General features: G+C 39.5%; 8 protein-coding genes across 15 annotated transcripts; 3 read left to right on the forward strand and 5 right to left on the reverse strand.

Annotated features, from left to right (window-relative positions):
• The first annotated feature begins 22083 nt into the window (after positions 1-22083).
• Positions 22084-63167, forward strand: LOC149846509 (putative serine/threonine-protein kinase SIS8). Of its 5 annotated transcripts, XR_016430287.1 has the most exons (16): positions 22084-23160; positions 24379-24816; positions 26311-26414; positions 26808-27917; positions 28014-28201; positions 28315-28355; positions 48148-48216; positions 51185-51285; positions 52842-52920; positions 53016-53117; positions 53210-53278; positions 54136-54185; positions 54314-54490; positions 62109-62314; positions 62427-62468; positions 62656-63167. XR_016430287.1 is itself a non-coding variant. In XM_089996384.1 (14 exons), exons 1-14 carry the CDS (start codon positions 22657-22659, stop codon positions 62251-62253), a joined length of 3177 nt encoding a protein of 1058 aa, XP_089852510.1. In that variant the 5' UTR covers positions 22084-22656; the 3' UTR covers positions 62254-62513. The 5 variants fall into 5 exon arrangements, 3 of the variants coding, with proteins under 3 accessions (XP_089852510.1, XP_089852511.1, XP_089852512.1); XR_016430286.1 differs by lacking the exon at positions 62656-63167 and having other exon boundaries at positions 62427-62513; XM_089996384.1 differs by lacking the exon at positions 62656-63167 and having other exon boundaries at positions 62109-62513.
• Positions 63168-63701: 534 nt separating this feature from the next.
• On the forward strand, positions 63702-65477 carry LOC149846510 (peptidyl-prolyl cis-trans isomerase FKBP17-2, chloroplastic-like). Of its 2 annotated transcripts, XM_089996387.1 has the most exons (3): positions 63702-64422; positions 64960-65001; positions 65071-65477. In XM_089996387.1, the coding sequence occupies exons 1-3, from the start codon at positions 64133-64135 to the stop codon at positions 65432-65434; spliced, it is 696 nt and encodes a 231-aa protein (XP_089852513.1). In that variant the 5' UTR covers positions 63702-64132; the 3' UTR covers positions 65435-65477. The 2 variants fall into 2 exon arrangements, with proteins under 2 accessions (XP_089852513.1, XP_089852514.1); XM_089996388.1 differs by lacking the exon at positions 64960-65001.
• Positions 65478-68565: 3088 nt separating this feature from the next.
• On the reverse strand, positions 68566-76872 carry LOC149846511 (uncharacterized). The gene is made up of 10 exons (XM_089996389.1): positions 76736-76872; positions 74737-76149; positions 74473-74583; positions 73730-73789; positions 71751-71808; positions 71174-71223; positions 70882-70971; positions 70426-70551; positions 69154-69201; positions 68566-69077 (listed from the first exon to the last, which is right to left on the reverse strand). Exons 1-10 carry the CDS (start codon positions 76787-76789, stop codon positions 68685-68687), a joined length of 2403 nt encoding a protein of 800 aa, XP_089852515.1. The 5' UTR covers positions 76790-76872; the 3' UTR covers positions 68566-68684.
• A 4615-nt stretch (positions 76873-81487) lies between these two features.
• Positions 81488-88447, reverse strand: LOC149846512 (ceramide synthase LOH2-like). The gene is made up of 6 exons (XM_089998040.1): positions 88118-88447; positions 85832-86043; positions 84632-84787; positions 82704-82889; positions 82423-82601; positions 81488-81762 (listed from the first exon to the last, which is right to left on the reverse strand). The coding sequence occupies exons 1-6, from the start codon at positions 88208-88210 to the stop codon at positions 81743-81745; spliced, it is 846 nt and encodes a 281-aa protein (XP_089854166.1). The 5' UTR covers positions 88211-88447; the 3' UTR covers positions 81488-81742.
• A 6199-nt stretch (positions 88448-94646) lies between these two features.
• LOC149846513 (uncharacterized) lies at positions 94647-101001 on the forward strand. The gene is made up of 4 exons (XM_089991504.1): positions 94647-94662; positions 98274-98355; positions 98432-98561; positions 100902-101001. The coding sequence occupies exons 2-4, from the start codon at positions 98277-98279 to the stop codon at positions 100999-101001; spliced, it is 309 nt and encodes a 102-aa protein (XP_089847630.1). The 5' UTR covers positions 94647-94662; positions 98274-98276.
• Positions 101002-113888: 12887 nt separating this feature from the next.
• On the reverse strand, positions 113889-118664 carry LOC149846514 (red chlorophyll catabolite reductase, chloroplastic-like). The gene is made up of 3 exons (XM_089991514.1): positions 118440-118664; positions 116307-116378; positions 113889-114173 (listed from the first exon to the last, which is right to left on the reverse strand). Exons 1-3 carry the CDS (start codon positions 118662-118664, stop codon positions 113889-113891), a joined length of 582 nt encoding a protein of 193 aa, XP_089847640.1.
• A 1054-nt stretch (positions 118665-119718) lies between these two features.
• LOC149846515 (putative fucosyltransferase-like protein) lies at positions 119719-128804 on the reverse strand. 2 transcript variants are annotated; one of them, XM_089998042.1, is made up of 7 exons: positions 128304-128804; positions 127066-127232; positions 125888-126129; positions 123348-123452; positions 122324-122480; positions 120774-121004; positions 119719-120320 (listed from the first exon to the last, which is right to left on the reverse strand). In XM_089998042.1, exons 1-7 carry the CDS (start codon positions 128631-128633, stop codon positions 120068-120070), a joined length of 1485 nt encoding a protein of 494 aa, XP_089854168.1. In that variant the 5' UTR covers positions 128634-128804; the 3' UTR covers positions 119719-120067. The 2 variants fall into 2 exon arrangements, with proteins under 2 accessions (XP_089854168.1, XP_089854167.1); XM_089998041.1 differs by having other exon boundaries at positions 119719-120380; positions 128304-128801.
• A 5015-nt stretch (positions 128805-133819) lies between these two features.
• LOC149846516 (heat shock factor protein HSF24-like) lies at positions 133820-136753 on the reverse strand. Of its 2 annotated transcripts, none has more exons than XM_089996392.1 (3): positions 136171-136753; positions 135270-136082; positions 133820-134681 (listed from the first exon to the last, which is right to left on the reverse strand). In XM_089996392.1, the coding sequence occupies exons 2-3, from the start codon at positions 135513-135515 to the stop codon at positions 134043-134045; spliced, it is 885 nt and encodes a 294-aa protein (XP_089852518.1). In that variant the 5' UTR covers positions 135516-136082; positions 136171-136753; the 3' UTR covers positions 133820-134042. The 2 variants fall into 2 exon arrangements, with proteins under 2 accessions (XP_089852518.1, XP_089852516.1); XM_089996390.1 differs by having other exon boundaries at positions 135270-135987; positions 136171-136586.
• Between the last annotated feature and the right edge of the window lie 7426 nt (positions 136754-144179).

The raw sequence follows: 144179 nt of genomic DNA on the forward strand, positions 1-144179 counted from the left end.
TCCATCACCAGCCGCAAGCCATTTTACCCTAGATCTATGCTTCCAACGAATTTCCTCTTTGACCCTCTAGCTTTTCAAGAGCATAGTTCACTCTAAGGACCTGGCCTGGAAACTGAGAAGTTGCAAATCAGAGAGAGAGTTGGGGGAAGACATAGACTGATACAACGTAAAAATGACATGATCCCATGCAACCATTTGCTGAAATTTCTTCACATTACGACTATGAAGTCATACCTTGATATCATTAGCTGGACGAGAAAACTTCTTTTGAACCCGAAGAGCTGCCCAATGCTCATCAGAAGGATTCTTTCAAGAATTAGCAATAACTGTGAAAAAATCTGGCTCCTGGAGCCACCATTCTTCAAACGCAAAGCTCCTGACGGATCTGAAGTCATTCTCCCAATGAGTGATGATATGCCCATGGTCCGAGATTGAGAGAGCAAGCAACACACTTAACGTCAGAAATGAGGTCAAGTAAATTAAGAGTGACAAAGACCCTATCAAGGACCCTACAACATAGGCAAGACCGCCTATTCGACTAAGAGAAGTGCTCCCCGGTTAGAGGGATAGGGTATATGAGATGTCGATTTACAAAGGCTTGAAAACCTCGCATAGAGGGATTAAGAATGATGAGCTTATTCGAGTCATGAATAGATAACAAACAATTGAAATCTCTCATAAGAAGGTGACACTCCACGCTAGAAACGATAATCCTATCTAAATCATCCCAGAACATGGGCCTTATGGCGGTGAGATTAGGGCCATAAATAATAGAAATCACTACCCTTCTACCAACTGTCTGCAAATTGAAAGCAATAGATAGAGAGAAAAGGCCTATGTTCAGTTGAGATAAATTTAAAGACTGCTTCCCTAAGATAAGGGTATCTTCGGCATGGTTGACTGTAGTCTTAAAAAAATAATCAGCTCCCTGCCAGATGCTAGAAGCGAACGCGAGCGAGATGACCACCATTTTAGTTTCACGTAAAGCAATCATATTAGGCTTCTCCTCCCTACCCCAATTAGCCAAAAATAGGCATTTTGTGGGATAATTCAGGCCCCTAATATTTCAACAAACAGTCTTCATGACATAAAATCTAGAAAAACCTAAGGCTGGTGAGACCGAGGCAACCTTCTTGGAGACCTCGCATCGGTAGCCGAAACAATTGGGGAAGGCCTCCTCCTTCTTCGCTGACCATTTATGATTTGCCGAACACCCTCGGCACAAACAGACGGCCTTGAGTGACTATTGGAAACGCCCATCTGCTCGCAATTTGCCCCATCAGATTGGCAAAGGGAGTCCCTATAATAGTAGAGATAGCTGAAATTGTAGAATCCATGTCAGTAGCTATAACTTGCAACTGTGATGAGGAGAGATATTCAGCAACTTAGTTGCGTCGACAACCTCAACACCCATGGGCTGCGAACTGGGACGCTGCCAAAGCAAAGACATAAACAAGTAGTTTTTCTAACCCCATGATGGACTATCGAATGAGACACTGTTTGGCGGAAGACCAAAAGTTGAGGCAGATGAAAAACCTCAGAGACATAAGGCTATAAAGGAAAAGGACATGGAACCGAGAAGCCAAGCACCATGCATCTAATTGTTAGGTTGGTTCTGGCATAAAATGCGATAAGATTGATAACCAAATAATCAGAATGTCTGGATGAAAAAATAATGAGGGACAATGGAAAAATCATCTTTTGCCCACCATGCGCAAGCGTACCCAACCGTACCTCCAAGCTGTTATGAGAAGAGGCATAAATAGAAGCAGACACTGAGCCTCGAGCATAAGAAAAAATGAGCCATTGAACTACAAGAGAGAAAACATTGCTAGCAGGACCAGATTTTTGTAGGCCCACCCTTGGCAAAACTTTCGACGATGATGAGGGCAAAATTGTCCTTTGATCCCCATGAGCATGCCTACCGAACCACGCTGTCAATCTGCCTCGAAAATTGGCGTAATAAGAATCAGACGCCGAGCTCTATGCAAGAGAAATAATGAGCGGCAAATCTCTAGGAGAGGAAACATTGCTGGCAGAGCCAGATTTTTGGGGCCTACCCCTGACAGAACTCTCGACGGTTAGAAGATGTCATCATGCGCTGGAGATGGGACTGGCATAACCGGAGCAGACGACGAAAAAGAAAACCCGATGTGTTGTAGCTGGACCGAGACCCAGATAGACCCAATCTTGACTGCATGGAAAGAATTCACCGGCTTCTGAAGAGTATAATTACTTTCCAGCCAAATATGCTACCTAGTTGGCATTTTTTGCTTGGTTGTGGGGTTGGTAAACGAGCAGAACAAAAAGAGGGTGTTCAAGCTTGACTTCGACCTGTTGTGAGCCAGAGCCAAATGAGTCAGGTTCAAAACTGGTTAGTTTACAAAAAAAAATATATATTTAAAATTAAAGTAATAAAATTTGGACTCTAAACCTACAAGTCATGCTAAAATGGGTTTATTAACAAAATAAATATTGTTTGACAGCTTACTCATTAGGATTTCAACTTTGAGCTTATTGCTTGTGAGCCAAAGGCTTCAATCATTTACATTCTATGTCGTAAAATTCACTTGGTGCGAATATGCATAGTCTCAATGAGTTGAAATTGATAGGTGCAGTTGTTTTGTCTCGATCTGACCTTACAGATGTATTTGACAGTCAATTTGTTAGAGATCTTTAGATAGTATTTTTTTTGGCAAAAAATACCTTTTAAGTCATGAAAATTTAAAATATATTTATTACTAGTTAACGAGTCGAGCCAAGCTGACACCTGTTGTTTGTGTTCAACTTGAGCTTATTTTGCGAGTTTGAATGAACTCTTTATGAGGCAAATACAAGTCAGGCCACGGGTGACTCATCTCATTGTCCAGCCCTACGCTGTTGTAGGTTTGATGGGCCCAAAATGAGCGATATCGGAAGCTCCTTTTCTGGTAAAGTAATCAGGTATTCATGCTAAGCGCGTCTTAGTAGTTAATGGAATGCTGTACAATGTCCAAAGAGTTTCTTTTTTTTTTATTTGTAACCCGAAGAAATGCACCCGGCACGAAGACCTAGTCGTGCTGGCTCAGCCTGCCAAACCTATAACAGCTGCACACGAGTAGCAAAGACAATAGGAGGCAACCTTAGCAGAGGACGCCAAACAGATGGAATGGATCACCGAGTATTCCATTTATGCATGCAAAGGAGAGGTTGAGGTTATCAGATCTTGAACTCATGCTATGCAGTTAAGATCAAAATCCATAGAGGTATGAGAGGAGATCATCTCATTTAATGGAATCAAATGCTTTGGTTAGATCCACCTCGAGAAGGAAGGCCAGCTACTTAATGCTAATGGAGTGTATGGCTTTCTTAGTAGCGAGTGTTTGATGGAATCAAGTGCATTGCAAAATGTACACAGCATTTGTTCGTTTAGAGATTGGGTCGGGTCAGGGGTATCCCTGATAGAGCTATTTTCAGGGGTCCCTCGGATATTGTTTATCTAAGAAATGAATGACATCAAACTCATGCCTTGGTTGGGCCTCAAAAACATTTTAGAGAGCTGTCCAAGCTCTTGGCATTAAAATAGATAGTTGAGAGCAAAAGCAGCATAGTCATGATGATTGGATGATGTTTATTGCTTAATTAATGGGCATCCGGATGATCAAGGGGTTCCCCTGGCCTGATTTGTTATTGGATTTTGATGGGTTCATCATTCATAATGCTAGCACGACGAGTGGACAAGTTTTTTTTTTGGGGGGGGGTAATCCAAGTGAAAATAGAAACACACACACACCCTCCACACCTCTAGTTGGTAAAAACCCTTGAGGTCCCCCTGTCCACCGGAGAGTACACCCAACTTCAACCTTGTGGTAAGGGATGCCACTCGTAGGTTTCGAACTTGTGATGCCCCGTCAACTTGGTAACATTCTCAGGTTGCCCCTACTAAATGAGTAGAGCCCTTGGGTAGTTTTGCATCAATGAATGCATTTGATTAGAGATGTGTTCTTTTTTTTAGCAATCTTTAGAAAAAAAACATTTACTTTCCTGTTGAATGTACCCATGATCCATGTTCTTTATTTCTTTCATCAAATCATTCTTATTATATGAAACTAAATATGCAGACTTACGTATAGTCAAGTAGGCAGGCACTTTCTGAAAGCTCATGCAAACATAATAAGAGTGAGGTCTTCAGAGCCCCTTCATTTCATGAAAGAGTTTAACCCAAGTTTGATCGGCATGTTAAGTTGAGTGATCGCTGAGCCTGTAACAAGTCAAAACAGCCTCACCTACTCAAGGGTCCAAATCAAAGGGTAAATGTTATTATGTTTTTCAAGTTTGAGAAGTAAAATTTTATTAATTTTAGATCTTGTTGTATTTGGGCAAGTCGGTTAATCTTTTTTATTTCTTCAAGCAAAGTATTTCTATCTCTGAAGGTGCTATTTTCAGGGGTCCCTCGGATGTTGTTCATCTAAGAAATGAATGGAATCATACTGCTGTTATTGGATTGATCATGCCTTGGTTGGGCCTCAAAAACTTTTCAGAGAGATGTCCAAGCTCTAGACATTAAAATGGACAGTTGAGAGCAAAAGCAGCAGTTACTATGATTGGATGTTGTTTATTGCTTAATTAATGGGCATCTGGATGATCATGGGGTTCCCCTGACCTGGTTTATTATTCAAAATGATGCTTCTGCCGTGAAGCTAGCATTGTGAGTGAACAAGCGAAAACACACACCCCTCCACACACATACAATTGCACATTGGCTAGCCTCTAGTTGTTAAAACCGTTTAGGTCATCCTTGTCCACCTAAGAGTACATCGAACTTCAACCTTGTGGTAAGGGATGCCACTCGTGGGTTTCGAACTTGTGAAGTCCCGTCAACTTGGTGACATTCTCAAGTTTTCCCTACTAAATTAGTAGAGCCCTTGAGTGGTTTTGCACCAACGAACTTGATTAGAGATGTGTTCTTTTTTTTGTTAACAATCTTTAGAAAAAAAATACTTTGTTGTTGATGTAAACATAATTAGAGAGTGCTTTTGAGTTCCTTCATTTCATGACAAAGTTTAAGCCAAGTTTGGTCGGCATGTTAAGTTGAAAGAGCTGAGCCCGTAACAAGTCAAAACTGCCTCACCTACTCAAGGGTCCAAATCAAAGGGCAAGTCAGTTGATCTTTTTTATTTCTTCAAGCAAAGTATTTCTATCCCTGATGGTGCTATTTTCAGGGGTCCCTCGGATGTTGTCCATCTAAGAAATGAATGACATCAAACTGCTGTTATTGGATTGATCATGCCTTGGTTGGGCCTCAAAAACTTGAGAGTTGTACAAGCTCTAGGCATTAAAATGGACAGTTGAGAGCAAAAGCACCAATCATGATCTTGTTGTATTTGGGCCAGTCAGTTAATCTTTTTTATTTCTTCAAGTAAAGTATTTCTTTCCGTAGTAAGAAAAAATTCTAAATATTAGAGTCAAAACGATAGAACTGAAAGAAGCCTACTCCTTTATTCTCCCAAATCCATGATAAGTTCAAGTAGGGCTGGGTAACCAGCCCTGCAGCCTGATGGGCCAAGCCGACCCGGCTTGCTATGGGCCAGGTTTAGGCCATGATTTTAGGCTCGGGTCCGTTATATACGTGGGGCAGCCCGCGGGCTATAGAGCGGGCTCCTAGGCTATCGACCCGGCTTGATGGGCCTGAGTTATTTACTAATTTTTTAATAATATAAAATTTTAAAAATAAACTATTACATAGTAGCTTGGGTAACTATTATTATTTACCTTATTAGTTGCATGAGAACTTGTTATTTGTTAATTATTACTATTTACATAATTAGTTGCATGAAAACTTTCTATTCTCTCCTTAACCCATAACTTTAGTCAAGCATTTAAGAATTTTAAGATTGGGCCAAGTTGGCCTGCTTCACATTGGCTCGTTGAGCTATTGGGCCAAGCCATGGGCTTCTCTTCAAATCCGAGCTCATTAAGGACCAAGCCTAGTCAGTCAATGACCTAGTCGGTGACCAGACCGGGCCCTCCTATCTCTTTGGTTGATGTCTGATACATTACTTTAAAGCACTTGCACACCCTTAGACCGTGTTTGAGATTGTAAGTTGGAAAAGTTGAAGCCTTCAATTCTTGGAATTGCCTGCGGCCAGGTGGTAGGTGTCATTCATAGCTAACAATGCATGCATCTAGAAGACAACTGTTCAATGAAAAAAAACAAAAAGTGCACATATAAGTCTAGGGCTTAAGGACTATGATCTAAAATGACAATTTCAAAAATATCATTGAGAAGATCACTGTATAAAATATCTAATAATTGTCGAATGAAAGTTTTAGTACCATCTCCACAGAGAGTGGCAGCATCCCGCTGGGTGTGTGGTATCTTTTAAGTGGTGGGCTCTACAGAGGTTTGGGTGTTGGTCACCTTCACGCTAGAATATGTTAAATAGAAATATATGAAACAGGTCCAAGGCTTTTTTTTTTTGAAAATTCAACAATATCTCGCTTCTTGGGGAGTTTCTTTGGCAACTCATCTGGCATCACATCCGCATAGTTCCGCAGAATATCGTTCACTTCTCCTGATTGTTCCGCACTATTTGATCCACCATCTTCTATCAAGGTTGCAACATAGGTAGGAAGCTCTTTTCGGATTCCATCCCTGAGTTGTAGAGCCGACACCAAGCCCACAACTGAATTTTCTTCCAAGCCCTCAACGAAACAAGGCACCCCCGTCTCTGTGATGAAGATGCTCTTTAGATGCAGCATAACAATGACCACATTCCATGCCAAGAATTCCATCCCCAATATAACCTGGAAGTCGTCCAGTTGCATTGTCATCAGACTGCAATTGCCAACTCATTCCCCAACTTGCAGTTGGACATGGGCAATGCCACCGATCTGCAATGCTTTGGTGTTAACTGCTTTCACTCGACTTTCGTCCTTAGCCAACAGCAAGTCGAACACCTTCACCTCTTCTGCAGAAATGAAGTTATGGGTCGCCCCAATATCGACCATAGCCTTTACTGGTTTTCCATTAATATTTGCCTACACATAGATTAACTCATTCCGCACAATCTCATCTCTCAACGTATTGAGAAGTTGGAGAGGATTCACATGGATTTGCTTTGTGGGTCCTTCCTCACCCACCAAAGCATTTAGTTTTTCTTTCTTTGGGCAATCCCGAGCAAAATGAGGTCATTCACAGATGTAGCAGCCAGAAGCCTTCTTCCTGCCCTTATCCGTCTTTTTAAGACCCTCATCTTCTTTGGGCTTTTTTTCAAACTTGCCCTTACCTTTGCCATTTCCCTTGGACTTGCCCTTGACATCTTGGTCATTCGAACCAGATGATGCTACCTTGTAGTCAACGAGTGCATCAGCCGCCACTACTGCCGCCTGGAGATCTTTCATTCCCTGTCTCCTCAACTCAGTCTGAGCCCAACCCTGCAGCTCAGACATGAAGTTGAAGAGTTTGTCCTCCTCAGACATATTCTTAACGTCAAGCATGAGCGAAGAGAATTGCTTGACATATTCTCGAACAGAACCAACCTGCTTTAAGTTTCTCAAAACATTCCTTGCCACCCATGCTGTATTGCTAGGCAGGAACTGCTCTTTCATTTCCCGAACAAGGTCCTCCCACAAGGCAATGGTTGGGTGTCCAGTTTCCCCAGACCGAGTGCGCCACCAAAGTTTAGCATCCTCAATCAGGTACATACTGATGATAGCAACCTTCTCAGCGTCCGGTGTCTTAATGCTCTTGAAGTAATGGTCCATATCCCACAAGAAGTTTTTCAACTCCTTGGCATTACACACACCCGTAAATGCCTTAGGTTCTGGCACTTTGATCTTTCTCATCTCAGTGTCTGCCGAATTACTAAGTAGCGCCAATTTTAAAATGCCTACTTCGTCCCACATAGACTTGACATTATTCTGAATCATGGTAAGAAATGAAGTCTCCCCGTGAGACTTCTTGAATCTTTCTTCCCAAGATCTCATGCAGACATCAAGTTCAGTAACACAGGTCTCCAAAAGCGTCAACCGAGTGCCCCATGCATCCAGTCGCTCCTTCAAGGTTCTTATCGTTTCCGCAGTCTTATTCGACATGATAGGCTAACCTAGCTCTGAGTCCAAATTGTCACAAGTTCAAACTTCACCTTTGAAATTTATCTTGCGCCGGCACAAGATCGCCACGACCTCGTTCAGCCTCTCAGCAAGGGAAGACTTTCTTTGACACAAGCCGAATGCAAAGAATCCCAACACTTGTATTATTCACACATATAATACAATCTCACTGGTCTGACTTGCATACCTTGCAATGCCCAAACGTTACATCTTTATAACTTACAAGAGACATGTCTCCAATCATTGTGTCATTTGGGTCGCACCCCTTAACGAACACAGGTGCCTTCTCACCCATTGTCACCAACTGTCACTTGGGTCGCACCCCTTGGCGAGCGCAGGCGCCTCCTCGCCGCACACCATCAACCGTTCGAATGTCGCACCTCATTTCGTATGCCGCCTCATAGTCCACGTTATGCACGCCGCGCCCGCCGCGCCCACCGCGCTCAGTTTATTGAGGGTCTGACAACTAGCCTCTAGTTGTTAAAACCGTTTAGGTCATCCTTGTCCACCGAAGAGTACAACGAACTTCAACCTTGTGGTAAGGGATGCTACTCGTGGGTTTCGAACTTGTGAAGTCCCGTCAACTTGGTGACATTCTCAAGTTTTCCCTACTAAATTAGTAGAGCCCTTGAGTGGTTTTGCACCAACGAACTTGATTAGAGATGTGTTCTTTTTTTTTTAACAATCTTTAGAAAAAAAAATACTTTGTTGTTGATGTAAACATAATTAGAGAGGACTTTTGAGTTCCTTCATTTCATGACAAAGTTTAAGCCAAGTTTGGTCGGCCTGTTAAGTTGAGAGAGCTGAGCCTGTAACAAGTCAAAACTGCCTCACCTACTCGAGGGTCCAAATCAAAGGGAAAGTCAGTTGATCTTTTTTATTTCTTCAAGCAAAGTATTTCTATCCCTGATGGTGCTATTTTCAGGAGTCCCTCGGATGTTGTCCATCTAAGAAATGAATGACATCAAACTGCTGTTATTGGATTGATCATGCCTTGGTTGGGCCCCAAAAACTTGAGAGTTGTACAAGCTCTAGGCATTAAAATGGACAGTTGAGAGCAAAAGCACCAATCATGATCTTGTTGTATTTGGGCAAGTCAATTAATCTTTTTTATTTCTTCAAGTAAAGTATTTCTTTCCGTAGTAAGAAAAAATTCTAAATATTAGAGTCAAAACGATAGAACTGAAAGAAGCCTACTCCTTTATTCTCCCAAATCCATGATAAGTTCAAGTAGGGCTGGGTAACCAGCCCGGCAGCCTGATGGGCCAAGCCGACTCGGCTTGCTATGGGCCAGGATTGGGCCATGATTTTAGGCTTGGGTCCGTTATATAAGTGGGGCAGCCCGCGGGCTCCTAGGCTATCAACCCGGCTTGATGGGCCTGAGTTATTTAATAATATAAAATTTTAAAGATAAACTATTACATTGTAGCTTGGATAACTATTATTATTTACCTTATTAGTTGCATGAGAACTTGTTATTTGTTAATTATTACTATTTACATAATTAGTTGCACTAATTAAGAATTAGTTGCATGAAAACTTTCTATTCTCTCCTTAACCCATAACTTTAGTCAAGCATTTATGAATTTTAAGATTGGGCCAAGTTGGCCTGCTTAACATTGGCTCGTTGAGCTATTGGGCCAAGCCATGGGCTTCTCTTCAAACCCGAGCTCATTAAGGACCAAGCCGAATCAGTCAATGACCTGGTCGGCGGCCGGGCCTGGCCCTCCTATCTCTTTGGTTGATGTCTGATACATTACTTTAAAGCACTTGCACACCCTTAGACCGTGTTTGAGATTGTAAGTTGAAAAAGTTAGAAGCCATCAATTCTTGGAATTGCCTGCTGCCAGGTGGTAGGTGTCATTCATAGCTAACAATGCATGCATCTAGAAGACAACTGTTCAATGAAAAAAAACAAAGAGTGCACATATAAGTCTAGGGCTTAAGGACTATGATCTAAAACGACAATTTCAATAATACATGTGCATTTGGTGTGGTCCATTATTTAGGAATCAACTTTTTTTTTTTTGGACAGAGAAAGCTGCGGTTAGGCAGACCCTTACTAGTTATACAACCATACCATTTGGGATTTGAACTTGTAACATCCCAATACAAGGTGATGTGTATTAGCTGCTCCTGCCAGACAAGCGAAGCCTCCATTGGTAAGAACCGACTGTTGGATCATATATTTTCGATAAAAAATGCAACTTTTGGATGCTTGAATATTTATGAAAATTTTGTAAATTTTCAAACCTTAAAAGATCCTTCTCGGATGATCCAAGAGTCTGTTTTGCTACAGTCGTTTATAGGTGCAAACAATCTAGCAAATGAGGCAAAACCCTTTTGTTTGGGTTTTTTCTCACATCTAACACCATAGATATGATCTACAGGTTTTGTTTAGTGGGAATTGAATTTTGGATCTCTGAAACCCCACCTGTATACAATTTTTTTGGCATTCTAAAAATCAATGGCAATGAAGGCATTAATTTTGCCAACTCATAAAAAAATATTTTTTCGTTGAAAAAACATAATCCAATAGTAGTTTTCTACTAAATCAAGCATGTTGAACACATCTATGAGTGTAGATTATGTCAAAACATCTCACATAATGAGATTCAAACTAAATTGTAAATACAATAGTTTGTACCAAATATAAACCCATTATATATATATATATATATATATATATATATATATATATGCTACCAACGAAAGTATAACACTACTGACTAAACATTACCATCTTTTCGTTGATTTATAAGTTTCTTTTAGTAAAAAATGATTTGGAATCGTGTGATTCCAAAAGATAAGCTGTTTTTTTCAAGAGCTTCAAAAGTCAACATTCCACAATATGTTAAAACTTTACGATTCAAAAGATTGCGTACTTACATTGGAAAAATAAGATCCAAGATTTGAGTTTTAGCAAATAAACTTCACGATTCACGATTCTAAATGGCTTGCTACGACTTGCATATAGTATTCTTAGTTCAACAGTTATGTGCCTTCATTAGTACCAAATATTTACCCAATTTTTGTTTATAGAATCTCAAGTGCTTTTCCAGATGTTTCAAGGCAGCAAATTAGCAAGGTTTGCCCTGTAATTGTTGGTGAAAGATACCTGAAATTCTCATAGTAGAGAGGGATATAACACGTGGGTAAGTTGAAATATCCCCCGTGACACATACACACGCATATATATATATATATATATATATATATATATATATATATATATATATATATATATATATATATATATATATATATATAATGCGTTCCCTGGGCCCTTTTTTAGTTAGGTCTCGTGCTTTTTCAAAAATCATAGTTTTAAGTATTTTTTCTCATGTTTAACTCACACCGCAGATGTGATCTATATGTTTTATTTAGTGAGAACTGGCTTTTGGATCGATAGAATCTGACCCATACTAATTGTTCCGGTGATACAAAATCAATGGCTACGGAGATACCGGTTTTTTCTAACTCAAAAAAATATGTTTTTTCATCAAACATCATGATCCAATCGATTATGTTGAATACATAGGTTCAGATCTATCATAAAACACTTAAAACTTATAGGGCAAAACGATAAATGAGGCCTAATATGTTCCTCTCTCTCTCTCTCTCTCTCTCTCTCTCTCTCTATATATATATATATATATATATATATATATATATGAAAGAGCTTTTTGTGGAAGTGTCACGCTCAACTGGCTGGAAACAAGACATTTTCTACGTTGCTTTCTATTGGAACAATTTTATGCTTGGCCAATTAATTGTACCAACTTTTGGAATATGTCCACACCTAGTGGTCCGCTTTAGGACCGTGGTCCATTCCCATGGAAAACAAAAGTTTGCAAAAGACAAACACATCACCGAAGACATCAAACCGGATTGTGCGAGACACTTTGCTATCGGCATTTGGCCAACTGTCCCCGAAAACTTTTGTTATTTAAGACGAAATGGATCCTCGCTGCCTCTTAGGGCGTGTTTGATGCGCTGGACAAGCGAGGTGACGTCTTTCCATAACACGCCCTGAAACACAATGTGAGGAAACAAACCGGTCCCTGCCCAGGCATGTCCCGAGTATCAAACACACCGGGGTATTTGGATTCAAGGGCAAACAGTTGTGTATGACTATTTGTCCCAATTTTGCTGTCCAGTCCATGTTACACACAAACACAGCACAAATAGTCCATGTTTTCAGGACTTTTTGTCTCAAAGGTGGGGATAAATAGTCGGATCCCTTTCACGCAAATATTTTTAATCCCCAATAAATAGTCAAAGACTATTTGTCTAAGCACTCAAACGACCCCAAAGGAAATTGTATTGCGGGTAACTCAACGTTATCATGCTTAACTACACCATGCATGAACTCTTGGTGGGACAAGCCGTTTTTGAAGAAAAATAAAAAGGATTGGATATAATTAAGGAGAAAAGAAAATAGCAACACATTTACGTGGTTACACAAAAAACCTACATCTACTAAAAAAACTCATGCTTCCTCTTTCTTACTCATTTTATTCAATCCTTCAAGTCACATTTATACAGGTTTAAGATCTAAATCAAGAAACTTTTAATTAGGCCAAAATTCTAATAACAAAAAATTGCCCCATCTCGGCTCTCGTTCTCAAGTCCCTCAACTTATGAAGTCTCGTTTCTGTAGTGGACTTTGTACTAGGGAATGGTCCTCTCAATACTCTAACGCTCACACTGGATATGGACCGAACTATCTCACGACGTTTCTGAACCTAGCTCACGTACCCTTTTAATGGGCTAACAGCCAAATTTAATTAGTCAATGTATAATTCTTCTCTGGTCTTTGTAAGGGACCACTTTTAACGGCCACCAAGTAGCCCACAAGAACTCTGTACACTTGACGAGGTAGATCGGCTTAAGGCATTCAAGTTGAAGGATGTTGTGAGTTGGATATCAAGGTGTGCATTCCTTGCTGCAATGCCGAAGGCAATGTGAAACTATCTCCAGTGGTAAACTGGTAAGAGGTTTACTTATGGAATTTTATACTGCAGAAATAGAAACAAAGCAAGCAACGGGGAGCTCCACTGGTCTGGCAGGAGCAGTTAGTGTACGTGACCTTGTGTTGGGGCATTACAAGTTCCAATCCCAATGGTATGGTTGTATAACTGGTAAAGGTCTGCCTAACCTCAGCTTTCTCTGTAAAAAAAAAAAGAAACAAAGCCAGGGTCAACATGGCACCTCCAAACAGAACATCTGAATCATATGGGGAGGTTCTACTTTCGAAAAAAAAAAGCACCTTGTAATTTCTTGGTTATTGTAACAATTGAGATATATTATTTTCTTTCCATTGCAAGCTATTGGATTTTATACTAAAAGAAAAGTAAAAAGCTGGTGCTTTGCTATGTTTCTGATCTAGCCCTAGATATCATTGGCCACTATTCTTAGTAGATTGTGGTAAAAAATTGAGTTCTAGAAATGGTGAAAGATGCAGTGGGAGCTTTTGTGAAACATGACTTTTAACATGAAATGAAAATTCATTGCAACTCATAAAGAGAGAAAGTTGAGACAATTGTGACAAGTTGATGTTTTTGTTTGAAACTTACGCTCGCTTGGGACCATGAGAAAATGATGGCTCCATTAGGGCACTTATGAAAAGTGGGATGTTGCCCATTTGTTAGATTCATCTCGAGTTAGGCCTGTCAATAGGTCGAGTTTGACCGAGCCCAACCCTGATCAAATCCTATAGTACACGGGTTTGAAACCAATGAAGTTGGTCTGATTAGTTAGTCGGGTTGGACACGAAGGATCCGAGTAATACATGGACAAGTTTGGTTTGTAGACTTTCAAACCACACACCCAACAGAGTTGCAATTGAGTCCGTGAATTTTCAATGTTAAAATGTGAAAAAATTGATATTTTACCCGGAATGGTATGTATCATTTACATCCCGAATTTGGTTGGTTCTGCTTATGTCGGGTTCGATTGGATCCAAACCTTGGACTTGGTATTTGTACCTCAAAGTCAGACTTGGATCTGGATCCAACCCAGGTCGGGTGCAGGTCCAATCCCTTGACAAAACAAGTAGGAACCAAATACAACTAAAATAAATTGTCCAATTGTGGTGTCTTTTCAAGATATTCTTTACCAATTGGGCATCTTGCTTGATGGTTTAAATAGTACAAAAAGGAGGAAAGCATTAGACAAGTGGTCTAGAGAAGAAGTTTTATGAAAAGCTGCCAATCATAGTGGAGTTTCCACACAAGCAACTCAATGAAGGGCCTTGTAGGCCCAAACACCAATCTCAAAGTAGCCTCCAATCACATCAAACTTTGGAAGAGATGTTCATGATCTCTCAAACCCAAGATGCGTGCCCCCCCCCAAATATTCTTACTTAGCTAATTAAAACAGGGAAACAACTTGTATAAGTCAATGTACTATCTAATAGTGGGATATTCACTTATTTCAAAGTAGTTTCTCAACTCGATTTATTTTTTTGTTTCATTGGAATCACAATACTGTTTTAGTTCCATCAACTAACTGATAGACTCCCTTTTTCCATATGATGATTAATTGGTGTTGAAGATAACATGCCATGTTCCCGGAAATATATCTTGTTTGAAGATAATTAAGTTCATGTAGGTATATATCTTGTTTGAAGTGCTTCTTTAGTACTGATAATCACATTTCTCATGTCATTATAGGCGTTGTGGATTTAGACAGAGTCAGTAAGACCATCTCAAATGCAATTTATGTTTAAACCTGCTTTTGTATTGTTTAATTGTAGAATGGTAGTAATGGTTGTGATATGGAGAATCTAGAATATAAATTTATTAAGAGATAAATATTGTTCAATAGGAAAATTTGAAATTGTTATCGAATTTGAAGAATATCCTCATTATCATACTCATGTATGTGACAACTAGCTGTAAATGAAACCATCCTATATTTCTGTATAATTTCTATTTAACTGTCAATATGACATATAAAGCATTCTATGTACGTAACCAACATCTCTTGACATGGAGAAAGGTAGATTCAGTGTCTTGTTTTCTAAGCAGTTTGTTGTTATAAACTTGTGGGCATGACGATCTATATGCTGGGTTTTACCCTTGCACCATGGCATCAAGAAGTTCCCATGCATAAATGAGTTTAATTTTCCATCATAATGACTTATGGCTCACATAAAAAAAGTCCTACAATTTCTTTTCTTTTTTTTCAATAACAAGGAGAAACCTCTATGCCTTGTTACGGGCCGAGAGCATGGGCAGAGCCATGAATCTAAACTAGGGTGCGCACAAATGTACAATAAAAAATAAATCCAAACCCTAAATTCTAACAACATGATTCATAGATATGCTAATTGAAAAACAAATATAAAACCCTTAAAATTCTAACCAGATTCAAGCATGCATTCATGAAATCATGTTTAATGTTGATTAAAATAAAAGACAAAAATGACTAATTAAATATTCATGAATTTAAGAAACCACATAAAAAACTTAAATTCTAATAAAAAACAAAGATTTAAGGGTTTGATAAGTAATAACTAAAATCAAACATTCATTAATGGAATCAAGCTTAATGATATATAAAAAGAAAAAATAACACAAACAACCCAAAAATTGTATTGCATCATTCAAAAAAATGCAAACCACCCTAGTCTTTAAAAAAATCATGGAGTTATGTTCATTGAAAAAAAAACCTAATATTCTAACTAAAATGAAGTATTCATTACATGCCTAATGCTAATTTAAAAACATACAAAAAACCTTAAAAACTTAATTTAACATTTATGCTATTTAAGAAAGAAACTAAATAATAAAACCCTAACAAATATGGTACATTATGCCAAAAACAGCAAATAAAACCCCTAAAATCAAAACATTTAGTATATTATCAGATAATTCCTAATAAAAAGAACACAAAAAAACTTAAACCCCTAATTAAAAATTTATGTCGTTTTGGAAAAGTCCAAATAAATACCTTAATACCTAAAAGAAATCATAAATTTATGCTAACTGAAAAAACTCTAATTGTCTAACCAAAATCAAGCATCCATTACTTGCCTCATGCTAATTTGAAAAATACACAAAAACCCTAATCCTAAAAATAGGCATGAAAAAACAATCCATAGAAGAGACTACGACAGATGGCTAGAAGCAAGGCACAAGCTGAACAGAAGAGAGAGAGAGAGAGAGAGAGAGAGAGAGAGAGAGAGAGAGAGAGAGAGAGAGAGACGAAAGTAATTCAACATTACCACTCATGAAGATCAACAAAATGTTGAACCCATGAACTGAACAAGAGCAAAAGCCAAAACAAATAAAGAAAGCACAACAGAAAAAAACATCAGACATATAAACGGGCTCACATCGGGGCCGCTTGCCCAGATTGCGGCAAAAAAGAGGTAGCATTAGCAGGAGGGAGCGGAAGATCAGTAAGATGCATACAAAAGATCGCATAAACACCTACCAAGATTTTATGCACCAAGTTATTAATGTTAACTGAAATTTGACGAAAATGAGCATCATTTCGCGCCATCCAAACAAACCACCAAGAAGTAAGCAACTATGTCCGTCAGATGAACCTCCACCTCTTGCTGCGCCTAATACAAACCAGCCCCAAGATCAGATCTAGCGCAAAGGACTTCTCCTTAACAAACACTTCCGGATGCCTCCAGGTCCTGCTAAAGAGTTCCACAAATATTGGGCAAGACCAGAACAAGTGAAACGTAGATTCTTCTACAGCTTGACAAAGCACACACCAACTCGGGAGCTGAATGCCCCACTTCTTTAAATTACTGTGGGTCTGGATCCTATCGTGCAAAATTAACCAAGCTAGGACTCGAGAACGGGGAGAAGGACCCTTTGCCCAAAGCACATCCTCGGGCAACCAATCAGCCCCCGGCGTGAGAAACGATCTATAGACTTTTTTTATGAGAAACTCTCCGCTTGGAGCCAACGCCCACTGCAACCACTGACCAAAATTTTCGGAGTCCTCAAAATGGTCTCTAAAGCAGGCTAAAGCCCTCAACCACGATTTACGCACCCGGGTTCCGAGACGAACCGGGATAAGAGCTGGAGCCTCATATTTAGCAAGAAGCAAACTAGCACAAGGGTTATCCGGTTGGTGGGCCAGCCAACATTGCTTGGCGACAAGAACAATGCTTCGCAGTCTGGGCGCAGGAATGCCTAAACCAGCCATACGTCGAGGTAAGACCACTAAACGCCAACCAATCAAGTGACACTTACCCTTGAGTTGACACCCAGACCATAGAAAACCTGTCAGCAAGCGCGTTAGCTGCTTCTCTACTCCCACAGGCATCACAAACATAGACATGAAAAATTCTGGAATAGTTGAAAGAACATGTCTAACTAAGGTTAGACGGCCAACGATGAAGAGATAAGACGACTGCCACAAAAGCAATTTGCGCTTCACTTTTTGAAGCGTCGGAGCCCAAGCAACAGAAGATAGGTGCTTCACTTGTAACGGCAAGCCCAGGTACATAATAGGCAAGTCAGAAATAGTGCAATTAAAAATTATCTTTCAAACTGCAAGCATATTGGTATTAACATTGATCATGGTAATAGAGCATTTGGTCTCATTTAGAGAAAGCCCAGATAGGGAGAGAAAAAACTGAATGATAAGCTTGAACCTAAGCATCTGTTGAATATTTACACGACAAAAAATGATCATATCATCAGCATAAGTAAGAATATGACCCGAGAAGTCAGAAACCTGCAAAGGATCAATGAAACACGATACAATAGCTCGCTTAAGCAAGACCACAAGACCCTCAGCAACTGCATTGAACAACAAAGGCGATAGGGGCCACCCTTGCCGCAAACCCCGTCCCACCTTGAACTGGTCTCCTCTAACACCATTGATATTTAACATGGCCTGGGCATTTGAGACCAGCTCCCTCACCCAACCAGAAAAACAATGACCAATACCGAAATTTGCTAACATTTGAAATACGAATGTCCAATGCACAGAGTCAAAAGCTTTATGAAAGTCTAATTTAAGGACAAAGTAAGGTTGATCACTATGCTGTAAGGAATGAACAACCTTGGACGCCATGATGAATGAGTGTTGGACCATCTTATTATGGATAAAGGCGAACTGAGAGTCTGAAAAGATCTGGTTAGCCACTGATTTCAGCCTATTCGCCAAAACCTTGGCAAACATACGATAGAGAGCACTCATAACTGAGATTGGGCGGAATCGTGAAATATCAGTGGCCTCATCATCTTTCGGAATAAGCGAAATAATAGCAACATGAAAATGATAAGACAGTTTGGAGTTACGATGGAACTCATCAAACATGCTCACCACGTCTGATTTAACACAGTCTCAAAAGATTCTAAAAAAATTGACATGAAACCCATCAATGTCAAGCGCTTTCCAACCCGACAGATCCTTAATTGCCCTAAAAATCTTATCGTCAGAGAACCTTCTTTGCACAGATCTGGCTTGCTCAGGCTGAATTGACCCAACTAGGATATTACCAAAGACACCCTCTGTAGTTAACGAAGCAGAACATAAGTCTTTAAAATATAGCGAGACTATCCGATTAACGTATTGATTGAGATAAGAAACACCCTCAATGGAGATAGAAGGAACAACCTTCCTCCTATGACGATGGGAAGCATATGAATAAAAAAATGTAGTGTTGTCATCACCAGCCGCAAGCCATTTCACCCTAGACCTCTGCTTCCAACGAATTTCCTCTTTGACCCTCCAGCTTTTCAAGAGCATAGTTAATTCTAAGGATCTAGCCTGGAGACTGAGAAGTTGCAAATTAGAAAGAGAGTCAGGAGAAGACATAGACTGATACAACACAAAAATCTCTTGATCCCATGCGGCCATTTGCTGAAATTTCTCCACCTTACGACTATGAAGCCAAGCTTTGATATCCTTAGCTAGACGAGAAAGATTATTTTGAACCCGGAGCGCAGCCCAATGCTCATCAACAGGTTTGTTCCAAGAATTAGCAATAACAGAGAGAAAATCTGGCTCCTGAAGCCACCATTCTTCAAACGCAAAGCTCCTGCTGGGTTGAAAGTCATCCTCCCAATGAGTGATGATATGCCCATGATCCGAGATAGAGGAAGCAAACAACACACACTTAACGTCGGGAATGCAGTATAATAAATTAAGGGTGACAAAGACTTTATCAAGTACCTACAACACGAACAAGACCACCTATTCGACCAAGAGAAGCGCTCCCCGGTTAAAGAAATAGGGTAGGGGAAATGTCGATGAACAAAGTCTTGGAAGCCTCGCATAGAAGGATTAGGAATTACGGGGTTATTAGAGTCATGGATAGATAGCAAACAATTGAAATCTCTCATAAGAAGGTGACAATCTGCATTGGAAATGACAACCATATCCAAATCATCCCCAAAAGCGGGCCTCATGACGGCGAGATTAGGGCCATAAACAACATAAACCACTACCCTTCTATCAATTGCCTTCAAATTAAAAGCAACAGATAGAGAAAAAAGACCCACATCCAGCTGAGATAAATTTAAAGACTGCTTTCCCAAGATAAGGATACCTCCTGCATGATTTACCGCTGGCTTAAAGAAATAGTCAGCTCCCTGCCAGATGCTAGAGACGACCACGAGCGAGATGACCTCCATTTTAGTTTCACATAAAGCAAGAAGGTTAGGTTTTTGATCCCTAACCCAATTAGCCAGAAACATACGCTTTGTGGGACAATTTAAGCCCCTAACATTCCAACAAACAATCTTCATGGAACAAAATCTAGAAAAACCCGGGGTTGATGGCACCAAGATGACCTTCTTGGGGACCTAACATCGGTTGCCGAAACAATTGACGAAGGCCTCTTTCTTCTTCGCTGACCACCAGCACTGACATACGACCTCAATTGACCATAAAAAATGCCCAACTGCTCGCAGTCTGCTCTACCAGAGTGGCAAAGGGAGTCCCCGATAATAGCAAAAATAGCTGAAATCGTAGAATCAATATCAACAGCTATAGCTTGCAGCTGCGAAGAGGAGAGAGAGATATTCAGCAACTTAGCTGCATCGATAACCGTGACACCCAGCGGTTGTGGACTAGGATGTTGTTGAGGCAAAGACATAAACAGGTGGCTACCCTGACCCCATGCTGGACTATTGGATGAGACCTCGTTTGGCGGAAGATCAAAAGATTTGGTAGAAAAAAAACCCTCAGAGACATATTGCGATACAGAGAGAGGATGCGGAACCGAGGAGCTAAGCACCATGTATCTGATTACCAGGTTGGTTCTAGCATTAAACGCAATAAGAAGAGAGAGAGAGAGAGAGAGAGAGAGGTCGAAACCCTCTTGATGCTTAGGATCTTCGTTCCTATAATAAGACTTTTTCCTTCCTTCTCTTTGGGTTGTTTACCTTTTTTATTCTTACATGTAAATACACCTAACAAAGCAAACTATCTAACCCTCTCGGATTCCTATAGAAAGAGGGAAGGAGGGATGAGAGGAACGACAAAAGTGGGAGTCTCCGCGCCTCCGGTGAGGAAGTGGAGAGAGAGAGAGGTATCATATTTTCCTTTGAGTCGAGGTCGTTCCTAACCCAAGGCACTGCCCACCTACCTTGCGGATCAGGGTGGGCACAACCCACATGCCCTGCAGGTCAGGATGGGCATTGCCCACCCCACCCTGACTCATACCCCTTTGGTGGATTTTCCCACCCTCCCCACAAGGTGGCTCCGCCCCTGGCCAAGATGTGTCACACTTAGCCGCTTGGACCTGTTGAAAGTTTTTGCGGTGTAACTGTGTGAGTATTCTTCCCATGCTCACTGATGATAGCTTACTATTGGCTTCAACCTTGCAGCACAGGACGCTCACCCGGAATGTCGAGCCTGCATTCCTTTAACTTGAACACCTTAAGCTGACCCACATAACCAAGTGTGTATCTCTCATGGGCAAAACTTTTATGATTTTACCCATCAAAATATGACCTTTTTGTAGTCTATTATTACCTTGTCATCTATGATATTTTGATCTGCAACATCTAGTTAATGTGACATTTTAATACATGAACACATCAAATGGTATATTAGCTTATCCGCTTCTTGGCAGTGATCTCATGCTAATATATAGTAGATCTTATCATCATGTTAATATATAAGGGTCTGTTTGGGAGCCTTGAATCAGAGCGGTGTTGCTGTCTCTGCCCATAGGGATGCAGCTGATCCAGCAGCTCGGGCTCGATCTGTTGAAGCTCGGTTCTAACTCATTCAAAAAAATGAGCCAAGATTGCACAAGGGTTCATGATCGGTACACATAAACGAGCCAAGCTTGAACATGTCGTCCAGCTCGAATAAGCTCGGTAAGCTCGATTAAGCTTGGCTCACAAAGTTATATTAAAAAAAGTTTACTTTTACATATGTATTTATTTTTTTCATAAATTTAACACTAAAGAGTTTTATCCTAATGGATAAGTCAATGGTCATCTTTGAAAATGTTATGGGCTCAATTCTCACAGTTTTCCTCACTTTTAAAAAAGCATTTTACACAATTTTCAAAAAGTTTAAAAATATTTTTAAAATAAAAGTTTTCAACTCGAGCCACTCTGAGAAGTTGAACAACCATTTTTTCTTCATGAGCAGAGCTCAGCTCGAGCCCAGTTCGTGTGCATCCCTAGTTGCCATAACACTACATTGAGAATAGAGTCGCAGCCCCAACACCACATTTGACACCGTTCACAAGAGAATGTTTGTGGCAACTTAATCCTCAATACCACGTTTTGACAAAACCACGTTTAAAAATGCATTTTTATGTTTAAAAAACTCTCTTTTAAATTTATTATCACAAAGCTTATATACTATGGGTATTTGTAGTAGAAAAAAAATAAAACGCACCCACGGCCTGGGCCCCACAGGTCGGTGAAGACAAAGTTAACGGATAACAAGGGGTCTGTGGGCCCTACAAGACCACTTCATGTTACGGGCCCCACCACTAACCTCCCCTCGTGCATAGCCTCCCTAGTCCATTCTACACGCCACGGCCCAGTCCTTGTGCAGTAAAGAGGCTGAGAGAGAGAGAGAGAGAGAGAGACGGCTACCCGCCATTTGAAGAAACAGTGGTTTCTCGAACTCCATCCCGCAGAAGGCGCTAGTTGCTCTCTTCTCCCACTCTTCACCTTCTTTGAGATGAGTTTCTTCGTTCTCTGAGTACCGCCTATTGCCCACTTGCTTGAGTAAAAAATTCGGTACTTACGTGAAGTTTCGCAACTTGTTTTTTTTTACCTCGTTTGTTTCTTGGAGTTTGGTGTTTGAGGGGCTTGTTGGTATTTCATGGTCGTGGTCTGTGGGGGTTTCTGCATAGACGATTGCTCCGGCTTCGATGGTTTCGTGGGGAGTTTAAGGGGTAATTGGGTTTTCTTCTTTCTTTTTCGGTACCAAGATCTCGTGGTGAAATTGAGGATCAAAGAGAAGAAAATTGGAGATCGCTAGGAATTCAGGGGTGCCCTAGTGGTGGTTTAGTGGGAATTGGGGTTAAGATTAGGATTTTTTCTGTTATGGTGTTGGGGTTGGGGTCTTTGAACATTGCTCCCAGCTTTTTTATCCAAACTCGGTATGAGAAATCTCCTCAAGAGGCTGCATATCGTGTCCGGAGCCGAGCCCGATGATTCCGATGCGTCCAATGGCCCGGCGGGCAAGTATCCGGAGTCGTCTTCGCATGGGAAGGCTTCCCCTTCCCGTTCATCTGCTTCTTCTTCCCCGCATGTTGAGCAAAAGCTGCTATCGGGTTTGTCTGGGTGGTTGAATTCTGTTACTAAACATCACCAGAGCTCGAATTCTGGTGCTGGTAGGAGTGATGAGGACTCAATCGATTCAGGTGCGTCGACCCCATTGAATAGTAATGCGACCGCGACTGATTCATTAGTGAGGGTGGAAGCCGCCGAGCATGCTGGTCTGGGGAATCCATTGATGCAAGAAGAGTATCAAATCCAGCTTGCTTTGGCACTAAGTGCAAAAGAGGATCCGGAGGCTGCTCAGATTGAAGCAGTGAAGCAGATCAGTCTTGGTTCTTGTCCACCAGAGAATACACCAGCAGAAGTTGTTGCTTACAGATACTGGGTTAGTTCTAGCATTACCATGAGCAATTTGTTTATTTTGATGCTATAGTTATCATGCCACTGTCTTGCAAACCATGTTCAATGTTCCCCATGTCTTTGCTATTCCGGTTGGAATGCTCCTTTAACAGAAGAATGGAAATGGTTGCTTTCTTCTAACTTCAAGCTTTTGACACTTGCTTCTAGTATTACCATGTACAATTTGCTCATATTGATGCTATACCTATCATGCGACCGTCCTGCAAACCATGCTTAATTTTGCACTCGTTTTTCTGTTCTTAGTTGGATGAAAGAAAATTTCTGGAGTTACAAAGAAATTTAGGATGGGGAAGGAATACAGTAAGGATGTTTCGCGGTAGCACCATTGAAAGAGAAAGTAAAGGAGTGTCATCTCATATTGTTTCGGCATATTATGTGGACCTTGTCATGACACGCTATAAAAGTTTGACATCATATGGTTTGAAGGAACTTGGAAACACAAAGATCGACAAATACTTGGAGAAAGATGGTGCTTTGGGATATGAGAGGTTGTGGGGTGAAACAGGTTTTAACACTAGAAAAATAAACAGGGAAACAGGACTGTGGTAGATTCCCCTATAGTAGGATGAATCTTGAATTATGATGATGATGGTATTGGTGTTTATATGTAACTTTTTTTAATTGAAAGTCACACATTGTTTCAATCAGGTTATAAGGTGATATAAGTTTTAACTCTAGAAGAATCAATGGGAAAGAAAGATTCATGCAGCCCCTGTGGTAGGACGACACTTGATGATCATGATGATGTAGGCATTCATATCTAGGTGTATATATATCCTTTGTGTGGAAGTCATGCTGTCATGCACTCATGCAATTAGGTTGTATGGTGACACAGATTGTAACTCTAGAAGAATGAATGGAGAAACAGGAAACACAGAATCATATATAGGAGGATGAACCTTGATGATGATGTAAGTGCTTATATGTGTATCTTCTGTATGAAAGTTATGTATTCATTCAATTGTGCATTATGATGCGTACATGAGTGCATGCATGTGTGCAATCTCTCTTAATACTGGATGGTCATAAATTGCTTTCATATTCTTACCAAATTAGTACTTGTGTTTGTATATAGTTGATTTGTTACTTGTAATTTTGAACATTCTGAGGAGTCCATTTACATGCAGACATCATCCTTTACTATCAAGCAATATCAATTTTTATTGTTATTTGTGATTCACAGAATTACAATGCGCTTCGCTATGATGACAAGATATTAGATGGTTTTTATGATCTGTATGGAATCTTGGCTGAATCAACTACAATGGAGATGCCTTCTCTGGTTGACCTCCAAGGAACACCTATATCTGATAATATCAGCTGGGAAGTTGTTCTTGTTGACAGGGAAGTTGATACTGAGCTATCAAAACTCGAAGAGAGAGCATTGATGATGTCTGTTGAGTCAAGATCAGAATCTCATGATAAGGTTGGGAGCAACCTGCTGCAAAAACTTGCTGTTTTGGTTGCTAATTACATGGGTGGATCAGTTAGGGATCCTGACAGCATGTTGCGATCATGGAGGATTTTGAGTGATGAATTGAGAGTGACAAGTGGAAACATGGTTTTGCCTCTTGGCTCACTGACAATTGGTTTGGCTCGTCATCGAGCATTGCTGTTCAAGGTAAGTGTTTTTACCTGCATCTGTTCAGGCTACTTTGCTTGGTTTGGCCTAATATTGGTGTTATCATTAATGGCGATGATGATATTATTATTATTATTATACAAGTCAATGCAAAACTTTATTGAACATTCTACAAGTACATTAGGTGTGGGTAGCACCTCGAGCTTACTAGTTATCTAGTAAACTTTAGTCCCAGTCAATGGGATGATGAACTTTATCAATTCTATATGCTCTTGTCCACTTAAAATGCATGTGCCCAAGTTTTTATTGCACACAGTCATTAGATAATTTTGTATGTTTTCACAAATCAAATTTGTCACACATGCCTCATCATTGAACATTGTCTTTCCGACCAAATGAACTGTCAGTGATGATTAGCTGTCATCTCCAAATTTAGTACCACTTTTTCCATCCAGCTCTCTGGAGTTGTCTATAGTTACTCCCAATTATTTATGTGATGGTTTACAGATTCTTATGAATGCTTGAGAGGAAAGTCCTTGATGAGGAAGCTAAATGAATGAGACATTGATTGCTAGTTCCTTCCACAGTTTATGCACCTGCTAACTACTGGCACTCCAATAGCTTTTTATTATCAATTGTAAGTGATGTCTTTGAGGATCCTGGCCTGCTGGCCATGCAAACATCTTGGACCTAGGAAGGGCTCCATTTCCATGTGGGTTTCATGATTTGCGATGTCTAGGATTACCTTGAAACAAGAAATCATGCTGTACCAAAACATTAGATCATGGAGGTATATTTAGTTACACAAACCTTCTTTCTGACTGTTTCATTAAGGTATGTGTTTGAGGCAACACAGGTTCAGAATCTCTAACTCAGTGGTGTCTAAAAATTCTCTATATCGAAATAGAACTTCTATTCTTCCTTCATGAAGTTAACAACTTGCATTTTGGACGTATGATGGATGCAACTTGTCCTTTGTACAACATCGTGCACATGTACCATGCACACATTTGTGCGCACTGCATCTGCTATTCCTTCAGTTAATCACTTTGTTTTTCTTTTTGGTTTTAACTTTTCTTTTTTTGAGGAATTAATTTAGACCCATGGCAGACAATGAGGCTGTGTTTCATTCTGTGCCCTTTCATTTGGATAAATGTGTTATGAAGCTGTTTTGGGCTGTGATGTAAATCTTGTGTGTAAAAACTGAAACAAGTGAGCTGTCTTTGGACCCAGGCACATATGTCAGATTGTTTTTCAGTTGATTAGTGTGGGTATTTGAGAGTTATATTTTGAATTTGGAATTTCCTTAACTGCATAAGCCAATAATTTGTTTATTCTAGTAGACTGCAATGCACTCGCCACTCAGGTGGCCCAGTATTTGTTCCAGTTCCTTCTTGTGTCCCCAAGTATAAGGACATAATCTAGTTGGCTATGTTTTGAGGTCCCCAATTAAATTTGCCTTGGATCATGATCCCTACAACACACCATTTTACAACTGCTTAAATGCAATGATAAGTGAATCTTCAATTTCAGGTTTTGGCAGATACGGTTGGAATCCCTTGTCGATTAGTGAAAGGGAGGCTGTATACAGGATCAGATGATGTTGCCATGAATATTGTTAAGATTGATGATGGAAGGTAGATCTGTCTTTTCAATTCAGATTGTCCATGTTATGGTGGTGATGAGGTCATGGCATTATAAACATTACATCACCAATATGCATTTTTTTTTGAGAGAGAGTTAGCTTTGCATTAAGAGGAGCGTGATTTTGTGTCTTATTTATTTACCTTGATCTTGTTTGAAATATCTGATTCAAAAAGCGCTTAGGAGTTTATAGCATTAGGGGTGATATTGGCCCAAAATGGATATTTTATCATGTTTCCTTTCCTGTGCTTGTACCCACTCCTTATACCCCAAAACTTATTTTGTTGATATCTGCACAGCTAATGAGATATATAACATCAGTGGAAGCTGCAAACATGGTTATAAATCTGAGGTTCATCTTGCTGATGCAAATATTGTTATGGCAGAGAATTCATCATCGATCTGATGGGTGCCCCTGGTGCTCTTCTTCCGTTTGACGTGCTTGGAGCACAGACTGATTGTGAAGAAACCATCTCTGCATCTGAATCTTTTCCTGAAAATGTTGGAAACCTCTGGACGTTGTATCCATGCACTGGCACTACAAGTTCTGTCAATGGGTATTCACAGTATGGACAAAATGAGCTGGATTCTAGTTCTGGGAAATGTGGTTCTTTTGATAGTGCGGTGGGTTCGGGTGAATCAGGTGCTAGTGAAATTCCTGTAATTAATTCTACAAAAAACAAACCCTCATCATGTGATAGTGAGGATGCTAAATTGGTTTTAGTGAACTCTGCAAATCCTTGTAAGGTTGAGGAAGGTTTTGGATCGCTATCCTCGTCTAAGCCACATTATCCTCACACACATTCTAGATCTCCTTCTTGGACTGAAGGTGTTAGTTCCCCTGCTGTGAGGCAGATGAAAATAAAAGATGTCTCACAATACATGATTGATGCTGCAAAAGAGAATCCACAATTAGCACAGAAGCTGCATGACGTGTTGCTTGAAAGTGGTGTTGTTGCTCCCCCAAATTTGTTCTCTGAAATTTCAACAAATCAGCTGGGAGTTCAGGTGAATGCAGATAAAGGATGCCCTGTAGAGAGCAATGAAGAAAAGAATAGGAAGAATGGGACTCTGAATGTAGCACAAGCAGATGTTGGTGCAGGTTGTGTGCTGCCTCCTCTACCTTCACCTGGCACAGTGTCAAAGGCAGTTCTTTCAAGGCGACGGTTGGAGCAGCGAAAGTCTGTGGAGGGTCTAGGAGCCAATCTTCCATTGAATGTTGGAGAACCAAATGCAGCATCCCGTTGCTTTTCTCCATCTGAAGCCTCTGGTTTGCCTGATGTATCTGTACAGGAGAAGCCCCCTTTGAAACTCAAAAATCGAGTACCTGTTGTTGCTGCTGCTGCAACAGCAGCTGTTGTTGCGTCATCTATGGTAGTGGCTGCAGCTAAATCAAGTGCTGATCCAAACATTGAAGTTCCTGTAGCTGCTGCAGCAACTGCTACTGCTGCTGCAGTGGTGGCAACCACTGCTGCTGTCAGTTGTCAATATGAACAGTTGAATACTTCTTCACATTTCCCCGTTGGTGCTTTATGTAGTAATGCTGCAGATTTTGATGCTAAAAATAATGGAAAAGTTGATTTCTCTGACAGGGAAAATCCTCATGCACAAGATGCTGAAGTTCCAGACATGCAGGGGACCAATTTTGCTCATGAAGCTGATAGGGATTCTGACAAATCTGTTGGAAATGAATGTACAAAATCTGATGTAGCATTTGACGATGTAGCAGAGTTTGAAATTTTATGGGAGGAAATCACCTTGGGTGAACGGATTGGTTTAGGTATTATACTTTAGCGTCATCCTTTTCAGTGGTGTTATGATTTTTTTCTTGGCTTCCTCAGAATCTTGTTATTGATGTATTATTAATTGATGACAAATGAATTCCTCAAGCAGGATCTTATGGGGAGGTTTATAGGGGAGACTGGTATGCGACGGTATGTTTTATCTGGTAGCTTATCTGATCACTGCCATGCTTCTAATACTCTGTGGAACTTTTTAAAATCAATAATGCTTGAAGTTCTTTATGTAAAATGTCCACTATCATTCTTTTGCAATGTATTTATGTCACCAGATTTTTATTTCCTTTCCACATAAAGCGCCACACACACTGTGGTCCTATCTTCTGGGGTACTGGAGGAAGGTGGACTGGAAATGGTCCTAACATTCTGCTCTTTGCATGAAATGGCCACTCAGGAAACTTGCATTTCCATATTGACAGCCTGAGCACTTTAAAATTGCGCACACACACATAAAGTTTTTGTTATTTGTTGCAGATTCCAAATCATTTTTGTTTTATGATTAGATACTTGTTTGAATGTTCGACTGTTTGGAGCCATAATGGGTTTTTCTTTTCCACCATTCGGTCTTCTTTCTTTGCCATCTTAAAGTTTTTAGATTCCTGACTATTGTTGTAACCTATTTTGGGTAGGATTTTGTAGTTTTCATTTTGAGAAGTTCTGTCCATTTCTGATTATCACTTGTGGGCAAAAAATGAATCTAGCTTGGTTTCCAGTGGCTATTCTAGCATCCTCCCTTTTCTTTGCATTTAATTCACTTTGATTCAAATGGGTTTTGCCAAATTTGTAGTTGTCATTTCTTATTAGAGGCAAATCTTTTCGTTTTTTATATTCTCTTATCATTGTGAGAATTCTGAACTTGAGAGGCCCGATATGACACTCCATATCTAACTTTATAGGACCTAGGATTACTCTTGTGGTTCTTTTGACAAAAAGAGTAGTCAACAAGACTTAACTTAGACTATAGTCTTTTAGCATTTAGAAAACCAAGATCGGGTCTCATTTTAGGCCATATAATGCTTCTTTAAACTTATGAATCACTCTTCTGGAATCTCCTTCACCATATCCAAGAGGTTATTCCATGCAAGTTTTTTTAGATAAATTACTATTGAGGGAAAACCTCAATCCTCTTGAAAAGAGGGCAAGGAAAACCCTCTAACATCCATTTACCCATACTCCCACAACAAAGTATGAGAATAATGGCAGAATTTGCACCTATCTTCACTCTAGTCCTCCCTCTTGGCCCATTTCCTTAGCAATTGTTCTTTTATGCTCTCATCTGCTTTTAACTTTTTGTCTTTTCAGCTTGTTTCTTCTATGTAAGCTTTCAAACAAGAGTCTATGGGTATCGGTATGTTAGTGCAGTGCAGAAAGGTGCTTTTTCACTGGGACCCACCCAATGTGGTTTGCTCCCATGCAAACATGAGAGCCTTTCCCTTTAGTTTTTCCCGTTAGACACCCCTTTTCAGTGGAAACAAAGTCATGGAAAAAGAGGGATGGGGGGGGGGAGGTGTTGGAATTTAAGTTTACAGTAACACTCTTTATGCGGCTTGTCATGTGGATAGTTCTGCTCTGCTGCACTTCACGTGCTAAGGAATTCATCATTTATAGCTTTAGGCTGTGTACTGCTTTTCCTATTTCTTCACAAGGTTGGTTTTCTTTCTTTTAGTACCATGCTAGGCAATTTTGATATTTTATAGAAAACAATCATATGATCCATATGATATCAATTATTTGGTGGATGCCTAGTAGATTGTGGATGTAACAACCACAAATTTTACACTAAAACTTAAAGAATTATGTGGATTTGGGCCTGGGATCCGTTATTGGATCCAAAAGAAAAATGTGCATATTTGAGTATTTTAGTAATACTATATAAATAAATAAGTAATAATAAAATTTTTTTAAAACCACTGTTGGACCCAAGTGGATCCAACTCCTGGATCCACTGCTATCCACGCGACCCGGATCCAAACCGCAATCGGATCCGGCATCGCGGGTCGTGGTTCAGACCCGGACCCGACCCACACCCTGTTAAAAGAAAAGAGGGGTTAAAAAGGGCAACCCGATATGGGTTGCCCGATAAAAGATTTTTGAAAGGGGGAAACCCTCTCCCCCGAGACATCGGGTGTTAGGGTTCAGCCGAACCCTAACACATAAGGAGATGGGGAGGTGGGGGAGCACACGCAGCCGCCGGGAAGGTAGGTTTTCCTTCCTTTTCGGGTGGCCTCCCTCCTACAAAGAGGGACCCCCGAACCCCTTTCTCCTTTCTCCTTTCTCTCGCTATCCCCTTCTTTCTCTCTCTCTCTATCTCTCTCTAACTTTCGGATCACCCTCCGAGTTTTAGGACTGCTGCTCGAAGCTTTGCCGGGTGACGCCGACCGACCTCCTTGCGTGGCTGCCGCAACTCCTTCGCCGGAAAATGGTAGGGTCTGTAATTTTTTTTTTCAGGTCAGTCATGGGCTTGGTGGGGTGTGGGTTTTCCAAAAACCCAAATCGGTCGATTGGCAAGGGGTGTTCCCTTCGAGCTCTGCAATTTGGGGGTTTCCCCTTCGAGCTCTGCAATGTGGGGGTGATGTCGGCTGTTATGCAGCCCCGAAATCACACGGGAACACCTACCTCAAAAAGGGGGGGGGGGTTCGTGAAATAAAATGAGGGGACTTTGAATGTGACAGAATTCTTGCTGAGTCTTGTTAGGGGAGGGTGTACAGTATGACCCTTCACATTTAGTACCTCAATTTCCATTTTTGCAGAGTAAGGACAGTGGCTCTTAACGAGATTAGTAGACCGTGGATTGGTTGTGCTGATTAAGGATATGGGTTCTTAATAGTTAGGTTCATTCAATTGGAAGATTAGGTTAGAACAGAAGAAAGAAGAAAGCATGGGAAAAACTATAGGTTTTTAAAGAACAGTTTGATTATTTATAAGAATCTTTGATCACTGCTTCACTGATGTGATCAGATTCGATGCCACTGGCCCAATCGAAAGAGATTTAGGTCGGTTCAGTGTGTGCTTAGGGACAAAATTAGGATAAAAGGGAGGGGAGAATCTGTATCATTTTTTTTGCACGATTCATGATACATTGCTTGAGTCGGGTTCAATGAAAATTTAAATTGCCAGCAGATCCAGTTTTTAATTATGTGATTGCATTTAGTTTTTGTTTTCTTTTATTTAGCTGAATAAACTGGGGAAGGGTCCCATTCCTTGATTGCATTTGTTCAGTAGTCCCTTTCTTGTGAGTTATTCTGGCCTGCGTATGTGTAATTTGTGAAACAGAGCCTGCTTAATGTAGGATGTGTGGTAGCCGAACTGCAATTGAAATACATTTAATTCTTTTAGGCATGGTGTATCTGATCATGTTTTATTTTTGACTGTGTATTTTGGCATGAGTCTGAGAAATACTGCATACTTATTTGAGATTATGGTTGCTGAATAGTGCCTGTTATTTTTGTGAAACAGAGCATGCTTAATGTAGGCTGTGTGGCGGCCGAACTGAAATGGAAATTCATGTATTTCTTTTAGGCATAGGGTACCTAATTATGTTACTATTATTGTCTGTGTATTTTAACCAAGTCTGTGAAATATGAGCGATGCGGGATGAGGCGCTGACCAAGACCTGATCTATTTGTTCCCTGGCGGTTCTGCTTTCTTTCAGATTGAGATTTTTGTTTTGAGACTCACAATGTGAAAACTCTGATGTTGGATTTTATTATTATTGAAATGGAAATAAATGGTGTGGTTTGCTTTTACCTTCCTGTATCGTTCTGAAATGCTTAACCCGGGAATTATTAGTTGTTTCCGCTTAAAAAAAAAAATCCTTAAAAATTTGGGTTAAATTTCGGGGCGTTACAGTTATGGTATCAGAGCCTGGGAACAATAAATCAAAGATCACGGTCATGCCACATCCTGAGATCGCTCTGTGAGTATATTTTTATCATTCTTATTTTATTAGGCATGATAATTGCATTATTTTCTATATAAGTATAGATATATACATGTGATGATTTTAGGGACACTACAATTCAAAGATAGTAAAACTGTGTGTATTGAAATGATTATTAGATGTATCGTCGATCCCAAGCTAGTTCGAGCACGGCGAACGAATGGCAAGATCAAAGGGGTTTCGTGATGGAAACTCTTGGTAATCTGGCTCAAACCATGGACACCCAAATGCGCCACCAGGCGGAGTTAGCTGCAGCCATAAGTGAAAGGCATAATACGAGCACAATCACGTTTGAGAAGTTCTTGAAGTTGAACCCGCCTACCTTCTCAGGCAAGGCTGATCCTGAACTAGCCGAGAGTTGGATTGCAGAGACAGAACAAGCTTTTCGGGTTCTGTCTGTCCCCGATGGTAAGCAAACGGACTTCGGCACCTACCGCTTGATAGAAGATGCACAAAAGTGGTGGGACACCACCCGAACCATCCACTTTGCCGGGATGGATACTATTCCATGGGAAGATTTCAAGCAGACATTTTTAGAGACATATTTTCCCCAGTACGCTCGTGATCAGAAGCATCAGGAGTTCTTGGAGCTTACTCAAGGAAACATGAATTTGGTGGAATACACTACCAAATTTCGGACCTTGGAGCGTTATTGCCCAAATTTGTTCACGAATGATAAAGCCAGAGCAACTAGGTATGTGCGCGGACTTAAGGACGGATTACTGTAAAATTGTCTATGAAAAGACAATACGCATACGAGCACAAAAAATATGGAAAAGATGTGCACGAAGGCACTCTCACAACACTTGAACAAATACGCAAAAGCGTAAAAACAATAAACATGCACAATGGCATGTATTTTATAGAAGGAACCGAATGCTTGAGTCTCTCAAGCTTAGGGAAAACAAGAGGGGAACACCCCTATTTATACAAGAAGGAGGAGGTGCAAGGGGGCTCCCAAGGGAGTCGTTGGGGAGCCCCCAACGGTCACATTTGTGACCGTTGGGGGCCCCCAACGACTCTCTTGGGGGACCCCCAATGCACCTTTTAGGAAAAAAGGGAAAAGAATAAAAAATAAAAAAAGATACAAAAAAAATAAAAGGAAAAAAGATACAACATATTCCAAATAGAATATGCGCAAAAGGTGAAATTACAATTATACCCTTATCGGGTAATCAAAAAAGAAAAATATATAAATATACATATTTATATAAATAGAGATACATATACATATAAATATTTATATGTATATGTATCTCTAGGTATATAAGTATATATATTTATATTTACATCAACGAATTTAGGAGATACATTTTAACACCCCCCCTCAAACTTACGGTGTGATAACCGCAAGTTTGCCAAGGAGGAAATGAAATCTGGGCGAACATAGAGCTTTGGTGAAGAAGTCAGCAAGCTGATACTCAGACGTTACGTATGGAAGATCAATGACCTTCTTCAAGTATTCTTCTCTGACATAATGACAGTCCATCTCTATATGCTTTGTTCGCTCGTGAAAGGTGTGATTCTTGGCAATATAAATTGCACTTTTATTGTCACAGCACAACTTTGTTGGTTCTCTGATAAATACTCCCATATCTTCCAAAAGACTTCGAATCCATACAATTTCCATGGTGGTAGATGCCATGGCTCTATATTCGGCTTCAGTGGATGGCAGGGAGACCTTTTGTTGCTTTTTGCATCGTCATGAGATCAAGGACTCACCTAAGAAAACACAGAAACCAGTGGTGAAGTGACGGTTACTAGGGTCACCTCCAAAATCTGAGTCAGTATAAGCAAGCAATTTCAATTCAGAGGAAGAGGATAGAAATACTCCCTTATTTACCGTTCCCTTCAAATATCTGATGATGCGGAGCACAACACTCATATGAATGGTTGTAGGAGCATGCTGAAACTGACTGGCGATGTGTATAGCATGTGACAAGTCGGGTCGAGTAATGCTAAGATACATTAAAGACCCTACCAACTGCCTGTAAGGAGTAGGATCGGTTAGAGGAACACCGTCGTCAATCTTCATTTTTGCTCCCACAACTTCAGGAGTTTCGCATACTTTGTCATCAGAAATACCTGACCTGACAATAATCTCGCAGGCAAGTTTAGATTGAGATAGAAAATAACCACGTTGCGAATAGGCAACCTCAATTCCAAGAAAATATGTCAGAAAACCTAAGTCTGACATCTCAAATTTTGAAGTCAAGACGGATTTAATACCCTTGACTCCTTGAACATCATCACCTGTTATTAACATGTCATCAACATAAAGTAATAAAATTACAATCCCTGCATTAGATTTTCTAGTAAACAAAGCAGTATCAGTATAACACGATGAAAAACCATTTTCCAACATTACACTGGTAAATCTATCATACCAGGCTTTGGGGGCCTGCTTTAAGCCATAGAGAGCCTTTCGAAGACGAAGAACTTTATCCTTAGGGATTATCATGCCTGGTGGGGCATCCATATATACTTCTTCGTTAAGATCACCATTTAAAAAGGCATTTTTGACATCCATTTGAAAAATGTTCCAATTTTTAATAGATGCAATAGTAATAAGACACCTAACAGTAACCATCCGAGCTACAGGTGCAAAGGTTTCTTCGTAATCAATTCCATACTCTTGCCCATACCCTTTAGCAACTAATCGAGCTTTATACCTTTCTAAAGAACCATCACTCTTAGTTTTAACTTTAAAGACCCATCGACAGCCTATAGTTTTCTTTCCTATAGGTAGAGTTTGAAAATCCCAAGTTCCTGCCTTTTTAAGAGCATTAAGTTCACTTTGCATGGATTCTTGCCATTCTATACATTTTTTAGCTTCTGCAAAATTTTTTGGTTCGAAATAAGAGTGAATAGCACTAAGACAAGCCCTATATCGGGGTGAAAAAGAATCAAACGATACAAAGCGAGTTGGAGGTCTTCTATTTCTTTCAGATCTTCTATGGTCAAGAGGAGTGGAAAGCTCACTATATTGATCAATAGCACTTCTAAAGGTGTCTTGGTTTCTACGAGAGTAGGTAATAGGCTCACTTGGAACTCTACTTTCTGGATCATTATGTTCACCAATATCTTCATCATGTTCCTCATCATGGTTTAATGATACATCATCATCACTGGATATGTCATCATTACAAGATAACAAGTCAAATAAGGAGTAATCAAAATTTTCTTGTTGAGAAACATTTTTTTCAAAACCACTCTCATTTTCTAAAAATGTTACATTTTTAGAGACATATAGCTTATCCTCTCGAAGATCGTAACAACGAAACCCTTTTTGAGTTTCGGAATACCCAAGAAAAGCACACGGGATAGCCTTGGGTGAAAGCTTGTCATTCTTATCCGTTAGTATGAAACACTTACAACCGAAGACCCTTAACCTATTATAATCAGGTTCAAGCTTATGTAATATCTCAAAAGGAGATATTTTACCTAATAACCTAGATGGTAGACGATTTATTAAATAAACAGAAGTAAGAGCTGCTTCGGCCCAAAAGTTTTTAGGAATATTTTGAGATATAAGAAGAGTCCTAGTGGTCTCAATAATGTGCCTATGTTTTCTTTCAGCCAACCCATTCTGTTGAGGTGTTTTAGGACAAGACCTTTGGTGAATAATACCGTGATCCTCAAGATATACCTTAAATTGATTGGAGAGATATTCTCCCCCAGAGTCACTTCTAAAAATCTTTATGTTGCTATTGAATTGATTCTTAATCATTGAGTGAAAATTTTTAAAACATGAAAACACTTCATGTTTATACTTAAGAAAATATATCCACGAGTAACGGGAAAAGTCATCCACAAATATTACATAATAAGCAAAACCTCCTTTTAAAACAACAGGTGCGGGTCCCCAAACATCTGAGTGAACAATTTCGAAAGTTTTGGAAAAGAACATAGTTCTTTGCTCAAAAGGTAAGCTGCGCATTTTTCCGAGAATGCAGTCATTACAAGAAAAAGAGCTTTTACATAGGTCTTTTGCAAAATGTAAATATGATAACTTGGTGATATTAGGATGACCAAGTCTTTTGTGCCATACATTTATATCCTTATGTCGGGCAACATTACACAAAACTTTTGGAACTTGAAGAGATTCCATAAAGTATAGATCTCCTCTTCTAAAGCCTTCCCCAATCAATTTCCCGGACTGACGATCCTGTATTAAGCATTTGTCACAAGAGAATTTAATATCACAGCCATTGTCCGTGAGTTGAGAAACAGAGAGGAGGTTTAAGTTAAGTTTAGGTATAAATCTGATTTTTGGAATAGAAAACTCTTGAGTTTCAAAATTGCCAATTCATTTAATTTCAAGAGAGGTTCCATCAGCAGTGGAGACATAAGATGGGGAACGGTTTTTCAAATAATCGGAAAGTGACAAAAAGTTTGGGGACATATGAAAAGATGCACCAAAGTCCAAAAGCCAAGAGATTTTACCTGGAGGAGAAGAAGTGGATACGGCCGCACCGGAGGTAGATCCCTTGAGGAGAGGTTGAAGGGCTTCCACTATTTGATTTCTAGAAAGGGTCCCACTTGAAGATGCCTCATCCTTCTGTGGTACACCAGTTGTAACGCCCCAAAAGTTTGACTCGAGAAAGGAAAAGATTTGAAATCGAAATACCTTTAAGGAAAAAAAATCAGAGTTGCAGCAAGAATTTCCAAAGATATCAAAGGGTTTTAAAAACACGAGTCAAAGCTTCTGGATACTTTAGCAAGAAGACTCATCACAAATACAAGTTCACCTTTTTAAACCAAAATAGTGAGCAGAGAATAAAAAGTGCATTCATAACAGACAGAGTTTACTTTATACAAGGCAGAGGGTGTCCACCCCCAAAACAAAAAAGGTACAAAAACAAAATAGCCAGCGAGTCGACGAGAGAGGCGAAACTTTGACCGCGTAGCTTCTGCACCACCACCAAAGAAGAGCTACCTGTCACCTATACCCATAAAGAAATGGGGTCAGTCCTGAAAACTGGTAGGTGCGTAAAAGAAGTAAAATGAACTAATCTAAAGCATGCTTGAACAGAAGCAAGCAGAAACAGATACAATCTATGCAAGTGAATAGCAAAGCTAACCGGTATGTCATAAACGTAAGCAAACTAGTAATACAGTGATATCAATATAACTGTAAGCAATCATAAACAGGCTTATCATGCATACCTTCCAACTATCGTAAGCACAGACAGATAGTGAGGTAAAAGTAACAGTACGAGAATAAATAAATGTGAGCATGCCATAAGTGTGATCTGCTTATTATCTGGACATTGTGGGTACGCACAATGTATAAACGTAGAAACAGTCGAGAACCTTTCAGGGGTCCATTATGCCATATATCTTATTATACCCTGAAGGACTGACTGAGTTCGCTCCTAAGGGGACGACCCGTGGTCGAGAGAGCAAGTCCCCAAAGGCTAGAAGGGGCCCATGGATGCATCCAACTTCTGCAGAAGTGCCGGGCGACTACCACCTAGGATACTTATGGTGACGCCAACTCCCCTACCTTCGATGACTGGGGAAGCCGAGCCTTTGCTCGAAATGGCCATGAATGGCCTGTCCACCGAAGGGTTTGTACCATCCATCCTCTCTTTTGATGAACCAGCCCGAACAAGCACGATGAAGGGTTATTCAACTTCATCACCTTGCTCTATATGCCCTGGTCTATTCGACCCACTCGAGCATCTTACCTGTGAAGGCGCATGATTATCGCTTAGTGAGATATTCAAAACCGAACATAAGACCCATTCACTCTGTGCTACGCAGTATAGCATCGCATGATACTGCTAAGTTTATAGCCATAAGCCGCCAAGAATACACAAAGGGGCTCAAGTACTGACAGCAATTTCTAAAAGCACCTGCAAGGCAGAACAATAGCAAAATCGAAGTCTATATAACATAGGCAAGAAATGAGTCAGCATAAATAAGCAAAGCAACAAGTAAAATGCACAAATATAATAGCCAAGGCGCATAAAGCGCGGGGCAACAGAAAGTAAGGTACTGCAAAAGTAAACAGGACAAGGATCGCGAAACCGCGTCCTTGAAGTTAAAAAGACGAAAAGGAAAGCCTAGGCACATATAGCGCGGCGGCGGCAGAAAGTACAATACTGAAATGTAAATAGGACAAGGATCGCGAAACCGCGTCCTTGAGTTAAAAAGACAGAAAGGGAAGCCTGGGCACATATAGCGCGACGGCAGCAGAAAGTAAATGCTGAAAAATAAACAGGACAAGGATCGCGAAACCGCGTCCTTGAGTTATAAAGACATACATATACGTATATAAGCAGATTCTTTTAATTATCTTCCAATTAGTTCAGTTTAGTTCATTCAAATCCTTTCACGCAACTTTCCCCTACCTTGGGGAGTCGCGGATCACTGCACGCCTGCGGGCGTAAGTTCGAAGGGTCTCGGGCCACGAGACACGCGAGCGCTCCGTCGTGCAACCTGTACACACTAAAGAGGTCAGCAAGCCAGAAGCAAAACAAATCCCAAAAGGGCAAGCGATCAGCAAGGGCTGAGCCCTGCTGACAAACAAAGGAGACGACAGGGGGCCCTGCTCCCTGTCGCCAAACAGAACAATGACAGGGGGTTCCGCCTCCTGCCAGCAAAAACAAAGGCAAGGGGCCAGGCCCCTTGCCGCCAAACAGATAACAGTAGGGGGGGCCAGGCCCCCTACCGAAAATCAGAGGTGACAGGGGGCTCCGCCCCCTGCCAGCAAACACAAAGGCAAGGGGTCAGGCCCCTTGCCACCAAACAGAAAATGGTAGGGGGGGCCAGGCCCCCTACCTACAACCAGGGGTGACAGGGGGCTCCGCCCCCTGCCAGCAAACACAAAGCAAGGGGCCAGGCCCCTTGCCGCCAAACAGAAAATGGTAGGGGGGGCCAGGCCCCCCTACCTACAACCAGGGGTGACAGGGGGCTCCGCCCCCTGCCAGCAAACACAAAGGCAAGGGGCCAGGCCCCTTGCCGCCAAACAGAGAATGGTAGGGGGGCCAAGCCCCCTACCTACAACCAGGGGTGACAGGGGGCTCCGCCCCCTACCAGCAAACACAAAGGCAAGGGGCCAGGCCCCTTGCCGCCAAACAGAGAATGGTAGGGGGGCCAGGCCCCCTACCGACAACCGGGAAAAAATGGCAGGGGGCCAGGCCCCCTACCGATAACCGGAAAAATGGCAGGGGCCAGGCCCCCTACCAACGCAACAAACAACGGCAGGGGGCCAGGCCCCCTGCCGACAACACGCCGGCAACAGGGGGCTAAACCCCCTGCCGACCAAACAGACCCCAGCGGGGGGGGGGGGGGGGCGAAGCCCCCTGCCAACAACCGGCCGGCGATAGGGGCTAAGCCCCCATCCGACAAAACGTCGGTGTCAGGGGGCCAAACCTCCCCCCCCCTAACACACCGAGGATGGCAGGGGGGGGGGAGGACCCCCCCCTGCCGACAAGGAGGCTCGGGCAGGGGGGGCGAAGCTCCCCCTACCGACGAGCGGCCGGCGACAGGGGCTAAGCCCCCAGCCGACACAAGCACAACAACAGGGGGGGGGGGGGCGAAGCCCCCATCCTACCGGCGCACTGTCGGCGACAGGGGACCAACCCCCTGTCGGCCGACGAGTCCGCAGCCCACGGAAAAAAGGAAAAGATGGGAAAACACGTACCTCACAACAGTCCGGCGGCAAGTCGTCGGAGAAGAGGGAGGAAATCGGCGGCGAAAGAGCACGAAGGGGGGGGGGGGGAGACACCACCAAAGTGGTGGCCGGAGGGCGATCGGACCTTCGCCGGTCGGTGCGTCGCCGGAAACGAGCCGAGAACGAGAGGGGGGAGAGAGAGAAAGAGAGAGAGTCGAGCGAGGGCAAATGCCCTCGCCCGAGGCACCCTACCCCCTTTTAAAAAGGGGGCGCGTACCGGCTTCTCGAATGTTCGAGAAGCCGGGTCCGGGTCCGGCATAGATCCGGGTCCGGCCCGGATCCGGGATCGCCCACTGACCAGGACACGTGTCCGACACGTGTCAGGTTTTTTTTTTTTTTTAGGTATTACACCAGTGGTCGCCATAGCTAGAAGTCTCTTCCATTTAGGACATACGGGTTTGATGTGTCCCGGTTCTTTACAAAAATGACAAATAGTTTTGCTATAGTCCCTTCTTCCTCTTTGACCACCATTTTCACCTTGATTTTGGAATTTAAAATGAGGGGGACGATAGGTTTTTACATTGTTTCCGGGTCTTGATACAACATTGACCTCACTATGTTCTTCAATATTACAAGGGACCGCAAGGACATTTGGTCCTTGTTTACATAAATTCATACGAGTCTCTTCACCACTTAACTTGGTGTGAACATCTTCAAGAGAAGGAGGAGTGAAAGAGGAGAGAAGAGATGACCTTATTTGCTCAAATTCGGGCCTTAGCCCATTTAAGAAATTGAAGAACCGATCTTCTTCAAGTTGCTTATGACGGAGCTCAATTGCCTCTCCACTCCATTTTGGTTCAAGCATTGCAAGCTCATCCCAAATAGAGGAAAGATCGGCAAAGTATTCCCTAATCGTCATTTCACCTTGGGAGAGAGAGATAGCCTTCTTTTGAAGGTAATACTTATGAGAGAGATCCCTTGAGGTGTACATTTTTTCAAGATAATGCCAAGCTTCCGATGCCTTTTTTAATTTAATAATGTTGCCATTAATCTTGGTTTCTACGGATGAGAAAAACCATGAGAGAATCTTGAAATTCTTCATTTCCCATTCATCGTGTTTCTTGGAGTATTCTTCAAGAGCTTTGGTTCTTTCTTCTCCCTCAAGAATCTTGATTTCGCCTTCTTTTACTATGGTAATCTTGGGTTCCGGCTCCGGAATTGTGCCAAGAACATATCCCCATAGGCCTTTCCCTTTTATATGAGCCTCCATATTCCCGGCCCAAACATGATAGTTGGACCCATTTAATTTGAAACCAAGAGCAAAATGGGACTCTTTTTCGCCCATTAGAGAGAAGAGAGATAGAGAAAAAAACGTACCAACACAATATTTCCAACACCAATTTTGCACAAGATTCTTCTAAAATATTTGAGAAGAAAGATCCACCACTTCAATCTTCAAGGATCGGAAGGCACGTTTTTCGAGGCACTCGAAAAAAAGAGAATCCCACGATCTTCAATAATCAACCTTGCTCTGATACCATGTAAAATTGTCTATGAAAAGACAATACGCATACGAGCACAAAAAATATGAAAAAGATGTGCACGAAGGCACTCTCACAACACTTGAACAAATACGCAAAAGCGTAAAAACAATAAACATGCACAATGGCATGTATTTTATAGAAGGAACCGAATGCTTGAGTCTCTCAAGCTTAGGGAAAACAAGAGGGGAACACCCCTATTTATACAAGAAGGAGGAGGTGCAAGGGGGCTCCCAAGGGAGTCGTTGGGGAGCCCCCAACGGTCACAAATGTGACCGTTGGGGGCCCCCAACGACTCTCTTGGGGGACCCCCAATGCACCTTTTAGGAAAAAAAGGAAAAGAATAAAAAATAAAAAAAGATACAAAAAAAATAAAAGGAAAAAAGATACAACATATTCCAAATGGAATATGCGCAAAAGGTGAAATTACAATTATACCCTTATCGGGTAATCAAAAAAGAAAAATATATAAATATACATATTTATATAAATAGAGATACATATACATATAAATATTTATATGTATATGTATCTCTAGGTATATAAGTATATATATTTATATTTACATTAACGAATTTAGGAGATACATTTTAACAATTACGACCACGAGTGATGATAAATCTGCCGTCGACTCTCGCACAAGCCATTGAAGTGGCTACTATGTTGAATGAAGAATGGGAGCGATCCAGGAAGAGTCAAAAGGACACACCAGGAAAACGGGGAGCCGGTCCGCCGCAGCACCAAGGTGGCAAGAAGTACCAGCCACCTTACAAGAAGCAAAAGTACAATGGTGGAAATCATCCTCCGCAACAACAAGGACAAAATCGGGTGTGCCAGAAGTGCAACCGGTCCCACTACGGACAACCTTGCCCCAGAGACACCGGAGCATGTCTCTACTGTGGAAAGATGGGTCATTATGCCCGTCAGTGCCACAAGAAGATGGCGGATAGGCAGAAACATAATGCCGAAGGAGGGCAGCAGCATCAACCATCTCAGCCGCAGCAAACACCACAGCAAAATGCACAGAAGAGGGTGCCTGGACGAGTATATGCCACCACTGCGGAGGAGTTGGAGAAAGGAAATCTGGTACAAGGTACGGTAATTGTCAATGGTTGTGCTGCACTTGTTCTATTTGACTGTGGTGCTACACATTCGTTCATATCCGTAGAATTTGCAAAATTACTTGGTGCACGTACTGAATCTCTGAAACATGAATTATATGTGTACAATCCGATAGGATATAATTCGATATGTGTAAACTACATCCCTGATGTCATAATTGTACTTGAAGGGCAGAACTTACCTGCTGACCTAATCTTGCTCGATATGACTGAGTATGATGTCATATTGGGAATGGATTGGTTATATGAACATTATGCCAACGTTCTCTGTCGCCAAGGGAAAGTGGTTTTGTCCCGACCAGGATTGCCAAAGGTTGAGTTTCGACTCTCTAGACCTACAGTGAAGTGTCGAATTGTATCAATATTAAAGGTTCAGAAGTATATGCGCCAGGGGTGCCGAGCATTCCTCGTAAATGTATTCTCCTGCGAGTCGAAGGTCACACCTTTAGAAGAACTTGAAGTGGTTCGGGAATTCCCAGAAGTGTTTCCGGATGAGTTGCCTGGATTACCTCCACAGCGTGAGGTGGATTTTCATATCGAATTGGTGCCTGGGACGGCACCGATCTCGAAAGCGCCTTATCGTATGGCCTCAGTAGAGTTGGAGGAGCTGAAGAAACAACTCCAGGAGTTGATGGAGCAAGGTTTCATTAGACCGAGCGTGTCACCATGGGGAGCACCAGTTCTCTTTGTGAAGAAGAAAGATGGTTCTATGAGGTTGTGTATAGACTATCGAATGTTGAATCAAGCAACAGTCAAAAATAAGTATCCCCTACCTCGCATTGAAGACTTGTTCGACCAATTGCAAAGGGCTAAGGTGTTTTCAAAAATCGATCTTAGATCTGGGTATCACCAACTTCGGATCAAGGACGAGGATATTCCTAAGACGGCCTTTAGAACAAGGTACGGTCACTACGAGTTCGTAGTCATGCCATTCGGACTGACAAATGCTCCCGCCGCATTCATGGATTTGATGAATCGGGTATTCAGAGCGTACTTGGATACTTTTGTGATTGTTTTTATTGATGATATACTTATATACTCTGAAAGTATAGAACAATATCGTGAACATTTGAGGATCGTATTGGGGACTCTCAAGGAACACCAGTTGTTCGCAAAATTCTCCAAGTGCGAATTCTGGCTCGAGAAGGTCATGTTCTTGGGCCATGTCATATCGCGAGACAGAGTCGCTGTGGACCCGGCTAAGGTTGAAGCTGTATTAAATTGGGGTCAACCGAAGAATATCAGTGATATCAGGAGTTTTCTGGGATTAGCAGGCTATTATAGATGATTCATTCAGGACTTTTCACGAATTGCCATGCCCATGACCAAGCTTCTAAGGAAAGGAATTAAGTTCGAATGGACGGATAAGTGCGAGGAGAGTTTCCAAATCTTAAAGAAGAAACTTACCACCGCACCAGTGTTGGCTTTGCCTTCAGGTCATGGTGGTTTTGTGGTCTACTCAGACGCATCAGGTACTGGGTTGGGATGTGTTTTAATGCAAAATGGTAAGGTGATAGCTTATGCCTCTCACCAATTAAAGATTCATGAACGAAACTATCCAACTCATGATCTCGAATTGGCAGCCGTGGTGTTCGTGTTGAAAATATGGCGACACTACCTGTATGGGGAACAATTCGAGGTATTTACTGATCACAAAAGTCTCAAGTACCTGTTTTCCCAGAAAGAGTTGAACATGCGACAACGACGATGGTTGGAGTTTATGAAGGATTACGATTTTACCATTTCCTATCACCCAGGAAAGGCAAATGTAGTTGCTGACTCTCTCAGCCGAAAAGCTGGTTGCGGTTTGTCTAGTCTTTTGACAAAAGGGTGGAATTTGGTGGAGGAATTCATTGATTGGAAACCGTTTTCAGATATCATGGGAAGTATCAGGTTATCTAATTTATCTGCCCATCCGGAGATCCTTACAAGGATTATTGAAGGTCAGAAAGATGATCCCCAGTATGAGAAACTGAAGTCATTAGCCCAACAAAAAAATTCACACTTTTCACTCAATGAAGATGGCAGTATTTGGATGAAAAAGCGACTTTGGGTCCCTAGTGATCCCAAGTTGAAGGAAGAACTATTGGGTGAAGCACATAGGTCCAAATACACCATACACCCAGGAGGCACGAAAATGTTTAAAGATTTACAACGAGGGTATTGGTGGAATGGAATGAAGCGTGAGGTCGCAAGTTATGTCTCGAAGTGTTTGACTTGTCAGCAAGTCAAGGTGGAACATCAGAAGCCTGGTGGAATGATGCAGCAAATGGAGATTCCACAGTGGAAATGAGAAGAAATCACCATGGACTTCGTGGTGGGTTTGCCGAAAACACGGAAACAACATGACGCGATATGGGTAATAGTGGATCGACTGACTAAATCGGCTCATTTTCTACCCATACGAATAAATCAATCCCTCGAGAGCTTAGCAGACTTATACATCAGAGAGGTTGTTCGACTGCATGGAGTACCAGTCTCTATTATATCAGATCGAGATCCTCGATTTACTTCTCGGTTTTGGGGTCAGTTGCAACAGGCCTTGGGTACGAAACTGAAGCTGAGTACCGCTTTTCATCCCCAGACTGACGGACAATCAGAGAGGACTATCCAGACACTAGAAGATATGCTGCGAGCATGTATGCTGGATTGGAAAGGTGAGTGGGACAAGCATGTTGTTTTAGCCGAATATGCCTACAATAATAGTTACCATGCGAGTATCGGCATGGCTCCTTTCGAAGCTCTGTACGGAAGACCCTGTAGATCGCCGGTGTATTGGGACGAAATTGGAGAACGATCGATAGAATCACCAATCGTGTTACAACATTACACCCAACAGATCAAGATGATAAGAGATAGACTGCTCACAACCCAGAGTCGACAAAAGAGTTATGCAGATCAAAGGCGCAGGGAACTCACTTTTGATGTGGGGGATAGGGTCTTTGTGAAAGTATCACCCACCAAAAGTGTGTTTCGTTTTGGTAAGAAAGGAAAATTGAGTCCCAGATATGTCAGACCTTTTGAGATTTTGGAACGGGTTGGAGAAACAGCCTATCGTATAGCCCTACCTCCTCAGTATGCTCAGATATATAACGTATTCCATGTATCTATGTTAAGAAAATATCTTCAAGATCCGTCGCATGTCATCCAATATGAGGACGTAGATATAAGGGAAGACCTAACAATGGAAGAAAAACCAGTGGAGATATTGGAACGAAGTGAGCGAGTCTTGAGATCAAAGACCATTCCTCTCGTTAAGGTGAGATGGCAACACCATGGCATCGATGAAAGCACGTGGGAACCGGAGGCTAAAATGCGAGAAAAATACCCCAAGCTGTTCGAGTAAACACCGACAGGTAAATTTCGAGGACAAATTTTTTTTTTAGGAGGAAAGGATGTAACAACCACAAATTTTACACTAAAACTTAAAGAATTATGTGGATTTGGGCCTGGGATCCGTTATTGGATCCAAAAGAAAAATGTGCATATTTGAGTATTTTAGTAATACTATATAAATAAATAAGTAATAATAATTTTTTTTTAAAACCACTGTTGGACCCAAGTGGATCCAACTCCTGGATCCACTGCTATCCACGCGACCCGGATCCAAACCGCAATCGGATCCGACATCACGGGTCGTGGTTCGGACCCGGACCCGACCCACACCCTGTTAAAAGAAAAGAGGGGTTAAAAAGGGCAACCCGATATGGGTTGCCCGATAAAAGATTTTTGAAAGGGGGAAACCCTCTCCCCCGAGACATCGGATGTTAGGGTTCAGCCGAACCCTAACACATAAGGAGATGGGGAGGTGGGGGAGCACACGCAGCCGCCGGGAAGGTAGGTTTTCCTTCCTTTTCGGGTGGCCTCCCTCCTACAAAGAGGGACCCCCGAACCCCTTTCTCCTTTCTCTCGCTATCCCCTTCTTTCTCTCTCTCTTTATCTCTCTCTAACTTTCGGATCGCCCTCCGAGTTTTAGGACTGCTGCTCGAAGCTTTGCCGGGTGACGCCGACCGACCTCCTTGCGTGGCTGCCGCAACTCCTTCGCCGGAAAATGGTAGGGTCTGTAATTTTTTTTTTCAGGTCAGTCATGGGCTTGGTGGGGTGTGGGTTTTCCAAAAACCCAAATCGGTCGATTGGCAAGGGGTGTTCCCTTCGAGCTCTGCAATTTGGGGGTTTCCCCTTCGAGCTCTGCAATGTGGGGGTGATGTCGGCTGTTATGCAGCCCCGAAATCACACGGGAACACCTACCTCAAAAAGGGGGGGGGGGGGGTTCGTGAAATAAAATGAGGGGACTTTGAATGTGACAGAATTCTTGCTGAGTCTTGTTAGGGGAGGGTGTACAGTATGACCCTTCACATTTAGTACCTCAATTTCCATTTTTGCAGAGTAAGGACAGTGGCTCTTAACGAGATTAGTAGACCGTGGATTGGTTGTGCTGATTAAGGATATGGGTTCTTAATAGTTAGGTTCATTCAATTGGAAGATTAGGTTAGAACAGAAGAAAGAAGAAAGCATGGGAAAAACTATAGGTTTTTAAAGAACAATTTGATTATTTATAAGAATCTTTGATCACTGCTTCACTGATGTGATCAGATTCGATGCCACTGGCCAAATCGAAAGAGATTTAGGTCGGTTCAGTGTGTGCTTAGGGACAAAATTAGGATAAAAGGGAGGGGAGAATCTGTATCATTTTTTTTGCACGATTCATGATACATTGCTTGAGTCGGGTTCAATGAAAATTTAAATTGCCAGCAGATCCAGTTTTTAATTATGTGATTGCATTTAGTTTTTGTTTTCTTTTATTTAGCTGAATAAACTGGGGAAGGGTCCCATTCCTTGATTGCATTTGTTCAGTAGTCCCTTTCTTGTGAGTTATTCTGGCCTGCGTATGTGTAATTTGTGAAACAGAGCCTGCTTAATGTAGGATGTGTGGTAGCCGAACTGCAATTGAAATACATTTAATTCTTTTAGGCATGGTGTATCTGATCATGTTTTATTTTTGACTGTGTATTTTGGCATGAGTCTGAGAAATACAGCATACTTATTTGAGATTATGGTTGCTGAATAGTGCCTGTTATTTTTGTGAAACAGAGCATGCTTAATGTAGGCTGTGTGGCGGCCGAACTGAAATGGAAATTCATGTATTTCTTTTAGGCATAGGGTACCTAATTATGTTACTATTATTGTCTGTGTATTTTAACCAAGTCTGTGAAATATGAGCGATGCGGGATGAGGCGCTGACCAAGACCTGATCTATTTGTTCCCTGGCGGTTTTGCTTTCTTTCAGATTGAGATTTTTGTTTTGAGACTCACAATGTGAAAACTCTGATGTTGGATTTTATTATTATTGAAATGGAAATAAATGGTGTGGTTTGCTTTTACCTTCCTGTATCGTTCTGAAATGCTTAACCCGGGAATTATTAGTTGTTTCCGCTAAAAAAAAAAAAAAATCCTTAAAAATTTGGGTTAAATTTCGGGGCGTTAGAGTGGATATGCTCTTTACACTATATAGGTTGGAAACTATTAATACTTTGTCATGGTGTACCATTGAGGCTTCACTATTAATGTTTTGTCCACATGACCATTTGATTTGTGAAATGAGCATTGTTGTCAAGATTAAAACACTTATTCAGGAACTTTATTCCTTCTTGAATTTTATTTAGATCACAAAAATATTTCATGTGCTTTCTCAATTTTTCAGGAAGTAGCTGTTAAGAAATTCTTGGATCAAGATATTTCAGGTGTTGCACTTGAAGAGTTTAAAAGTGAGGTATTTTTCTCTTTTTCTTTCTTTATGTGCGATTATATTCAGATGGAGGCACCCATATTATGTACGTATACTATTCAAATAAGAAATGTATAGGACTTAGAAGATTTAGTGTTCTTTTCCTTCTTGTTGGTTCATTACTTTGAGCATAGTCTTGGTTTGAAGGTGCATGTTCACCTTATAATATGGCATTGCTGGAAGGCTCTATTCATGCTTAAAAACATTGTTATTCATATACGGAGATCCTCTTCTTGGCCAGATTCAAGATGGAAGACAGAATAAATAGTCTATCTGCAGTTGATACAAAGCCTACACCTTAATATTGAATATGATGGTCTATGTCACATGGATACAACTGTGGATACAGAGATACAGTCATTCTGTTGAAGTTTTCATTATGATTTGCATATAAGGGGATATGGAACAGGAGTCAAAATGGAGTATCCATGTGACATAGGTGATGGTTGAATGTGTAATGAAATAGAAAGAGAGAGGTGCACACACAAATTGACTGGGATGGTGCACATAAGCCACTAAGGTTTAGAACAAACACTTAAGAACTCACAAGCCACTAATGGGCATAAGACAATGACATAAAAAATATAATTTTATTATATTAATAAATGCTCAAGAGAAGCATTACAACACAGGGGACAAAGAGAGAGACTAAAGGGGGGCATTATAGCTGTTGGGAAGGCTCCCAACAGCTAGAAATATAGCTGTTGGGGGAGTCCCAATAGCTATATGGCCTAAAGACCATAATGCCCTTACATAAAAAGGAATGACAAAAAAGGAAAATAAAAGAAATAAAAAATATCAATTCTGCCCCTAATGGGCAGGACCTAGTACACATTCAGACTGCCCCTAATGGGCAGGACCTATTACACATACAAAATTACAAAAATACCCCTAGACGGTATTACTTATTACAAGAGAAGAAACACACACACACACACACACACACACATATGTGTGTGTGTGTGTGTGTGTGTGTGTGTGTGTGTAACACTATCCCTCAAACTGACAGTGAGATCACCAAAAGTTTGTCAAGGAGAAACAAAAAACGAGGCCCCGACAAGGCCTTGGTGAAGAAGTTCACTATTTGATATTCAGATGTGACATAAGGGAGTTCGATAGTGACCCGTAGGAATTCCTCCCTATCATAGTGACAATCCATCTCTATATGTTTTGTTCACTCATGAAAGGTGTGATTGCTAGCAATATAGATAGCGTTCTTGTTGTCATAACACATCTTCGACAGAGTAAAGATGATAACACCCATATCCTTCAATAGATTTCTTAGCCAAACAATTTCAGTAGTGGTAGTTGTAATGAAATGAGCGGAAGATAAATAAAAGCCACTTCCCTAAAAGGGGGAAGTTTACAATTTAGAGATGGGAAATGTTCTGAAAGACAGCCTCATCTTGAACCTTGTCTAGAAAGTTCAAATAGAACGGAAAAAAACAGTCTAGGTGCCAGTCCCACTAGAAATTGTGGTAACCATGTGTTCAATGAACAACTTTGAGTTTAGGGTTGCAAACAGGTCAGATATGAGTTGGATCTCCGCTGACCTGGTAGTAGATCCGGACTTCCATGGGTGGGAAAGTTCTTGATCTGGATCTGACAGCACACACGGTAGAGTTCTGTATCCAGATGTGATCTGACTCCCCTTGACACTGGATCCATAGAAAACGGGTCAAACTATATGTTTTTCCTATAGAATATATAAAACAGGTTGGATTGGAATCAAATTTGAGCTGGTTCCAAACCTCTTTGTTTATCCAGTTCCAACCCAGATTTGACTGAACTGGAAATTATTTGTTTTGAATCTGATCAATTTGTAAAGAGGAACCTATTTCGATGGACCATATCTGCCCAAATTTCTTTCAGTTCGGCCAAAATCAGATAAAGATCCAACCCACTTGCAACCCTATCTAGGAGAATTGTTTGTGACAAAGGCTTATGTATCATACCTCAATTTCTGATAGCGTAAAATTTTCTAGAGTTTTCTCTATCAATGTCTCACATCTTTGCTGTTAAGCGAATGAAATTTTTTGTTGGCCTTCTTACTTTCTCTTGCACGTGTCTTGATCTTTTCATCAATAATATATAACAAGAATGTATTATACATATTTGAATGCACTTTTGCTTCACAATTAGCCATGAACACAAGATGCACAAAAGAGTCATTTCTCAAATGCCCCTCCATGGTAGTTATTTTTATGACACTTCTATTCAAGTGTCTTAAGGTATAAGAATTTGTGTTAACTGTAGGATTTAACTAATATGCTTATGAGGAGATACTCTTAAGCTTTGTCCAATGATAGAAATAGGATTGTGCTCTGCAAGCTGGATTAGTAATCTAGTACTGTTTTTGGGTGAGAAGGCTGGGAATTGCCTGGTTGGATTTGATCCTGAGACAGCTCAGCTGAGATAGTGTGATTCTACTGATCTAGTTATCAATTGATCTTGATGGACCAGTTCTTGATCTTGATGGAATTTCAAGAGTCAGTTAAACAGGTCTGTTCTTTTGTGATGCATATTGTATCATATGTAGCTATCCTTGTCCTTAATTTGAGAACCATGATTTTCTTTTTTCTTTTTTGTGTTTGCCAATTCTCTGGCTTTTAGAGACCCATACTGGTTACTCAGTTTATATAACTGAATTATGCATAGTATTTCTCATGATGAGATTTCATTTTTTAAATATAATTAATTGGATTTTTTTTCATATATTTGATCAAAAAATGACCCTGATGTTGAATTTTAGTGCTTGCATTCTAGCAGATTTTGATTTACTAATTTTAACCTAAATTGCTTTTGATAGTAACTCTGGCTTCTCATGTCCATAATTTTAGATTGTCAGGGTTACCAATTTTGGCTTGAGACTCTTTTCTGCTATATCCTTTGTGTGTGTGGTTTGTGGATATATATATATATATAGCAGCTGACTTGAGTTTCTCTTTTCAAGGTAAGGATTATGAAAAGGTTACGGCATCCTAATGTTGTTCTCTTTATGGGAGCTGTAACACGTGCCCCCAACCTTGCCATTGTTACAGAGTTTCTCCCTAGGTATGCCATGAATGATGTAGCTTCATAATGTTTATTATTTTTCTGCAGTTTTAGTCTCTCTAAAGTGTAGTTAGTGGGATAGTTGTTCTACATTTTAACATCAAGCTTTTTGTACAATTTTTTCTATTGCAACGAGGGTTTGCTTTTTTAACTTCTTTAGATCTTCTCTTATCAATTAATGAACTTGTGAGTTAGGGTAAATGGCTAGCCTGCATGTTCGGCATCATTTCTTGCCTCTAATCTTTGTTTTTGGTCTAACTTTTCTCGTGTTGGGTTTATGGAAGTTGTCACCACAGAGCAAATCAATCCTTAAACCTACAGTCAAGCTTGTTTCACAACCTCAGTTTCAGGCTTCCCCTGTAGTCTCCTGGTCCTCATCTAGTTGTATATGTCTGTGGATGTGGACAAGCATATTTAAGAACTTGGATTTTGTCACCATATGTTATGCTTATGTCCATTCCGTAAAATTTTTTGGTTTTTAGTAGTCGTCTCTTCTGAATTTATCTTTTCCCTGACCTTTTACTTATTCTTCTGAGAGTCAAGAACCAAAAAATTTCCTAAATAAAAAAATATGATTGGTGACAAGGTGTTATACTGTGTTCAGAGGAAAGTTCTGAATTGCATAGAATGAAGGGTAATATGAAGTAATACATTAAGAGAATGAAAATCTCCGTCACATGAACACTGTTGTGGGCATGGGGATATGGCAAATTTTTTGAAGTTTCCTATATAACTTGTATTCAAGGGGATATGAAATGGGTGCAAAATGGAGTATCCTGTGTCATAGATGAGAATCCTGTACCTGCATAGCAAGATGCTACCCATGGAAAATCCATTCCCTGCCAGCCGTTTTGATTTCTGTCCAAATATGAATCTCCACTTCAGTATTTGCAGGAGTGGAGGGATGATAGTCATGGGTGTCCTTAAAGATTCTATTGGTCCACTATGTCCATGTATACCAATGCTAAATCATATACCACTTCATATCTCCTGGTCAAATCCATCTACCTAGGACAAGCCTTTTTTTTTATAGGCAAGCTGGGAGATAACCCCCGAGGGTTTCAAACTAGAGATCCTCCGGTTATGATAGTGCAACCTCACCATCCGGCTATCTCATTCAATCCCTACCTAGGACAAGCTTACTACATTTTGAATCCCTAGATATGATACCCTCTCCCTCCAGACAAGCCAAATCAGAAAGTTTCCCAATGAAAGGCCAAAACATGAGCACATTAGTATGGTGTCATTACATGATATACCTTCCTCTAGCTTGAAGGCTGTCAATAAGAGGTTTTTGATGTGAAATGAGCCAAACTAACAGTATGGTCATAGGAAGAGGGACCTGTGGTCAATGGCCTTTTTGGCTGTGAGGACATTGTTCTAACTTTAACAAAGACGGACACAGCATGATCTAGCATGATCTGGCTGACAGTTGCTACCCTTGTCTTGTGCCTATACAATGTTGTCCTCCTTTCCATTTCTACCTTTTTGGCACATATAGTTTCTGCTGGATATTTGAACAATGCAAATCATCTTGTCATGTTTTTGCTTTCCAGGGGCAGCTTATACAGGCTACTTCATCGGCCCAACAGTCAAATAGATGAAAGGAGGCGTTTGAGAATGGCACTTGATGTTGTATGGTTACAAGATTTTTTATCTTTCCAAATTATGTTAAAAGCAGATTCCTGCACATGGTATATGACCATTATAATTTGTCATTGTACTGCTAGCAGGCACGTGGCATGAACTATTTGCACAACAGTACTCCAGTTATAGTGCACAGAGATCTGAAATCTCCAAATCTTCTTGTAGACAAGAATTGGGTTGTGAAGGTAGTGTTTCCTGTTGCTCCATATTGATTTGGAGGCATTTAGTTTGTTTTAATGTGCTTATCTTATGGTTGATATACACTTTTGGCAATCAGGTTTGTGATTTTGGACTATCTCGAATGAAGCACAGTACATTTCTGTCTTCAAGGTCAACATCTGGCACGGTGAGATCTCTTGAAGCTTCCTGTGATTTCCTTTACCGTAAATCAATCCTTTGAAGTTGTAATGGAGAGGAAAGGCTACATATAAGACCACTTGCTGGACTTCTTTTCCCATGATGTGATTTGACAGCTACATCCTTTCAAAAGAATTAGGAGTCACTAAAAGAAAATGTCACCCTGTAGGACGGACAACTAAGTCTTTAATTTTGGCTGCTCTGCTTCTACATTCTAGGTAGAACATCTCCATGTCTTTTGCCTTGTAATCCAAATGCTAGCATCTTGTTCTAGGAAGTGAATGCATATACAGGAGTCTTGTTTTGATTTTGTAAATTTTTTCCTTCTTATAAATAAGTTCTGACAGGTGTTTATTAATGTCAATGATTTGGAGACATCTCATTCCTAGGAGATACTAGGGTGCTGAAAATTTCTGTTGAAGAACTCCAAGCCAATGATGACCCCCATGCTAACAGCATGCTCTTACAGGGGCTCACAGCCTCAGAGTCATTTCATACTCCAGCAAGTCTAGCCATTTCCTCTGTTATGATTCATTAGATAGTCTATTGCAGCTGAAAATGTTACCATATTATATTAATATTTGATATGAATATCACCCAAAATTTTGCCAAATGTTTGCTTGGAAATTGTACGTAATTTTAGTATCTTTTTTCTTTCCACTGCAATAATGCATTCAAGAAGAAATGACCAAATGATTTCTCAAAAAAAAAGAAAGGATCAAATGAATCTTGTTTCATTTTCACAATAAACAGTGGACATTAAGGCACTGCCTTCTGGTTGTGATTGTCATGTGATGCATTTGATGATTTGTGTTGATTTTCATATTAACTCATTTTTATTAATAGGCGGAGTGGATGGCTCCTGAAGTTCTTCGAAATGAACCTTCAGATGAAAAGTAAGTCAAGCACAGAGCTTTCTAATATAAATAGCTTTTAAAAATTTTCTTCAATACAATGTTGATTTCATACATTCACACTTGTCAAGAAGTTTCTTGGCTGAAATCATGTCTTTCTGCACTTGAAGGTGTGATGTCTATAGCTTCGGGGTCATCTTATGGGAGCTTTCTACCTTACAGCAACCATGGGCAGGAATGAATCCAATGCAGGTTGTTGGTGCTGTTGGGTTTCAAAATCGTCGCCTTGAAATTCCAGATATTATGGATCCAGCCATTGCAGAAGTAATTAGAAACTGTTGGAAAACGTAAGTATATCTGTCCATTTATATAAATATTACCATTATATAATTCTTTAGCACTCAATCTGTTGCCATGCTCATTTATGTTTTATGTGTATGAAGCACTGGTTAGCCGATAAGCAAACATGTGCTTTTGAAATCGTGGATCTGGTTGCAGTGCTTAAAGGTTATTTTCATTAGTATCACTTCAAAATGCTTTGCAACAGTTAAGAACTTTATGGCGCATGTGTAGACTTCCAAAGTTAAAAGAATCAGTGGTTACTTTTAAGCCAACATGTCATGTCTGTAACGCCTCAAAATTTCAAACTTGTGAACCTTTTAGAAAACAGGCAAGTGACTAGAAGAAAATCTCTTTCCTTTCAGAGTTTGTTTATGTAATCAGCGAAAGGCAAACTGACAACTTTGGGCACGTTAGCTAAAAGAACCAAAACTCACTACACATGATACTTGCAAAACACTTGGAAAAGCCACTTTCATTTAAAGAAGTTCCCAAATAGTACAAAATTTGGATATCCCAAGGAAAATTCGTTACAAAACCCAAAAACATCAAGGACGCGAGTTAAGAGCAGGAAAAGGAAGTCTTGAAGCCATCTTGCCATCGCGTCATCGCCCGTGATATACCTAATCATCACCTGTACCCATAGAATGGGTTAGTTTCGCGAAAAACTAGTAGGTGCACAAGAGAGACTACAAAAAACTGAATTAAGAGCATTTAATTCAGCATACTAAGCAATTTAAAGCATGTAAGCAGTTCAAAGCAGGTAAGCAGTTCAATTCAAAGCAGGTAAGCAGTTCAAAGCAAGTAAGCAATGCAACTGTCAAACGCAGCATGATGATTCATTTGATCGTAAGATGTGAACTACCACGCAACAAGCAAGTCTCATGACCCATCAACTAGTGTGAACAGACTTTATGCTTCGATTTTACTGGCCTGCGGGTATGCGCAGACAAATCGTAGAAACAACTGAGACTAGTTCGAGCGTTTGTTATTCTATGTATTTTCAATAACCCGAATAACTAGTTGAGTCCGCTCCTAAGGGGATGGATTTAGCCGAGAGAGGATTCCCCAAAGGCAGATATTTGGCAACGGATGCATCCAACTTCTGCAGAAGTCCATGGGATCTACCACATAGGATAATGTCTGGTAGTCCCTTCCCCTAACTCCAATGACTGTGGATGCTGGATCTTTTCTCGTGGGGTGGTTGTTAACAACCTGTCCATTGGAGTTTTGTACCGATCCATCCTCTCCCTTGACAGAAACCAAAGGGTGAATGGGTGCATTAGGTGTTGCTTAACTAACGTCCCATTCTACATGCTTTGGTATTTCAACCACGCGAGCATCTTGCCTGTGAAGGCGATCTCATTTTTTATGTGTTTACAACATTGTGCATCTAGCACTGTTCGAGGTCGCACAACCGTCTCATTCGATCATCACAGTAATAGCGCGTAGTGCACGACTACAAGTACTCTAGGATGAAAGGGGTATAGTTCCTGATGCAGAGCAGGCCCAGAACAATGATGCAAAGCACGTCCCATACCCAACAACACACAGACGTGTTTCGGGTCTAGGACCGAACCCGAGACCCGGATCCAGTTGAAGCCTTTAAATAAACTTCTTAGGGTTGTGTGCAAGGGGAGAGAATATTGAATTTGGCAGCAACCGTTTTTTCTTCAACAGCTTTCCTTTGATTTTTTTTATTTCGTCTATTGTTAGTTTCATTTTCATTTACTTTCATTGTTATTTCTTTGCTTCTGTTTGATTATTTTGTCGTTGCTTTGTCACATTCAGCCTATAGCAGACTATTGGATTTTTTTTAAAAAAGCTTCTTGCCTTTGCTTCAGACGCACGTTCTTTACTGCGTTTTCCTTTTCTTCTATCAGTTTTATTGCTTTGTTGATTTTTCTATTAGTCGTGACTTTTCATTTCACTGTTAGTATTATCAAGTTGTAAACATTTTCAGTCCTTAATCTCCTGTTGTTTGGATACGTGAAACTGAGCTTTTCTTTGCTTCATGTTATTCCTGCGTTATTATATGTTGCACGACTGTGTATTGAAGGAGCAACCACAACAGCCTGTTAACGGGACAACACCGATTCCTCCCTGCAGCACATCAGTACCCAGGAACGTGGGTTGTGTGCTGATCGAGTAGCCTCAACGTCAGCCCCATTATTGTATCAGCGTCGCCCCTTTAGCTGCACCAAAAACGTGTCCACGCCGGTACCCATTACGTGAGGGTCGATCACGGTTGCCTCCCTGCATCAAATGGTATCAGAGCCCAGCCCCTCATTCGTCAACGGCATGACGCAAGAAGCGAGGAACGGTCCTATGAGCGGAAAGGCACGAGAGGAGATCATGAAGCGACTGCTCAACAAGTTGACGGAGATGCAGGAAGATATGCTATGCCTAGAAAAGGAGGTAGCCGGTCTGTCGAAGCATATGGACGGGGTCGAAGCTCGGATGGATGCGCTTGAATCCAAGGTGGATGCGCACACAATGCAGTTGAATCAGTTAGGCGTGCGTGCGATTAACCCTGTTGATACTACCGTCGTCGATTCAACCCCGATGAAGGCATTGAGGAAACCTTGCACAGGGATGTAGGTTGCGACAGTTCTCCCCATCTCGAGTCAGCAGCGACCTCGGGTCACCCATGTCCGAGTACCCTCCAACCGAACCGCCAAGGGGCGCAGCGGGTCCCAACAACTGCATCGTAGGTCGGGCATGAGTTGTAGGACCACAACGTTACGTTGGGTCCTGTCCCAGGCCTGGGCTCGTGGCCTCGCACCATGGGAATCGCGCCACAGTGTGGGTCGGACCTACAGGGCCCCGACGTCCCACTGGGCCTTGCTGGGGACCCGGGAAGGCAGTAACCTTCCCCTTTGAACCTGTGCGTGGGAGCCATAAGGAGGCAAACCCACGAGTGGGAGCAGGGGGACTCGGGTGGATGGGTCTGGATGCAATTGTGGTTGTTAATGTTCATCTTGGCGGCATTCAAGAAGTCTCTTTAGTATTGAATCAAGATTCATTACAACGTGGCATGTTCAGGGTTGAGCATATCAGAAGTTATAAATCTGAAGTTGACGTTGTAAAGGAGACAGGGAAGCGTTGCAAAATGAAATGGGCGGTAGATTTTGGAAAAACGCTCCGTGGGTATGGTAGGGTGGCCAGCCTTAATGATGATGAATTCCCATTTATTGGTGCCAACTTGCAAGCTGGAGATGTAGTCATTGGTAAGTGTGCATAGTCAGGAGCAGATCACAATTTTAAATGGATGCGCCTATCTTCGATGTGTCTGATCTATATGCTTACTGTGGAGAAGATCAATCGTCGGAGCCAACTTCTTTCCAACCCGGGGATAATGACGCAGAGCAGACCCAGAACAATGATGCAGAGCACGTCCCATACCCAACAACACACAGACGTGTTTCGGGTCTGGGACCGGACCTGAGACCCGGATCCAATTGAAGCCTTTAAATAAACTTCTTAGGGTTGCGTGCAGGGAGAGAGAATATTGAATTTGGCAGCAGCCGTTTTTTCTTCAACAACTTTCCTTTGATTTTTTTTTATTCAGTCTATTGTTGGTCTCATTTTCATTTACTTTCATTGTTATTTCTTTGCTTTCGTTTGATTATTTTGTCGTTGCTTTGTTACATTCAGCCTACAACAGACTATTGGATTTTTTTTAAAAAAGCTTCTTGCCTTTGCTTCAGACGCACATTCTTTACTGCATTTTCCTTTTCTTCTATCAGTTTCATTGCTTTGTTGATTTTTCTATTAGTCGTGGCTTTTCATTTCACTGCTAGTATTATCAAGTTGTAAACATTTCCGGTCCTTAATCCCCTGTTGTTTGGATACGTGAAACCGAGCCTTTCTTTGCTTCACGTTGTTCCTGCGTTATTATATGTTGCACGACTGTGCATTGAAGGAGCAACCATGACAACCTGTTAATGGGACGACACCGATTCCTCCCTGCAGCACATCGATACCCAGGAACGTGGGTTGTGTGCTGATCGAGTAGCCTCAACGTCAGCCCCATTATTGTATCAGCATCGGCCCTTTAGCTGCACCGAAAATGTGTCCACGCCGATACCCATTACGTGAGGGTCGATCACGGTTGCCTCCCTGCATCAGTTCCTCAATAGGAGCCTCAACAGAAGTGTTTTGCAAAGATGTAATGTTTCTCAAACTTTACTTTTGACATTATTTATCTTTTGAAACAACCAACAACCTGTGCCAACATTTGGCATGCGATTTTCAAGAATCTCATCCGCTATCGTGGTATCTATATGTTTCGCATGACTCAATACTGGCCTCGATAAGCGGGATACGGGTTTCTCAACAGAACCCCCGCTAAGAAGTTCACTCAAGCTCCAATTCGGGGTTACCCGAGATATGTTGAATAGACGAACAGAACCAGCCAATCACATCCTTCCAAATACTTTGATTTGGGCAGTCTTTGATGCTTTTGCGCAGCTCCCTAAATTCTCAAGTCTACTTTGCAGGACTGCTCACTCAAAAAGCCAGGATCCCTGCTAGGGATCCCTCTCCTTAGACGAGGATGTATCGTTAAGCTCTCAACTCAACTTTTGTCGCAAGAGGGATAGTGGTAAATGCCTCTTGCATCCTCCACGAGGATGCCTTTATAGCACATGCAATGAGCGAAAATTTGAGCGTCATCTGCAATGGTAAGACAGTAACAAAACATTTGCAAAAGCAAGAGCTATGGCGCAAAGCGCGACGACAAAAGAAAGGCTGAAAGCAGGAATGCGTAAGCAAAGCCTAGGCGCAAAGCGCGGCGACAAACGAAAGACATGACAGAAAGTAAAGGACAAGGATCACGAAACCGTGTCCTTGAGTTAAATGCTTACTCGTATAAATATATATATATATAAATATATATATATATATAAATATATATATATATATGCATATATATTTATTTAATTGTCATTTTAGTTAATTGAACTCAATTCAATTGTCCAAGTCCTTCGTGCAATCTTCCCCTACCTTGGGGACTTGCGAGCTTGTTGGTGTCTGCAGGTGTAAGCGATTGACGGCTCGGGTCGCGGGGCGCGAGCGGGATTCATCGTACGAGCTTCAAAAGTGACAGTCTTAGCAAGCTAACACCAAAAATAGAAGGTCAGGGGCACTGCCGTTGACCTGACGTGAAGAAAGCAGAGGCAAGGGCAGTGTGCCCCTGTGAACCTGCTGAACGCGAAAGAAGCAGGGGCTGCGAGCCCCTGTTGACTTGCTGTCAGCAACCATGGGGAGGCAGGGGGTTGCACCCTTGCCTAATGAAGGCAACGAGGGAGGTCGGGGCTTCGCCCTGCCTGTCGGAAGAGCAAAGAGGCAGGAGCGAGGCCCTTGTTCGCTTGACACAAAGGGGGAGGTAGGAGGCTTCGCCCCTGCCTGCCGAATACTCAAACAAGCAGGGGGCGAAGCCCCTGCTTGATGCCAGAAAAGAGGGAGCAGGAAGGGGGCTCAACCCCTCCCCTGAACAACGGGGGTGCAGGGAGTGGCAAGGGCAAGGGGGTTTCGCTCCTGTCGACCTGTCGAGAAAGGCAGAAGACGGCAGGGGCCCCCCTGCCGGCTTGCCAGCGGCAGGGATCTTGGCCCCTGCCGACCTGCCAGAACCACATGGAGGAAGGGGTATTTGCACCCCTACTTGCCTGACAGAAAGAACACAGAGGCAGGGGCTCCGCCCCCTGCTTGCTGGAAGGGAGCATAAACAGGGATCGAGCCCTGTCTGCCTGACAAAAGCAGAGAGAGTGAAGAGGGGAACAGGGAGGACTCAACCACTCCCCGCCAACCAGAGCGCAGGGAGACAGCGACAGGGTTCGGCCCCTACCGTCGTTCCTTAACTCAGGGAGGTGGCAGGGGCTCGACCCTTGCCGACCTACCGAGAACCAGAAGAAAAGAAGTGCAGGGGCTCAGCCTCTGCCGACCTGCCTGAACAAGAGGCAGGCAGAGGGGACCTTGCCCACCAAGGCACAAGGCCCCCCTGGGAGCCCTCTGCCACAGAGGAGGTGACGCAGGCGGCAGCCCTACCGCTTGCCAAAAAGGAGAGTGGGCGGCAGGGGCTTGGCCCCTGCCGGCCTGCTGGAGCTAGCTGATGACAGGGTATCGCCCCTGTCGTCCCTCCAAAGAGAAGACACAGGTGGCCGGGATTTGGCCCCTGCCGGCAGGCCGACCCGACGTAGGCGGCAACCTTGCCGCCTGCCGACTCACAAGAGCTTTGGTATGGTCAGGTTGACTTGCTGGGTCATGAACATTTCTTCTTGATTATATATCTCTCAAAAACCTTGATTTGTGAATAGGTGGCTAGGGATACCAACTTGAGAATGAGCTGAAAAGAAGGTTGAACAAAAACTGTTTGAGCTTATACTTCCTAGTTTAAAACATGAAGTTGCTAGTTTGAAACGCCAATCAGATGTTTGAGGAATGGTTTAGGGTGTGACCTTGATGTTGCAATAAAATTGAAAGCTGTGCAAAGGGGAAGAAAACAACCTGATGTACTTCCAAGTAAAACTAATACATAAGCACGGCTGCTCATCAGCATCTTGGGCTTGACTCATGTGCAAGCTTCTTCAAGATCAGGGACTAGGCAAACCAGCTGAGCTCAAGCTCTTTTATGGATCTGAAGAGGTTAGTGGCTTGTACTTGAGCAATGAATGATGTGGTTCTGGACTGGTATATACATGGGCATATAGAGCATCTCTTTTATCAATGCTGGTTTATCAGACGAGAGTTCCCTGAAGCGAGACAGGGTGTAAATCCCCTTCCCTTTGTTCTGTTCAGAACAAAAAAGACAATATAAATAAAGTAAATAAGTAAATAGAAAAAGACATGTTTATTCAAACTCACAAAAGTTGAGCTTGAGCAGTTAAGGGGAGAGAGTTAACTCAAGATTGAACAGTGACTGATCAGCTTGATGCATTGCTTGGCTCATTTATCTCGTAAACTCCCACTTCTTTGTCAGCTTGCTTCAACTGCCAAGTCTCAATCCTCAATGGAATGTTGTTTTTATTGAGGCTTGAGAAAAACATAAATAACCTGCTTCCTTCCTTTCTTTTTCTGCATTATGGTTGCCATAATAGAGAGTCCCGAACATGGAGGATCTTGGTATAAGTGCTTGTGACTTTAAGAAATGGAGTTAAAGTGATGCCAGTAGGCGGCATCGGCATGTAAAGAGCATGCATTACAATTTCATGGTTCTTGGGTTGACAAGAAGTCAGAATATCCTTACATTCAAGAGCCCCAATCTTTTTATGGCCGAGAAGAAAGTGCACTCATTTTTAAACTTTGTATGAACAATGAAATGAAGAATCTGAAGAAGCTTCAGCTAGGAACGGTCAATTTTATTTTCTCATAATCCGGAAGCATATTCTCTCTAATGACATATTCTTGAGGTTCAATCCTTCAGCCACATAATTTAGAAAAATCATGGTGGTTTACTTCAAGTATCTTATCAAAAGTATTCTTTATTTAGTTGGCTTAATTATTCGCTTTCAAGATGTATGTGCTTGAAATCGCTTGGCTTGTTGCTATTTTGCATTTAAATTGGCTGTTCTCATTGGCAAGTGCAATCATCATAAAAAACGTTTGGCTAATTTATATTCTTTGCAGTGATCCAAAGCTGCGTCCTTCATTTGCTGATATAATGGTGGCTTTGAAGCCTCTACAGAAGCCAATTACAAGGTTGCAGACAAGCGGACCAGCAAATGAGCAATCCCCTGCAGCTGAATCCAATATTAAAAACTTAGGTGCATAACAAGCCGTGGCAACGGCTGATGAATCATGATTGATGAGCTACCATGACACTTCTCGTTCAGGTTAACCATTGGATGTAAAGAAAAAGCAGAGTAAAGAAGTAAAGGTATAATTTACAACAGATTGGTGTTTGCCATATTCACAGTGATTCTTTTTCTTTTTCCTTTTTGGCAGGGTCTATACAGTGAGCGGTCCTGCGAATTTGTAAATTTGCATGTAATGATCATTCTTATTGTTCATTAAGGTTTAAAGTTATTTGCTGCTGCTGTTTTTTCTTCCCTCTTTTTTCTTTCTTTGTGCCGTAATGTCCCATGGTTATATTGAAATAAATTAATTTTATCGGATAAGCATGATTACCAGTTTTTGCCAATGAATATAGATTTTTCCAATTTTTGCTCATCAGGCTGGAGCTGGGCAGTTGTGCACACCCACACACCTCGTAAACCAAAAATTAGTGGTTCAGATCTGCAAGGTGACAAAGCCCGGCTGAGTCCAACCAAGATGGTAATGCATGTCCATGCCTTGTCAGACTAACTTATCTTTTATGTGTGAGCTGGGCCCTGGGTCTGTCTGGCCAAGATCCATGACTACTTCCAAAAGCTGAATGCACCCGAAGTTATCTTGCACCGGCCACAGGTTTAATATTTGAGCCCAAGCTTGGAATGGGACATCTGAGGCCAGCAGGCTATCCCGGCCAGATGCCCGCTTCCAGGTTTGCCAAGCTCAGCCTCAAACCTGCTTGCTCATGAGACCACCTGATTTGAGCCCAGACCTGAACTTGAATGGGTTTGACCGACCGGTTTCTACAATGATACTGAAAGGATAACCCTGGATCGATGTCACAGCATAGTGACAAATATTGGCCTTTTCAAGAAAAAAACATGATAATTTTTCCAGTCGTTTAAAACGGTAGATATCACCAAAAGTTATTTTCCTATTTTTATTTTTCTTTGTAAAATTGGTTTTTTGTTGTTTTAATTATTTTCTGATAAAAAGTGAGAAAAATAAATAATTTCAATTTCTCACAAGGAAAAGGTTGGTGTTATTTTTTGCTTTAAACTTTTCACAATATGCTCATGAATCTTGTTCTCAGGAAAATCTTGGTGAGGGAAATTCTCATGATATTTTCAATTCTGATAATCTCAGTAAAACTCAGGAACATATAGGCACATATCAAAATATATACGATATAAAATATGGAGAAAGGGGATGGTCCTCCCTCTTTTTTTCATTAGGTCCTATTAGGGCCCTCTAAAAAGTGTACTTTCAAGTATTTTTTGCTCAATTTGAACCATTAGATGTGTTTATCATTACTTATTTATTAAGAAACAAACTTTCTTTCAAATTGATTTGATGAAAAAATGTAAATATTTTATCATCAAAATTTAGTATAATATTAATCATTGATTTTTTTTTATCTCTTTAAACTACACATCTGAGCATAAAAAAATCTTAATCAAATATATGTTGTCTATGAAGACAATGATAAACACATCCAACAACACGGATCGAGCAAAAAATACTTTATGATTTTTGGAAGGTCCTAATGAAGTTATCATGTCAATATCATGAAAAAAAATACCATCTTGTGAAAATGTTAAATCTTTCTATATCATATCGGTCTTTGGAAATTCGTGTTATTCACAAAATGTTGGCTATATTTATAACTCTGGTTGCTTTGCACAACTTTAAAAAAAGAACAAATGAAATGTGGGAGGCACTGATGATGAGAACTTCAGATCCGATTAGTAAATCATGGCCCACACCTTTCCACGCTCGTGTTCTTGTTCTCATGATAAGGATAAGGTGAAGCTCTGACAACTCTTTAAGCATAATTCTAATTTTTCCAAATCCTGCTGAAGTTGGTGAGGTACTTGGTCATGGCTTCTTTCCTACCAAACTCACCAACCTTTCTTCCTCATCCCCAGCCATCTACACCATCTCCACTCCTCCCATCAAAGCCTACCACAATCTCCATAAAATCCCAACAAAAACCCAACAAAACAAACACCAACCCCACCCCTGAATCCACAGACTGGATTGCTTCCACCTTGAGCAGAAGGTTTGGACTCGGTGCTGGCCTTGCATGGGCAGGATTTCTTGCCTTTAGAGTTGTTGCTGAGAAGATCAAGACCCGCTTTGAAGCATCCCAACAACAATCAAACACCATGTGAGTAGCTTCATACTAATAATGCGGTTCTACCAACGGAGGCTACGCTTGTCTGGTAGGAGCAGCTAGTTCACGTCACCTTGTGTTTGGACGTTGCAAGTTCGAATCCCAATGATGTCGTTGTATAACTGGTAGGGGTCTGCCTAACCCCAGCTTGTCTTTCAAAAAAAAAAAAAAACAATGTGGTTCTACATGAATTTTGATTCATGCATGAGTTGTAATTGTCACCACACAAGGGCTTTTACCAGTCTGCTCATCTGGTAAGGACGATTCGCTAATGTCACCAAGTTGGTGCAAAGACCCACAGGTGGCATCCTTTGCGGTAAGGTCAAAGCTGGGTGTACTCCACTATGAGCAGCAGGACCTCAAAGGTTTTGCCAACCAGAGGCCTGCCAATGTGAGCTAAAAAAAAATGTCACCATAGTTAGCATGTAATTTTCCACTTAGAGAAAAATGCACATAAAGATTATGTCATTATGATCCGGTAAATGTAGAACCATGCTAAAAGTAACAGTACTGAAAACTTTTTGTTGACAGAGATGTGGACAAAGAAGAGGTGGTATTACCCAATGGTATCAGGTACTTCTTTGAGTTGAAATATCCATGAAATGAAGAGTGTGTTTAAAAGAATACTGAATTGAGTTTCAGGTACACTGAGATGAAGATTGGAGGGGGAGCTTCGCCAAGGATAGGAGACATAATGATGATCGATCTTGTTGGTAAAGCAGAGGGTTCTGGAAGCGTGTTTGTGGACACTCTGGGTGGCAATGAGGATCCAAAAAAGCCTCTGGCATTGGTTTTAGGGTCTAGGCCTTACACTAAGGGCATGTGTGAGGGAATTGAATATGTGTTGATGTCCATGAAAGCTGGAGGTAAGAGAAAGGTTACAATTCCTCCCCAGCTTGGATTCGGAGATGAGGGTGCAGACCTGGGCTCAGGTGTTCAGATCCCTCCTGGTGCAACTCTTGACTACATTGTTCAGGTTGATGAGGTTTCAATAGCTCCAGCATGACCAAGTCTATGAATAAATGATGATTCTTCTCTCTCTCTCTCTCTCTCTCTCTCTCTCTCTCTCTCTCTATACATTACGAGGTGGCATCTGTTGGAATGGGCCAAGTTCGAAGCAGGTTATATGTTCCCCCTCGGAACACACAAGTGCGTGTTCTCGGGTCTGAATGAGTGCCACGTATGTAAGCACATGGGGCTCATTTCCCCGTGTGTGTTAGCATTACTTAACATCGGAGTGTATTTGCAAAGACTTAAGTACCCTTTCCCGTCATTAGCTCCATAAAATGATGTTTCGAGTAAAGGACAAAAATATCCTTCTGCCAGAAAGGGTTAAAATCATCATCGTTTTTGCCCTAAGGAGTAAACTCTTCTGCTTTAACAGGAGCTCCTCGCAATATGTCGCCCTAAACATTTTGGATCACCCTTTGACGATGCACTATCTGTTGTAACAGGAGCTTCGATTGACGACGTACCATTTGTCGTTGTCTGTTATCGCCGAAGCACTCTTTGTTGTCGTCGAAGCATCCTTTGCCATCGTTTGCTGCTGCAAGAGCATCCTTTGTCGTCACAGTAGTCTATTATCGTCGGAGCACCCTTTGTCGTTGTCTGTTCGTGAGAAATAGTTGAACTACCAGAAAATCAGCATTCTGTCTATTGTTCATCATGATACGAGGGTGTAACCGTTGAATTGAGTAGACAAAGAATAACGATTTACAATAGAGATAATGATGGCAACATCAAATTGAGTAGAGTAGTGATTTACAATAGAAATCAGATAAGCGAGTAGCGATTTACAGTAGAAATCAAATCAGAGAGTAGCGATTTACAGTAGAAATTAAATAAGAGAGTAGCGATTTACAATAGAAATCAGATAAGAGAGTAGCAATTTATAGTAGAAATTAGATAAAACAATAGCGATTTACAATAGAAATCAAATCAGAAAATAACGATTTACAGTAAAAATCAAATCAGAAAGTAACAATTTACAATAAAAATCAGATCAAAGAGTAGCGATTTATAGTAGAAATCAAATTAGAGAGTAGCGATTTACAATAGAAATCAGATCAGAGATTAGCGATTTATAGTAAAAATCAAACCAGAGAGTAGTGATTTACAGTAAAAATCAGATCAGAGAGTAGCGATTTACAGTAAAAATCAGATCAGAGAGTAGCGATTTACAATAGCAATCAGATCATAGTAGCGATTTACAGTAAAAATCAAATCAGAGTAGCGATTACAGTAAAAATCAGATTAGAGAATAGCGATTTACAGTAAAAATCAGATCAGAGAGTAGCGATTTACAATAAAAATCAAATCAGAGAGTAGCGATTTATAGTAGAAATCAGATCAGAGAATAGCGATTTATAGTAGAAATCAAATCAGAGAGTAGCGATTTACAATAAAAATCAGATCAGAGAGTAACAATTTACAGTAGAAATCAAATCAGAGAATAACGATTTACAGTACAAATCAGATTTCTACTGTAAATCGCTACTCTCTAATCTGATTTCCACTGTAAATCACTACTCTCTGATCTGATTTCTACTGTAAACTGCTACTCTGATCTAATTTTTACTGTAAATCACTACTCTCTTATTTGATTTATATTGTAAATCGCTACTCTCTGATTTGATTTATACTGTAAATCGCTACTCTCTTATCTGATTTAACTGTAAATTGATACTCTCTTATCTGATGTATACTGTAAATCGCTACTCTCTGATTTGATTTCTACTATAAATCACTCTTTTCAACAGAGAGAGAATAAGAAAAACCATGGCCGCTCAGGGAGAAATCTTATTGCTCTTTTCAACAGTTACAACAAAGAAAGAAAATAAAGAATTTATATAAGGCAAGGGCGACAACCCTAAACCTAAACAAGTTGGGTCTGATCTATAAGAAACCGAGTCTCAAACATAAGCCTCCAAAAAAATTGTTTTGGGGGGCACTGCCCCCCAAAGACTCCCCCCTGTCAGGGGCGACCCCCTAACCCCAGTCAGTTGACCGCGCAACGGGACCCGCGTCGGGAGAACCCCCAGACCCCCCTTTCTGTAAGGAGAAAAAATATGAATCAGGCTCTACAACTCATCAGGCAAGAACGAGAAGGCGGTCATGTGTTGTAACACAAGCTAAAAACAAAGGCGAAACGTGCAAATCTATTTACGGGGAGCGGGAGGACATTATTATCCAACGCATATCTATCTTACCGGAGGACATTTTCATCAAAAGCATATCTACCTTTTTTATATGTTATTTTATTATAAAGTCATTGTGGGCAATATTGACATATGAATTATCGCGGGTCCCAAGATATTCTTCGGTACACACAGAAACACACAATTTGTGTTTCGGGGAGAACACGCACCACCCTCCCGGCCAAGTTGGTACTTGGTCCACTTCAAGTCATCGTGGGCAACATTGACATATGAATTATCACGGGTCCCAAGATATTCCTCGATACACATAGGAACACGCAATTTGTGTTTCGGGGAGAACACACACCACCCTCCCGGCCAAGTTGGTACTTGGTCCACTTCAAGTCCATCTTCCCTTCAACCTTTTTTTCAATGGGGGAGAAGCCACCATTATGATTCGAACATCCAGTTCTGGGCCGAGAGGTGCCTTGTTTTCGATGTCCACGGTGTAAAAACTCCACGAGCACTCCCCCCTGCTCACAGGGGATAACTTTCCAATTTAGGCATTTAAATCCCAAACCTGGTTTGTGTCAACAGGTTGGTCCAAAGCAGTGTTGTCAGTATCAATGCGAATCGGTCTGAATAGGCCTATTTGCAACGAATAAGACGATTCAACCCCGATTCACCTCAAATAGGGCAAAATCGGGCAAATTTCGACCTGAATCAGCCCTTATTTTAACATTTTTTATTTTAATGTTTTTCTAAATTAAAAAGGTAAAAGTGACTGGTTCAACTCGATTCGACTGGAGCCTGAAACGGCTGATTCTCTGAATCAATTTGAAAACCGAGTCAGAGTTGAAACCGTTATTATAACATTGTTGCGAAGACTCGATACATAAAAAAAGAATTTTATGTATAGAAACTAGAAATTAGAAACAGAAAATTTTCCTGTATAGAAACTAGAAATTACGTGTAGAATAACCTCTCGGGTGACAAGGCATTTCCAACTAGAAACTAGAAATTACGTGTAGAATACACTCGGGTGACATCAGAATTTCCAACTCTGGTTACAAAGAAACAAGGAGACGACAGCACAAAGATGAAATCGAACTCCTGGCCTCAGGTGTCTGAGGTCTTATTGATACTCTCCAAGGAGACAACAGCACCCAATCTATTGTCATCTGAATCCCCAGAAAAAAGAATATACATGACCCAAATATGAAGACACACTAGATAAAGCAAGGCGAAGGCCTGGGCAGTCCAATTCCGCCTCAAAAAAACAGCGCCAGCAGCAAAAATGGCATCTAACTGGCGAATAACCGATACAATGTGGCGCCTTCCAGATTCAATCTTCTCGCGGAAGGCAAGGCGTGCCCTTGGATTGGATGGCCCCCACATACCAACTTCTATGTCATTCGTCTCCATGGGATCCAACCAGTTTGTCCCTGAATTACTTGCAAAATCGCCTGATTGCACCCTCGATCCTTGGTCTTCAACAGATCTGGAAAGGGTCTATAACAAATAGACATATTCAGCTTTCAGGATCAAGCTAACATCACAAACTCATTTGAGCTTCTCGAGTTCATACCTCAATTCTAAAGAGCAAAGTTGCTTTCTCGGAAGTAAGAGCCTCAACCTGATAAGATGATTAAATCCTAAACATTGAATTCTTATTTACTAACTTAAAAAAAAAAAAAGAGCTGCGGACAGGCACATCAGAAACTGAAATTGAAGCTGAAGGATTCAATAGACAATGTTGCACTGACATGCAGCACTTTCCACCTAGGGTGAAGTAGAAAAGTCAAAAGTGCTCTTGTGGAAGATTTTTGAGTAATTCAGTCAGTAATGATGAAACAACCTCAGTTTGCCATACTGACGTTAAAGGCATGTTTGTTTGGGACACAGGTGAGAAAGTAGATCACAAGGTCAACCTTGTGATCAACTTTCACAAGTTTCAAGGCAAAAAGAGGCAAAAACGATCACAGGTGGCAATGACAATCACAACCTCTACTTTTAGAGTGCGATTGTGATTAAAATCACAGGATCCAAAAATTACGTCACTGCAAACATGCCCTTACATTCCTAATGCTTTTTAATCAAATGCACATCATACAATGGTAAGTTCTGAAATAAGATATAATGCAATTCTAAATCTATGAAATTCAATGGCCCATGTAGACCTTGCTCAAGATGTGGAACCTCAATAAACAGATACTCTCCATCAGTAACTTTCGAGAACCAATAGATACACTCAAGACCAAGTTGGCTTGCGCTATGAAAAATGCAAGACAAATTAAATTATCTAGATGAAATGATCAGTAACTTTGGAGAACCAATAGATACACTCAAGACCAAGTTGGCTTGCGCTATGAAAAATGCAAGACAAATTAAATTATCTAGATGAAATGAAAACTTTGTTATATAAAACATAGGTGGTATTGCCACTAAAATGCTAAATTCAATGGAGAGCTTTCAAGAAATAAAGGACCTGCAGGAAGGAGGTAGAGGTGGACTAAGATTCTTATTTTGCTACAATAGCATATAAGATGAGCAAAGATGCCTCTTGTTTGTGGCCAGAAGTTTATCCAGAGGTAGAGCCTGACACACTTGACAATCTGTTCAAAAGGAAGAATAGATGCACGAGTGGGTTTGATTTTCATCATGACGGTCACTACAAAGACTTCCGACTGCATTATGAGGATCACTACAAAGACTTCCAACTGCTAATCACATGATTTTTCTTTTAGAGACAAACTATGTAGAAATATGTTTAACATCAACGTGAAGAGGAGGAAAGCAACAAGTGGAGAATTCCAAAAATACAGGCTTCAAAGAAATTCAAAGGAAACACACGCATAACCTGAGCTTGTTTATGGATTAAATGATCAGTCAACTGTGCAAGTCTTCTCTTAAGTTCGATCTCTAGTTCAGTTGGAACCTCCAACATTGTCCTTGTTATTTTGATATTTTCCTCAAGCATCTTTGCCTGCATAACCCATTCAGAAATGACACCACTATCAACCAATGGAACCCCATCAATAGACTATAATTCTGAAATTTAGCCAGAGCATAGATGAATGACTTCCATACAAAAGCAATGAGCATATAGTTCACTGGAATCAAATAACAAAGTATAAAGCTAAAACAAAATTCAGATCTTGATTTGAATCATGCTTTATCCTATCTACATGGAATCAGCTTAACAGCTTCTGGGGGACATGTAAAGCCCCCGCACAAGACCAAATTAAAGAAAAATGCCAAAAAAAAACTTTTTATCAAGGTACATTGTGGAAGCATAAAAGCCAAATATACTAACCTTATCTTGGAACCGTTTAATCTTGTCACAAATAACAGTGTATTCTGCCTGAAGAATCTCTCGTTGAAATTCAACTCTAAAACCTTCCAGCTGCCAAAGAGTTCAAAATTTTAGGCAAAAAAACTCAATAGGATTTGTGTGGGATTAAATGTGTGCCTGTAAGTAGCAGTTTTGCAAAGCTTCTGCCTAGAAACAGAGCCATTTACACTGGCTAGGTGCAGTAGTTCACAATGAAGCTAGGCTGATGAGGAACCACCGTTCATTGGAAAAAAAAGAAAAAGACAAGAATTACCTGATTTAAAGATATATTCTGGTGAACTGTAGATATCCTCCTTTTAAGTTCTGTGAATGACAAAAATTGCCAGATTTTAGATGACAGGAAATCTCAGGATTGATACTTTCTTAACAGTACTAATTAACTCATGTAATTATCATCTTGACAGATGCATATAGCATCAAAATCAGCAAAATATTAAATAAACTTTAATTATATCTCAATCAGTAAAATTATTACTGACACTTGTCAGTTTATAGGTGGCACTTATAATCTATATGACCACTGAGCTATCCTTTAACCAGACATGACAGTAAATGAGCGCTGCACACACAGACACATGTATGACCACAAACGCCTCCCCCACCCCCTGGCAGAAAAAAAGGGAAAGAGAAAAGACTGATCAGCTCAACTTGGTTACATATTTATTCCCTTGTTTCAGCAAATGTACCAGCCACTAATGAGTAATGAATATGTCTGAAATACAAGAATTATGTATCAAAAATGGCAACAAAGACATGCTATGTTCTGCAGAAGAGCAGGAGTACCAGCATAAAACTATAACTGAAAAAAGGGAAAACCATAAAAGCAGTACCTTCTTGAGCCATTTCCTTTAACTCGATCTCTTGTCGAAGTTGGGTTACTCGAGAAGCCTTTTGTCCCAAAAATGGAAATGCAATGATGAGTAAAATTTTCAACAAATGACCACATTGCAATCAAGCTTATAACTTAGTATATCCCATTGGCACAAATACAGCTAGTATTTGTGAAAATATCAAAATAAAAAATAATTAAAAAGGTAAAATATCATGATCTATTATAAATTCAAAATTATCACAGTTATCAATATATTATATTTTAAAACTCTTCTACCTTTTCTTTATATTTGTTGAAAAATAAAAACTATTTATTTTCTTCTTTTTATTGCTTATTATTTTTATTTTCACATGTTGAGATTTTTTGGACTTATCAAAATAACCTATAATTAATATCCAAATGTTTTACCTTGCCAAGATATATGCGGTTATGCTACAATATATTACCAACTTGATGAAAGTGAGCAAGCCTCTGTGTGTGTGTGTTTGTCTACAGACACAAGATCTTTCCAACATACTCCACAGCAAAATGAATTAGAGAAGGCAAAAAATTGGCATATTTTGGAGGGCGGACACTTGTGCTTTACTGTTGTTAAGTGCCACAAGGAGGAATTAGGCCCTCACTGTCACCTATCTAATCAACAAGATGCTGTACGATATTCTGAAGGGTAAACATCTTCTCAGGTTAATATGTCTAAATGCTTCTTTGTTTTTTCGTTTCTGTTAGGTGTTCAATGAATCGAGGATTGTTGGAGACCCTGGGAAAAATTTTCACGATTCAGAATTTGGATTTTCCAGAACCCTAGATTCAAGAAAGTTGCACAAAGTGCAAAGATTTTGCCAAATACACCTGTTTTTTCACATATCCAAATCTCTGTAGAAACCTGTGGTACTTGGGATTTCTATATCTCAGCCCTTCTCCAACCATATGGCAAAGCACCAGCAATCACTTGAGAAAACCTAAGTGCTTTCAGTGATCCCAAACAGGTGAGGTGTTTGCCAAGTCTCTCCTTGTCCCTCTCGTCAACTCCATTCTCAATGCTTCCTGTTCTCCGCAGCTCTCAGGATCCAAATAGGCCCTTAAAATCTTCAATTTTGTTTGCCCATATCTAAATGGGATTAACCATGAAAAATTGATCCCTGGAATATCTAAGCACATGTATACCAGATTGCTGATCAGCGCATAATCCCATCTCTAGGAGAATATATGCCTTCACAATTCAAAAAGTGGCATGCTTCTGGGACAAGTTTTATTGCCCTTTTAGTAGTGAGAATAAGTAGAAAAGAACCAGATCCACATTTTGCTAGCATGCTCAGTTAGACAATAGTCACGCCGAATGTTTTCCCACTTCTTGCACATCCACTATGAAGGGATAACCCAGTTCAGACATTCTACCTGATAACTTAATCTCCCTATTTTCTTGGGCATAGGAAAGAGATCATGTAAATCTCACCCTTTAAGCCATTCCATTTCCAATCAGTTGGAATCAGAGTCTTAGATGGCTTTTACAATTTCTGTGCCGATTGGGGAGATGCTGTGATGAACAAAACAGAGGCTTAAAGCATGACTTGGACTTTGAACACCTTGATCTCAGGGAAAAGGTTGTTGGTGTAACTACGTGTCTTACCAAACTCAAGCTCGGTAGGAGTTAGGACCCATGGGAAGATATAAAAGCAAATATGGTGGCTAGGTTTACAACACACTTGACGTAGATTTTGAATGCTATTCACAACATTTAGCCAAGTGCTGCTCATATCTTGTTAGCCCTTGCTACACACTAATACTGGTCCTTAGTGATGCAGATCTTCATCTCATAGTCACCTAAAACAATGAAGAAATTTGGAGCATAGCAGTACACAACTGAAGAAGAATACACGATTCTCACACATGACAAAAATTAAACATGACAAAAACAAAGTATTGCAAAGCACAATTAAAAAAAAAACATAAGATTTCTCATTCTTCAGAATTCTATACCTCTTTTTCAAGTTTCCATTGAGTTGATGCAAGGGATCTTGCCAGCTCAGCATTTGTAGTCTGCAATATGTTTACTTCAGCAAGAGATAAGAATAAATATAATGACACTACTACTAATTCGGTACAACAAACAACAACAACAACAACTATGCCTTCATCCCAAAACAATTGGGGTCGGCAATATGAACCAAAAAAGAAAATCATTCTGGGTCTTCCACATGAATCCTTCTCCTCCAATCATTTCTATCCAATGCCATGTCCTCGGTGAGGTTCAAAGCATTCATATTCTTTCCTATCATCTCCATCCAAGTCTTCTTAGGCCTACCCCGACCTCTTTTAACTAATATATTTTCCCATTTTTCCATCCTTCTAACTGGAGCATCATTAGGCCTTCGCCGAATATGTCCAAACCACCGTAAACGATTCTCTCTCATCTTATTTTCAATGGGTGCAACGCCTACCTTCTTACGTATCTCCTCGTTCCGAATCTTATCTTTTATTGTATTTCCACACATCCATCTAAGCATACGCATCTCAGCTACACTCATTTTTTGAATATGATGTCTCTTGGCAGCCCAACATTCCGTACCATATAGCAAAGTGGGCCTAATAGTCGTCCTATAAAACTTTCCCTTCAACCGCAAACTACTACTAATTCGGTGAATTTAGAAAATTAGAACTGTAAAAAGATTAAAGATGAACGACGCAAATGAACAAAAATGACATCAATCAGGTGAAAAAACCTCTAGTTTAACCAAACAAGCCATGGCTTCCATTCTGGTGCTATTATGTTTCTGTTTCTCTAGTTCAGCGGCTTCCATGACTTCCTCCATGTTTGATTGCAATGCTGAAGCCTGGTAACATAGAAGAGATGAGTGTAGAAATGCCTAAAATAAGAGATAAAAAGATGAAAAACTGAGGAAAAGAAAAAGAGGAGGTTCCCCTTAGATATAAAATGATAAAGAAGCTGATCCCAGAATAACAAGTAGAACAACATATATTTTAACCTCTTGGGCTTGTTGTTTTTCTCGTTCTTCCAAGATTTTCTCTAAACTCAGCTTTTCTCCTTCCAACCTGGCCACGATGTTCTCATGCTCTTTTATAGCTTCAATTGCTCTGGCAGCTGCTGCTTCAGCAATCATTCGTTCCTTTCTCTTTCTCTCCTCTCTCCTACTGATGCGTTCATTTTCAGAATCAGATGTTGAAGCCGATTCAGTTTCTGATGAGGATCCCCCATCGCTCTCTGAAGAACCCTCAGAGCTTGGACCCAATTTTTGTGTGATTATGCTAGGTGATCCATCAGAATGTCTCTGTTGGTCTTGAAGTGTGGGATTCCCTGCATTCAAATCAGACATACCTCTTCCAGCAGTAAACATATGATCATCACCATTTTTTTGAACTTTTACACCCGAGAGTTCACCGACCAATGGATCATGTTTTTTGACAGTGGAACTGTGTGTATCCTCCTTTCTTCCCAATTCCTTTGTGATGCTTTTCTCTGAGATTGCTTGAGAAGTAAGGCTTAGATCATCCAATCTTGCACCTGAACTAATTGCATCTTGATCTTCAAAAGCACCATCTTCTGAGCTGACCATTTTATTAGTCATCTCAGAATGGGGTTTGTGTACATCATGGTAGTCAGAGCTTACGTTGGCTTCCACAGCTTGTGATACCTCGATAGAATCTTTTCTTAGATCCACAGATGAATTATCACCATTAGCAATATCATCCTTTTCTGTCATAGCCACAGGATCCGGAGATACCCTATTGACATTGACAAACCCTCTATGACAAGAATCCAATCCATCTGACATCTTTGACGAAAATTTTTCAGGCCTACTCGGCTCGACATCCATCTTGGCCAAAACCTCATCAATAGAAGTAAATAAACCACGACTATGCTTGCCGAAATCTGAAACCCAGACATCATGGTCCGACTTTTTCTCGGTTGGGACTTCCAAAACCTTCACTGACTTGGCATCAAGAGAGGAGCGCTTATGAGCCTTTTTTGCCTCTAAGAATGCTGAATCAATCTGAGTATGTTTAGGACCAGCACCAACAAAAGTATCAATTTGATTCTGAGTATATCTTTGACTTTTCTTAGTGCCATTTGAATTGCCAGACACAGGGATCGACTTGGGAGAGCCAAGGAGCTCCGTCCAGTCCCCATCGTTCGGAACCCGATTGGAAGACACCGGCGGGGGCTTCGTATGTTTGGCTATGCTTTCAGGTTTCTTTTTCCTCCTGTTTTTCTCCAAATCAAGTGCTTTTGGCAAATCATTGGGTTTTTTCTCGTGGTTCTTCTTCTTGAGCTGTTCCTTCAAGGGAACTGTCTCTGTTTTCCTAGGAAGATCATCATTCACTGTCTCAGATCTGGGTCTATCATTCTTTCCGAGCGATTCTGCTGCCTGCTGATCAATCTAACAAACAAAATTCCAAACCCCACAAAAGTCAACAATTAAAAAAAATACGCACGAACCAAACAATTCTTTCACAACCAAATTTACCCAACCAAAGAATTAACACATCAACCATTCCAAAAAAATCAGACACCCAAAAACCAAAATCAATTAGTAACCACACCCATCATTTCAAATCAACCCAAATCTCAATCCCCAGACACCAAAACTCCTATAAAAAAGAACCACAAAACCTGATTATTCAAAAACAACAGAAAGCTCCGGAAAAAACAATAAAAAACTAAACTATTCCATTACATTTTTCTCCGTAACCAACAAAACAAAACCAACAAAACCCAAAACGGATGCCTATAATCAGATTCGATTCTGGAAACCGATCAAACATCAATGGAAACGAAAAGCACACGAAAAACTCTTAAAGCCTAAAATCACCACCCACCGATTCACCCAAATTCACAAACCCCTGAAAAACCAAACACCCATTTTAGAAATTCCCACTGGAAGAAGAAATTGAGCCATAAATCAAGGAAATTAGCGGAAATTCAACGGAAATTTACCCGGAGAAAAGGAAAAATAAGAGAAATACCTGTTGGAGGAGAGATTCTGCTACTTTGAGCTTGGAAGAAAGCCAATTCGCCATCTGAGTGAAGTGTTTTTTAGGGCCCCACAGATCCGGCAATCACAGACTCCACCATTACCGCCAATCTCTGAGAGACTCTTCTCAAATCAAGGGAACTCTTTATTCCCCTTTTTCCTCTGTTTTTCGGAGATTTGCCTAATTTTGTGTAAATGACCGAATCTGCCCCTGAATTAAAGAAATTGGCAGAAATGTACCGAAATAACAGTGATGCCGTGACACCCATAAAATTTCTGAAATCAAGCCTTAATCGCCATGCTGCAACCTTTGTGAAAAACTAAAAAACCTGAGTTTAACATGGCGGCGATAAAACAATCATCCTTATTTTTCAAATCACCAGATGGTCACTGAATTATTTCTACACATATTTGATGCCGTATTAAGGGTATGGCTTTGGGTCCGTGTCCTATCAATCCAAATCCATATAAATGCTAGATATGGCTGTCAACTGGTGGAGTTTGTATCGGGTACCTGACCCAAACTAAACTCGAATTCTCAGATATGGGCATGAAAAGCACCGATCCAAATAATATTCGGGCCGACCCCAGCATTATGAGGGCTGGGTTTGGGACATGATTTTGTCGGGAAGCCGACCTGAGCCGGCTTTTTTGGCGGGTACCTGACCTGGCGTGAGTATTTTATATGTATTTTTAATAAAAATAACATGCAGTTCTGAGTTTGGGATTTCATTTTCGTGACCAAGCAAAACACGAACCTAGCAATTTGTTCTTTGGTCGGGTTCGGGTATATCCTGATGGATCAGGTACCCGACCCATTGACAGTGGCTGGGTACCGGGGCTTTAGGGTATGCGGCCTGAGATAGGTGCAGCTTGAACCTGATTAAGGTTGGACCCAGCCTGGCCCAATTAGCAGCTAAATGGACTCGAATTGGACATGGTCCAATGCAAAATTAAATAGGTCCGACAGGGTCCAACCTGATCAGCTGAACTGGCCTACATAAAAGGGACCTCTTTTTTTAAAACATCACAATTTTTATCATGACGTTTTCAAAGTTCAAGGCGTTCAAAAAACAAATGATATTTTTGAAATGTTGAAAATACTGCATTTTTACACAATATTAATTCAATAAACATTTTCATATTTACATACTTTTTATATGTATTTTGTATAGTTTTTGTGGTATATTTTCTAATTTTTTGTCTAAAAACAAAATGTTTTAATTTGTAGTGAGTTTAATCTTCTCGAAAACAAAATTTATGATATCGCGTTCAATCCGATGATGGGGTAAAGAATGTGAACAAAGATATCATCTTAGTTATGATTTAGATCTGTAAGGATATGATTGGGTAACCCTAAGAGGTTAGGCGTAGTGGGTTAGGGCCTAGGTCGTTCGACGGGCAGTCGAGGTTCAATTCCCGTGGGCGTCACTCTCTTGCACAAGCCAACGCCCAACATAGACTCTGGGTCGACGGTCCTGAACTCGGAGCTTTATGCCTATGAGACAACGACCATAAGTATTGCAGACTGAATTAGTGCAATCGGATCTTCAATCCCGCATGCTGTTTCTTTGAGTTATAAAAAAAAGAGAGGATATGATTAGGTAACTGGACCGCTACCCAACCCGATTCAGGATCAAATATCAAATAGTAGATCCGTGTTTGTTACATATCTAATAAATTCAGGTTCGGTTCTACATTAGATCCGAACCGTTTTTCTTGCTGCAGCCATCAGAGGGTATTTTAGTAATTTTATGCGAAACGATCCTCCACCCGGTGGACGTAGAAGTATAAACAATTCATCTCACGTGGGAAACTGAGCGCACGTGCGATGCCGACAGCATAGTGTGGAGGATTTGCTTGGTTTGGTGCAACTGCATTTTCAAAGGCAAAGGAATTTTTGTTTAATTTTATTTTTTAATTTGACGGTAGTAGGCTCCGGAACTACTAAGGTAGGTCCGATTAGCTAATTGGGTTGGTCACACAAGATCCAAGGTTCATATTCCAGACCTATTCCCAACCCCCCTATCCAATTAATATCTAGAATTAATACTCGAGAAATAAAGATTTTACTAGGTTAGTTTTTTTTTTTTTAAAGGCAAACTGGGGTTAGGCAGACCCCTACCAGTTCTACAATGATACCATTGGGATTCGAACTTGCAAAGTTCCAACACAAGGTTATGTACACTAGCTGCTCCTACCAGACAAGCCGAGCCCTCCCTTGGTACTAGGTTAGTTTCTTGCCACCGAATTCACACCCAAACCTGGTCCACTTGGGTCTGGCTCAAGTCTCAGCCCACAACAGTAGAGATGAAAATGGATTGGATTCAGTTGGGATCCCAATTTGAAATCCAACACCTAGTTCTTGGACATAGGTCTTGAAATAAGATGGTATTTATTTTCCCCTTTGGTTACAATGTTCCCATATACAATTCTGGTGTGGATTCAACTCTAATTCATCGGATAATATTTGGATCCATTTCATGATTTAAATATATTGCTTATGTTACAGATTTGGATTCCATCAAGCGTGTCCCATCCCAATCAGATCCATTTTCACCTTAAGTTGACAACCCTCCCAAGTCTAGAAATATGGTCGATCAGATTGTTTTGACCAAAATTTTATTCCATCGGATGTTTAATGCACGTATTTAGATTTGGATCAAAAAATTCAAAATTCAATTAGATAAGCTACAAATGGGGGACTTCTATCCCGATCCATTTAGACTATTGAATGTTTTATTGGATTATTAGAGGGCTAATTTAGGCTTTCAGATTGATTTTTTTTTTACAAAGAAATATGGGGTTAGGCATACCCTACCAGTTATATACAATCATATACAATTGGGATTCTAACTTGCAACGTCTCAACACAAGGTGACATGCACTGACTGCGAGGTCCTGGATCTTTTGGAGTCAATGCCTAGCTGAAGCTTTCCAGGATCAACGTCACACTCGCCACTGGCCTTAGGAAGAGCATCCTCAGCCCGAGGTGGATTTATAATTTATGTTATTTATTTTAGGGCACGTTTTTCAGGGTGGTGGAGCTTCTTCGGCACAGTTTTTCAGGTGGTGGTGAGATGGATGGTGGTGGTGAAAAATCATCCTGAGGTGGTGGTGGTGGAGCTTCTCCAGTGTCGTTTTTCAGGATGTGGGTGATGGTGGGTGGTGATTGATGGTGGAGAGTGCGGTTTTTTGAGAGGTGGGTGATGGTGAGATGGACCGTGATGGTTAAAAATTATTGTGGTGGTGGTGGTGGTAGTGGCGGCATTATTTTCCGAGAGGTGGGTGATGGTGGATGGTAGTAGTGAGATGGATGGTGGTGATGGATAGTTGAAAATCATTGTGGGGAGGGCGGTTTTCGAAAAGGTGGGGTGATGGTGGTGGTAAGATGGATGGTGGTGATGATAGTGAACGATGGTGGTGGTGGGGATTGGACCTCACCATTTTCTCTTGGTAGAAAACGTTATGCATGTTTCCTATCAAAAAATGTACTTTTCTCATAGAAAATTTTCTTTGGTTTGGAAGGGGTCCAAAAATCATATGAATTTTTTATTTTGTATTACTTTTTCTGCATCTTTCTCACTTACAAACGTGCCCTTTATTCTTATTTGGATTGAAAAACTCAAATTACGTGCTCCCATAATTTTGTTGGTCTTTGTTTTTCTTGAGCATGGTGGTTTTCCAATTGTATATTTTCAAAAGAGAAAGTTGGAGATTGCACATTCACATACAAAATCCAAGATTTGACAGAAGCCGAAGTTTCTGACGAGATTCTCTCTTCATTGGAGGAAGAACATCCTCGACTTACAAAGCTGGAAGCTCCAATTTTTACAAAAAGAAGTGATTTTTAAAATTATTTTCAAGTGAGAAGTGCAGAAAAAGTTTTGTAGAAATAGTTTACAGAATTGAATTATAAATTCCCTTGCAATCCAAATTGCTCTCGGAACTTACCACACTTGCCATTGCATCAAGCAATGACCCTCAAGAAATCAACAATATCATACTTTAATTAATAAAGAAAAGGAAAACCTAACGAATGCACAATGTTTCCGCTTCTGTGCAATACGGATCATCTGTGTATCATGTTGTTAACAGCAAAATTCTCAACTCCATAGAGTCAAAGACTTTTTAAGTTTTGCCCAACCAAACATGCAAATGCTTGTTTTGGGGATTTTCCTTGCTTCGCTGAGGGTTCCTCGTCATAAAAAGAAGTGTACCTGAAAGATACACGCCTTTAAAAAGTATAATAACTCCCCAAACTTACTTCCGTTTGTCTCATGCAATTTTCAAGTTAAATTATGTCAAATTACAACAATAACCTTCATGATCAAATGTTCAAAGTATTTACCCTTTCCTTTCTCACGAGGACAAATGACTATTTTTCAATTTGAAAGGACGATACTGAAAATCAGAATAAATCATGTTCTCCAAGATGATGGATGTTAAGCTAAGGTCCCCCATTTGACAGTTTTAAGGAAACCTATTCCCCCATATCTGGAATTTCAGAAAAGCAAGGCCCATTTTGAGATTAAGGGCAAAAAGTAACCCCCCAAACGGGAATTCCCTAACAGAAACAATAATACAATAGCTGTTGCATCAAGATGTCTGCCCAAGTCTCCATCTTTTGTTTTAGACGGATAATCCAAAAAATTATATGACATTAGGAGAATGATCTGATGACCCTTTCTAGATCAAAGCCATATATGCCATCTTAAAATCACTGAATAGTCAAAAAAACTAATTCCCAAAAGCCATTATGCAGAAGAAAGATATACAGAATGGTAACTAATATACACTGTCGAGGACTGGTACAAGGAGATGCAAAAATTAGTTGTTGTGGGAGGAGGAACATTCAAAACTCCTCCCCCTCAAAAGGGCATCACCCTGACAGACTAATTGGACAGATAAATAGAATACAGGGATGATGTGAGCATCAGAGCTTCTGGAATGCTTGCTACTGGGGTTACTTATGATCCCACCAGATGCCACTTTACGCTTAGTCTCCATCTTCTGAATCTGAATTTAGAAAAACAGATGTTAAGCAATGCTTGCAGTTTTGATTTTGCTAAAAAAAAGACTCCCTATTGTGGTATCGGTCCATTTAAAAATTGAAGTTTTTGTATGGAAAAGTAAATCCATTCTATACAGAAAAGTAACCAACTATTTGAAAAAAGTTTCTTATATGGTACTGGCTAAAGTAAAACCTCCTAATGGAAGGGTCCAAATAAGGAAGAAAACCAGAAATCATTCCTTACTGCTTACTTAGTGGCATTTAAGTTAATCCATTAAGTTAATTTTTTGGTTTCCTTAAAAGTCCTTTAGCTGCATTGAGAAAAATATCACGAAAAGAAAATGACATAAGGGAGATCCAACTTTTTTCCCCTAAAGATTAGGATAAGTACAGGTGAATGGATTCTATTTCCTTTTAATGTGCATAACATTTCCAAAAGGCAGACGCCATAACCAGAAGGGAGTTTTAAGTTATTTTTTAATGTAGTATGAAGCAAATCACATTTACACCAAACTGCCATTGCTTGACTGTAAAAAATAAATTGAAAGCAGGCAGGTTAACTTGCAACTTGGAGAGCTAAAGATAAGGATCACACACATCAAATTGCAGTTCTAAAATATTTTGGAGATTTTCTGGTCATCTTTTGGAATAAAGAGAATCATTACCTGATCTTATATCTTCTCCCACCTTTCCTCTGTTTTTCAGTTGTCTCAAAATCATGGAGCTTATGAGAATCCACCAATATAAGTGGAACACAAGCAGCGTCAAAAGCATTGTATTGAATATGTAGTAGAGTAAACGGTTATAACTATCAGAGAGTATCACGAACTCCATGGAATCATAACTGCAGCAAGGAATCAAATAATGATAGCAATTGCAGTAGCAGCCACAGTAACAGCAATAATGTTGAAAATGGTGAGATTAGACATGCAAATGGTGTGCTTACCTAGAACTCCAGATTACCCAAAAAGGAAAGATTATAAGCCGTAAGATGAGCCATGAAATAGCAAAAAAACCAAAAAAAACACTAGCTGCAAGCTCCTTTTCACAATACTTGAAGAGTTTAGCAGTTTCCATGAATACATCACTGGCATCATGCAGGGCTAGTATAATTGATCCAATACGGAAAAATCTGCAATAGAAGAAAACTTTTTATTCCTCAGTTCAATATGATAGTTCCAGCATGAAAGTTTTAGATAAACCAATTGGAGTGTGAGAGCTTGAAATAACCAAAACGTCAAAGAGACAAAAGAACTTCATACTGCAAAGAGAATAACATCATGCCCAAAGGAATTGTGTTAAAAAAATCATTCTCAAGGACAAATAGGAAAACCATAATGTGAGTATATTGTACCTAGAAATTTTGACCATGAATTTGGTACAGCAGTATTTTAGAGGATATTACGGGTCATATTATATACTTAATACTTGACTGACAGCATCGTTTTGAAGATCGAGTTTTGTTCAAACTGGTGCCTCCCAACTGCATCTCATAATCAAGTCAACATGAGATTTGCCATTTCTGCAATTAAAACCACAGATTTCCAACAAGGTCCCTGTATATCATTTCTAATCTTCTCTCATCCTTTATGGGTGGTAGAATTGCATGGAGGTTTCATTTTAAGACTAATGTTATGGCGCACACACATAGATATACACATGCATGCATGCACAAGGTCACACACACGTCATGTCACAGTGCTGATCTTGAAAATGAACCAGCAAGAAAATAATTCTGGAGGTTTTGAAAAGTTGGTTTTTCCATAAAAACTTGGGAAAATATCAGCCAATATAAAAATAGAAAATTAAGAAATTGAAGCTATCTTCTTCCAAGTTTTAGGACAATATTTAGGACAAGCTCTTGATATATCATGATAGTATCATGAAAAAATCAAACATTTGTGATATTTGGCAAACACTTGATGTATCTTAGTAACATGTGAATTATGAATATGTTGGACTATGTATGAACTAAGCATGCGACTCCCAGAAATAGTTACAAGTATGTCTGCACTATGCAACTTCCTAATGTCATGAGGTACATCATTGCAAGTAATGATTACTAATCAATCTTATATGGATTTTCAAAAATTATTAACAAAACTATAATGAAAACATCAAACTTATAGTGCAAGGAATGTCGATCGATTCCCACCTGAGGATGAAGCCTCTACTAGCAGTCATATACCTATGTACATGTGAAACTTTATTGTTTTTCATAACAAGAATAGGGTTAACTGTTAAACCCCACGAGCTGCCACAATTCTAGCAGCTATCCTGTACAACTAAATAATGTTCCCTGTCTAGTTTGAGCATGTAAGAATACAAACAGCTAGAGGAACCTTATTTGTTCACATTCACACACATGACTAATGTGCATACCCACTGACACACACACACACACACACACACACACACACACACACACACACACACACACACACACACACACACACACACACACATGACTAATGTGCATACCCAAGGATCTTCAACCTTATTTGTTCACATTCACTAAAGCTCCTATAACTGTGGAACTTAGTCTATAGAATGAACACCAAGTGTCGTGTGCCAACTGGCATATCATTATCTACTCCAATCATCTTTTCTCCTATGTGAGTTTTAGGAGCAATCGGGTGAATAGTTGAAACGGTTTTGTTTTTCTTTTTCCCAGCCTGGCAAGACATTGGAAACACAAGTAGAGGCTCCAATCGAACTGAGGAACTTAAAGTAACTTGAAAAAAAAAATCATTATAATGCATATGCATATCAGAACATTATAACCCAGACCTTGGAAGACAAGGGTGTAATATGTACTAATGGAGTTCAGACTGCTAAAGAAGTCTTAAAAAAAGATGCCCAAGTATGCAATACCTTGCAGCATAAGAGTACCCAATCAATATAACAGTGACTATATGATGTGACATCATTATACTGAAATCTTTTCTTCGGGTTTCCCATGTAAGGAGAGCAGCAATGCTGTAGATGTAGAATCCACATTGGCACATGTAGAGAAGTCTCAAAGAAAACCTAAGAACATACAAAAGAACATTTAAATAAAATCAATATAAAAATCAACCTAATATAATAAACTACCATTCAAATTGAAGGGAGATGAGAAATAACTGAAAGAACTAAGTAAGAGCAGGTGGAAAGAAGCGTGACAAAATTTCTTCAGCAACAAAGATTTCAACCCCATGCTCAAGGAAAACTGGGTTATACTGATCAAGAAGATTTCAACCCCATGCTTAAGGAAAACTGGGATACTGATCAAGAAGATATGGCCTCATCCAACTAAAGGGATTAACTGAGATAACAAACCAGAGCAAGAATGCTGAATGTGTTGCTAATGTTTTTAATCCTTCTTCACTTTACTAATGCAAAAGTTGGTTCACATGCTTATAATCAAAATGAAGCAGTCTCATATATTTATGATGATTTGTTTTCTTCATTTCCCTTAGAAGTTGCTTCATACATTTATGATTATATAAAAGTTGTTCAATACAGACTTCTGGCACTCAAAATATACGGAGCTTTTCATCAGAAAAAGAAGAGAGCTTTACACCAGCTCTTCTGGCCTCAAACAAGTCTAGAAGTACCATGTTGCATTGTGCTTTTCTGGTAATATGGGTACTTTACTAAATTTAATAAATCACTTCTTCAAAGAAGGATTCATTAGAATATGAAATTATAGCTAAAAAAAAAGTGTTCAGTATTTCTGAATTCTACTCCAATACAATTGGCAGAGCTAAATATTACAAGAAAATATCAAAGTATTTTTAGATTTTTTTTTTTAGCAAAGGAAGTTGGTGAAATTGTCAACATCCACGAAAAGCTATGAACATAAACTCCCATATGAATTGGTCCATAAGGATCACAACATTTAAAATTAATTTCTTATTTTATCTAATTCATGATCATTCTATGAATATAAAAGAAGCTAATTCTTTGTGCAGAATTCTTGTAATAGATCTTCATGAAATAAAAAAATTAAAAATGGTAATAGCAAAAGAACCAAAACCTTATATTATATTTCCTTATATGCATGATTAGACAATGAAAGTTGAAACTTACTTGAGATCTTGATTTGGCCATCCTCTAAAAAATTCTTTCTTGTCCCAAAACCATGGTTCATCATACGTTGTAGAAAGAACACAAACTTGAACAGTGGCATAGTATGTAAGTTTCCACATAGACTCACAGAATTTTGCAATCTTGGTTTGCTTAGCTTCATCTAGCTTTAATAACAGTGCAGTTCCACCACTCAATAACCACATAGCAAGCCTCTGGAAAAAAATACCATGCAATCGTAAGAGACTTTGAATTTGGGGGAGAATGTACATAATAAACAACCAACCAGATTTTAGAGCTAAATACTCAAGATGCAACTTATTCTACATGGATTTACATAGTTTTGCAGTTTTTGCTTGTTTGGCACAACGATGCTGTACCATCATTGTAAAGAGCCAACAGCCTCACATATTAGCTACATGATACACATGCAAAACAAAGCACACCGTAAGGCCACACATAGATAATTACTTGCATCGCAGTTAATAAAAGAATTGATCACCCCATACATATAAGCATAATTACAAGATGAAAGTGCAGGTTCACTTGATTGATAATAAAATTATACAACCATATACAAGATAGCAAACAAATGCATAAATTAAAACATACATAACATGCATTGATGCTTTCATATGCTTTGCAGGTACACGGGTAAAACAACATAGGTTATGCTCTCAGTGTTGTTGGAACTCAAAGTTTCAAATGCATTATAAGTCTTCTTTCAAAGAAAGAAAAAAAGGCCTTCAAGTTGCAGAACATTAGCAAGTATTACTTTTGAAGTTTGGTACTTGTATCGTGTCACCTTAAAAGAGAAATCGCTTTCAAAAGAAGGGTTGACAAAGTGTTGTTCTTGGGTTAATTCTGATGCATTGGTCATCCCAAATTTTTATTGGAGAATAAGAACCAGTATTGGAAAATTGCTACAAAAGCAAACACAGCATTGAATCAAGGATCCAAGTCTCAGGCCTTCGAACAATTTCATTCAATTACAAATGGATCGGGGATGACCAAAAAAATGGCAGGGCATGGTTGGAGGAATGGCTTTGGTACAGAGGGGACTCATCAACCTTTTTTATAACTGATTTGAAGAAAAATGCTTTGATATTTGAGACAGCAGACCAGGTGCAATCACATTGCACATTTTAGCGTGCCGCTGCACTTGATCTGTCCTTCGTCTTCTGTTGGGCCCCACAGCTGACAGGCTATACCCCTGAGATGGAGGGTAGTCAGGTGCAGCGGCACAGTTTGCACCTGATCTGCCCTCGACATTTGAGGGCATTTGGCTCGAATCTAGATTTGCAAAATTATCAGGTTTGTAACAATACTGCCATAATCATGTTGGTAAGCAGAGAGGATGGATTGACATTCTCCCAGTTGTTTTAAAGACGATGGCATTGATATCCAACTAAATTCTAGATCGAAAAACTGATTCAGGAGTTCATACTGCCTTAGAAATGCGAATCAGTGTGAGAATCTTTTGGTAAACAATGAATGTAACTTGTATTAAATCTATGGATGTTCAATACGCAGAAATAATCAGAAGAATACGTCATCATCCTCTTTCTGGCTTTCCATTCTCGACTTTGTATGTGTTATTATATTTAAACAAAAGGGTTTGACAGTTGTCCTTAAAACTCAAGTCAAACAGGAGAACCATGATCCTCTTTCCTTGGATTTGCAATTCCTTATTCATGGAAGCATGACTTCTATTAAAACGCAATTCCGGATTGTAATTCCCGGATGCTTCTCATGGACTAAGAAGCACCATTTCCACTTTTCACGTGTTTTTTCAGGCTTCTCAAACTGATTCCTAGGAAACGAGCTTCTGAGTCTCGGTAGAGCTTTTCGCAACAATGGTTTCGATGATTGCCTCTTCATCACTAATATTTCCTCGTCATTAGAAGAAACCCAATTAACAAGCTGCAAAATTCATCCGAACACGATGCGCCTTCTACGTGGAAACGACCAAACAAGCTCAATAACAAAATCAAGATCAGCAAGATCCGCATCCAAAACGCTACCCACCTACCAAACGAACCTAATGCATAAAAAAATGAGAATTCAATTCCTTTCACAAAAGATACAAAAAGAAATTCACGTAAAACCCACACCAAATCACAAAAAAAGCACGGTTCAGATCCCCACAAACAAAATCCAGCGCTAAAAAACGAGTTTCTTGGTTTCCCAATAGAACCAATTTAAAAACAATGTTAGAAAACGACGCAGACACCAAAAAAGAACGGAACAAAGAGATCGAAACGAAGGCCTAAAGGCGCAGAACTTCACCTGGTAGACGGAAACGTGAAGAACGAACCTCGTCACGAGGAAGGCGAAGGCGAAACCCATGGCCATTCTGACATCCACCCACAAAGAATCCATTACACACACACACACAGAGGAACAGGCTACGAGGACGACGAAGAACGCGCTACATTCTCCAACCGAACGATCCTACCACCATTCGAGATCGAAGCTTCGACGGAGAAGGGGGTTGGGGGAGAGACGGTGGCCTTCTAGAAGCTTCGAGAAGCGATAACTCGACTCCGCCGGGGCAATCCTCGAAGAGGGATCGCCACCAACGAGAGCTTAAGAGATGATGCAGAGAGGACCAGGGGAGAATATAGAAAAGATTGGAGGGCTCCCCGTAATATTCTGCAGAGTCTCGTTCCGTTGGCTTACCCGGTTCAAGAAAAAAATATATATATAAAAAAAGAAAATAGACTAAAATGGTAAAAAGTTCCATGCCATGAGTTTTGTTTGGTTTCCGTTTATAGAACTCACTTTCCTAAACAACAATAACGCCTACATCCCAAACAATTGGGGTCGGCGATATGAACCAAAAAGAAAATCATTTTAGGTCCTCCACATGAATCCTTCTCCTCCAATCATTTCTATCCAATGTTATGTCCTCGCAGAGCCGTACCTGTGTTTTATGGGGCCCGAGGCGGAGGGAAAAAATGGGCCCCCTATTAATAGTAGGAGTTCGGGGGCAGGGCCTCCGAATTTTTTTAAAGTATCAAAATAACAATAAAATTTGTATTCACATTAAACAAATATAATATTTCAAATATTTATATTATATTAAATAAAAATAGGGGAGCTCGGGCCTTAAAAATGGGCCCCTAAAATTTTTTTGGGCCCAAGGGCCCTGAGGCCCAAGCCTCATTGGCCTCTTTACAGGTCCAGCTCTGGTCCTCAGTGAGGTTCAAAGCATTCATATTCTTTCTTATCATCCCCATTCAAGTCTTTTTAGGCCTACCTTGACCTCTTTTAGCTAATAGATTTTCCCATTTCTCCATCCTTCTAATCGGAGCATCATTAGGCCTTCGTCGAATATGCTCAAACCATCGTAAACGATTCTCACTCATCTTATTTTCAATGGATGCAACGCCTACCTTCTTACGTATTTTCTCGTTTCGAATCTTATCTTTTAGTGCATTTTCACACATCCATCGAAACATGCGCATCTCAGTTACACTCATTTTTTGAAAATGATGTCTCTTGGCAGCCCAACATTTCGTACCATATAGTAAAGCGGGTCTAATTGTCGTCCTATAAAACTTCTTCTTCAATCGCAATGGCATTCTACGATGGCACAACACTCCAGTTACACTTTTTCATTTCATCCACCCAACCTTAATCCTATGATTTACATCTCCATCAATTTTTTTATTCTTTTGAATGATAAATCCCAAATATTTGAAACAGTCATCTTCCGCTATTTGTTGCTCACCAAGCTTCACTACATTCTCATCACTACTTCGTTGCTTACTAAACCAACATTCCATATATTCTATCTTACTCTTACTCAACGTAAAACCTCTTGCTTCCAAAGTCTGTCTCTATAATTCTAACTTAGCATTAACCCCAGATCTAGACTCATTAATCAAAACAATATCATCAACAAACAGCATACACCATGACACATTTTCTTGAATTGATCTCGTAAGTTCATCTATCACTATAGCAAAAAGGAAAGAGTTTAATGCAGATCCTTGATGTAACCCAACTGTTATAGAAAAATTGTTTGTCACTCCTCCACAAGTGCGGACATTGGTTACTACTCCTTCGTACATATCTAACCGGTATTATCTAGTATTTTCCTGTTTCACTAGGTTAAATTAAATCCTTTTATTTTTTAGATCAAAAGCATATGCTTGCATGATTGATTCATAAAATAGATTTGTGTATAACTAATGAAAGATCATACATAGGATTAATATTGGCTACTAATGAGTAGAATTCATTTTTTCTTCAAAATTTTTAAATTTTTTATAGATAAAATCTTACGGATGTGATCTAAACAGTTTGTTTAGTAAGAAACTTGTTTTGTATCATGTGATTATTACAAGCAATTAGGTTTTTAATGGGGTCTAAAAATCAACGGCCCACAATGTGTCAAAATTTTATAACTCAAACTATCACATTTTTACGGCTTGAACCTTACCAAATAATTCATGTTCAACACATCTATGTGGTTAGATTGATACAACTTTCCCCTATGATTTTTAGCTCATTAGTTTTGTACCTTCATTGGTAGCTAATATTAACTTATATATACATACATATATATATATATATATATATATATATATATATATATATATATATATATATATTAAAAAATATAAGATACCATGATATCATATGGTCATGTTTGTATGAATCTAGCCACCAAATGGTAGATCTAACCATACATCTTTGTTTAGTGTGATCTATATACTATGCTAAAAGGTTTTATCATGTTTAATACATCATATGATAAAATTTTTGAGGCAGTGAAAATCAATGGCTCACAATTCATGAAAATAAGAATGGACTAAAAATGGTATAAAGCATCATATTTCAGTCAATTTTAACATATGAAAATAGAACATGTTAAACATGATCCAAAGGTCAGGTTTTCCATTTGAAGCTTAGATCTATGTAAATCAAGACTTTACCGTACTCTTTAGCAGAAGCTAATAGTCTTCCTCCTTGTTTTGGCAAATCAAGCCCTATGGTTATGATGTTTTGTCTAGCTAAAAATATAGTCTAAGCAAGTTTTTTAAGAGCTGAAAAATCAACTGTTAATAATACAAAAATTCATTAGAGGTAGATTACTCATTGGGCCATCACAGTGGGACTTTTTCAAGAAAAAAGAACTTTGAATAACTAATATTGAAAGAAATGCGTGTTGAATTAACTAATATTGAAAGAAAACCATGTTTTTATGTCTAAACCACTCATGTTCAAAGCATGTTTCCTAACAGATAGAGCATTCTAAACACGTTTTCCTAGATAGTACCGTACTGCCAAGAGTGAAATATTTTTCGAAACACACCCAGAGGAAGAGAGAAGTGATTGTTTCCAATGTTGTCAGTATCTGTATCGGCCTTGTATCGTTTGGCCAAGGATTCAGGTGAATAGACAGATGCCGATACCCAAGTGAATCGTTCTCAATAGGCCAAAAAATAATTAAAAATATTATGTATTTTTTATATTAAAAATACTAAAATAATTATAAGTATTTTTTTATATTTATTAAAAAATAGCCGATTCAATAGTGAAACATATCTATTTTCTGCCAATACTATATGTATCGGCCTGTATCAGCCGGACCGATACTGACAACATTGGTTTTTTCCATTACAAGAATCATTACCAATCAGCCAAATAACATTCAAAAGGGCCAATTCGCCTTTTTTTATTAATATTTTTAACATGGGTTAAAATATTTTTTATTATTTAATAAATTTTAAAGTTATTTTAATTGTATTTAATATTTTACTTTAAAATGTGACCGATTCGGTTCAGAGTTTGAATTGGTCAATTCTCTGAATCGTCTTAAAAATCGATTCAGGCTCGATACGGAGTCTGACAACATTGGTTTTTCCCATTAAAAAATATTTAAACTACCATTTAAATAATTTGGCAGTTACCCCCTAAAATCTAGGGACGTTGTAGGAGGCCTCGTGCAAGACACGTCAAATCCCTGATTTTTTCAATTTTACTTTACAAAGAAAGAAAGCGTGTGGAAACCTGAATACACAAATGTAGGAAGTGGGCCCCATCACGTAGGGTAGATCCACCGTCCATTCCCAAATCGATGGTAGTGAGGTACAACTCCCCCACCCACAAACCTGGATCATGGATTTGCCAGCATCTCTCTCTTTTTCTTTTTTTTTTATTTGGTGGGTCACACAACCCAAGAATGGCCCGCATACCTTTACGGTGTTTTTAGCATTTTAACTCCCTATTTTTAAATATTTAAAATAACTCCTACTTTTTTAAGAATTTGGCCACACAACAAATTGTGTGGTTACTTTTTCTTTTTTTAAAGGCAAGCTGGGTTTAGGCAGACCCCTTGCAGGGTTAGGCAGCTTATACCATTGGGTTTTGAACCTGCAACGTCCCAACACAAGGTAACGTGCGCTAGCTGCTCCTATCAGACAAGTAGAACCCCCGCTTGTGTTACTTTTTAATATTTCGAAATTACATATTTATTCTTCTGTTTTTTTGAAAAAAGAGTAAAATAGATTTTATTTATAAAGAGGGTGCAAGACGTAGGGCGATGAGAAATCGACCCCAAAGTAGCTAGAACAAAAGGACAATCATTGAAAATGGGACGAGTCCAAGAGACATTCTCCTGTGGCCATTTTCAGCTTGACCATTAGGAATAATACATTAGAGAGAATGTGCATAATTACCACCTTTGCCGGCCTGGCCCGATCTTGAAAAATTCTGGAATTTCGCTCCCTCCAGGCTGCCCACTAAGCTGTGAACAACCAGCACCTCTAGACATGGAACCATTTGCAGCACCTATGTGGCAATCCCATACTCATGAGCAGGTTTTGTGCAAAGGATTCCTTTCGATCAACTAGGCATATGCTTCTCCAAGAAGCAGAAAAAATGGATTGAAAGTAAGAACAAAAACCATAGGAGATGCGATGAAGATTCGATCTGCGAACCACAAAGGCTACACATGCTCAAATTTTCATGAGTTAAAACATCATCCATAACAAACAAACGTGATCTCGATGAAGGCCCGACTTTTCAACACAACGTGACATGCACTAGCTGCTTCTACCAGACAAGCGGAGCGCCCCGTTCACTACAAGAAAATTGTTAATTAGCGACGGATTTTTTCCGTCGCTACTTAGCGACAGATTAACTAGAAATAGAATTTGTCGCTAAATAGCGACGGATTAGCGAGGAAACGACTTTTATCGCTAATCTGTCGCTACTTAGCGACTGCATATTTTTGTCGCTACTTTTTATTACAAGAACACCATTTTAGCGACGGATTTAGAGAGGGAACTCTGTCGTCGCTAATCCGTCGCTAATTAGCGACGACGTAGCGACAGAATATATTTCGTCGCTTTTTTGGTATTTTGGTTTAGCGACGGCTTAGCGACGAAATTTTTCCGTCGCTAAGTCGTCGCTAAATGTCGCGTAAATCCCTAATCCCATCCCTCTTTCTCTTTTCCCTGTTTCGCTGTATTGCTCCCTCCCGCCGCCCGTCGGCTCTCGCCACCGTCCGGCCGCCGCCGCTCGCCAGCCGTCGCTCCCCGTCCACCGCTCGCCAGCCGGCGCTCGCCAGCTGCCGCTCCCCGTCAACCTCCCGCCACCGTCCGGCGACGCGCAGGTAATCTTCTTCTTCTTCTTCTTCTTCTTCTTCTAAACGCAGGGGGTACGCCCCTTCCCTGCCGGAAACGCAGGGGGTTTAACCCCCTGCCGTGCTTTCCGGCAGGGGGGGTCGACCCTCTGCGTTATGTTGCCTAAGTGACTTGTCAAAAAAAAAAAGTTTCTGTTTTTGAATGCCTATGCTGCCTATATGAATCGTTTGAAAAATAAAATCTGTAGTAGGAATAACATGCTGCTGATGTGTATTGCTTTTGAAAAAAACAATCTGTTATGAGATATATTATGCTGTCTATGTGAATTGGTTTCAAAAAAATCTGTTTTTTAATGCATATGCTGCCTATGTAAATCAGTTTGAAAAAAAAAATCTTTAGTAGGAATACTATGTTGCCTATGTGTTTGTTTGAAGAAAAAATTTTTGTTATGAGATACCTACGTTGCCTATGTGATCTGTTTTGAAAAGAATTTTTGTTATGGATACCTATGCTGCCCATGTGATCTCTTTTTAAAAAAAAAAAAGTTATTATGTGATCCCTATGTTGTCCATGTGATTAGCTTGAAAAAAAATTTGTAATGTGTATATAAGATGTCCATATGGTTTTAAGTGTAGTTTGCATATATGTTGTCCATATGGATTTTAAGTTGAAATTTTTTTTGTAATGTATATATACAAGTTGTTCAATTTGTTAGTTTGTTAATGTCTACTGGTAGTTAGTTTTACTTCAATTTGTTTTCTTGAAATCTGGTTAGTTAGAGTATTTCAATCTATTAGTCTTTTATAATTATATTTTTCTTAGATAGATTGGTATTTAATGTTCTCACAATCAGTTAGTTAGATTAGGGCTATTTGAATTCTTTATGATAGTGGTGGTTAAACGGAGTTCACATCTTTTCTAGTAAACTAATTGATTGATTTACTATTCCTTTGCTAAGTAGTTCAGATTAGAAATTGTCTATGACTTTATGTTAGTCGACTGGTTCAACATGTTATAGCTGGTTTGTTAAATTAGCATCTTCTAGTTAGATTTGGCTTAACATATATACTATTTTTCTTTTCTCTTCTTTCAATTAGTTAGAGTTGTTTTAATTTGTTTTAATTTTTTTAGTTAGTGTTTCATCTTGTTTCATGATTAGTTAGTTTGTTACTTAATTTGTTTTGTTTTTGTGCAGATTTTTCAACGGAACCAACTCGTGCTCGGCCACCTGTGGTAAGTAAATGACAAAAACAATGCAAATCGGGTAAATACCCGTGGTGAGTAAGTGATGCAAACGTATCACATGTTATTTAATTTATTGAATGCAGCACTTTATTGTTCACACACTCACTTAGTTGTTGATATCTAGGACTGCTTTGTTGGAGTTCGGAGATCATGCTGAGCATGATTTTAATGTAGAAATATGGAAGTGTTCTTATTTTTGGAGTACGGAGTCCATGCTAAGCATGGTAGTAGTTAGTGAGATATTGAAGTGTGTTTGCTGCAGGTACATGTTTGCCATTTATTTGATATGAATGATTATGATGTATTGCAATGTTTGATGTAATTGTATCCATGCTTGCATGTAGTTACTTTCAATTTGATTTTGACTTCCATGTGAAATTTTATAATAAAAGCATGCTTCAAATGATTGTATCGTGTCATTAATAGTTTGCACATGAAAATATTAAGTTATCAATGCATGCATCAAAATTCTTGTTATTGTTTGACATAGTATATTGCATGATAAATTTGATATTTTCTTCATCGTAGCATTCTGATTGTTTTTTTCTTAATTCGTTAGGATACTATTCGTAACATCATACGACAGAATGACTGCAAACCGTGAATGGATGTACAGTAGGATAGTGGACAATGAGTTATCACATGAATATATGGATGGTGTCGATAGTTTTATTGAATTTGCAACGGCGAGTATCAGTACGGTAGATCCCACAGGTCGGATTAGGTGTCCCTGCAAGATTTGTAAGAATAATCGATTTGTAGAACCTCATGGCGTTAGACATCACCTATATAGGAAGGGTTTTGTGAGTGATTATCAGAACTGGACGTTTCATGGAGAAGAATTTAGAAACGATTTTGATGCACGAGTGAATGTGGTGCACGATAATCCATATACGAATTTGATATTTGATGCTGCAGGAACAGAACTGGGTTCTGCTATGAGTTCTAGTGATGTAAGAACTGCCGTAGATGAAGAATCACCAAACGATGCAGCTAGTAGATTTTATGATTTACTTAAAGATGCTGACGAGGCACTTTGGAACGGTTGTGAGAGTCACACTATCTTGTCTGCAGTTCTTCAACTAATGAATTTGAAGTCCGAGTATAATTTGAGTCAATCATGTTTTGACCGTTTGTGCATGATTGTGAAGAGTATGTTGCCTAAAGATGAGAAATTGCCACAAAATTTCTATCGTGCGAAAGTTATGGTCAACGCTCTAGGTATGGGTTACAAAAAGATTGATGCTTGTCCAAATCACTGCATGTTGTATTTCAAGGAGCAGGAAAACGACATATCATGCCCGTCATGTGGGCATCCTCGGTTCAAGCCAAAGACAAGAGGCAATGGTAGCACGAGATCAAAGGAAGTTTCATACAAGTCGCTCCGCTACTTTCCTATCACTCCTAGATTGCAGCGATTGTATATGTCTTCAAAGACAGCTAAACACATGAGATGGCATGCAAATAAAGTTCGACACGATGAAAACAAGATCACACATCCTGTTGACGCTGAAGCTTGGAAGCACTTTGATCGTACTCATCAAAACTTCGCAATGGAAGTGCGAAATGTTAGACTCGGTCTATGTACAGATGGATTTAATCCATTTGGGGGTAGATCAACTCCATACTCATGCTAGCAAGTATTTGTAACTCCATACAACCTTCCACCAAGCTTGTGTATGAAACGTCTGAATCTTTTCTTGTCTCTGTTGATCCCTGGTCCGACCTCACCTGGCCAAAATCTTGATGTATATCTAAGGCCATTGATTGATGAATTAAAAGTACTGTGGGATGACGGTGTTACCACGTATGATGCTCACAAAAAACAAAATTTCAACATGAAGGCCGTTGTTCTATGGACAATCAGTGACTTCCCTGCATATGGTATGTTATCTGGTTGGAGAGTAGAAGGCTATAATTGAAAAGTATATTCTTGTCAGATGCATGTTCAACCTAAAAAAAAGGTTCGTAATAAAGCAAGAGTAGAAGGCTCTATTTGTGAGGCGTACACTTTAGAAGAGATTTCAAATTTCTCATCTATGTACTTCGAACCTCATATTCCAACACGTTACACATGCCCGCCCCGTAACGATGATGGAGAACAAGTAACTGTAGCTGACAAGCTGTCGATATTTCAACCACTTGGGCATGCATTTGGTAGTTGCCGATCAAGGCTATTGACAGATCGAGAGCAAGATGCAGCACACATCTATATTCTTTTTAATTGCTCAGCGATCGACCCATACATCGAGTAAGTATATGTATATGCAACTCAATTATAAATCCTTTTATGTTCTATATGTGGATACATGACTCGGTAATATAAGTATTTGTGGTTTGCAGACGATTTGATCTGGAGTTGCGAAATGAAGTTTCACATCTCACTAATGCAGAAGTACAAAAAGAACGTGAAACTAAGTTTGTGGAGTGGTTGAAACAGTTGGTAAAGAAGCTAACATAAATTTTGTACTTATAAACAACACTAAGTTACTTAATTGATCGTGATCACAATCATTGTTTATGTTTGTGCGTAGGTTCAGAATGGTGATGTTAAAGATCAAGGAATATGTGATTTAGAAAATGGTCCGACCAAAGTTGTGCAATGCTACAACGGGTATATCGTAAATGGTTATCGATTCCATACAAAAGACTACGGTATAAACAAATCAACGATAAATAGTGGCGTGTGTGTCAAGGGTAGCAGCTACGGTGAAAATGAACATGATTACTACGGTGTTATAGAGGAAATAATGGAGTTGACTTACTTAGGCATGAATAACAGGGTTACGGTATTCAAGTGTCATTGGTTTGATCCAACTGCAACAAGACTCGACAAAGCTTCAGGCATTGTGGAGGTGAATCATAAATCCAGGTTTGGAACATATGAACCATTCATATTAGCCTCGCAAGCTCAACAAGTTTATTATACTTCATATCCGAGTATAAAAAAGTCAGATAGAAATGAATGGTGGGCAGTTTGCAAGGTGAAATCCAAACTATACCCCGAGTATGATCAGTTACAGGAAGATGAGTTAGCTGAAGACAGTGATTACTATCAATCAGATGATGTCTGTGACTTCACTTATGGTCACGATGTTGCGCATGATATGCATGTCATATCTCCATTAGCTGATGAAACATTCATAGAGGAATGTGATCCAAATGATGTACCAAGTGGATGGGTAAACAATGAAGAAGAAGAAGAAGAAGAAGAAGAAAGTCAAACTAGTGACGAGGAAGAATTCTCAAGCTAGTGAGCAAAATCTTATACTACAAACCTCTATTTAAATGCATTGAATTACTTGATGTGAGTTGTATTGCAATACTTGGTGTGAATGATTAAAAATTTTATTTGAATGTGTTGTAATACTTGATACGAATGATTCGAATGCATTGTAATACTTGATGTGAATGATTTCAATTATCTGAATGTATTATAATTTATGCAATTAACGAATGATTTGAATTAGTGCAATACTTGATGTCAATGATTTGAATTATTTGAATGCATTGCAATGCTTGATGTGAATGACTTGAATGCATTGTAATACTTGATGTGAATTATTTGAATGTATTGTATGACATATGTTATTTGTTAGAATATGGTTCGTGGAGGTTATAGTGGTCGCTCATCCAGTAGTAGCCAGGCTCAACCTTCATCTTCACGGGCTCCTGTGATAGGTATATCATATAACTAATTAGATGCTTGATTAGTTCAAATGCACATTCTGAGAATTTCTAATGTATTTTTTTACAGATGATGTTGCGCCTGTACACGACCCACCTACACCAGTTGATCGCACAAGTCAACAGCCAACACAGGAAACAGGGTCTTCTCAGGCTGGCACAAGAAGACTCATTCGAATAGTGTATATCGATAATCGACCGTAAGTATTTTGTTTTCAATTATTGCATATCTTTTAAATATTTTATATTGATATTTATTGTGTAACAATTCATGTGCAGCACGAGGTTTGAGCCACAAGAAGTAGTACGGGAGATTAGGAATTCACTTCTTCAACATCTACCAGGACCAGTTGCTCAATGGAAAGATTACCCAAATGAGGTGTTAGACAGATTGTGGTCCTCATTCATGGTATACAGTTGTTCCTCATAGTTAATGTGTTTCATATTTAATTTATTTAAGCAATGTCTACTAACTTTCTGAAAATATTTGTAGGCTTCGAATCGCTTTGCAACTACGGTGGAAGAAAATGATGCAAGGAATGTGTGGCAGAAGGTGGCTGCCAATCGATTTGCAGACATGCTGCATACTATGAAGACTGCAGCAAAAAAAGCATCTGGCGTAGTAGATGATCCATTACTGTGGAAGGGCCATGGTCCTATTACTATCAGGAGAGATTACTGGGATGAAATGTGCGATAAGTGGGCGGGAGATGCATTTAAAAATCGCTCTGCGAAGGCTTCACAAAATCGATCCAAGATGCCCGAAGCCCATCTACACACAGGTGGATCTAAGACATTTGGGAGCCACCTAAAGAAAATGGTAACTCATCAATATATAATATTAATTTTATAAGTATTGTTGCAAACTTGTGTACTAAATCTTTTGTCATTTAACTTCGCAGGAAGCAGAAAAAGGAGGCAGTGTACCATATAAGGATGTGTTTGTAGAAACACATAAACGGAAGACCATGGGAGTCTTCGTATCAGAGAAGGCGAGAACGACAACGGTATGTATTAATTCTATTAATAATCATTGCAATATATATGCAAGTTATCATAATGTTATCATTAATTATTAATGAATACTTTAAACATTATTTTGTAGGAGGCATATGAGCAACAGATGGTAGAGCGATATGGCGAAGACGCTACTCAGCATCCATCATTTGATCCTACAGCATGGGTGACTGCAGCAGGTGAACCCAAAAAAGGTCGCGTGTTCGGGTTTGGGAGTAATATGAACACTTCACCAGTTATTGGTTCTTCCAGTTACGGCTCACCGACTTCTTGCGCCGACATAAGCTTCAAGCAGTCGACTATTCTTTCTGGTGATGATGTACGCGAGATCATTAATGAATCACTGAATAACTACTTCCAATACACCGTCGCCCCCTTTCTCCGAAATGAGATCAAGGCCGCTGTTCAGGATAGGAGATCTTCGATTCCAGGTCCCTCTCAGGTATAATCACATATATAGTTTTTTTGACTGTCTTAAAGCACATCTGAGCATGATAGAATCACATATAGAGTTTTTCTAGATGCCTTAGAACACATATGAACATGCTATAATCACATATTCAATTTTTTTACTGCCTTAGCACACATATGAGCATGATAGAATCACATATAAAGTTGTTTTGCCTGCCTTAGAGCACATATAAGCATGCTATATTCACATATTCAATTTTTTTACTGCCTTAGCACACATACGAGCATGATCGAATCACATATATAGTTTTTTGCCTGCCTTAAAGCACATCTGAGCATGGTAGAATCACATATAGAGTTTTTTTATATGCCTTAGAACACATATGAACATGCTATAATCACATATTCAATTTTTTGACTGCCTTAGCACACATATGAGCATGATAGAATCACATATATATATATTTAACTTTTTGTCTGCCTTAGAGCACATATGAGCATGATAGAATCACATATAAAGTTTTTTTGATTGCATTAGAACACATATGAGCATGCTATAATCACATATTCAGTTTTTTGACTGCCTAAGAACACATATGAGCATATTATAATCACATATTCAGTTTTTTGACTGCCTTAGCACACATATGAGCATGCTATAATAACATATAGAGTTTTTTAACTGCCTTAGAACACATATGAACATGTTATATATCATTTATGATAGAATCACATTTAAAATTTTTGGCTTTGCCTGCCTTAGAGCACATATGAGCATGCTATATTCACATATTCAATTTTTTTACTGCCTTAGCACACATACGAGCATGATCGAATCACATATATAGTTTTTTGCCTGCCTTAAAGCACATCTGAGCATGGTAGAATCACATATAGAGTTTTTTTATATGCCTTAGAACACATATGAACATGCTATAATCACATATTCAATTTTTTGACTGCCTTAGCACACATATGAGCATGATAGAATCACATATAGAGTTTTTTTATTGCCTTAGATCACACATGAGCACATGATAGAATCACATATAGTGTGTAATTTATTTCATTATATTTTGTTTATCAATACTGACTGTTCTTTTCTTGTGTAGGCTGCTAGCGATAATCAGGGTAGTGGAGCTGAAGGGACAGATAAAGACAATGAACAAGAAGACGCACAAAATCTTGGCGATGATTAGAGGACTGTGTTGAAGAAGTTCTATTTTTTTAATTTTTCCTAATTGTAATTGTTGAATTGTAAACAATTAAACTTCTTAATTTTAAGGTGGAATGATTAATTATTATAGATACTTGTTATATGAATTTTTTTGTGTGGTTTATTTTTTATTTACAGGAAATATAAATTGTACAGGAAATAGAAATTGTACAGTTCTCGGTAATTAATTTTTAAATAAATTTTTTTTTATTTTTTTCGTTTTTGCGACGGATTAGCGACGGATGATTCCGTCGCTATTCATATTAATCTAGAGACGGCTTAGCGACGGAACCATCCGTCGCTATTCATATTAATCTAGCGACGGCATAGCGACGGAATTAAATCCGTCGCCAAGCCGTGGTCGCCGTTTAGTACCGGCGGATTGGCGACGGAATATAGCGCTCGTTATTCCGTCGCAATTAGCGACGGACCTGGCGACGGAATTATTCCGTCGCCAGTTAGCGTCGAAATATTCGCGACGTAAGCATACTGTCGCCGCGTTGTCGCTAATCCGTCGCTAACATGGTTAGCGACGGATTAGCGACGGAATGTGGTCGTCGCTAATCTACTGCTTTGTTGTAGTGGTTGGTCGCGCAGATCATCTTAAGGAGTTAATTAAAGTAATACATACAAGTTAATTCGGGCCTTCATCTCATCTAACTAATTCTTTAAAAAGATGTGCGTTTATGTTAAATATTTGAAGACACAAGTCGCTAAACGTAAATTAACGCAAATCAAGTTCTCGCAGAGGAAAACTCAAGGAGCCCTCCCACCCAAAGCAGGTTATATGTCCCCCCCCGAACAGGGCAGTTAGCTACATCTCATGATCGGGGGTCCCAAAGAGCACCACGTATGTAAGCATGTGCGTCTCGTATCCCCATGTTTGTCAGCATTAATTAGCGTTGGAGTTTGATGCGATTGCAAAGACATAAGTACCCTCTCCTCCATTGGTGCAAAAAAAATGACGGTTCTTGAAAAGGAGTGGTTGTAAAGACTTAAGTGCCCCGAAGATGATTATTTAAGACCCAGTCTCTGCACTGCAGGATTATCCGAGAAAGAAATCTCCCCTGGAGGAGGCCATAAACATCAACCCTCTTACTCTCTCTCTCCTTTCTATTTCTGCTTTTGTGCACATCCATTAGAAGATCATACATTTCTCCATCAAGCACCGACTGACCTACACATTGACTGTTGTTGAGCCTGATTCAAAGTTTTTACCCTTACAAGAGGAGGGTTTGGGGGCTCATCCCAGCGTGGGTAGCATCATTCAACTCTCACACTCTCTCTCTCTCCCTTCTATTTCTGCTTCTGTGCACATCCATTAGGAGATCATACATTGCTCCATCAAGCACCGACTGACCTGCACATTTACTGTTGTGGAGCCTGATTCAGAGTTTTTACCCTTACAGGAGGAGGGTCTGGGGGCTCCTCCCAGCGTTGGTAGCATCACCAGTGTGGGTAGCATCATTCAACTTGAAGAGTTATGGAGTCTGATTCAGAGCTTTTACCCTTACAGAAGGGGGGTCTGAGGGCTTCTTCCAGCGTGTTCATGGCCTTTTGCCCTTACAGGAGGGGGGATTTACATTTCGTAGAACACCCGTCACCGGAACGAGATGAACACCCATCACCGGAACGACGGCTCCGCTGAGACCTCCTCGCTAGGGAGAGGAAGACGACGTGGTGGAGCTTCTGCTGGCCATCCTCAGCGCGACTGCACCGACTGGGTTGCTGTCGAGGAGGAGGGCGAGAACAGTGACTCTTAGCTTGGGCAATCTTTCTTTTGATGATTGTGGTTGTAATGTATCGTTGAAGTTAAAATGAGCAATGAAATGACAATAGAAATTGATGAAAATTTACAGAAATAAACTAGACTCAATAACGAAGACACCACTTTTTACGGATTTTGAATATGATCTTCGGTTAGGGAGATATGGCCCTGACAAGTTGGTCCTAATTCGAGTAACGATTTACAGCGATTTGCTTACTGAATAACACTACAAATCGCTATAGCGATTTGCGAAAGACACTACAAATCACTATAGCGATTTGCGGAAGAATCTACAAATCGCTATAGTGATTCACGGAAGACACTACAAATCGCTATAGCGATTTGCGATTTGTAGTGTCTTCCGCAAATCGCTATAGCGATTTGTAGTGTCTTCTGCAAATCACTATAGCGTTTCGTTGGAGACCCGAAAATACTACAAATTGCTGTAGGAAAGCCCGATAATACTACAAATCACTGTAGGAAAGCCCGGGATCCGCGCTGGGGGGAGCCCCCGGACCCCCCTCCTGTAAGGGCAAAAACTCTAAATCAGGCACATAAGTATAGAGAGAAGGGAGAGAGAGTGAGAGGGTTGGTGTTCATGGCCTTCTCCAGGAGGAACCCTTTACCTCCCTTGATTTCTTCTCTAGAGAGAGAGAAGGTTTTATAGTGTTTTACGAAGAAGGAAGAAGAAGAAGATGACGATGGAGCAATGTAGGATCGTCTGTTGGATGTGCACAGAAGTAGAGAGAGAAGGGAGAGAGAGTGAGAGGGTTGATGTTCATGGCCTTCTCCAAGAAGAACCCTTTGTTTCCCTTGATTTCTTCTTTAGAGAGAGAGAGAGGGTTTTACAGTGTTTTACGGAGAAAGAAGAAGAAAACATGTTTGTCCTTTTTTTGAATAGAAAAAGAAGAAGACTTTAAAGAGTCAACATCATCCTCGACTTTATGGATGGAGGACATGTTTGTCCTTTTTTTGAACTGTTTGTTTTTTCTTTTTTGAATGAAGGGCATTTTTGTCATTTTCTCAAACCATCACTTTATGAGAAGAATAGCAAGAAAGAGTACTTAAGTCTTTGCAACAACACCAGAGTCTGATGCAAAGTTATGTCAACATACACGGGAATACGAGCCCCATGTGCTTGTATACGTGGTGCTCATTCAAAGCCCCGAACACAGACGTGGGATTCAGTGAATCATCGGGGGCGAACATACACCACCCTCTCCCTCCCACCCATCTTAGGTGACCGACTTGAGATGGACACCAAAGGGATTTCGTCAACCAGAGCAGCGGGATCAGAGGATGGTCTCTCTCCCAGCACGTGGTGCTACGACCCCTACTAGGATCTTCAAACATTGAAGCAAAGATAGAGATCAAATCTCTCTTAGCCAATAGGTATGTGGCCTCTAGTCCAAGTTTTCACACATGATTCTTCGATTCTGGTTTAACTTTAGTGTTCTTAAGCACCAAACACTTGCAATTGCCCCCAATTACAGACCCTTTGATTCTTCGATTCTGGTTAATTTTAGTGTTCTTAAGCACTAAACACTTACAATTGCCCCAATTACAGACCCTTTGATCTCTGTTAGCCACAATTGACAGGGTTACAACACAATTCTAATTCAAAATACAAAGATCAAACACTTGGTTGACAAACTGTACACAGACTACACAATGCATACACAGTTTCTGTATACAACTTCACAATGCCTTGTGCAAAGTCAGCCCAAAAATAAGACTGCACAGTCTGCAGAACACCTGTCACCACCTGCGTCTCGCCTAAAAAAGGTCAATTGCGCCCAACCTTCACAAACTTCACCTGCATTCCTTTGATCATTTTCTTCTACACACTCTTAAGTGTCTGAGGACCAAAAGTCAACCTCTGAGCATGTGTGGAGTGGCCGAATTGGCCTCCAAAGTTGATGTTGTTCACTATGCACAGTAACAGGACGGTTTCCGCTACAGCTCACCGGAAAACGGGACAATTCACCTGCGCAATCGGTTCTATTTACAAAATAACATCTCAAGCAATCCATAGACACTAAAAAAGTCAAGAGAAGTGGTCAAGGTCCTCGGGAATTGTGTGTACAAGTCACCAGATTTTTTGCTATGACAGAACACAACGGAATTGCAGAAATCCGACTAGGAGTCACCGAAATTTATAAATTTTGAGCTACTCACCATGGCTAAAGCCGTGCAAATGTCCAGATATGGTATACAGACCCCTAGGAACATGATCAACATGAATTCACTGACGGATTTGTCGAATCTTGGCCGAAATTTGGCCAAAAAGATCAATAGTGCAGGAAAATACTCCGAACGAATCAGTCGTAGAATGAGATTGTTCACTTAATCCAAGCCTAGGTCCACGCGAATTACCGGAGATCTGAGCTCAGATCACTATATCTAAGATAGATCTAGCATGTATAGTTCTGATCTGAACAAGATTGACAGAGCAATGACCGAAATTCAATGAGAATTGGCCAAAAAATACTCACTAGTGGTCGATGATGGTGAATTTCCCACTTCTAGGGTACGCATGGTTGAGATTCACGTTCTAATGCTTGGATCTACTTTGACTGACCTCAGAAAACGTGAATTTGGCCTATGATCTTCCAATTGAAATCTGATTCACCGTCAAATGGGTTGGAGTTGCCGGATATGCAAATAGGTAGGATCGACGATGTGAGGAGCACACTATAGAGCTCGACTCGATGGAGGAAGAACACACTACAGCTCAACTACAACTCCAATCTCAGATCTCTAATTGAGAATTAGAAGATGAGAGGAAGAAGAAGATAAAAGCAGCAGGAAGAAGATTAGAAAAAACTAGAAGAGGAGAGTTCTTGAGGGAAGCTCAATTCAATTCATTCCAAAGCATAATCCCCAACGCATGAGTTGGATCTTAGAACCACATTGTGCATGATCCTGACCCAAACAACCCATCACACCCTTATTCTAATCAAATGAATATAAAATATACATGAAATGCAAATGAAAGCAAGTAAGAAAGTCAAACTAGTTAGGGGCTAGTTTGGGCAAACCGAGCACACCCTAGTCATGCTTGGGTCTAGTGAGGCTGTATCAATCCATCACGCTTCCCTTGGCTTGTCCATAAACCTCATACTTAATCAAGTGAGCTGATAAAGGACAGACCAACATGTTAGCCCACAAGCTGACCCGGACTTTCCCTAGATTTTGTTTGGTTGAGTTTAAGCCTGGACCAGTGTTGTGAAAGGCGTTGAGGCGTAGCGAGGCGCTCCACCAAAAACCGAGGCAAGACGTAAGCCTCGAAGCGTAAAGCGTAAGCCTCACATTTTTTTTTTGAAAACTTTAAAAAAATATCTAAAAATACAAATAAATAAAGAAATGCTTTATTGATTAAATAACAACCAATAAGAAATAGAAAGTCTCAAATAAGTACTAAAAAATATGAGATTAACATATAAAAGTAACTAAAAAACTCATTACATAACTGAAAAATATATGAGATTAACCAAAAAAAGTTAAAATATACTAAGAAACTGATTACATAACTCAAATAATTGAAAAATATATAAGATTAACCTACAAAAGTTAAAATATATGAGATTATTCTAAAAAATGTGAGATTAACATATAAAAGTAACTAGAAATTTATTACATAACTGAAAAATATATGAGATTAACCAACAAAAGTTAAAATATACTAAGAAACTGATTACATAACTGAAAATATATGAGATTAACCAACAAAAGTTAAAATATACTAAGAAACTGATTACATAACTGAAAATATATGAGATTAACCTACAAAAGTTAAAATATATGAGATTATTCTAAAAAATATGATATTAACATATAAAAGTAACTACAAAACTTATTACATAACTAAAAAATATATGAGATTAACCAACAAAAGTTAAAATATAATAAGAAACTAATTACATGACTGAAATAACTGAAAAATATACGAGATTAACCAACAAAAGTTAAAATATAGTAATATACTAAGAAACTTATTACATAATTGAAATAACTAAAAAATATATGAGATTAACCTACAAAAACTTTGTTGATTATGTTTCAAAAATCTTGTTGTAAAGTAAAAAAAAAAATTGTGCCTCAAGCTTGCGCCTTGTGGCACAATGGGCCGTGTCTCAAGGCGAGGCTCGCCTTTTGTGCCTCAAGGTGCATTTTTAATAACACTGATCCCCACCTTTCATGTTTTTCATCCCCGGTCCAAACAGGGCAGGACTCCGTTTTCCCCCGGTCCACTGCCGTCACTAATTGCATATTTGGATTCAGACTCAGATATACTTCATCGAAATTATTTTAGGTTTTCGATTTGGAATGAGATTAATCATGATGTTGCCCTTGTTATGATGTTGCCCTTGTTTGATTCAATTTCTTTATTTTTTCCTTTTTATTTATAACCCAAAAAAGCTATGTGTGGGATCAAAGACCCCAACTTCAAATATTTGCATCATTTAGGCCTTGTTTGGGAGCATTGCATTGAGATAGAAACACTATTTTTATGAATCAACATTTTCACAAAATGTAGCATAGTTATCAGGTGCATACCGGCTCATATCATTGGCAGATTTGTTTTTTTAATAAATATGAAAATACTAAAAATAAATTTGTAATATTATTTTAATAGTTTTAACTTGTCACCTTTTTTATTATTTTTGGGCTGAGCTGATACAGAACGATTCAGTTGAGCATCGGTATCAGCCAATATAGCTGAATCAATGGCCCAACGATTCATGCCGATACCTATACTGACAACATTGCCATAGACGATGAAGTTGCCAAAAACATTCACTTGTAAATGGTGTTGACACATGGTATTTCGGCCACCAAATCTATTGTTTTGGCAACACACTTTCTCCCAAACAACAGAGAGGGCATGATCACAAGTTAATATATCAACAACTTATCATTTGCCACCCATATCAGTTATATATGTAGCTTATATATCATTAATTTATCGACAATTTAATTACTATTAAAATATGTTGGATGTGAGAAGAGATGAATATATAATTCAAAGAAGAAAGCAATTTGGGGACCACTCCCTTTATAGAGTACTTTTTGGACTTTGATGATGTGGAATAGTCTCATATTAATGAATCACAAAATGATGGTGGGGTTTATATCTTACTTGGTGATTCAATCATTTGTTCCAAGAACAAGAAGGATGAAATGGTGACCACACACACACATGCGCCCGCCCGCCACACTATGCCGAGCCAAGCCGGGTCTAGGTCTGGGTTCAGGTAATTGGCCCTTTAGGGCCATATCTATTAATCTAAGTCTAATGTTTTTTTTTGTTCCACATTAATTGTTTTTATTTGGATTAAATAAAGAAAAAACAAAAAATGGATAACGGATCATTTCGTTGATGGGTCACGTTACTTCATAACAGGTAACAAATTTCTTCCACATTTTTAATATCTATTCAGGGATTATAAAACGTGGTTAGAGGGTTGCAGTTACGCAGACGCTAGTGACTCTTGAGACCTTTTGTTTTTTCTCTCCCTGCTCTCTCTTGCTTCTCTGAAGGGCGTTTTTCAGAAAGAGGTGTTCTGTAGCAGTAGTTCACAGAGGTTGTTTTCGAAAGGTGATCTACCATTGGAGCACACCGATTCAGATCGCCGAGGAAAGGACACAACCCCTTTTTTGCACCGTATGTGGAGGTGAATCTTCTCTAAGGGGAGTATTTTTATATGCCTTAGCATATTGTAGAATATTAACATGTTTTCATTGTTGTTCTTATTTTGTTCTATGCATCTGTTTGATTTGTTGTCTTCGTCTAGATTTTGGTATAAAATGGAACATGACATGCTTGAACCCTCTTACGGTTTGAATCTATTGTTAAACATGCATATCACGTTGTATTGTAATCTGATTTGCATCAAGATATTGTTTTGCTTCTAACAAAATATACATAAAAATCAATAAATTTGAGGCACTAAATTAATTTCATTAGCTGCAACCATCAGTAATGTGAAAGATGAAGACAAAAATTGCAAAAGTATGCTTTTTATAAGGCATTTTTCACTGCAGCAAACGTTCAAAGTGAAAAGAAATTAGAAATAAAAACTACCAAATGGTTAGAACACGGAAAAAAAACTTAGATTATAAAATGAATTTAGACTTAAATAGAAAGGAATGCTATGAGAAAACATAAACAAAAAATAAGATAAATAAAGCGCAACATGCAAAGATTTGCACGTAATTAAGTAGATTAGAACTCCAACTTTGGCAAACCCACAAAGCAAAAGAAAAAACAAAGAACAAAAAAAGAAAGATAAGTGATCAAAAATTAAAAAAATAATTACCTTTTATAAAAATGGGTGACAAAATATCAATAAATTGAGGAACCATGAACTCTCTCAAATGAATACCTAAAAAATAGTACCTTCCTAAACCCACATCATTTTGGAAGATAAATCTGGAAAAAGAACAAAAAAGGGAAAATAACTTATCGTGATATATCGCGATACCTTTATTTTTTCCCTATTTTTTTGAGAAATTTATAGATTTTGAAGCAAATGGCGATATATGGCCTCAAGGGGGATGGGGGTAGTGGGGTGGGGCCTTGGCTGCTAGGTGGACAGTCAATGTTCGATTCCCAGGGGCATCGCCCCTCTGCGCAAGCCAATGCGTAGAATAGGCCCCCGGTGCAAGGGTCTTAGCTTCAGAGTTCTATGCTGCCGGCATGACGATCGTAGGTATGGCAGGCTAAGTTTTATGCTAAGCGGTGCGGTTTCCTCAGGTTATAAATTGGAAAAAATGGCAATTTATCACTATATATATATATATATATATATATATATATATATATATATATATATATATATATATATATATATATATATATAAGCCAATATTGCTACCATTCGTGAGAGCACTAGGGAAAACTGCAACTTCCAAACAGAACCTTAAGAAGGCGCTTGAATCCCTCAGAGGAAACATGAGGATGAAAGATATCTCCTCCAGGCCTTTTATATCAAAGATCAGGCCTTTTCTGCCTGAAAATCTCGGTGCAGAGCTTGTGCACATTAGCATATCCCATGCCAGATTAGATCCCCAGACTTCGATATATGAGGGATTTAAAAAGCTTCTCATTTGTGGTTAGGGATGCAAATGGATCCTATCCAAAATAGAAGTTTTGCAATTTTTGGCTATTCCAAATCCGATTTAGATATGAATCTTTATGTATTTTGTTTTTTCCTGATCCAAACCATTTGCATCTCTGATGGTGGTGCATGAATATAACATAGTCAGCCGCTTTGTTGCATGCATTATTAAGTACCAGAGTCCTCACCTCAAGGACTATATATGCAGCGAGTGGAACGTGGAAACATGAATTTATGTGCTAAATGTGTGTTGGATTCGATCAATCATCCTGTATAGATAAAACCCAACCCATTGTCCCAAACCCTAAAGTATTTTGTAAAGTACCAACGGGGGCTCCACGTGGTTGGTAGGAGCTGTTAGTGAAAGTCTCCTTGTGGTGGGACGTTATAGGTTCAAACCCCAATGGTACATTGAATAATAACTGGTGGGGTAACCCAGCTAAACTTAAAAACAAAATTTATTTTGTAAAGTACTCTGACCCATCACCTAACCATGTCTCAGCTGGGTTCTGGATAACAGGTCATTGAATCGAAAAGGAGAAAGGGGCAGCAGTCTTGAGCTCATACTCATTGGCAATGGACTTGTGTTCAATGCCCAAACTCAATATCACGCTGTCTAAAGCTGCTGAAGAGCCAAAACATTGTTGGAAAAGTTTTAAAATATATTATATTTTACGATAGAGAATTACATATTCTTTATCAAGTTCTGGTGCATTTATTGCTTCTCACCATTTTTTTTTTTGAAAAAGGGTTTAGTCTAGTATTTAAGAAAAAAAAATTATAGTGATTTAAATAGTTTTTTCTTTACCTATACTTTGAAAACCTTCGTGTATTAGGGTGGCTTGCCCATGTTAGTGTGCAATGCCTAGGAATAGATCAATGTGGTACTTTGTTGGTACACTTCACAACGATGCGAGGTGCTTCATTTTGACTGATTCAAGCTTACCTTGACTTTTGACCAAGTCAACTTTGACTTTTTGTTTTTTCTTTGACCCATTTGAGAACATTTAAATGGAGTTTGAGAAAAAGTGTAATTGTTGACTGGTCAAATGCGATTGATTGTTTAGGGTCATTTTTATTCATTTTTTCTAAATGTTGAATTTATGGCATTTTAATTTTATTTATCACCCAAAACGTGTTGACCCTCTTAAATTCTATAAAAACTCATTACAATCTCGTGGATTATCAGATTTTCTTATTCTCAAGTTTTTTCTTTCTTTCCATTCTTTTCTCGTTTGACTACGAGAGATGTCATTTGATTTTGTGAAGCAGTGATGCCCTTTGAGGTCCAAGCCTAGTTGTATCTTGTGAACTTAGTCTTGAACAAACTCAGTTTGCATCTTCGAAAATCTCAAAGTTGGGCGATTAAAGTTTTAAAGATAGCGATCTTGAAAAAGTGTCTCTAAGCTTGGGATTACGGTTTTCTAAAATCCTGATTTTGCCACTGTATTCCAACAAACATTGGTGCAGCTTAGCCCACTAAAAATAAGTAGTCCAGATTATGTTCAGGTCCAATGTAGTAAATTGGATCACATCCAAATGAACTTATCAGGTAGGGTTCAGACCCAATTGGCAGTTAAACCCAGGTGGCTATAGAGCATGTGTAGCTATGGAATGTGCGTTGGCTACATTTAGGAAAGTAAATTAATGTGCTTTGTTTCAATCTGTGAGGGTGAATGTTTGGTATCAGGCTGTGCGTTCCTTTGGTACGTACGTAGGACTTAGACGGGTTGGACTCGGTCCAGATCTAGACATTACTGAATCCAACCTAATTAGATAGTTGCCTAATTGAATTCAAAGTCGAATGGGAAACAGTAATACCAAATCCGGACCTTATTAGCTAAATTGGATGTGTTTCATACATAATAGGGTTGGATTATCCATCAGATTTGGATGCAAAACTGCATAGAATCAGAATCTGATTATTAATTGGGGAGCACCTACGCTACTGGTTTACACCATCGGGATAGTGACCATAAGTACGATAGGTTTAGTCAGTGTGATTAGGTGTCTTATTTCAAGAGTGATTACCCCATCCTTGATTAAATACTTATAGTGGTGCTGGCTTCCGGGAGGACAGGGGAGTCCTTGAGATGTGGACATTATTCCCTTCAGCATATTATATGTTTTGCACCATTTGGAGCATATGGTTTGCTTATATGCAATACGTCATTAGTTGCTCTCCTATAGTTAAGTATGGCTCTCAATCTATGGCCACTAAGTGCTGCTCCAGTACTCCTTGAAGCCTGCTTGATCATGCACCTATGGTTTTGTTAGAGTGGCATGAACATCACGTGATATGTACGTGCCTTCACATGACAGAAATGCCAAACAGTTCCCCTTTGGAAATTGGAATGAAAAAAGGCTTTCAATCTCTGTTCCTCAAATTGGTTTCATATTAGACTTCCAATTGGCTGTGTACAAGGGACTTCTATTCTACCTTGTCCATCTTTTGGACAATCATTTTTGTCAAGGTTTATACTTTTTATCGCAGTGGTTGGCTTGAATTTACTATTTTCCAAATGAAAGCTACCCACTTGTGTGCCCCAACTCAAATGGTCTTTGATATGCAGGTTATCATATTCAAGACAAGCCTAATGGAGATTTTGGATGAAGATGCTGGGTCGTGCACTACATTGACTACCAAGCAAATTGATCATACTGAATGCATCTGCAAGGTCAGAACTGTGAAAAGCATCCCGAAAACCCTTGTTTGCTCATGGTAGACTCCAAACTTTGGTAGGCACTATATATATATATATATATATATATATATATATATATATAGAGAGAGAGAGAGAGAGAGAGAGAGAGAAAGAGAGAGAGAGAGAATTCCATAAACGCTCATAATGCTTAAAATCATGATCCATCTTTCTGTCAATTAAGCATGTCTAATTATCATCCTTATCTTAGTAGACTGGCTTAGGCCAAAAATATTTACAACCAGAGGGAAACTTGCAAAGCTGCAGTCAAGGCTACTTGATTCACATGAGACACTGTTCTTACAATTAAAGGCCGCCATATTTTCTGTGCAATCATGACTTTTCGCTTCACTTAAGTACTGCATATAAGTTTGTATCAAAGCAATCCATGCATCATTAAAAATTGAGAAGCTAGAACATAATATGAAGTATATTTGGGTCTATGTCACAGGGATTTGGCTAGCAGGGTGCCACACCCGCGTCGACGTGACTCGACGCGGGTGCGGCACCGGGTGCGGTCAACCCGATCTTGGGTGTGTTGATCGCACCCAAGATCATTTAGGTCTATTTTTTTTTGGATTTTTTTTTTTAAAAAAAATTGCCCTATGAAATGGGCTGCGGAATTTTTTTAAAAAAAAATTCTGCTGACCTGCTGACAGTTGCTGCTCCTCCTGACTTTTCAATCTTGATCCTTTTTTTTCGTAAAGGATTTTCTCTTTCCATAATAAATGATAATAATGGTGGTAGCCTTGCTGATCCTTTTTTTCGTAAAGGATTTTCTCTCTCCATGATAAATGATAATGATGGTGGTAACCTTGCTGATACTTCTTTTTCGTAAAGGATTTTCTCTCTCCATAATAAATGATAACGATGGTGGTAGCCTTGCTGGCTATTAGTATTCATTGTTCTCCTGACGAGATGGGTGCGCTATCGTGCAACTGTATATAAAATGAAATTTGAAAAAACCCACGTCGAGAGAACCCCCGGACCTCCTTATATATATATTACATTTTTGCCCCTGCCGCACCCCCGCACCCGGGTTTTTTGGAAGTGCCGAATCCCTGCACCCGCACCCGCACCCATGTGACATAGATTGCGTACTGATTAGACAGAAACAGTGTGGAACTTACAAGCGAGACAGCCATCAGAAACTCGATCAAGAACAATGTACACCTGAATAATGGCATGAACCAATGACTTCTCATCACATCTCAAAATTCAACTCTGAAAAAGCTGGCACAATACAACAAGGAACTTATGAGATGCAGCTCATTACTGCAAATCACAACCTAAACTCCCTTCTCTAAAGCTGCCAGGACCCGTTCGGTAATATCTGAATTGAACAATCTTGGCAGGTTTGCCCTGAGATCAACGTCTATGCTGATGCTCCTGATCATATTGTCCTGTACCAGAATATCATTCTTCTCAACTTCCCCTACTTCAGTTTCTTGAAGACCAATACATTGCTGCAGCCAAATACTTGTCACCTCATTCGCAACATCCCCTGTGGGACCATCAACTAACCCTTCTATGGTGCAAGTTTTCTCATTGCTTAACTGAGAGTCGCAGTTTATCTTGAACAATATTGCAGTAGGAGAAAAAATGCTTCTGAGAGAGAGAAAAGGAGAGATGTAAGGCTGCACCACTGGAAGCTTCTCTAGATTTTGTCTTTGTATATGTCACATGGGTGCAGGTGCGAGAGCGGATGCGGGGATTCGGCACTTCCAAAAAACCCGGGTGCGGCAGGGGCAAAAATGTAATATATATATAAGGGGGTCCGGGGGTTCCCCCGACGCGGGTTGGGGGTCCAATTTTTTTTGCTGGTGTGTTTGTTTGAAGACTCGTTACCCACGTTCTGCTTGTTGTGTGCTTTGAGGCAACGGGACAAAATTGATGAAACGAAAGGATTGGCAATCTGATCGACCTAGCCTGCTGCATTCTGCCATGATTCAATCATGTCTGAAACTCCCTGGTCTTCACCAAAAAAATATAAGCGCAAGGTTTGATGTGGTTTGTTGGAGAGAGAGAGAGTCTTCATGAGGCCTACGATTCCACTGCCACGCCATAGGATTCTTCAAATTTCATTTTATATACAGCTGCACGACAGCTAAAAGAAATACTAATAGCCAGCAAGGCTACCACCATCATTATCATTTATTATGGAGAGAGAAAATCCTTTACGAAAAAGAAGGATCTGGATTGAAAAGGCTCTTCAATTTTAGATGGTTTTAAAAGTGCCCCTTTATAAAACAAGAGCAGCAGCAGCAAGCAGCTGTCAGCAGAATTTTTTTTTTAAAATTCCGCAGCCCATTTCAAAGGGCAAATATTTAAAAAAAAAAAATCCAAAAAAAATGGACCTAAATGATCTTGGGTGCGGTCAACGCACCCAGGATCAGGTTGACCGCACCCAGTGCCGCACCCGCGTCGAGTCGCATCGATGCGGGTGCGGCACCCTGCTAGCCGAATCCCTGTGACATACAGTAAATCCAATTGTGTGTCCTCATAGTACCGCTTGAGGTAGTCAGGGTGACAAACAAGATCTTTTCTGGGAGGCAAATCTAGAAGCAGCAGCAATGAAGTTGGACTGTTCTGTATTAGCTCTAAATTGAAGTGGGGTGCAACTGTGTTGGTGTTAAGCATGCACATCATAGTCGTTATATCAAGTATGCCGAATGGGAGTTGACAGTGAAGCCAGGAGCCCAAAATGAAGCGAACCTGTGCAGAACATGTCCATGTACCTTGCATAAGACTCAGAAGCTGTCACATGGATACGGATATGGATGCGGAAGCGGGATACAATGCAGATTTTCTTGGTACGATTTGATCATTTTCAAAAATCAGGAGACGGGGACACGCCTGTACAGTGTACACACATATAGATGTAAGTGTGTGCATGTGTAAAATAACAATTCTAAATCACTATAATTAAGAACATCAAATAATGAAACTAAGTTGAAATTGAAATGTAATGTAATTGATGACAAATCTTAAAAGAAAAAGAAGTGAATATGAAATAAGTAAATAAGATCACAAAAAGAACAAATAAAGGTAATGACACAATGTTGACTGTGCATAAAACTGGTTTGACCGTGTCCATGAAATGTCATATTGTATCTATGAAGTGTCCAAGTGTTGTGTCATATCGACACGGGATAGGCATGCTAAGTGAAGTATCCGTGTGACATAGCTTAGAAGGATCAATGCAAACAAAATAGATAGAGATGTCTGAATCATTGGTCCTATGGGGACAGACTTGAATGCAGTTTCTTTATTCCACAACTCCAACTCAATGATAGTATACATATATAAAAATAAGAAACCAAATGTTATAGAATGGATTGGATTGCATAGATGAAATGGTCAGTTCATGTTTCTAGGACAAAGTGTATGGTAAAATGATCCATTGTGTGTCTAAACTTCAATAATATGGAACTTATTTCAGCAATTCAAGCCACAGATTTGTGCTCTCAAGCTAGCCATCAAGCAAAAACACATTTTTTTCCTCTTTAGATTAATATTATAAAGAGGAGCCAAAGCGCAAGGGAATCATGCAGGCCCATCCACAGCCATCCATTTCATACAACACATTTCTCTTGCAAACACCAAATAGTGGAGGAAAACAAATATGGCATAGATTAGCAGTATAATTCTTTTTCTTCGCAGAATTGTTGCATCATCACTTTCTAGAAAATTATTTCTTTCTTTACCATTCTGTCAGTGACTAAGGAGGCAATTGTCAGGTCGGAAACCAATTTTGGAAATAAATCAATACCATAGCCCTGTTGCATAAGAATATATTTAAGAACTAAAACATAGGATTAGAAAAAGGATGATGATGACGACAAAGGAGAAGGCTGCTAATTTGAACTTGTAGTGAGCAGCTAGCCTTCTCCTTCGTCATCACCACTACATTATCAGTGCCGACTTCCAAACTAAACACCATCTGATCTTAAGTGAAGCTCATTACTGAAATTCCATCCATTCAACTTACAATACTTCACTACAAGTAAAAACTGCTTGTTAATTTTTTGGGACATTCTCTTTTTTTTTGGTAAATTTTAGGAAACCTCGCTAAATGATACATGGGTCTGCAGATCCTACAGTGATTTGTACTCTAAGATAATTGAAGATGATATCCACCAAAACCAGCTGATCTATTTGCTATGTCAGTGCAAGTGTGCTGCCATTTGCAACTTAGATCAGTTGCAACATCCATGGCAATTGTCACTAGTTTGTCTCTAAGATTGCAATCTCCAGATAAAGACACAAGCAGCATGGCGAAACCATGCTTCAAACTTTTTAAGTAGTGCCATTCTGACTACTTGTGCATGCGAGCTATGATCTTCTCCAATATATCAGTTGCACAAGAAAGTCATTCCCAAATCTCTCCTTTTATAACAAAACCCTAACTGTTACCATAGTGACAAATATCGCGAGAAAGTGCCTGAAAGTTTAAAACGGCAATTTCCCCGAGATTTTCAAAATATCACGAGATTTATGAAAAAAACATAAATACCGTGATTTAAACGCAATATTTATGTTTTAAACAGTTATTTATCATGAAAAAACAGTGTACTTTTATTTTTAAATAATTTTTATTAATAATTTTTTATAAAAAAATAATTTTTATATTTTTTGATTTATTTTTTTATTGCCAACATTTTGCCAAAAAAGATGCAAGATTTATGAAAAAATTTCAATTTCTCGCGAGTTTTTGAAAAACAAGATTTTGCTGATAAAAACGATTGTCACTGTGACTGTTACACAACCGAATTTAACAATAATATAATGCAAATTCAGTAATGAGCTGCACTTAAGATGGGATGGTGTTTAGATTGGAAATTGGCACCAATAATGTAGTGGTTTACTCACACGGCTTACTTTTCCGAGCATACATCAAAGTGGAAACAACTAAGCGGGGTTAAAGGACAGGAGCTAGTTCATAAGATCTGCTAGGATTATTTTTTTCGAGCTTAATTTGGTTTTAAATGAATTTAAATCTGATTCACATTTGAAATTCAGGTTTTAAGGTTCCATTATCTTTAAACAAGGATTAGAGGGCTCTATGAGGGTGGATGACTGAGTTTGATTAAACCTCACTTTACTCGTTTCTTTCTTTCCTTTTGATTTTGCTTTGTTTTTAAAATTACATTTCTGTTTACTCTTAGATTGCAGTACTCTAGATCATAACTTAGTTTCGGTGATCCCTCCTTGATGTGCACCAGCTTTCATCGACTCAAGTTGTTGAATGATTCCAGATGGCAACCAAGACTAGGTCTGTTAGGTGGAGGTTGAAACTCTACTGATGCAGTGCCTCAAAGGAGCCGGAATTTCACAGGCCAATAGACTCAATACTAACTCAGACCAAGTTGGTGGACTCAAACTGCCCAGATGACTCGTCTGAGCACCAACTCAGAAAGAGAAAACAGAGTAGCCTCGATACCTAGAGCACCCGGACATCCACATACAACAACAACAACAACAACTACGCCTTCATCCCAAAACAATTGGGGTAGGCGATATGAACCAAAAAAGAAAATCATTCTGGGTCTTCCACATGAATCCTTCTCCTCCAATCATTTCTATCCAATGCCATGTCCTCGGTGAGGTTCAAAGCATTCATATCCTAGAGCACCCGGACATCCACATCCTCTAAAAAAAAATTAATGATTTCAAGTCGCATAAATGATAGAAACCACCAAAAAAATGCAATTTTTTTATCAAAACAAGAAAAGAAACTCAAGTTTCATGATCACCCAAATACCAAAACAAGCAGAAATGAACAAGGAGAGAAGAAACAGTTTGTGGGTATGCGAGATAAAGATGGCATAAATAGATACCTTTGAGTTTTCTGTCCCTGATCTCAGGTTGACAGAGCCCTGAGAGGTCCCTTCCTGGTTCTGGAAGAACCTGACGTCCGGGGAAGTCAAGCAAGGGTTCAGCTGAGGGCCCAAGAGGGTGTCGATAGTGGAGTTCAGTGACTCCATGAGGGTCCTCCGGGAGCGGGGCAGCTTGGGGAACTGAACCCAACTCTCCTGCTTGTTGGGGTTCTCTGGGGATGCCATATTGGAGGCAGTGGCAGAAAGGGGTGTCCTTCTACTTAGAGAAGAGTGGTCATGGGGCGTTCTGGTTCTCGTTTGGAACGTTGGTTTTCGAGAGGAAGAAGAGGGAAGATCAAGAGAGTCATTTCACTTTCTTGGGAGAAGCATTTGACAAAACTCATAGGTGCAGGAAGCAAGATATCAGTTGGACGAGTCAAACCGATGTTTAAATGAGGGAGGATCAGGTGCAACGTGATGGCACTTTTAGTGTGCTGCTGCACTGATCACCCTCCATCACTGCTTGGGCCCCACAGCTGAGACGCTGTGTCCTAAAGACGAGATGGAATCATGGGATCAGGTCACAGTGTGCTCTGACAGCATTCCGTCAAAGCACTTATGGATGCCGTTGATCTCAAGATGAACGGCATCCAAAACCTGTAGGAAAGAGATGTCCATCGCTTGAAAGAGCCCCACCATTGTTTCGGATGGAGGGAGACGCCGCCATGGACACAGACACGTATGGTATTCTTTCAATATTTTTTAAATAAGTTTATTTTATTTTATTTTTATTTAATAAAAAACTAGTTTTTAATGTTAAAATAATCAAAAATAGATTTTTATTGATTAAAAAATATCCATGAACCCATGTCCCGTTTTTTAAAGAAATTTGGAACATTCTTTGACATAGCTTAGAGCATAGAGCAAACGAAATCGACAGTCCTAGTCAATTCATGCAGTCATTAGGCTTGCTTTAGGAGCCTAGTTCCATTTCGGGATGGACCTGATTTCCAGTCATGGAGCAAATGAAGAAAATGATTATTGTAGATAAGAAACTCTGCTCAATCTTGGCCTTCTTTCAAAACAAGCATAGCACAACCAAGGAAATCTCATCAAAGCAATTTTTTGGGAACCTCATCAAGGAAATCTCATCAAAACAAGCATAGCACAACCAAGGGCCCTAATTCCCCCAGCTCTGTTATGGGAAAAAAAAAAAGAAAAAAGTTTTTGTTCGCTAGCCAATACCATCTTTCAAAACAAGCATAGCACAACCAAGGAAATCTCATCAAAGCAATCAATCCACAGCCAAACACTGTCCAGTCACACGTTGCACAGTTTTGATATAAAAATGGCAGCCACAAAAAAAAATCCACAGGAGTTTGTGAATCAGCAATACATGGTGCCGAGGCACTGCGTAAGTGTTCGACCAGAGAAAACAACTCAGCTACGCAAACTCCTAAACCGGTGAAGCAGAATGCAAAAGTATGTCCTATCAATCTTACGCAGAGAATGCCAAAAAATGGCACAAGCTTCCCAGGGATTTGGAAGCATATACATTAAAATGAAGAATGGGCTTTGTAAGGACAGGAATGCAATGACCTATTGAAATTCCATTCAAAGAGGAAGAAAATCGTTAGGAGGTTGGCACATCAAACAAAAATGGCTTCAAGCTTCGCACATGGATGGCTCCCCACAAACTGCTGGAAATCTGAATCCCCATTGAATCTGAATGTATACAATGCCTGACGTTGTGTCAAACCAACCGGATATATCTTGTGAACTTTATAATCATTTCCTCTTAGGACTTCTGGTCGCTCTTCTTTCCATATGGGTATGTGATCCTCTGACTTGAATTTTGTGAGGACAGCAGACTCCAATGCTTGTAATGTCAGATTTGATGACCTGGTCATGAACACGATCCTAACATGATCAGATCTGCAGAATTTTAGCAAAATACGAAGCCTTGGTTCACCACCAAGCACAGCAGATTAGGAGTTGTGATGTAGTGACTTGAACAGAGTCTATATGCAAATCAGGCCAATTCACCCCAGTATGTATTGTTCAGTCTTAAGAATATTTAGGACAAAGTCATGAGATTTGATCCATGACCCTAATTAAGTCAGATGAATATTCATGTTTATCAAGCTCATTAGAATTTAGAAACCATGCACAACAACCTGTACTATTGAGTTCACTAGCAACTTAATTCAATTAACTCCAGACTCCAAAATCCAAAAGTTCTGAGCTTTTAAAACCAAGCTCTCTCTCTCTCTCTTTATATATATATATATATATGTGTGTGTGTGTGTGTGTGTGTGTGTGTGTGTGTCCAAGTGTTCAGCTTAATATTAGTACCTTAAGAAGATGGATTTCATCTCAAATCTTCCTCTTTCCCTCACGAACATATGGTAGACTGTCTCTCCCCTTCGGATGCACTTGCATGGACGTTTTTGGAACCTTGGGTATGATTTTTCTTCTTTATCCTGGACTTGTGTTGCCAGAAAAATGCATAGCCTACAGGATGAATGAACTGCAGCCATATCCACAAGGGCCTTGAAAGAATCAGATGGGCCTTCAAACTTCCACCTACACCATGAAGTAATCATCTAGGGAAGAAGATAGGAAGAAAAGGATCATGTTGCATGCATGAAAATGTGCATATTTGTCTCCCTCTCAATTCTACAGAGAAGAAAAATCTTTTTCCATTCCTCCACTCTTTTTCAGATAAACCAGATGCACAAGGATAAAGAGCAGTACACCTTTAACAAGCACCATTGCTTCTAAACATGGACTGAAATTAGAGAGAGATTAACCTGTAACAGTGATAACTAGTTCCACTGATGTTCAGCATTTTCGGGTCTACTGGCTTATCGCTTTTCAGCTAGTGGTAAACAAACACATGAAGCATGTTATACATAAAACCCATTTCAGGATACAGGCAGCCAATATATATATATATATATATATATATATATATATATATATATATATATATATATATTAGGAAAAACAAATACAAAGTGCACAAGCACTATTACAAGTTCTATAAAAAACAAAACAAAAGTATTAAGGCACTAGACAAGCACTAAATGCATATGCAAACTTCAAAGAGTCAAAACAATAACACAAGAACATAAAAAATATCATCTTTATTGAGTAGAATGCTTAAGAAAAGCATTAAAGATACAAGAGGAAGAACACCCTTATTTATACACAAAACAAGCCGCACATAGAGTCATTGGGACCTTCCCAACGGTTAGAAATAGTCGTTGGGGAGGTTATAACGACTCTATGGACCATTGACTAAAATGCCCTGAACTCTATATAAGTTACAAAAAAAGGGAAAAATTACAAAAAAGACTATTGTGCCCCTAATGGACACAGTCTATTATAATACTGAAAAAGATTGAAATACCCCTAATGGGTATTTCCTATTACAACATCATAAATACTCTCTCTCTCTCTCTCTCTCTCTCTCTCTCTCTCTCTCTATATATATATATATATATATATATATATATATATATATATATATATATATATATATATATATATATATATATATATAGTAGGTAATTCTGACTGCCCAAATATTTAGTCGGTATGTTTGTATGTTCTCTTCCTTTTACTATACAGTTTATGAATATCTTCCTCCTCTTGAAAACTAGCTTGTTTTGCTTGCAAAGCCCAATGGCTGCTCCTCAATACCACCTATTGCTTGCTATTCAACTTATGTTGTTGTTGAGACTTGAGATCAGGTAGCCCTTCAGGCTCCAATCCTGACTCACTTGGTGTGTGTGTGTGTGTGTGTGTGTGTGTGTGTGTGTGTGTGATGAGAGTCATATCTTCATGCCAAATTTTTATCAATTCTTAATACTGCAGACAGATTGGTTTTCTCCTTTTACCTGAGTGACTCGTTGTAAGCATGAGGGTTTGCTGCAAGGTATTGCATGGTCTTAGCAATTAACGGGACATCATTAACTGTTTTGATATGAAGAATTGAACCAGGACAAGGGGCATAGTCGAGAATATTTGGCGCACCAATGACTACTGGGATAGTGCCTGCATTTTGTCAGAAACAGATACATCATAAAAAGAGAGAACTTTAAATGCTGCTGTTTGAATAAGGAACTATGAAGAAACCACCACCAACAATACTGCCTAAATTTTATACAAATTGCTACACTAAAAGGGGCCAGGATAACCCGTAGACTAGCAGATACTGTTCTGCAGGATTCTGACTTGATCAGATAGCAGAAAACAAACATCCATACACACATGCACATCGGCATACATACATAACACATGTATGTATGTATTGATGTAGGTACACAAGGATGTACTTGTGTATGTGTATCGTTATATCATAATATCATTGACAGAAGAAACAACAGCAGCCCCAAAGGGGTTTGGCGTAGTGAGATGGAGCCTAGGTCGCTAGGTATGCAATCTAGGTTCAAATTCCATGGGCATCACCCCTTGTGCAAGCCGAAGCGTGGTGAATCCCTGGGGCCAAGGGGTAAGCCCACGGAGTTTTACACTGCCAGGACAGTGACCGTAAGTACGGCAGGCAGAACCAGTGCGGCTAGGTCTTTAATCCTGGGGGCGGTTTCTCTGTGTAAATATAAAAAAAAGAAGTAACAACAGCCACAATATATGTTTCTGGATGCTTCTACACGATTATAAATGCAATTCCCTTTCTGGCAAGCAAAAACATACGTTTATTAAGTTGGTAGGATGGGTTCACGTGACTGTGGCATTATAAAACATGAAAGATTTTATGTGCCTAAACCATGACAAAGCCCAGGCAACATGAGCTTAAACACGACAAATTGAAAATATAATAAATGCAGGTGGGAACTGCCATAGGAATCTGAAGTAATTTTGACCTGTATAAAGAAAACCATAACATGACCATAATTGACTAACCAGCAACAAGAGACTGAAAATATTTCTCCGTAACATAATCCTCCTCATTGGAATTCTCAAAAGCCAAGCTGAACTTGTACTTCTTTAAGGTCTCAACTTTGTCCACTGTCCAGACACAAGAGGGATTGCAAAGATCAGAACCAGTTAGCAAATTATGATAGACTCGTTCTGTACAAAGCAAGCATAATAACAAACTTGTTGACAATATCATAATTATTTGAAATTAGATCATATCTCCAAACAAAAGAAAGAGGTAAAAATTAACCTATTTATTTTCAAGTAAGTCCATATTTGTAAGAAAAAACATAAAAACCAATCTATGACTAGCAAAGAATGACTGCTGCATGAACTCTTCAGGTACTGGTACTGTAGAACAAGTTGTAAACTTATTTCTGTAACAAGGGTATGATGATATAACCATGACAACGGAAATGGATAAAGGCATTTGCAACAATATACAGAAGAAAACCCTCTTGATTGCACTATCAAAGTTCCTATATCCGAGTTACTAAAATTGGAAGTTGCAGATTGCAGGTCTTCAACTCCATGTGTCCAAGGACCCAGTGGAGTAGAACCAGTTAAAAATAGGGCTACGGTAAAAGTTTGAAATTTTGAAATTCTAGGTCATGGTCACAAGTTGCAGCTCAAAGTAGAAAACCCAGTACTTACCAAAAACCAACCCTATTATCTAGAAATATGTAAACAAAGGTTTATTAGGACTAAATACTCAGTATATACCTTCCCTAAAGTCAATATTAATCCCATAAATTAGGGTATTCTCATTCATTTGCAACTGCAAAGTTTCTTGTTTTGAGACTCTGCTAGTTTAGGAACATCCAACCATATTGAGTATGGAAACCTACATTAACTTGAAAAGTCTTCAGTTCACTATCTTAAGCAATCCTTCTTCGGGCACAATATTTTGTATGTCACTCAATGAATGGGCATACAACATGGAGAACCATACTGATAACTCTAGAGAAAGTTGACAAAATGTGATTAAGGGTGGGTGAGAGACACAAGAATAGAAGCTATAGATTTGTAGACTATCATTAAGAATAATAATTGTTTCAGAGAAAAACCTTCCCCCTTAGGAGATAATGACCTTGACTATCTTGCAAATTTATTGTCCTGTCATTTATTGAAAGTTACATAGCGAGCAATAAAATAACCATTTTCAAAAACTTAAGGCATTCACTATCCTCTTCGAAAGACAAAAATAAAAGCACACATGTTAATCCTTTTCCCCTTATCTTTTACTTCTGTACTACATCTTTTGCTTTCTATACAAACCAGAAAGCTTTTCAACCTTTTAAGCCCTCTAAATCTGTATATTGAAGGATTTTCAGACACCATTCCTCCTTCTAGGCAAAATAAGAAGTGATACTGATTATTTATGGAGAGAATTTATAACCTCAATGGACTTACATTTTGGGACTCCAGATTGAAGCTGAGGCCACCAACAGGAGGAACATAAGATGTTAGATTTGGTGTTTTTTTGTAAATCAAATTACACTACTTGCTACAAGAGGAGCTTTCAGTTTGTTTATTCAAGTAAAAGTCATTCAATATATTTATTAGTGACGACAGAGGAGTTATAAAATAACAGAATACCAAACATCTGGTTAATCTGAGATAGGGGAGTTATCAACATATTGCTCAAGAGAATAGCCATAGTTTTCATGAAGGTAAACAGAATAGTATATCTACAGAAGTATCGGTGCCCTGTGCCAAGCTTCAAGGAAAAAATGGATGAAAAAAGCTAATGACATACTTGATATCTAGTGGTAGCTTCAATACTACAACACTATCCAGTATGTGTCAGTAAATCCCGCCTCTCATTTATGAAATATCAGTGTGCACTTCAATAGATAGCTTAAAAACAATCCTCTTCTAGGAAGCATAGATGCTGCAGGTGAAGCTCAAAAATTTAAAATTAGAGCCGTGAAAATTGATGGAAGCAATCAGCTAGAGCAGTCTAGTTGACAAATAGGTCTCTTGGTGACAGAAAACCTTGAAAAGTTCGACATGATAATCACACCATGAGAACCCCTAATCCAAAGGTCTCGGGTTACGATAGCAACGTATACCTCATCTAGCTCTGCGAGGATAGCAGTGCTGACAGCAGCACTTTTATGAGCGCCAAGACTAGCTCAGTGAAACGTATGGGATTACAACAATTTTTTTATGAGTCATGTTAAGCAAGGAGCGAATGCACATTATGCATTACACAGAACATTTTGCTGGTTTTAACAAATCAATCTAGATAAGACAAAAAATGCTACAGGTAGAGCTCAAAGAAAGTAATCTCTAACAAAGCATGTAGAATAGAAAATTTAACCAGTAAGGTTGTTAACCTAACATCAAATGAACCATTTTTACTCTACACATGATATGTTTCAACCCTACAACATAAATTGCAGACTCCATAATATGGAGAAAACTAAAGATCCAAGCACTATCATGCCCCTCAAGCTTCACAAAATATAAGTGGCTAATCAAGAACATCTATGAAGATATCAAGAGTCTTCTTCACACACCGTTACCATCCCGATTTCGATGGCATCCACCATAAGAGTCTATCTCAATGTTGGACTTTTCAAGCATGTTCAAGGCCTCCAAACGAAAATTACGAGCTCCACAATTGGATATAAAAGCAGCTGCAAGGGCCTTCTCTGTCTTTGGTTGCATAGGTGCCATAATATCATACTCAGCCCATGAAAAATAGCCAACAGGAACATCTGATGAGAGGCTAGTTGTCATTACAAGACTGAACCCCTTCCTATGAAATGCAAAAGAAACTGTCATCACATGTAAAAACATGTCTATAAAGAGTGTAGAATCACAGTACAATGAAGTGGTTTGGTCATATAACATGTGGAAGGCCCAAAGGGCATGCATTTAGTCAATAATAGCTATAAGTCGCAGAAAGAATGGCAGCTCCTATTAAGTGAAACCAGTATAAATTATTGAACATTGCCTCTTGCAGTTGATGAAAAAAATAGTGATTTTTTCAATGTTCATTCCTCACTGTTTATGTCACCCTATCACAGGCATGTACATGAATCAGGCACAGATAGTTAACCTTCTGGTCTCTAGTCGTTATGAATTATTATAAATTTTAATAGAACAACTACTGAATCATTAAAGAATAAAAAATAAATAAAACCTAAAATGTAAACTAGTGCAAGAAATAAGTCAAAGCCAAAGCGTGGATTCTAGTTGACCTCAATGCACATACATTCAGATAATTTCAAGTGATCTCTTAAAAAACCATGAAGCTCCATATGCAGTGAAATTGTATACTTGGTCAAATAACTAATATTTAAATATGACAATTAATAATTAAGATGAAAATCTGGTATAACTAATTAAACATGCATTATATTTTTGAAATAAGACAACATCAACACTAGTATAAAATACAAAATGAGTGAACTCTGTTTGAACAAGATCCTCTCGGCTTATCAGTAGATTCACAAAAAGAAAAGGAAAAAAGAAGAAGAAAAACATGACCAAGTTAAGAAATTGTAGTGAAGTCAACCAGTGAACCACAGAAATAAGCAGAACCCAAAATTTAAAGTCCAAATTTTATATAAGACATCTATAGCCATTCCCCCTATTGGCTACAAAATAACCCAGAATGAATCAGTCCATTTATGTCGTCTTACTTCCAAGATGCAGAATATGATAGTTAATTCATATTTTGCTTACCCACCGTCTTGCATGGTCAATCTTGTTATCTGAATAATAGTGTGAAGACTCCATGGACCGAAGGATGCTAGAAGTAGCTACACCATGATGCATGCCAAAGGAAGCATCAGGTTTCTTGTCTGCTTTCTGGTTACGTTCAAAAGTGCATTCAACAGAACATGACTTATATTCCTGGAAAAAAATTATAAAAAGAACAATCAATATAGCCCCATATCTGACAGGAAATTGATGAAAATAATACAACAGCTATATGTGGATTGAACAATTTCCATTTAAGACCATGCTTGCACGTTTGAGAAAGTGTGACAACATAAAAATGATTTAGCACATAAAGTTTACCAAGGTCTATAAAAGTGAGATGATAGGGAAGGCGGTCCGGTCTATGTGATGTATAAAAGGGACTCTTAGTTGCCTATTCCTTAATAGTTAATATGGTTCATTGGAGAACTACAGGAGGATCCCCTGTGAAGAGGATAGGATTAGTAAGTTGTCGCTACAACACACGATGCATTTGGACTTGGACAGCTCAAGAGTTCCCACATTATGAAAGTCGGCAGGATAAATTTTGATCTATCGATAAAAAAAATTCAATTAAAATGCTCTTAGGAGTTGTTTGGATGCACCCACTTCTTCAGAAAAGTGAAACAAACTGGGGAAAACGGATTGTGCTTGAACCATTTTTCTTGATAAGTGGGTGCAATCCAAACACCCCTTAAGTATCAGACGTCCTTAAGCCAAAAATCCGCACTGACAAAAGATCCTGTGGAGAACAAAACCATGAACAAGGAAACCAGCCATTCAACAAGAGAACTCAAGAGGTACCTATCAAGCACAGTTAATATCCCTCCCCCCCGCCAAAAAAGAAAGAAAGACAAATACTAAACTTCAGTGCTTTAACCAAAACAAGTTAGAACAGTGGAACTAGAATACTAGTAGTAAACAAGGAACTTTATATTGGCTTTTCATCACAATCATAAATGAGAATCCCACCGTTTACCCAATTGAGTAAACAAATAAACAAGTACCATAGGTTCCCTTTATCCTCTTTTGTGAACATTTGCACAAAAAAACACAGCAACTCAATTACAATCTCAGTACCAACAAAGTACGAGCATCTTCTCACAAGGAGGTAACCGACCCACCATTAAGATCCTTCAAAATTTAAACTAGAACCCAAAAATCACACACCAAAATAAGAAGAAAACAAAATGACAAATTAAGGGAAAAAGAAAAGAAACCAACCTTCTCACCTCCCCAAATCCAAATTGGGTCATCCTTAAAATCCCTCGAGTAGGCGATCGCGTCCTCTCTTTCCAACCACTCCTCGCACGTCTCTGAGCCCAATTCATCAATACCCAAAAGCGAGAAAGAAGAAGAAGAAGAGGAGGAATGGGAAGAGGAAGAGTAGAAGGACTCAGTCCAAGTATGGACCATGGCCGCGTTTTTGGCCATATCGAGACGACTCAGAAACGAAATCTCTGCGAAGACGACGACGACGACCAGAAGGGGCATGAGGATGGACCTCAGCCTCCTGGGTTCCGATGGTGGTGTCACTCGGAGAGGGTTAGCCATGTTCGCCCTCCCAGCAATCTTCCAGATCGAATCAAAATCGAGAGGGAAGAGGAGAAAGCGAGAGAAGACGATAGAGAAGACCAGAGAGCATCCTTGGTCTCACGATCTTCTTCCTTTCGATCGAATTCTGGAGTTTGGTGGGATCATCTGTCTCTCTCTCTCTCTCTCGCTGCCGTTTCTTGGTTTACTTTTAAAGAGGTCACCAGAGACTCGGCGATTCACTGGAGTTCCCAGTAATGGGCTCCTTGACCTAGAGTGCACCACTTGACGACGATGTCACAGGGATACGAATGTGGACACGATTATCTGATTTTTATGGAAGGTAAGACGCGACCAACATCTGTTTTCTCAGTACAGAATATTTAAAATTTATTTTTATCCTCTGTCAATAATAAAATACATCCAAATTAATAGCAGTGTTTAACATGTAGTGGTGTCGTGTCGTGTCCTTGAGATCAGCCCCAATACAGTGTCCCCGTATCATAGTCAAGTGCTATTCATGTCACATGGATGCAGAAATGGACACAGATAAGGATTCGAGAGACAAATATCTGTTTTTTTAGAACATGTATTTTTTAATACTCAATATTTAAAATTTATTTTAATCCTTTATCAATATTAAAATATGCCCAAATCATTTTAAAATACTAGCAGTAATACAGTATTTAACATGCAGTCGTGTCGTGTCCTTTAAAATAACCCCGAATGAGTGTCCTTGTTTTTATTTTTTAAAACAACCCCGAATGAGTGTCCTTTAAACCATAAATCAAATGCCTTTTTTTTTAGTGATTTTCATGAAACAAACCTTGCAAATGTGATCTACATGATTTTCTTAGTGAAAATTGGATCTAAGATGGTCTGATAATGACATGTAGGTAGGATTTTATAAGGCTTAAAAAATCAACAGCCTATAATGTGTGAAACTTTTTCAGTCATAAAATTGTGTTTTGATATAAAAAAAATGATTTAAAAGCCAGATCCCAGTATTTTAAAAATGCTGAATCCATCCATGAAGTCCAACCCAGAGGCATTTGTACGTAATGGCACCATTATCAAATGTTGCCCTACATGCAAAATTCTTTTTTTTAATTATAACTAGGCATATGTGAATTGCGATCTACATGATTGATTTTACAGAGGCAGGTCATATTGGCCAAGTTTGCCCCATAAATGTATTTAGCATACTCGATTTACTAAGTAGCGACAATTGGATCTTGTTTTAGCTATGTAAAAAGTGTGTTCTTGTTTGTTTACTGATGATTATCTCTTGGTTAGAGTATTTTTTATTTGTGAACAGATTTTTTAGTCCATTCAAGTAGGTCTTAAATCAATCAATTTACAAACAAAAAAATCTTCTTCTGTCAAAAAAAAAAAATCCAAAGGTTATCCCTTAGTAGTTTGACCATGTTGAGCACATCTATACGGGCTAAATCTTTTTTTGTGAATTTATAACCCAAAGAAATTGCACCCGTTACGAAGACCTGGTCGTACCAGCTCTTCCTGCCATACCTACGGTCGTCAGGTTGGCAGCACAAAAATCTGAGGTTAGGACCACTGCCCCTAGGAACTATGCTACACATTGGCTTGCGCAGCGACACCCATGAGAATTGAACTGTGACTGCCCATCTAGCAGCCAAGGTCCTGCCCCACTATGCCAACCCACCTTCGGGCCTACGGTGCTAGATTGAGTTGAAACAATTTGCAACTATGAGTTTTAACTTATTGGCCCCATATGCACATCTGAGTCATATATGTTATCCGTATTTTCATGTATTTATTTTTATTTTTTATTTTATACCCTCCATACATGGTTGAGTAGAGAGAGAGAGAGAGTTTTGATTAAAATTACAGAATTGTCATTATTTACCTTAAATGTCAAACAAATTAATTAAAATAAATTTTTGTCATGTCATTTTTTATTGTCATGTAACTAATTGATCGAATATCTTATTTGAGTTTATTTGTTGTTATTTCTGAGGGGGGAATTAAAAGGGTTGATATTTGATCAGGTCACCATGATTCAAATGAGTTTCTTTTTCTTTTTCTTTTTTTATTGTTTTTGTAAAACTAAGATTCGCTCTCAACCTCTCTCAAAATACAAGTCATTGGAATTGGACCATTGGCCCACTTCCAAAGTCCAAACAAACAGATCCATTTATTGTTTTTATTAAACTAAGATTCCCTCTCAACCTCTCTCAAAAAACAAGGCATTGGAATTGGACCATTGGTCCACTTCCAAAGTCCAAACAAACAGATCCATTTAGAACCCCCTCCCCTCTTTAGTTTTTATCTTTGAGTCTTAGGTAAGTTTGTCAACGGGTCGGACCCGCCCAGAACCCGGTAGGCCCAGATTGGGTACAACTTTAAGGGATTCGTATGATCGTATCCCTCTAGATCTAATATATGCCAGAACTAGTTGGAATCCCAGTATGTGTATATATTTCAAACCCAATAAAAATAACTGTGTTATTTTTTTAAAATATGTGGATCTTAAATGAGAAAAGACTTATACCCGGGTCTGCAGATCCCGGTAACTCATTCATTTTGAAGCTAAGCCCATTCAGATCAGAATCGTGTCCGTTTTCCTCTCTCTCTCTCTCTCTCTCTCTATATATATATATATATATATATATATATATATATATATATATATATATACACACACACGTTGGGAGAATGGCATGCGATTTTTGGGGCTTTTCATTTAATGTAGAAAAACCAGAAGTTTTTGGTCCATTTTTTGTTTTAGCTTTCCTTGTTTTCCTTTTTAGTTTTTCTTTTTGTATTGAACTGGGCAGCGATCGATTTATGCATGTGGGTTAAAAGGGTGAGGCCTAGGTCACAGGCAGTGTAGGTTCAAATCCCTTGGGGCAAGGAATAAGCTCACAGAGTTTTAGGCTATCAGGACAATGATCCTAAGTCCAACAGATAGAGCCAGTGTGGCTAGGTCTTTTATTTTGTGGGCGGTTTCTTTGTGTAAATACAAAAAAATAAATATTAAAAACTACTCTCTACGTTGGACAATAGGTAAGTCCATGGATTTTACGCTGCCAGGACAGTGGCCATAAGTACGGCAGGCAGAGCCAGCACTATAAGTCTTTGTTCTTGTGGGTGGTTTTTTCATGTAAATATTTTTAAAATAAATAAATATTAAAAAAATACTAGTGAGTTATATCATATCCCCTGCAGACAGGAAATATTTAAATGAACTTAGTAGTTTAGGTGTGTACTTTGACTCCATATCTCTAGAAAACTATACTATCAATGTGTTCTTCCACCATGAATATCAAGGTGGGGAGTTTGGAATATAAAATAACAAGATTGGTTTATACAAAAAAGTGCACCTTACCTAAAGTGGGTCCAACATGTCCCCTACTCCCAATAGAACGACGCTTCTCTTCCTTGAGGTGGATAATGGGAGAGGGAAAAACAAGAAAGTTCCATATTGGGCAAAGACTACATGTATCCAACTACATCAAAATAGGGCTGCACATCAGCCAAGCTGCGTCCAGCATGGGCTGTTCGAGCCTAAGTTCGAGTCCAGCCTAAGTTCAAGCTCGAGTCCAGCTTTAAGAAGAATGTTGGTTATCGCCACGTCTTTGATTGGGAGAAGACATAGTATCTTATTCATATTATGTGATTGAACACGGACTACACGAGATGCATAGACTTTGTGTTGATAGAGAGAAAACACATTTATCCAGCTATCACAATTCGTTAGGGTGGATGGCCTCAAGAATACTGCATATCTCACCCATACCATGTAATCGAATATTGACCACAGATTTTATTTCTTATTTCGCCGTAGCATAAAATGTCCTTACCGAAAAAACCGTTGATCTTTTTATTGTCAATGATTTTTCGTTAATCTTCTTGTTGTTGATGATTTTTTGTTAAACTTCTCTACTGGTTGAATACCACAAAAACCTAGTTTATGTGAAACCTTAACTTTGCTTTTATATTATTAGTAGATCTGAATTTTACAAGATACTAACTTCTACAAGACTAAAAAAAATCTTTACAACGTGCATTGTGAAACTCGTCACGACAAATTTCGCAAGTTGTTTGAAATTTTGCAGCCATTTTTAAAATTTTGCAACTGTGATTTTTTTTAAGAGTTATGTGGGTGTATTATTTTAGCCTCGTGACATGCAAAAATAAAAAATTCACACATGCAAAAGCCAAAAGCAATAAAAAAAATTGAAAACCTGTGATATTTTCCGTTGGAGGGATTTTAGTAAATTAAAGAGCATTTTAGAAAACACATCATCTTCGCCTTAAATCACCATTCACCAATCTCCCAACAATACCTAATCACTAAATAGAGGCTTTAAAAGGCCAGTCATAATGATGTGCACGGGCTCCCTCTAATGCTCAAACTTGTAGGCAGCATTCAATCAAAGCAAGCCCCCGACCGAGGGTTGATAAACCAGCCGAACAAACTGAAAAAGGCATGTTCGGGCTCAGCTTGTTTAGTAAAGCCGAGATTGAGCTTGGTTTGTCCATAAATGAGACGAGCCACACAAGCTGATTCGTGCTAAAACATTTCATGTTATTTATCCATGAAATACATATATATTTCTATATTACACTTGTATTTATATATTTGCATTCATCCTTCTCTTGTTATATATATTTGATACGTTAATTTTTCATATAATACATTTAAAATATATATTATATATACAATATTGTTTTTTTATCTGTCTGAGCTCTCTCAAGCCACTCGACGAGCCAAGTGACCAGCTGGTCGATTCGTTTACCAGCCCTACCACGACCTCCCTAAATACAATTTTGTTTCTCGATAGCTTTAGAAAACACACCAAAGTATGGGACAATGATCTTGGAGGCCATCTCAAAGTCAGCAGCATGGTAGTATTCTATTTACACAGAAAACTAGGATAAGCTGGGATATTACATGATAGGCAGAGTGCAGTATTCCAACTTATCTCGATTATCTAAAGACAAGTGGTTGCATCAAAACAACTCAATTTCCTGCTAACCCAAGGGGAAAGGTAGAAAATAAGCTAAGGAAATTGCAGTGCACTCTATGATGTAATTCCACAACTCAGTTTTATGTGTGCATCCAAGCACACCTAACAGTAAGAAATATGACAAAACATAACAGAGTAGAGGAGTATAAACCAAAAACGATATGAACCAGAGTGAAGCTTTACAATGGGAGCTTAGATCAAATGGTATATGAATGAGAATAGCATTGAATACAAAAAAGTAAGAGAGTTTGTCCAGTCCAGGGGCCTTAAGAACCATATTTCATTCCAAGGCCAAACTTTCATCTTTCTACATGGAGAACAACCAAAAAAGCAAATCTATTCCTTTCTAACCTTAAATTCAAGAGTTTTTTGTTTGTTAATCTCATCTTTCTTCTTTCCTTTTTCCTATTTTCGCTTAGTTGCAGACTTTACTGCCTCTTGGGGAAGAGATCTTCATCCACGGTGGCTGGAGATCCATCTTCATCTCCTTGAACGGCTGGCTCTTGCGAACCAAGGCGTCTTCCACCCGGACCCTCTTCTTCCCCTCGCTAACCTTCACCTTCACACCAAAGAGCTTCACGCTCTCCCCTTCTGCCTCCTGTTCCTTCTCCTCATCCTTCCCGAGCAACTCTGATGGGCTTGGCCCCTCACCCAGCATCAACCTATTGATGTGCTCCGGCGACACCTTGGCGTAGCTGGATAGGAAGGTGAGGAGCTCTACGCATTGCTTCTTCGTCTGCGAGAGCTCTGAACAGAGCAACTGGTTCTCCTTCTTCAGCTTCTCGTTCTCGTCCGAGAGGACGGAAAGTTGGGCAGCGACGCCGACTGAGCAATGCTGCCTCCGGGGAGGTTCCGAGGAGGTAGACGAAGAGGCATGGTCCTCGCCGGAGTTCGACGGCGACGACAGCAGCAGTGCGAGCTTACCACCTCCGACAGCCGGGCTCTGGACCAACGGTGCCTTCCTCCGGCGGATCTCCGACAAGAGGGCCTTCTTCCCTCGCCTGAAATTGTCGTTGGCGAACTCCCACCTGTCCGGGGCGATCTTTCGGAAACTCTGCACGACGGATCCCCCCGAAAGAGTATGAGGTCTATTTCATGGTTTATTATTGCGGAGAGCCCACACAAAGGAACGACTCTCACCTCGACTTTCACTAAAAATGAAAGAAAACACCTCGACTTTCACTAAAAATGAAAGAAAACACCTCCGCTTTCACTAAAAACGAAAGAAAGAAAATGAACACTTTGAAGGCTGTTTTCTTTGTCCTTCTTCCGAATTCCTATCTGGGTTCCCTCTTCCTCTAACCTCAAGACAAAAAAGGCACCATAAACCCCAAAAAATGAAAGAAAGAAAACACCTCCGCTTTCACTAAAAACAAAAGAAGGAAAATGAGCACTTTGAGGACTTTTTTCTCTCCTTCTTCCGAATTCCTATCCGGGTATGATACCTTTTCCCTCTACCTCTAACCCCAAGAGAATAAAGGCACCATAAACCCCAAAAATTCAGGATCGCTCTGATCCCCAAGACTACGACTTTTATGCACAATTCAAATACTTTAAGAACACTAGAAAGGAAACAAAATCATCAATATCCTTTCCGATCAGAAGAAAAAAGATGGGTAATGAGGAAAAACGAGCCGCTTACGTAAGTATTGAGCTGGCGAACGAAGCTGGAGAAATTATTGTGCTTGAAGTATTTGGGAAGGAGGTCCCCGGCGAACTCCGCGGGATTCCACACTACGAAGGTGCTTCCGCTCTCCCCCCACGAGATAACGTCGTCCGTCTCTGGGCCTTCGACCAACTGGTATGTCTTCGTCAGGAAGGGCGCCGGACCGGATCTCTGCGCCTCCCCGCACTCCTTCGCCATTTGCTTACAGAAAGAAGGAGTCATTTTCCCTCTTTCCCAAGAGAGAGAGAGAGAGAGAGAGAGAGAGAGAGAGAGAGAGAGAGAGAGAGAGAGAGAGAGAGAGAGAGTCCTAGCAAGCGAGGAGAAGAGGCGACCAACAGAAGAAGATAAGAGCCGTCAGGAATTCCCAACCCCAACAGTAGAACCCAAATGCCCTATCGCAAATCATGAGACCGTTCATTCAAGAAAAGCCCCTCCTTTCCAAGAAGAAACCCGAACCAATAGATCCCAAACGCAGAATCGATGGATCAAAAAGACCAATCGAATCACCAAAACTAAAGAAGAAGAAGTATTTACACAATGAAAGGAAACCCTTAAAAAACGATTATACGCGAGAATAAACAACCGGAAGGGAAGAAGACGTATTCACAAAGGAGAGGAAACCCCGTGTTCGAGAAAATTCTCAAGCTTCTCTCTTCAATTCCAACATAAACTTCGTTCCACGAAAACCTTTTCTCTACAGAAAAACAAACAGAATCTCCTTAAGAAGAGCTCCGATCCGTAAGATAATCCTGCTCTTTAGGGCTTGAATTTATTCAAAACCAATCCTCCCTAGATGCCAAACAAAGTCAGAAAAAAAGAAAGAGAGAAAATCAACAAACAACAGGAAGAAGAAGAAGAGGAGTTCGCCGAGACTTACAGTTCCAGACAGCACCGGAAAACCCCCAAACTTTCTCAACGACCCACCATTTTCCCGAACCAACCTTTCACCAAAAAACACAAAATCTCAAGAAATTTCCCTGGAAACCACGCGATCTGCAAACAAAGAAGTCCCGGAACTCCAAAGATCAACGCGCAGGAGATCTCCTTCGAGAACACCCCCCCGAAATTCCTCGAAATCTCAATCCGCGAAAATTCTACCATGAACCCTCACCACCCGTCTGATCCACGCCTCTTATACCTTATTCGATGGCCCAGATTTGACGAATCCCGACAATTTTGGTAAATTTTCGTACAAAAGAACACGATTATTTTTAAAAATTGCTAAAAGAAGGGGGGAAAGCGGGATGGATAAGCCACGAGAGGAGTCTCGAATAAAGGGGGGAGAAAGCTCAACCGTCCTCGTCAAATATAAAGCCAAAAAAAAAAAAAAAGAGAAATTTCCCTCGGGTTCTAAAAATTTCCAGAAGCAGTTGATCAGATAAGCAATTTGAAAAAACAACAAAGAAAAAGAAAAAGAAAGAGAACCGAAGCTTCTCGCAGGCGCAGGGAGTAGAAAGCACGTCAGACTTCTCGTATCCCACACGACGAGAAGGCTCTCGACGCGAGCCAGAGATCCGACGGTCGTGAATCAGCCACGTAACAAAGATATTCCCTTGGTCTCATCCTGCACCGCGCTCATCTCTCCCTCGCCCGCAAGTTGCTTCTCGATCCCTCCTGAGCCTTTAAAAATCTGGAGATGCAGGGATAGTTTGTCACAAGGACACAGCGTAAGGGACATGAGACACGTTTTCCTTTTTTTGTTTAAATATTTATTTATTCCTCAAAAAAAAACTGGGTCTTGGATCGATTCTGTTTCTACTGGATCTTACAAAGCTTATTATTCATGCATATGGCATGATTTGGGTTTTATCTTAAAAGAGATTCTCCTCAAGAGAACCGGTCACTGGTTCGAATCTGTTGTACTTACGATCGTCGTCTTAGACGCGTAAAACTTTTAGACTGGCTTGTCCAACCTGATTGAACTTATAAAGAATCTATCCTTAACTACCTGTGAAAACCCAGCCTCTATTTTTTGATATTTACACCAAAAAAACCGTCTTTCCAAATCAGAGACCTAGTCGTACTGGCTTAAACATCACTGTACTGTCGGTGTAAAACTCGGTGGGCTTACCCATTATCCTCAAAGAGTCACCACACTTCCACTTGTGCAAGGGATGCCTCCCATGAAATTTGAACCTAGACCGTCAGACTAACTAGAAACCAGGGTCCATGCCACTACCCCAAAACCCTTTGGGCCACTGTGCCAGTCTCTTGGAGTTTTTTTTAAGCTGAAATCTTTCCCTCGGTCTGGTCCATGGTAAGGTGAATCGGGTTAGTGGACGGGATCCTCACGTAGACCTAATCATATATGTTTATCCGATCCTAAATAGTTGCTTCATATCTCACCCAAAACCAGATCCGTTCTACTTGAATCTGGTTTGGGACCTAGGTTGAAAATCCAAAGAAAAAGGATCCAATTTGAAAAAAAGCAAAAAAAGGGAGGAAAAGGATTGTGAGATCTGGGTGGAATTTTTTGGGCATTCTCTCTTTCCTTTTTTTTTATTTCCTCTTTTACCCAACATTGAAGTAAACCTTCAGCCTGTTTTCCACGAGTTAGGTAGGTTTTGGCCATAATTCGATGAAAATTATGATAGAAAAATCGCAGAACCATTGATAGGGATGGCAGTGGAGCGGGGCAAGGGCGGCAAACAAGGTTTCCACCCTACACAACAACAACAACAACAACAACAACAACAACAACAACAACAACGCCTTCATCCCAAACAATTGGGGTTAGCGATATGAACCAAAAAGAAAATCATTTTGGGTCCTCCAAATGAATCTTTCTCCTCCACTGATTTCTATCCAATGTCATGTCCTCGGTGAGGTTCAAAGCATTCATATCATTTCTTATCATCTCCATCCAAGTTTTCTTAAGCCTACCTCGACCTCTTTTAGCTAATATATTTTCTCATTTCTCCATCTTTCTAATCGAAGCATCATTACGGCTTTGCCGAATATGCCCAAACCATCGTAAACGATTCTCACTCATCTTATTTTCAATTGATGCAACGCCTATTTCTTTGATATTTTTTTGTTCTGAATCTTATCTTTTAGTGTCTTTCCACACATCCATTGAAGCATACACATATTAGTTACACTCATTTTTTGAAAATGATGTCTCTTGACAGCCCAACATTCCGTACCATATAATAAAGCGGGTCTAATTATCGTCTTATAAAACTTTTTCTTCAACCGCAATGACATTCTACGATCGTACAACACTCCGGTTGCATTTTTTCATTTCATTCACCCAACCTTAATCCTATGATTTATATCTCCATCAATTTCTCTATTCTTTTGAATGATAGATCCCAAATATTTGCCCTCTATTTTTGCCTTCATCTTCACACGGGTTTTGATTTTAACCTCCATCCCCATTTCATGTCCTCCATCTTAGCTTGAAACGGAAAAAGGCGAGGCTGGGCCCCATTTATACTGTCATCCCCCTAAAGAAGGTGGAAGGATCAGGGACCGGGCAAGGCAGGGATCAGGACTGGGACAAGGCAGATTGGTAAGGTGTATAGTTGCGTGAACGGGATGATTGGCATGGTGTCAGCAAAAAATTCCATGCAAATTTGAGTTGATTCGGATTAAATACATTTTAAAATAAGATGGGATCAGGTCTGACAGTAGTACCATGAGAGCTGACTTGGATGTCGTTCATCTTAAAAATGAGCCACACAAATCAGACAAGAGGGAGAGAGGTTCATTGATTATGAGCCTGTTATCCATGGTGGATCATAAACGGCATCGAAAAAAAAAAGTGAGACCCATTCAAGTGATTGGTATACCACTCGTGGTGGTTTGGATGCCGCTCATTTTAAGATGAACGGCATCCAAGGCACACAGACGGTAATAATGTTAGAGATGCCTCTTACCTGTTCCCGTCTCTATTTAAATAGTTTAAAGGTATTTTTTTAATATGTGTCATCAACTGGATTCGGTTTGAACATTGAGTTAGGGTATAATACGCATGTCAAGAAAGAAACCTTAGGAAAGAAGCACGTAGAAAATGACTACTTTGGGGCTCCAATCACATGAAAAGGGCTGACTTGGGAACATGGACGTCGAGGTTTCGAAACCCCAAAAAGGAGTTTTTTGCCACAAGGTTAGGGATGGCCGTCCCCGCCTCGTTTGGACTAGGAATGGAGGTTAAAATCAAAACTTGTGCGATGAGGGACTTACATTTTCCCCAAACCTGCTCCTTCTCAGTCCTCGATCCCTGCCTTCCCCCATCTCCATCCTCGATCTCTGCCTTGTCTTGCCCTGAGTCGTCTCTCATCCTTCTTTAGGGATGGCAGTTGACCGAGGGAAAATGGGGCCTCACCCCGTTTGAACCAGGGATGAAGGACATGAAACGGGGATGAAGGCGGGAATGAAGGTTAAAATCAAAATCTCTGCGGAGATAGAAGTTAGAATTTTGAGACAGGACGGGGGTGGAGACCTTGTCCCCCTTCTGGGTCCAGTGCCATCCTACACAAGGGTTGAAGATGGGTATACTCTCTAGTAGGTCAGCAGCTACCTTAGTGTTTTACTCAATGTTGTCAGTACCTATATGTATCCTATAGGCAGAAAAAAAATTCTCATCACTCTTGAATAGGCTATTTTTTAATAAATGTATGAGGAAAAACTAAGAACTCTCGCCGAAGGAAAACCCCAAGTGAACCTCACGATCACCCTACCTTACATAACCTACCTTTGAAAGCTACGGACATATCTGTGCACCACCAAGGTTTGATCTAGTGCCTTCATCTCACAACCCAAACAACCACCCTGGTGACCATGCGAGCTTTGTGCAAACCAAACATCCTATTTAATAGAAACTGTCATTTTTAACTTTTTGTTTATATTTTGTGGATCATGCTTTGAGTGGTATCGTACTAACTAATATGCAGTAATATTTTTATTTTATTTTTAAGAGCTTAACAAACCAACTGCTGCAATGCACTAAAATTGTACAATTCTACGATCCTACTTTTGCACCAAAACATCATGATTCTAAAGTGAGACTCCTAACGGACCCTATTGATGAATTTTGTTACCAGCGCCCATAGTCACAAGCATGGTCTTTTCTTAAAAAATTCTCGTAATTTTATAACAATATTTTCAAAAAGTAATACCATATAAAAAATACAATGTTTTCGGAATATCACCTAATTTGAAAATACTGCATTATCATCCCAATATTGCCATGTCACTAATGTGATATTTATATTTTTATATGTTTAATGTTCTCTTATATATTTTATATACTTTTATAATTTACAATTGCCAACGTTTTCCCAACAAATATTTTTTTTAATTTATCGTGAGATTCCCTTTCACCGATAAAAATGCCGATAACGTATTTGTGACTATGCCATGATTGCCATCTATCCGTGTTCTTTTGGTATATTTTTCTTCACTAGAAATGTTGGTTTCTAGCTGACAAACCCTCAAGCTTGGAGTTGGAATAGATCAATACTCTTGTGGCCGGCGCATTGTGCAACAATAAAAAAAAAGGTTTTTCTTTTTTTTTAAAGGCAAACTGGGGTTAGGCAGACCCCGACCAGTTATAGAATGATACCATTGAGATTTGAAGTTGCAACGTCCTAACACAAGGTGACATGCACTAGCTGCTCCTACGAGACAAGTGGAGCCCCCTTGGTAAAAAAAGAAGTCTTCTTGCTTACCGTTTCAAAGGTAAAGAAGATGACAGTATTGAGCTTTTGACCTTTTGAAGCAGCTTGGTTTCTTTCATATATATATATATATATATATATATATATATATATATATATATATATATATATATATATATATATATATATATATATATATATATATATATATATATATAACTTACTAAACAGCACAGTCATAAATGAAACATGTTATTGGATTTTTGGTATTTTTTTTAGAAATTCTGACTATGCATATGTGATCTATATATTTGTTTTTATAGGAATCACTTCTTGGAGCATTTGATTCCAATGTATTGATACATTTTTATAAGGTTTAAAAAATTAATGACTTACACTTTCTACAAAATTTGAGGATCCAATTACCATTTTTTTCATCTAAAATACATGGTCCAAGTGTCCATTATAATAAATCCATCATGCTGAACACATCTATGGGGTTGAAATTAAAAAAAAAAAATACCAAGACCAGTAGCATACATGTTTCATTTATAACATGCCCCATTTAACATGTTCTCATTTCTCTCTCTCTCTCTCTCTCTCTCTCTATATATATATATATATATAGAGAGAGAGAGAGAGAGAGAGATAGATAGTTAGATATATGTATATATATAAATATGCGAAATAGAAAAATACAAAATACAAAACCTACTAAATGAAACATGATATTGGATTTTTATGAATTTGTGCTGTTTTTTCAAAATTCTGGCCATTCAGATGTGATCCATATGTTTGTTTTTATAGGGATTACTTTTTGTAACATTTGATTATGATGCATGAATAGGTTTTATAAGGTTTAAAAAATAAACAACCTATAATTTTCATAAAAATTTTAGTCTTCAAATACCAATTTTTCATCCAAAATGCATGATCCAAGTGCCAATTTCTAGTAAATCAATAGTGTTGGACACATCTATGGGATCAAACTTTAAAAAAAATACTGAAAATCCACTACCATGTTTAATTTAGTAGGTTTTAATTTTCCTATATATATAATGCAACATGCAAGTCATCTTTAGGTTTTTAAAATATTAAATTAAGGGAACCCTATTTTTATTAGTGAAGTAATTATAAGTGTAATCTTGCTTACTAGTGTGTGTGTGTGTGAATTTCCTTACAGAGTTCTACCATTGAAAGGGAAGAAGGTGGCACATGGGTTACCATTTATTTGTTTTTTTTGGTGAAGGAGAAAACTTTGATGAGGTATAAACTCCCAGCTTTACAAGAAAATCAGGACAGCTAGCAAACATGGGGTGAATCCAACGAAGCTCTAGCATCGGACATTTCTGCCTAGCTATATGAAAAAACAAGAGTAAAGAAGATGCGAGTCTAAGATCTTAGTGATCCTTTCCATCCAAACAGTCCAAGTAGACAATAAAAATAACACTCTTGAAAACGCCTGTGGATATGGCAAGATCTATTAAGGAAATAATTTGATGATCTGATGGTGGAATTATGGTCCATTCTCTCTTTTAAAAACACTCTTGCATTCTTATTGATGCCCACAAATCTATTTTTTTTTGTTTTTCTAGAAGCAATCATGTTCCATATACATAAAGAATTTAATATGTTGACCTAATTGGACCAATTGAAAGCCTAAAGTGTTTCTAGTTTCTACCGTCCATCAAGAATCTTTATCTTGGCTTATTTTTGTGACAAGTTAAGTTGAGATGAAACTAAACTAGTTGAGATTGAGTAGGAATGGCAATGGACCGAAGGGAAATGGGCCCTGCCCTGCCTCATCGTGTTTGGATCAAAGATAGAGGACATGCAATGAGGAATGCACGGGAGATGGAGGTTAAAATCAAAATCCGTGCGGGAATGAACTTACTCTTGCCCCTGTCGCTCTATTAAAAAATTACTAGTATACCCTTATACATAACATAAAATAATATATATATATAACCCTAACATAAAATCCCTTCTCGAATCTCTCCTCTCCTTCCTCTAATGACTAGTATACGACGAAGGAGTACAAAACCAGAGCCTTCATACTTTTTATTGTGGATAATTTAAGTGAAAAACCTCCCCATCGTGGACGGTATATTGGCTGGCTTTTGGTTGGTAAAACCCTTAAGGTCTCCTTTAGAGCTTGACTCGCCCATTTACTAACTGGCCAGGTTTTGACATGGTTCTTAACAGGCTCGGGTTTGAAGAGCAGTCCATGGCCCGATGCATTGGCCCAAAGGGCCAATGTGAAGCGTGCTGGTCCGATCCAACCCAATCCAAATCTATTTGTAAATAGTAATAATTAATAAGTTTTTAACTTTTCATGCACTCAATTAATTATCTTTCTAGTTTTCATAAAATTAATGAAACTAATTAGGTAAATATTAATAGTTACCAAGTTACTATGTAATAGTTATTTTTTTAAAATTTTGTATTATTAAACAATTAATAAATAACTCAAGCACATCCGATTGGCCCAAGCCTGGCCTACCTATATAACTGGTCAGGTTTCAGCCCCGGGACCCTTGTGGGCATAATCCTTTCATGAAAGAGAGGGTTGTACATTTCTTCTTTTGTTGTTGTTGAATGTTCGATATGAGAAACTGACGCACTTAACAGCTTGTTGGAGAAGAGAGGGAGGACCCCAAGAAGTCAAGGGTCTGTGGCAAAATATGATAGAGACTGATTAGAGCTAAAAGTCCAAAAACTTGAAGAATAAATGGACAAGACAGTGTCTTCGACTCACCTGCTCAAGGATTTGATTGGTTTAAATTCATTCCTTTTTCACCCCAGTAGATTGAACAAATTTTTTTTTGAGGGGAAATAAAAGAATTCATCAATAGAGTAGAAAAGTTGATTAACCAATTCTCACAAGTTGGTGACCGGCTCTTGCCCATTCATGTCATTCATCAATCCTATGTTGAAATATTGAAATTTAAATCCTCAGTAAAAATAATGGAATAAATCTGGATGTAATTGACTCTCTCTCTCTCTCTCTTGGTTTTCATCTAACCATAACTCAAGTTTGTAGATCTTGCACCAAAGTTCGCACCCAAGTAACACATTTAGTTTCTATTTTTTAAATTTTTATTAGAAGTTGGAATGTGTAACTTGGGTGTGAACCTGCACAAAATCAGTCAGCATGAATGCAAATGTCGCAAATATCACAAATATTTTGAAAATGTCATCATGTTATTATAACATTTTGAAAGGTTGACATAAATGATATTTTAAAAATATCTTGTTTTTA

The sequence above is a fragment of the Nuphar pumila genome, chromosome 2 (genome assembly GCF_984573655.1).
Source record: "Nuphar pumila chromosome 2, dmNupPumi1.hap1.1, whole genome shotgun sequence".
Lineage (NCBI taxonomy): Eukaryota > Viridiplantae > Streptophyta > Magnoliopsida > Nymphaeales > Nymphaeaceae > Nuphar > Nuphar pumila.

Excerpts from the sequence above, each read along its gene's own strand:
- LOC149846510 (XM_089996387.1), top strand. The coding sequence starts at position 64,133 with ATGGCTTCTTTCCTACCAAACTCACCAACCTTTCTTCCTCATCCCCAG. Across the intron at positions 64,423-64,959 it reads CAACAACAATCAAACACCAT|AGATGTGGACAAAGAAGAGG; the intron begins GTGAGTAGCTTC and ends TTTTGTTGACAG. Across the intron at positions 65,002-65,070 it reads GTATTACCCAATGGTATCAG|GTACACTGAGATGAAGATTG; the intron begins GTACTTCTTTGA and ends ATTGAGTTTCAG.
- LOC149846511 (XM_089996389.1), bottom strand. The coding sequence starts at position 76,789 with ATGGCGAATTGGCTTTCTTCCAAGCTCAAAGTAGCAGAATCTCTCCTC. Across the intron at positions 70,972-71,173 it reads AGAATATATCTTTAAATCAG|CTGGAAGGTTTTAGAGTTGA; the intron begins GTAATTCTTGTC and ends ACTCTTTGGCAG. Across the intron at positions 69,078-69,153 it reads CTTTGCTCTTTAGAATTGAG|ACCCTTTCCAGATCTGTTGA; the intron begins GTATGAACTCGA and ends TATTTGTTATAG.
- LOC149846512 (XM_089998040.1), bottom strand. The coding sequence starts at position 88,210 with ATGGATTCTTTGTGGGTGGATGTCAGAATGGCCATGGGTTTCGCCTTC. Across the intron at positions 86,044-88,117 it reads TTCACGTTTCCGTCTACCAG|AGGCTTGCTATGTGGTTATT; the intron begins GTGAAGTTCTGC and ends ATTTTTTTCCAG. Across the intron at positions 82,602-82,703 it reads TGGGTAATCTGGAGTTCTAG|TTATGATTCCATGGAGTTCG; the intron begins GTAAGCACACCA and ends TCCTTGCTGCAG.
- LOC149846514 (XM_089991514.1), bottom strand. The coding sequence starts at position 118,664 with ATGGCATCCCCAGAGAACCCCAACAAGCAGGAGAGTTGGGTTCAGTTC. Across the intron at positions 116,379-118,439 it reads CAGGGACAGAAAACTCAAAG|GGCTATGGTATTGATTTATT; the intron begins GTATCTATTTAT and ends CTTATGCAACAG. Across the intron at positions 114,174-116,306 it reads CCTTAGTCACTGACAGAATG|ATAAACTGCGACTCTCAGTT; the intron begins GTAAAGAAAGAA and ends ATATTGTTCAAG.
- LOC149846513 (XM_089991504.1), top strand. The coding sequence starts at position 98,277 with ATGGTTCGTGGAGGTTATAGTGGTCGCTCATCCAGTAGTAGCCAGGCT. Across the intron at positions 98,356-98,431 it reads TTCACGGGCTCCTGTGATAG|ATGATGTTGCGCCTGTACAC; the intron begins GTATATCATATA and ends ATTTTTTTACAG. Across the intron at positions 98,562-100,901 it reads GTGTATATCGATAATCGACC|GCTGCTAGCGATAATCAGGG; the intron begins GTAAGTATTTTG and ends TTTCTTGTGTAG.
- LOC149846516 (XM_089996392.1), bottom strand. The coding sequence starts at position 135,515 with ATGACTCCTTCTTTCTGTAAGCAAATGGCGAAGGAGTGCGGGGAGGCG. Across the intron at positions 134,682-135,269 it reads TTCGCCAGCTCAATACTTAC|AGTTTCCGAAAGATCGCCCC; the intron begins GTAAGCGGCTCG and ends TCCGTCGTGCAG.
- LOC149846515 (XM_089998041.1), bottom strand. The coding sequence starts at position 128,633 with ATGGCTAACCCTCTCCGAGTGACACCACCATCGGAACCCAGGAGGCTG. Across the intron at positions 123,453-125,887 it reads TCGAAATCGGGATGGTAACG|TGGACAAAGTTGAGACCTTA; the intron begins GTGTGTGAAGAA and ends GTGTCTGGACAG. Across the intron at positions 122,481-123,347 it reads TTTTCAGTCTCTTGTTGCTG|GCACTATCCCAGTAGTCATT; the intron begins GTTAGTCAATTA and ends GACAAAATGCAG.
- LOC149846509 (XM_089996384.1), top strand. The coding sequence starts at position 22,657 with ATGAGAAATCTCCTCAAGAGGCTGCATATCGTGTCCGGAGCCGAGCCC. Across the intron at positions 26,415-26,807 it reads GTTAAGATTGATGATGGAAG|AGAATTCATCATCGATCTGA; the intron begins GTAGATCTGTCT and ends TTGTTATGGCAG. Across the intron at positions 27,918-28,013 it reads GTCAGTTGTCAATATGAACA|GGAAAATCCTCATGCACAAG; the intron begins GTTGAATACTTC and ends TTTCTCTGACAG.